This window comes from Musca autumnalis, unplaced genomic scaffold (assembly GCF_047663935.1).
Source record: "Musca autumnalis isolate F117 unplaced genomic scaffold, ASM4766393v1 scaffold_3, whole genome shotgun sequence".
NCBI lineage: Eukaryota > Metazoa > Arthropoda > Insecta > Diptera > Muscidae > Musca > Musca autumnalis.
This window is the reverse complement of record NW_027411866.1, coordinates 50,759,240-50,903,418: the sequence shown is the minus strand read 5'-3', so window position 1 is coordinate 50,903,418 and position 144,179 is coordinate 50,759,240. Positions and strand designations below refer to the sequence as shown.

The 144,179-nt window shown below is 34.6% G+C and overlaps 6 protein-coding genes across 7 annotated transcripts; 4 read left to right on the top strand and 2 right to left on the bottom strand.

Moving 5' to 3' along the window:
- The first annotated feature begins 41,789 nt into the window (after positions 1–41,789).
- LOC141396719 (general odorant-binding protein 28a-like) lies at positions 41,790–42,775 on the top strand. Its single transcript, XM_073972358.1, has 3 exons — positions 41,790–42,151; positions 42,237–42,325; positions 42,411–42,775. Exons 1-3 carry the CDS (start codon positions 42,001–42,003, stop codon positions 42,627–42,629), a joined length of 459 nt encoding a protein of 152 aa, XP_073828459.1. The 5' UTR covers positions 41,790–42,000; the 3' UTR covers positions 42,630–42,775.
- Positions 42,776–71,617: 28,842 nt separating this feature from the next.
- LOC141396718 (general odorant-binding protein 28a-like) lies at positions 71,618–139,485 on the bottom strand. Of its 2 annotated transcripts, XM_073972357.1 has the most exons (4): positions 139,377–139,485; positions 72,163–72,285; positions 71,989–72,077; positions 71,618–71,915 (listed from the first exon to the last, which is right to left on the bottom strand). In XM_073972357.1, exons 2-4 carry the CDS (start codon positions 72,206–72,208, stop codon positions 71,697–71,699), a joined length of 354 nt encoding a protein of 117 aa, XP_073828458.1. In that variant the 5' UTR covers positions 72,209–72,285; positions 139,377–139,485; the 3' UTR covers positions 71,618–71,696. The 2 variants fall into 2 exon arrangements, with proteins under 2 accessions (XP_073828458.1, XP_073828456.1); XM_073972355.1 differs by lacking the exon at positions 139,377–139,485 and having other exon boundaries at positions 72,163–72,368.
- Positions 82,393–83,145, top strand: LOC141396872 (general odorant-binding protein 28a-like). The gene is made up of 3 exons (XM_073972553.1): positions 82,393–82,581; positions 82,643–82,731; positions 82,807–83,145. The coding sequence occupies exons 1-3, from the start codon at positions 82,443–82,445 to the stop codon at positions 83,023–83,025; spliced, it is 447 nt and encodes a 148-aa protein (XP_073828654.1). The 5' UTR covers positions 82,393–82,442; the 3' UTR covers positions 83,026–83,145.
- Positions 107,916–114,880, top strand: LOC141397893 (general odorant-binding protein 28a-like). The gene is made up of 3 exons (XM_073974752.1): positions 107,916–108,099; positions 111,420–111,508; positions 114,555–114,880. The coding sequence occupies exons 1-3, from the start codon at positions 107,958–107,960 to the stop codon at positions 114,768–114,770; spliced, it is 447 nt and encodes a 148-aa protein (XP_073830853.1). The 5' UTR covers positions 107,916–107,957; the 3' UTR covers positions 114,771–114,880.
- Polr2E (DNA-directed RNA polymerases I, II, and III subunit Rpb5) lies at positions 138,307–139,167 on the top strand. The gene has a single exon (XM_073972464.1). It carries the CDS (start codon positions 138,429–138,431, stop codon positions 139,059–139,061), a length of 633 nt encoding a protein of 210 aa, XP_073828565.1. The 5' UTR covers positions 138,307–138,428; the 3' UTR covers positions 139,062–139,167.
- Positions 139,486–141,163: 1,678 nt separating the features above from the next.
- LOC141396717 (uncharacterized) lies at positions 141,164–143,648 on the bottom strand. The gene is made up of 4 exons (XM_073972354.1): positions 143,171–143,648; positions 142,906–143,115; positions 142,235–142,843; positions 141,164–142,170 (listed from the first exon to the last, which is right to left on the bottom strand). Exons 1-4 carry the CDS (start codon positions 143,453–143,455, stop codon positions 141,247–141,249), a joined length of 2,028 nt encoding a protein of 675 aa, XP_073828455.1. The 5' UTR covers positions 143,456–143,648; the 3' UTR covers positions 141,164–141,246.
- Positions 143,649–144,179: the final 531 nt, after the last annotated feature.

Sequence of the window (144,179 nt, the reverse complement as noted above, 5' to 3'; positions counted from 1 at the left end):
AACCAATTTCAATTTTCACTTTCATTGCCGAACGTTGCCGAGACTTTAAAAGCGTACATAACCTCAAAATGTTCTACTTTCTTTGAAAATTCAAAGTTAACACCCATTTAATAATTATTTATACACATAAATGATGATTGGAGGCATTTTTGATAATTAGATATCGAATACTTTCTAAACAAATCGTTACTTATGCTAATATTGTGATTTTGTTTCACCCTGAACGTATACAAGTAAACATATTTCGTTAACAACTTTTTAAAGATATTTGGATAATACATATTTGGCAGGCTGCCATGTAACGGTATAATTTCTCATACAAAAACAAAATTTATGGGCCGATTCCGTACAGCGAGGCGAGTCGTGTCGCGTTGCCAGTTGCAATTTTTCCATTACATATGGTAAAAGTCGCACGACGACGTCAAATTTTGTCGCCGTAATGTTCATTTTCCGGCGACAACAAATTAGCTGTCGTCGTTCATTTTTACTAACGAATAAAAATAAAATAAAAAAAATAAAAATAACTTGTTATCGACGATTATTTTCTATCGCTGTACGTAGTGCATTTTTTAAATTTTGTCACAGAGACGATAGACGACGCGACATGACTCGCCTCGCTGTACGGAATCGGCCCATTATTTTTATTATATTTGAAGTGTTTCTTACAAGAAAGTAACACAAAATAAGTGAAAATACAAAGTGCGAAATCTGACTTTTGGCCAGTAAAATGGGCTGTTTGACCTATAGTGGAATGTGGTGTTCCTCAGGGTTCCATTTTGGGGCTACTTTTATTCATCCTATATATAAATGACATTCTTGGGAACGTAAATGACGACTTACATCTTCTGTTTTACGGCGACTCAATTGAGTTTCTGCAAAATTCTATTAACTACACTCTTAGAAATATAAGAGCTTGGCTGGAACGTAATTATCTTATTATTAATATTTCCAAATGTAAAGCATTATGTTTTAGTCAGCATCGTTGTATCGAGTTTGACTTGCCCATATCTTTCAATGGTGAAGGTGTAGAGTTTGTTCAGGAAATTAGATGTCTTGGTGTAATACTAGACAGTAAACTTGATTTTGCTGCTCATTTTAACCATGTCGCTTCTAAGATTATAACTGCTCTTAGACGACTATATACTATTAATGTTCAGTTGCATTTTCGTGTTAAGAAGCAAGTTGCTTTCTCTTTGTTAATGCCTCACATTTATTATTGTATTGAAGTAACTTTTGGTACTTCTGATGCGAACTTTGGTAAACTTCGTCAACTTTTTAATTCGATAGTCCGATACGTCTATAGCCTGAGTCATTTTGATCATATCTCGGAACAATCCGTCCAATTTTTGGGTTTTCCATTCAAGTTTCTTGCCGATATTCGCTGTTTGCCTTCCTTCTATACTATTATCACTACGGGCGTACCACCTTTACTTAGGAATGAGATTATATTTTCCCGAACTATTAGAAAATACTACTTCCAAATATGTCAACGCAATTCTTTGAGCGTTCTTTTCTAGTAAGGGTAGTAAAAATATGGAATCAACTTCCTATACCATTGCGGAATTTTTCTTTACCTTATAAGCAAATCAGATGTAGAGTTACACATCATTTAATTAGTATAATTACTTAGTATGATAGGCTATTTTATATTGGGCTGGGGAGCCACTATTATCAGGCATGTCACAGATTCCGATCGTTTTTGTTTAGACTTCTTCAGATTCCGATCGATTTTGTGAAACCGGAAAACTTCATTATTTAGTTTAAATATGATGTAAATTTTCAGAGTGTTTTAAAGTGTCAAATTAAAAAAAAAAATAAAATACAATTCCGTTTGCAAAATCAAAAGTGGTTTCATTCCGAAAAATTCTTCGTTTTTCATTTTCTGAAGAAGCTAAATACGGAATTAATTCCACTTTCGATCGGAATTCGTTTCTGTGACATGCCTGTATGTTTTGAGCATGCACAATGGTTTTAATTATAATTATATTAATTTAATTATATTAATTATTGAATTTAATTATCGATGAATTGTTTGTATTTTTTTACCTACCTATTGTAATGTTACGAATTACAATTGTAATGTTACGAATTACAACTGAAATGCTTCGAAGTATATGTGAAAAAGGTGTAGACATTGGATTTTGCATATTTTTCAACATTTCAAATAGAACAAACGAGCAAAGGCTATAGTCGGGACGGGACCGGCTATGTGATACCCTACACCCACTCTGCATAAGCTTTTCACGGGTAAACTAAAGTTATCAGTCGCTCTGTCTTATACCAGATGACGACTTTGGGCTAACTGAACCAAAATGATTACAGCACTCTCGAGATCAATTTTCACAAATTACATCGATTAAGATACGATAAAGGTACAGTATGCAAAACTCATATTCGAATTTCGAACACACTTAAAAATGATTAAAATCGTTATTTATAACAGACTTAGCAGAAACAAGTGCATTAATTTATTAGATAGAGAATAGGTTTGTCTGGTTACCCTAAAACATGTAACAATTTGTACCAATTGTGCCGGAAGTCGTCTGTTAACACAAAAAACCAGCAAAAGAGAGCGATTCGAGAGAGACATTTTGACAGTTCTTTCTCTGAGAGTTTGCAAATTCTTGCTTGACAAATTTTTTCTAGCAAGCACTTGTAACTCTTCTTCTTCCTGTAAACAATAAATCAGCTGTTTTTAATTATTCGGTGATTTATGTTTATGCAAATTGAAAACAATTTTATTGTGGAAATAGCAAGTCTAATGGGTCGATTCCGTATTGCGACACGAGTGGTGTCGCGTTGCCAGATGCAATTTTTACATTACATATCTCAAAAGTCGCCGACGTCGTCAAATTCTGTCGCCATAAAGTTCATTTTCGGGCGACTACAAATTAGCTGTCGCCGTGCATATTTACAAGTGAATAAAAACGAAAAATTGAAACATAAGTAACATTTTCATTTATTTTAAGCGAATTTGTTTGATATTATATACGTTTATTGGTGTTTGAGTACTTATAATGGCAAAAAATACTACAAAACAGCAATTTGAAATGCTGGTTGAATACATGGAAGCCCACCCAAACGTATGTAGCTCGTGGAGTCAGGCTTTTTGGCAAAACTAAGGCTACTTTTAACGTTAACACAATTTTTTATCTATTAACTGCAAAACTTCACTGATAGCACTGACAATGTGGGCTGAGCCATACCGAGGTAAAATCTAAAAGCTTATTATGTGCTGGTAGTACTTGCTATTTCGCATTATTCAATGTATAACTTGGGTGTGAAACCCTCAAAGGATCACAGCAATCTGCACTCAAAGTCGAAATATTTGTGCGTAATTTTTTCTAAAAAAACCGTTTTTTTAATTCAAAATTTGCAAATGTTATTCGATGCCCATGCAAACGCGTGTAAATTTAGTTTTTTATGTTCTGCATCTAACAAGTCATTGCGCGTCTAAATCCACCTACTAAATCGACGGATATGAATGATACCACTCAAATTTCGAAAATCTGCAAAAAATGTTTTTGAAAATATGGCGTATTAAAACGCGTTTTATATGTGTCATTCCTAATCAAATAAGTAGAGCGATACGTCTGCTTATAGTTTGCGAAGACATATATTTAACAAGAGAGCCAAGGCTATAGTCGGGTCGGGGCCGAATATGTGATTCCCTACACCACATAAGCTTTTGACTGGTAATATTCAAAATATTAAAATTGGGATAGCTTAGCGTCTTTGCTCTGAATGTCTTCATTAATGCAGGTCAATTTTGTTGGAACGCATTTAAGTGAATAGTCAATACAACTCAAATAAAAAATTGAAAAGTGGGATGTACCTCAACCATCAATAGGCTTCATTCTCTGTGAGATCCCCATCAACCCCCAAAATTTCGTGAGGATCCGATCAAAATTCCGACCTGTAATGTGATTACACAAAAATGGAAAAAGGGATGCATTACCGACTATTGCGATATCTCTGTTGTTTGAGCACCTATGGCAACCTACGTTACATTGTTGCAAAGGTGATATTTTCTACTTTAATTAGCAGGTTTTGCTTTTGATATACCCCATATAGAAGCGGAGATATTCGCTTTGAAATAAAATGTTGACTTTTTCTCCAAATAAGATTTTTGCCCATTCCGACCCCTGAATAATATCTTCTTCCCCTCCGAGACCCCCATCAGCACCCAAAATTTGGAGACGATCGGATTAAAATTGCGACCTGTAGCGTGATTACAAGGTTTAGATGGACAGACGGACGGACACACATATCCAGATCGACTCAGCTCTTCGAGACATTCATTTTGGTATATACGGGTCTACGACCATTATTTCGATGCGTTACAAACTTTTTGGCCAAAATCAACTTATAATACCCTCCCCAAATTGTGGTGTAGGGTATAAATACTATCACGAATCCGGAGATATAATAGATTTTTTTCTAAAAATTGATGGATCGAAAAATGTGATGTTAACTGTTTATATGTTTACGTTTCTTTCTTACAGTAAACACATCAGATACGACGAATCTGAAAGAATTTTTTCCATATGTGCATCCATAACAAAGTTATAGCTCTCATGGTTTAATAAGAAAGGTTAGCCAGAGCTTCCTGTTAATTTAAATTTTTTTCTTTCGGCTATTCCTAAAACGTCAAAACAATATACACAATCTTTGTATGTGTGTGTGCTGTTTGAATAATATGCCAAACAATTTTAAAAACAATCGAATTCGATGGTTTTTAAATTCGTGTTTAGACTGTTAGTATGGAAGAAATTTGTCAGCTTATCATTGAAACAAACATTTTATCATATCCGAAACTCGATTATGTGGAGAAACCTTGGCCCTTCATTCATTTTTCGTGTTTTTCATAAAATTCTCAAAATTGGTATTGTAAACAAACCCACTTGTTGCTTTTGTGTTTACCAATTTTGATGATTTAGGAATTCAGGAAAAACAAGGGTTTTATAGATTTTTTTCATTTAAATCTACCTCTTTACTTATACCATGATAGCTCTTTAAATATGAACAAGTAAAAAAGCGTTAAGTTCGGCCGGGCCGAACTTTTCATACCCTCCACCATAAAATATTCTGAACCATGGCAGAACTACCAGGTAGTGGTATCACACCAGCTGATCGAATATGAAAAGTCAAATCCCTTTATAAAAAAATTATTTTTGTTGTAATTTCCCCAACAACATAAAGAAAGTTTTGACATAACATATTCAAAATTTTACGATGCCACTACCTGGGTAATTGTGCCATGTTCTGAACTAAAATGAAATAATTAGTTTTCATTCCTGTCCCCAATTTTAAGTGGGTACGTTAAAATGTCAGATAATGTACATAAAATGCTTCATTCGGGAGGCCCTTTTTTATGGTGTCTATATCTAACTATTGGGAGGTACCGTTATATAGGGGTTATAATAAAACATGGACCTATGTTGACAGTTTTTGATGGGAGCCTTTAATGTCAAATAACTCCTAATTCGGTTAAAAATTGCAACTAGAATCCTCAAAATACAGAAAATCGGTACGTAACGTGGGAACTTCAAATGTCATTAACAGCTAGTTCGGAGGTATGTGGGCTATACGAAAATATGAACTTAAATGAAAAAAATTTGTTGCAGAATTTTTGTTGGCTTTTAAATTTCAAATTACAGAAAGTTCATCCAAAAAATAAAGCTAAGGTACGGAAAATCGGGAGGTTTGTTTTGGGGCTATACCAAAACATGGACATACGTTGGTTAAACATTTTAAGTAAAATCTTCAAAGTACCGAAAATCGGGAAGTATCGTTATATTGGGGCTATGTTGAAAATTGTTGATGCAGATGTGTGGTGACCACTACAACCTTCAAATGTCAAACTACAGTTAGTTCGGTTAAAAATTGTAGCTAAAATTGCAAAATTACTGAAAATTGGGAGGTACCGTTATATGGGAGCTATATCCGAACATGGACCTATGTTGACAATTTTTGATGGAGAGGTGTTGTGACCACTAAGAACTTCAAATGTCAAATTACTGCTAGTTCGATTTAATATTGTAGCTAAAATCATCAAATTACTGAAACTAGGGAGGTACCGTTATATGGGGGCTTTATCAATACATCGACCTTTCTCGACAATTTTTGGTGGAGTGGTGTGGTGACCACTAGGAATTTCAAATGTCAAATGTTCAAATTACAGCTAATTCGGTTAAAACTTGTAGGTAAAAATCCCAAAATACCGAAAATCGGGTGGTACCGTTATATGGGGGCTATACCAAAACGTGGACCGATATAGCCCATCATCGAACTTGACCTGCCTGCAAACAAAAGACGCATTTTCCCAAAATTTCAGAGAATTTTGGTGTGGTGACCACTAAAAACTTCAAATGTCAAATGTTCGAATTACAGCTAATTCGGTTAAAACTTGTAGGTAAAAATCCCAAAATACCGAAAATCGGGAGGTACCGTTAATGGGCTATACCAAAACATGTACCTATGTTAAAAATTTTTTTCGAATATAAGTTTTTTGGTCACTAAGAACTCTAAATATCAAATTATAGCTAATTCGGTCTAGAAATGTGACTTAAAACGTCAAAATACCTGAAATCGGGTGGTAACGTTATATGGGGGCTATTCCAAAACATGGACCTATGTCCACTAGTTTTGTTATATACATTTATTGACACTTAAGAACCCTAAATGTCAATTTATTGCTAAATCGGTCTGAAAATGTAGCTAAAAACGTAAAAATCGGGGGTACCGTTATATGGGAGCTATACCTAAACGTTGACCTATGTCCACAACTTTTGTTATATAAGTTAATTGACACTTAAGAACCCTAAATGAAAAATTATAGCTAAATCGGTCTGAAAATGTAGCTAAAAACGTCAATATAGCGTAAATCGGGGGGTACCGTTATATGGGGGCTATACCAAAACGTGGACCTATATCCACAACTTTTGTTATATAAGTTTTTTGACACTTAAGAACCCTAAATGTCAAATTATAGCTAAATCGGTCTGAAAATGTAGCTAAAAACAGCAAAATACCGTAAATCGTGGGTTATCGTTATATGGGGGCTATACAAAAACGTGGACCTATGTCCACAACTTTTGTTATATAAGTTTATTGACACTTAAGAACCCTAAATGTCAAATTATAGCTAAATCGGTCTGAAAATGTAGCTAAAAACATCAAAATACCGTAAATCGGGGGGTACCGTTATATGGGGGCTATACTAAAACGTGGACCAATATAGCCCATCATCGAACTTGACCTGCCTGCAAACAAAAGACGCGTTTTCCCAAAATTTCAGCGTCCTATCTCCATTTTCGTGTGTTTTGGATGGGGATTTGATGGATGGGCTACAAATATAAAGTTTTAGTACAATAAGTTGAAAAAATTAAAAATTTTAATTTGATAAACATTAAATTTATATTTCGTAGAATATATCTTTTGATTGCCACCTTGGCTCTTGATTTCCGTTAGTTGGACAACTCTTCCGAAACGAAATGTGTAAAAACATTCTGCCCATCCCTGCAACCTTCTGAGATATATCGGTTCAGATTTTCTATAATCCCCATATACATCTTTTCGCGATTTTGCTACTACTCTTTAAATTTTGATCGAATAGCCTTAAAATTTAGTAAGTGTTATTTTCTTTGGCCCCTGAGTAGCTACACCGAGTTTTACAAAAATCGGTTCAGATTTGGATATAGCCTCCATATATATCTTTTCCCGATTTTGCTATAACTCAGTCAATTTTTACTCGAATAGCCTTCAAATTTAATATGTTATATTTTCTTAGACCCCTGAGTAGTTTCACCTATTATCGGTTCAGATTTGGATATAGCCCCCAAATATATCTTCCCCCGATTTTGATATAACTCGCTCAATTTTTGATGAATAGCCATCCAAACATCGGGGACGATGAGGTGGATATTGACGGGTTTAGGACTATTATGAGATAGTAGACTAAATTAACTTGACCCACGTGTCCACGCCGAACGTGACTGAAGTCCTTTTTCCCAGGGTTCAATGGTACTTAACCCCCCGTTTACACATGCAAGTGGCAGTTCGAAAAACACAAATACACTCACACATATTCATTGCCACACCAACTAACAACCTCACTGCCGACAAAATTTTCTTGTCAGTAATCAATGTAAGTGCTTTGAAAGTAACTTCAATTTTTTTCCGAACGTCTACACATGCAAGTGTCAGTTCGAAAAAATTGAAGTTTCGACTATAATATGTATACACAACTGTCTGTAAGTTACTTGCATGTGTAATCATTGGGTTACCGATGTCAGCAGCTTGCTATTAGTGTGAATATACTGTCTTTTAGAAAAAGCGCGTCCCTGATTTATAGAGATGATTTAGTTTTCGCAAACAAAATTTTCTTTTAAATTGTAGGTTATTTTGTTGTTACAAGGTGCAAAAGTTGGCTAAGCGAACAAAAAACTTTTTTTTTTGGCTACGCTCAAAAAAGCACTATCCATAAGCTTTAAAATCGTACCTATTCCCCTAGCCCTGATATATATGTATATAAACTATATCACCTATGGTAAAAATTTCCAACCGATCAGAGAGCTGCCCCTAAACGACAGTTCGAGAGTACTTAATTCTTCCGCTACGTCTAATCTTATTTCTAGGAGAAGTGGAATATACTAACTAAAAACCAAATTTAAGCCATTTTGGTTGCCTAATGGCTAAAACCTTCAAAATACCGAGGTAGCGTTTTATGGGGAGGTAGCGTTATATGGGGGCTACATCAAAACGTGGACCTATACTGAAATATTTCTGGGGGAATGTTTGGAAGCCCCAATAAATACGAAATTAGAAATTTCAGCCACTTCTGTAAGATAATGTGGTTAAAAGCTACAAAATACCGAAAATCGGGAGGTACCGCTCTATTAGCGCTATATCAAAAGGTGGAGGATATAGCCCATTTTCAATGCCAAACATCCAACCAAATTATAGAGCTCTGTCTTAAATATTGCGAGCTGTATATTGATTTCAACAGACAGACGGACAAACGGGCATGGTTATATCGACTTATGCTGATATACTTTTATATACTCTCTAGAGTCTCTGACGAATAATCCGATGTGTTACAAACGGAAGACAAATATAATTATACCCTCTATATTATGGTAGATGGTATACAAATATATTCATTAAAAATTGTATTATTATTATTTTTTTTAATTTATTTTATTTTCATAAATTAAAACATTTGCTTCAACCATTGGAAATGCAAAGCTTTGTAACATTAAATGATATTTTTGTATTAAAAAATAAATATATCATGATTTTTAGATCCGATATGACCATATTTTAATAAATGCAGGTACATATAAATATATATTTTTATATAATAAGGTAAAATATAAAAAAGAAGAATTTAGAGTAAAAACTACCATGGAAATGGAATAAATCAGGTTTATTATCAAGAACAAAAAATAACAACAACACAAATAGTTACACAAATCAACAAACAAATTGTTATATGTATTAATAAAACACATATGTACATACAAATACAATTCATATGTACATACATTTATAAATTTAGTTCTATTTATACATATTATAAGAATACAATCAAAAATCTTATTGAAATTATTCATGTTAAGTTTTGGCTTCAAAATTTATTTAAAAAAATTACTGTTATAGAATTAATAATCAAAAATGTAAGACGAACAAATCTGTATTTGGTTATATCTAAAAAGAATTTACTAAAAACAACACCCTGACAAAGTGAACCCCAAAGCCTTGAATAAAAATACGCAGAAAATTAAATTTTCAAAATATTAAAAAATCCAAAATGATTCAATATTTTTTCTATTAACACAAGTACTGAGTAAAAGCAAAAGAAAGAGAAAATTGTTCAATACATAATCTCTATTGAAAGTAAAACAAACATTCCTATGTCGCTCTAGATTTTCTTTTAATTCTACATTTGTGATAAAAAACTAATGGCCTGTTTCACTAAAACGATTCGAATACAAATTGGTTCGAACTACTACCAAACATCTTTTTTTTTTAAATTATTTTAATTTTTTATTTTCAATCAAACAAGCATTTCCTACAACAACAGGAGTTTGATAGTAATTCGAACGAATTTGAATTCGAATCGTCTTAGATAAACAAGCCATAAATTTGATGACTTTTGCTCTTTAGGATTGGATTCAAATCTCATTTACTATGAACAAAAATATAGCAATAACAATAATTATTTGCAATTTTATAAGGTCCCTTTTTATAGAAATATATCACTAACACCTTTTAAAACTAATTATATTTTTTTATTAACTTTTAATCCATTATTTATATTTGATTTATAAACAGCTACAAACATTTAATCAACCTTTACAAACAAGTAAGATAATTTAACTATAATTTTTTGTGAACAATGTTAATTTGTCGCTTTCGATAAAAAATGATATTAAATGAAAATCAATTTGTTGCTACATATATGTATTCTCAATACTTATTTTAAAATTTAAATGAGAATTCCAATTGTTCGTTGATATCATCATCATTATTATTATTATTATTTAATGGATGTATATGACAGCAAAAAAAAATTATCTTAGTCATCTACATTGTCACCATTAATTTAAATGGTATTCGTTTAATTTGATGACTATTGTTGATAACAATAAATTTAATACTGAAATGAAAAAAAAAAAACAAACAATTACCTTTTTCAACAAATAAAATGTAAATACAATAATTTCCCCAAAATAGAACATTTGTTTTTAATTAATTGTCTTCATTTTAGTTTTAGGACGAAGGCAGACGTTGAAAATTTTGATATGATTTTTTTAGATTTTGGGAAATTGCTCATGAAAATTGTCAACAACTGAAAATATGAAAAAATCATGGGAAAACACATAAAACATATGAACAACATATGCAGTTCTATACAAGTATGACGATTTTAAACAACTCGATATATGTATAAGAAACCATAAAAAGTTTAAATTCAATTAGGCTTTTATTTTAATAACCCAACAACAGCAAGACCACATCGGTGGGGAGCGTGGTCTTGTTTTGTACCGAAACTGATTATTAACATTAACTTGTCTTGTATTGACAATTTTTATCATTTTTTATACATACATACTTCGAAAACGTCGCACAGTGGTTCAGGAATCGATTTCTCTGGCAAAAACCCCAATTTTTTGTCGTCACCGATTGTTGATTTCTATATGAGATTCGAAAGCAAAACATATTGAAACTAAGCAAACCAAAAAATTAGGTCAAAATTTTGAAAGGTGTGGGCGTGGCGTGCTTCTAAAGACGACCTACGTAATTTTTGCAAATTTCTGGAGAAATAAAAAGCTATTTCTCGCAAACTATAACAGATATTGTGTTCATTGTTTTTTTGGTTAGGTAGGTAGGATTATTGTCTTCAAATTACCGTAGCGTTTACACGAAGTGAGCTATTTTATTTTCCCTCAGGTACTAAATTTTAATGAAATTCCAATTTTAGTGGACTATAACTTTTAGGGAACAGCTTGGAACAAAGTTCAGTTTCCACAGAATGATGCCCGTATATACTTTTGTTTCCCTTCCGCAGCGCTCATATTTTGATAAAAAATATGAAAAAACTCAAATTCTTAACTTTGACCGTGAATTTTTCAGCAACTAGACCGAATTTGAATGTTTTTAATGCATCGGAAAGCTGATTATGTTTTCTGTCGAACAAAATTTTGAAAATATATCTATCCGTTCAAAAGTTACAGAGTTTTGACCATGAAAAAACGATTCTGAACCACTGTGCGTAGTATACCTAGCCGATATCAATAGTTTTGGACAATAATCAATGATAGAAGATTGTGTTGTTTTATACGAAGCGACGATAAATTAACAGTAATTGAAAGGAGGAATTTACTACTTAGGCAAACATGTCAAGACATGGGCTAAAAGAGGTCATAATGACTGACGGTCTTTAAGGACGCGGATAAACTCTACAAATCTAAAATGATACTGCAAACACCTCATGAGAAACATCACCTCAAGTCAGGTTAACCACTTTTATTTTTATTTAAGTTTGCTGGCCGAAGACGTCGACCCCGACGATCTTGGACCTAATATGCCGATGAATCCGAAGATACCATCATCAAGATAATCACCTAAACAGATATATTTGAGTCCAAAGCAAACGCGAAAAGGAAAACGTATCATGTTCGTCAGTATTGATACCTCTGAACCCTGAAAAGAGGGTTCCCCAGGAGCAATTGGCGTGTTCATCCTTTTCGTATATGCAAGTACCTCTCAGTGAGACCATACAAATACTCCATAAATTTAATTTAAATATAAATAATATTTAAATATAATTTTTCCGCCAGCCTGAGACGAACTCATTTAAATATCACAACTTTTTAAAAGTTTACGACGTTTACTCACTCTTAATACGTTTTATACAGGTACTAGCTGAACCCGGTGCCCTTCGCTACTCCGACCAAGATAAAATATAATGAAATGCATTGAAATTATTCTTTAAAATACTTTAATGCATATTCAGTGCCGTGTATGGAGCTTATGTTATGGTATTTTTGTATGGTGCAGGTAGTAAGAAAAATGTCCCCTTTAAAGAAGAGAATTAAATTAGGAATAACGTTAAGACTTAGAACGTTTTTCCAAGGGCATATATCAAGCTGTTGTGACACCTTAAATTACTCTTAGGGTAACTCCCACTTGCATTGACAATTTTTAATCCAATAATAATAATGAGGATATGGACATGTCTTAAGTAAATAAGGTAACTGTTCCCCCTTCGCCCATCCCACCTAAGAAGTATCCAGATATACGATATTTAATAATTTTAGCCTTGATTTTCTAAAACTAAAAGTACACGCATACTATAATGATGACTTCTAGCGTAATGGCGAAATGAAAGAAATAACTGCTTTTTACACCGCTATGTGATATTTTCGATATTTGTAAAATATAGAAAAAATGTGTGACCCTAGTTCCCATGTTTTTAATCTGCATAAAATGCAAATTTGATGTCCCTTAGTCTGTAGAAAAGTAGACAGAGCTCTCAACATTTTTGATGGAGTTTTTAATGAAAATTATACAGCCGCCAGAAACCGAAGGCTTTCGATAATTGAATAAAAATGTATTTAAATCATTTTAACAATTAATTAAGTCAATTATAGTAACACGAAATTGTAATTGTATAATCGGGAACATCCGAATACTAGAGTTGCGTCGTTCATGAACGAACCGGCTCAAAGGAACGATTCCGTGAAAAGAACGAACGGATCCGTATCCAGCTCATTCTTTTATATCGTTCATTTAGATCCCCGATGGACGAGTCATTGCTGCTTACAAAATTAGCAGCATTGGTTTTGCAGTCAAACTCTAAACAAACGCTGCTTTAGCGCAAGCAGCACACATTTCCTTCCACACAAAACAAACAATGATTCAGAGAGCTACTCTCGCTCAGTAACTCACCTCATTCAGTAGCACATCTCGGTCATATCTTTCTTTTGCATCATTCGTTCATCTGGTTCTTTCATATCAAAACCACCCCCATTAGCACACAAACAAGCAAGTAAGTGCTGTTTTACATTTAAGCGACTTGTCTTACGATTTTTTGTCTCCTCTTTGCTCATCTTCGTAAATTTCACACACAGGGCTGCAATTTTTTGTAACATGGTACCAAGTGTACATTTTGTTAAAAATACTTAATGTAAAAAGAAGGTATTTTATAAAAATATGTTATACAAATTTTAAAATGCTTATAACAAATAATCATTTTATGCTTTAAATGATTTTTTATGCACAAAATTCATTGCAAAACTAAATTTTGTTTCAATTTCTCTTACTATGTTTTGCAACTCTGCCTAACAAGAATAACCACCACAAAGAGGAGACAAAAAATCGTAAGACAAGTCGCTTAAATGTAAAACAGCACTAACACAACAGTTGTGTCATTCGTGAACGAACATTTTCAAAAGAACGATTCGGTGAAAAGAACGACGGAGTCGTATGCAGCAGAGAACGAACGACTTCAAAAGAAAATAATACAGTCAAATGTATTGTTGAACGAAAAAGAGCCAACGAACGAAGTAAACGACCCGGATCTTTTTGGTGAACGGAATGAAAAAGATCGATCAGCTCAATGAACGAGATTGCCCAACACTACCGAATACACATTGAATTGTAGAAGATGATTTATCGGTCGTTGTTTTAAAATAGACTCCATAGAACAGTACCATATTTTCGGTATTTTGAAGGTTCAGAAATTAGATGAATACCACTATGTTGTAGAAAATTGTTGGTATAGACCCATAGTGTCCGTAAAACAATACCTACATATTTTCGATATTTTGTTGTTGTTAGGCACATTGTACAATAAAGGGGGTGCAATTTTTATCTTGGTCTTCGGTCGAGGTACAAACATTTCATGCCGAAAATGTTCGGCGAAGTTCCACGTTTGGCATAGCACCCACAGAACGACACCGCCCGCAAGCGGTATTTTTGGAGTTGAGCTTCAATTACTGCCCTGTGGGTATTCTTGATCACCTATATACCATTGATTGCGGTAATTTCGAATTTTCAGACTCGTGGTACCGGAATATGAACACAACCGCGTAAAAGATGTTTTGTCGTTATCTACCGTAACTTATTGGAATGTATTTGCTTTCCCAAATAATAAAAAAAAAAACAAAATTAAACTTGAATATAAACATTTTAAGACAATCGCGAAACAAAACAATTGTAAATTGGTCGAATTTTTGATCCACGTACGGACGACATTTGAGTTTTATATAATAGAAGTCGCGGCATTGAAATATGATAGAACATGTAGCAACTACTTAGGTCACAAAATTAACACCGAAATATATATACTTTCGGAAATGTAGGTGTTTTCTTACTAAACCAATAATAATAATAATTGCCTACCACTAATAATCGTGGACAATTTGTATCTTTTTAATTTCCTTTTAATAACTTCAATGCAAATTAAATTGATTGTCGTAAATAAAACATTTTAAAACTTTCAAATATTAATAAAACTAAAACATAAAATGTCACAATTTGTCCATATTAAGAATTTTTACTTATTCTATTTGAAAAACAAGTAAGCAAAGGCTATAGTCGGACAGGGCCGACCATACGATACCCTACACCACTACCCTGCGAGTTAGCTTTCAGCAAATCAAAGTTTCTTTTGGACAAATAAGCTCATTGTAAGAAATACATTTTTGGAGTCTGCAACCTTATCACATTAAGTTTAAATAACAATATAATAATTGTTCCACAAACATCACAGAAGGGACAGGGCGTGTACCACGATTCATATTACAGCAATAGTATGGGGCCTACTGTTTATCGCCGAGTCCGAAAGGCATGTCTTAAAACACCACCTGTAGTTGAGTACATGGTTGAAATACTCAGAAAATGTCGCCAACTTTACTGAGGGGTATTTTGCCATCGTTGGAAATTTGATGTTTGCTGGCCGGGAATCAAACGCCCGACCTTCAGCGTGCAAGGCGGGTGTGCAAACAATTGTACTATGGTGGCACCAATAAGTAATTTTAGAACGGACTGGACCTAATTTTTTGCATATTTTGACATATATGCTAAACCATATGCAAGACTTTGTGCCCTAAGTATCCCATCGAATTGGCTGAAAGTTTGTATTAAGTATTCGTTCATCACAATTTTCGACCTGAAATTGATCGGTATAGGTCCAGGTCTTCATATAACTCCCATAGAACCGTATCTCCCGATACCCGGTATTTTGAAGGTTGTGGCCTCAATATCAAACTGAAGTGGCTGACATTTTGTATTCAGTCTTCGTTGGAAGTAAAAAAACTTTCCACCTGAAATTTGTCGTTATATGTCCACGTCTTCATATAGCTCCCATAACCAGAACCTACCGATTTTCTGTACTTTGAAGGTTATGGTCTCAATATCCCTCCGAATTGGCTAAAATTTGGTTAGAGATTTCTCTATTTTATTGACTTGTCTGAAGTGAATTTCAAACAGAAAAATGTACACATAAATATTTTAGAAGATATTATTGAAATATATGTAGCACACGAAAATATGTGAAATACAGAAATTTTCCATATGCAAAAATAATATTTGCATATGCATAATTTATACATTTCGCATATTTTTGCATATGTGATATATTTCGATTGGAATTTAATTAGAAGCCAAAAATATGCAAGTTTTACAAAAATAGGTGTTGCATAAAATTCCGCTGTCGACATATCATTGAGCTGATATTAATAGGGGTGCTCTGATTGATATGAGAGAAGGCTCCCTTGTCCCTACTGGGATGTTTGTGGAACAATTATATACAGTACATTTTAAGAAATATTCTTAAATTTGAAAATTGGCGTTGTTTAGCAATTTATGCTACATCTTTAAATTTTGAACAATTGGACAGGTTCCACGCAATTTGTAAGAACTGGGAATTTGTCTGTCATGATAGAGGAAATTTGTAGCATGGGAAGAAGATGTGGTTCTCTTCACAAAACTCATTATATCTTAGGTAGTAGGTCCGTTACCAAGCACACATATTATTGCAATTTTCATCAGAGGAAAGATCGGTAGTTAATTGTTCATATGTAGGCGACTTTGCCGGTATATGGCCTCCAGGGATTCAAATATGGACCAAAAATAAAATGTTTTTATTTAGCATACAAAAGTAATGGTCCATTGCACCCGCTAAATAATATCAGGTCATCATCAAAAATTGTAGGCATCTTCTTCGACTTAAGCCCCTACCTCGTGCAAAATTTCGTGACTATTGATCTATAATTGCGACCTCTAGTATGATTTTGATTACATTACAAGCAAAACACTCGATATATTAGGCTGTAACTCTGTTATCTGACTACATAAATCAACATTATTGGCATTAATTGAAAGGGCAAGAGTTGTCCTTCCAAATATTATTTATATGGGCGGAATGTGTGGTCCAGGAATAAAGATATTACCGGTATATTAACAATTTTCACAATTTTCACACAAAAGTTGTGGTCCATTTAACCCTCTAAACATCATCCGATCACCATCTCAAATTGCAAGCTTCTTCTTTGTCATATAATCTTACATTATTTAAAATTTCGAGGCGATCGGACTATAATTGCGACATACAGAGCCGCTACAAAATCGGATAAAAATTTAGTTTTTGGTCCATTTCACCCGCTTAATATTTCTCGATCATCACCAATAAGAATAGGGATCTATTCTGATCTGAACCCGACCTCCATACAAAATTTCGTGACGATCGGTCCATAATTGCGGCCTGGAGCGTGTTTACAATTTATAATGGACAGACGGACGGACGGACGGACGGACGGACAGACACACATCTAAAAATCGCTTTATCTCGTCGAGATATGAAGATTGGTATACCACATTGGGGGTCTCCGACGAATATTTCGCGGTGTTACATGAATTTTTACCAAAACAAACTTATAATACCCTTTTCCACATTGTGGTATAGGGTATAAAAATCAAAAAAATTGTTTGACGCTACATGAACGGTTTTTGGTACATGGATTGAGGAAAAATTCCCATTCCCAAATCTGTTCTAGATACTAATTTTGGATATTGCGCGCAAAAGTTATTACGGTTACAATTCTGATTTTTGGAAAAAATCTTATAAAAACGCTATTAATTGTATCGAGAAACTTTGTTAATTTATGGCTTCCTACATACTATATGTTTACTGAGGTTCCATAGCTTTAGTGAAAAAGTTGTAAATTTTCGCGGAAATTAGGAAATAATTCAAAACAATAGCTAGCTTGCAACTTGTTTTAATAAAATTCAAGCTGTTTATGCATCCGAAAAATATTTAAAAATTTGTACGTAATCTAAACATCGCGAAGATTCAAATGAAAACTATACAAATCCGTTTAGTGGTTTGCATATTATAGCAAAAACAAAAAATATATTGAGGAAATTTATAAAATTTTTGTAAGAGAAAATATTTATTAAAATTTATGTTTTGAGTTAGTTGAAGAAAATGTAGTAAAAATAGGTAAAATTTCAAGCAAAAAATCACATTTTTTATTATATTCACTTCTCGAATACACGCTAACATCTAACGGAGGATCAAGTTTAAATAGATTTTGTGTTCCTTGGGGTATAATCTTGAAATAAAACTCTATCGGGTAATTTTCATCTTGAAATGCGTGTGAATCGCGAAATCCTCAAAGTAGCTTGATGCGCATGTGGTTTACCAATACACCGAATTCTTCGATTTTAATTTGGACACATTTGCCAGTATTTACTTTGGCCGCTAAGATGTAGCATCGCCTGCAGCGTAGAGTGCAAAAAAACGGTATAAGGCTTATAATTTGCACGCTTATAATTTGCACATCCGATGTCACTATCATCCAAGAAAAAATACATCGATCTAAACCTATTTTGACAAAAATCCATCAAGAACCGTGGATGCAGCATCACACACTATTTTTGGGATAAATCGGATACAGCTCCCATGCCACTAAATTTTTTAAACCGCTGTTTTTGCAGAAACGCGAGTGATGTGTCAGTTTCTTAATTGAAAAGGAAACGATCCACAGAAAACGCGACTAAATCCGTGATATTTCCAAAAACATTTTACGAACATTTTTCGGTTCTTGTAGTTGCTGTTTTCGCCGCTCTAATGTATGGATTTATATGATCCGGACCGTCAAAAAACTAAAATATCTTGGGGTCCCATCACAATCAAACGGATGTTGTAAATACTGTATCCCACAAGTAGGGTTTTTCGAAAAAATATCGCACTAAATTTTGGCCTTTGGCAGTGGATTACGTAAGGGGGATGCAGTGGAAATTTTGAAATGTGATACATTAGAAGTGTAATCTTCATTTTTATTCTTCTACTTTTACTTTGGACAGATATCCGTTATTTGAATGGTTTAACCGTCAATCGAATAACAACGTAAAAAAACTCGTTTGCTTGAACGTGTTTTTACCACTTACGTGTTTTTATTCATTTACGCGGTCATAGCTTCCGCGAAAATTAACTTTTTAGCCACATTTTTGAGCGTTGATTAAAAACACTTCGTTTGATGCAACTATGGTCATATTTCTTGGTATACTGCAATATTTCGCGAATTATATCAGTGCAAACCTTTTTTGACTTTTCGTCATATACAATTTTCGCTAAAAATTTAAAAAAGGTGGAAATAAGCAAGTCGACAACAAAAGCCTCCAACAAAATATGAGGAAACAATTTCTTCAAAATATATTTCTGCAAATTTTAGCGGATTTTTCTCGCTAAAAAATTTAAAAAGGTGGAAATAAGCAAGCCGGCAACAAAAGCCTGCAACGAAATGTGAGGAAACAATTAATTTTCTTCAAAATATATTTTTGCCAATTTTAGCGGATTTTTCGCCCTGACAATTTTAAAAAAGGTGGAAATAAGCAAGTCGACAACAAAAGCCTCCAACGAAATGTGAGGAAACAATTAACTCTCTTCAAAATATATTTTTGCAAATTTTCGCGGATTCTTCGCGATATCTCAAAAATAAAATACGTCAGATCCTTCCTTGGATAAATACGAACATTCTAAGACAAACGCAAAACAAATCGGTTGTAAATTGGTCGAGTTTTTGATTCACGTACGAACGTCATTTGAGTTTTATATAATAGATATGACGTTTTAAACTATTTGACGGCCGAAAACCTAAAATGTTGTCATACCGACCATCCCTGCTCGTTTTTAATAATTCAGGCAAACAGCGACAAGAACTAATCAAAAGACTCTGCACAGTGGTCCCACTTGTATGGGAAGGTGCGACAAAAATATTTATAATCGTGGGATTAATCTGATTTTTTCAGTATATGCTAAAAATAAGTAAAAAATACTTTAGCCAAAAAATCATCAAAATGGGTCCAGTTTTTCCTATAGCCCCATGTAGCGGTACCACCCGATTTCAGGTATTTTGAAGCTTTTATTTACATTTTCGGCCCTAATTGGCTGTACTTTGATATTTGGTGTTCCCAATGGTCAAAAACCTTCTTGTTTTTCATATTATGTGTAGCATCATACATATATCAAAAATATACGAATGTAAAAAATACAATCATAAGTAGATCCCAAAACTAAAATGTCTAAATCTTTAAAGAACAAGTAAAAAGTATCAGTCGGCTTTGCCGACAGAGATATACCCTCAGCCTGTGCAAATTAAAACACTTTTTTTCAAAAAAAAAAGTATGTATTTAGGGGGTTTCAAAATTTTGGTCGTATGAACCGACAAAAATTTTGAATAGGATTAAAGTTCAAAAATTTTGCGGAAAAGGTACTTAAAGGAATGGACCGACATGGACCATGAGGGTGCCATAGGGTGTTTTTACACCCTTCGGGCTGTAAAGTATGGACCAAATCGGTCACTCCCATCAAGAGTTATCGTGCGCATAATTTTTCCGAATATTTTTGAACTTTTGTGTGGTAGCTACCTGAAGGAGAGGACCGATATGGCTTATCTACGAACTTAAAGTAAGTTTAGAAACAATATTACGAAGCCAAATTTTGGCCGGAATCGGCATTTCCGTTCGAGAATTATCTTGCGCTTCAACCCATAAGCATGATGTCATAGGGTTTGTTCTTCAACTTTCAGGCTATTTTTTTTTAGGAAGTATGGACTTGCCCTTGAGGAAACTTGTACCTTCGTATAGGGGACAGTGAATACAAGATGTACAACAAAAACCAAGGCGATTCGAGAGCAGGTCCTAAACTGAACTTTTCCGAAATTCTGTGTGGGAGGTACTCGAAGGAGTTTACCGATTGAGTCCATATTGGAACCTCATCTAAGTCTGGTAGAAATTTCATAATGTCCAAAGTATGGACCAAATCGGTTACTCGCTTCAAGAGTTATCGTACCCAAAAATTTTCCGAACATTTTCGAACTTTTGTGGGGGAGGTACCGGAAGGAGTTCACCGATATAATCCATCTTTGAACTTGAACTAAGTTTGGACAAAATATTACGAAAGCCAAATTTTGGACCGAATCGGCAGATCCGTTCGAGAGTCATCTTGCGCTCCAACCACTACACACGGTGTCATAGGGTTTTTTGTAACTTTCAGGCTATTATCTCAGGAAGTATGGACTTGCCCCTAATGAAACTTACAGCGTCGTATAGAGGACAGCGAATTCAACTTGCGTAAACAAAAATCAAACCGATTCGAGACCAGGTCCTAAACTGAACTTTTCCGAAATTTTGTGTGGGAGGTACCCGAAGGAGTGGACCGATTGAGTCCATATTGGAACCTCATCTAAGTTTGGTAGAAATTACACGATTTGCAAAGTATGGACCAAATCGGTTATTCCCTACAAGAGTCATCGTGCGCACAAGTTTTGCGACAATTTTTGAACATTTGTGGGGGAGGTACCTGAAGGAGTGGACCTATATGGCCCATCTTCGAACTTAAATCGAATCTGGACAAAATATTTCCATACCCAAAATTTGAACCGAATCGATTGATCCGTTCGAGAGTTATCGTGCGCACCAGACATCCAGACAGACGGACAGATAGACAGACGGACGGACATTGCTAGATCTACTCAAAATTGTCTGAAACGGATATCGTACAAACATACTTGGGGTCTAAAACCATTATTTCGATGAGGCACATTTTTGGTCGTATCAAAGTGTAAATACCCTCTTTAGCCTAAAGGCTGAGGGTATAAAAAGTAACCAAAACAAAGAAGTAACTGGGAATACAGTAATACGGCAAATTCACTGAAACGACCAGAGGCATCGTCAGTATTTTTAATGTCACACACGGAAATGCAAATATATGCAGCTGGAACCAAATTGTTATACCCTCAGCATTTATGTTAACGAGGGTATATACACTTTCATACGGGCAAAATGTGCCGCATCGAAATAATGGTTTTAGACCCCAAGTATGTTTGGACGAAATGTGTTTCAGACAATTTGGAGTCGATTTAGCAATGTCCGTCTGTCTGGCTGGCTGGTGCGCACGATAACTCTCGAACGGATGAACTGATTTGGTCCAAACTTTGGCTTTCACAATATTTTGTCCAAACTTAGTTTAAGTTCGAAGATAGGTCATATCGGTCCACTCCTTCCGGTACCTCCCTCACGAAAGTTCGGAAATGTTCGGAAAATTTGTGCACACGATAACTCTTGAAGGAAGTAACCGATTTGGTCCATACTTTGCACATCGTGAAATTTCTACCAGACTTAGATGAGGTTCCAATATGAACTCAATCGGTCCATTCCTTCGGGTACCTCCCACACAAAATTTAGGAAAAGTTCAGTTTAGGACCTGCTCTCGAATCGCTTTGATTTTTGTTGTAGAAACTTGTATTCACTGTCCCCCATACGACGCTATAAGTTTCATCAGGGGCAAGTCCATACTTCCAGAGAAAACAGCCTGAAAGGTAAAAACAACCCCTATGACACCGTGTGTAGTGGTTGGAGCGCAAGATAACTCCCGAACGGATCTACCGGTTCGGTCCAAAATTTGGCTTTCGTAATATTTTGTCAAAACTTAGTTCAAGTTCGAAGATGGATTATATCTGTCCACTCCTTCCGGTACCTCCCCCACAAAAGTTCGAAATTGTTCGGAAAATTTGTGCACACGATAACTCTTGAAGGAAGTAACCGATTTGGTCCATGCTTTGCACATCTTGCAATATTGTAATAGCAACTTGCATTCACTGCCTCCCATATGCCCCCCATGTCCTCCATACGACGCTATAAGTTTCATCAGGGGCAAGTCCATACTTCCTGAGAAAACAGCCTGAAAGGTACAAACAACCCCTATGACACCGTGTGTAGTGGTTGGAGCGCAAGATAACACTCGAACTGATCTGCCGATTTGGTCCACAATTTGGTCTTTGTAATATTTTGTGCAAACTTAGTTTAAGTTCGAAGATAAGTAATATCGCTCCACTCCTTCAGGTACCTCCCCACAAAAGTTCAAAAATGTTGGGAAAAATTGTGCACGCGATAACTCTTGATGGGAGTGACCGATTTGGTCCATACTTTATACATCCTAAAATATCAACCAGATATAGATCAGGTTCGAATATAGTCCATATATTTGTTCACTCCTTCGGGTACCTCCCACACAAAATTTTGGATAAATTTACTTAAAGACATGCTCATCATGCTTAAAGACATGCTCAGAATCATACAATATGCAAAACGAAAACCAAAATACACGGCCCTCAGTCTCCGGCCAAACGAGGGTGCTAAGAATCCCCGGAGGTAAAAACACAAAAAGCTGAAAATTGGAACGTGGAATGTCAGAAGTTTGTACGAAGTTGGAAAATTGAACAATACCATTAATAAAATGAATAAGCTCCAAATTGATATACTTGGTGTCAGTGAAACATGGTGGACAGATAGAGGAGAGTTTAAATCCCAAAATGCTATGGTGTATCACTCAGGAAATATGGATGGAATACACAGGTGTAGCTATTATAGTCAAAAAAGACATAGCTAATAGTGTAGCTGGCTCGATAGCGATGTCAGATAGAGTAATGATGATAAAAATCGCAGGAAAACCATTAAATTTAAACATAATTCAAGTTTATGCCCCCACATGTGATGGAAATACCGATGAAGTTGAAAACTTCTACAATGACATCAACAAACTGATAAAAATGACAAAATCACATGAAATAACGATTATTCAAGGTGACTTTAATGCCAAAATTGGAAGCGAGAAGGTATATGGTATAACAGGAAAATATGGCTTGGGAGAAAGAAATGATAGAGGAGATAGGCTAATAGAGTTCTGTCAAGAAAACAATCTGACTATTACCAACACACTTTTTCGATTACATCCCCGAAGGCTTTACACATGGAAATCGCCACAAGATAATAGAGGAAACATAGTAAGGAACCAAATCGATTTTATAATCATCAATAGACGTTTTAGATCCTCTGTGACAAAATGCTCAACCTATCCAGGAGCGGACGAACCCTCAGATCACAACCTACTGATGATGAATATGCGAATAAAATTGACAGTAATCCGAAAAAAGAAAACATCCCGTAAATTGAACACAGAGAAACTCAACAATCCAACAACAAAAAATGAAATCAAGCACATCCTAAACCATAAACTTGAAGATATTGATGTGAACGATATGGATAATGTATGGCATAACGTCAAAGAGACAATTTGCAATGTAGCAAACAACTCCATAGGAAACAATACAAGAAAAAATCAAGAGGAATGGATGACAGATGAAATCATAAAACTTCTAGAAGAACGAAGCAAGTATAAAAATGTAGATTACGAAAAATATTGGGAAATAAATAAGGAAATCCGCGCTGCGACACGGGCTGCAATAAATGTATTACTGAATCAAAAATGCCGAGAAATTGAACACCTTCAATACATGCATGACGACTTCAACCTACATAAAAAGTTGAAAGAAACGGCAGGAATTTACAGAAAAATATCTCCAGCAATTCTCGTAGATGAAAATAACCATTCGATCTTCTAAGCAACTGAAAAAAAGAATTTATGGAAAATATATATTAAACAAATGTTCACAGATGAAAATCGATCAGAAAATATAACCGACTTGAATGCTGACGTCACTGGAACCCCTATTACGAGATCTGAGGTGGAATAAGCTCTAAAGTCTCTAAAAGACAAGAAAACAACAGGGCCCGACGAAATCCCCTCAGAAATACTGAAATTAATAGATGGAAATAATATACTATTGATAGTGGAATTACTTAATCACATATATAATACAGGACAATATCCAAAATGATTGGCTAATCTCAACCTTTATTGCAATACCGAAAAAATCAAATGCAAAAAGGTGTTGCGACTACAGACTTATTAGCTTGATGTGCCACATTCTAAAATTGTTTCTTAAAATTATCCATAAACGGATATATGCCAAATGTGAAGATGCTATGGGAAACTCTCAATTTGGGTTCAAAGAGGCTATGGGTACCCGAGAAGCCCTTTTCTGCATACATGTACTTGTTCAGAAATGTAGAGATGTGCAGAAGGACGTTTTTATATGTTTCATTGACTATGAAAAGGCTTTTGACAACGTCCAGCACGATAAATTAATGACTATTCTGAGAGACATTGGTATTGAAGAAAAAGAAATAAGATGCATACAAAACCTGTACTGGAATCAGAAAGCCCGGATAGAAGCAAATGGCGAACTAACTGATGAAATATCAATATTTAAGGGAGTCAGACAAGGATGCATCTTATCACCTCTGCTGTTCAACATATACTCACAAAATATATTTCATGAATCGATTGAAACTGAACGAATAGGTATAAAAGTGCATGGAACATTAATAAATAATATACGTTATGCTGATGACACCACACTAATAGCTGGAAGCCTATCAGGATTGCAAAAACTATTAGATAGACTTACATGCGTAAACGAGCTATATGGCCTTAAAATTAATATAAAGAAGACAAAATATATGGTAATCAGCAGAAAGGATCAAAATTACAATACAATACTCAAAATAAAAGATGATACAATTGAACGCGTTAAAAACACTACATACTTGGGAACACTGTTGAACGAACAATGGAACATGTCAAAAGAAATAAAACGTCGTGTGGAGTTAGCCAGAGGTGCTTTCTACAAATATAAGAAAGTTCTTACTAACAATGACTTGAGTCTCTCGACTAAGACCAGATTCGTAAAATGTTATATTTGGTCCACATTATTATATGCAGTAGAGGCGTGGACAATAAAAAAGCTGATGAGAAAAAACTTGAAGCCTTCGAAATATGGGTATACCGTTGCATTTTGAAAATACCTTGGACTGCGCGGGTCACAAATGAAGAAGTCTTAAGAAAAATGAATTTGGATCGACAATTGCTGAAATCTGTAAAAAGCCGTAAAATTGCATACCTAGGACATCTCATGAGGAACGATAAGTACAAATTTCTCCAGACCATTATTAAAGGCAATGTTGAAGGAAATCGAGTTCGAGGCAGAAAAGAGTTATCTTGGATTAAAAACATCCAGGATTGGACTGGATACAGTAATGAAAGAAATCTAATACACGCTGCAAGAAATAGAGAATTAATATCACTAACATAACATAAAATGAAGTATATAAAATAAAATGTATAAAGAACATATTTATTATATTGTATGATCGCTTTATATCCGAATACCGGATGTGCAAATAAAGAAGAAGAAAGACATGCTCTCGAATTACTTTGATTTTTATTGATGCAGTAAAAGTTTTTTCAGTGGCAAGTCCATACTTCTGAGAAAACAGCCCGAAAGTTGTAAAGCACACCTATGGCACCATATGTAGTGGCTGGAGGGCTCGAACCGAATATATTACCGAATATAGCTATATTATGTTAGTGTGATAAAAAAGCCCTATCTATCGATATCCCCGCAAATTTTTGAGCTTTAATCCTATCCATACATTTGTCGGTGCATACGGCCAAAATTTTGAAAACCCCCCTAAATACATACGTTTTTTTTTTTTTGGGAAAGAAAGTACTTCAATCCATACAGGCTGAGGGTATATCTCTGTCGGCAAAGCCGACTGATACTTTTTTACTTGTTTGTAAACAAATTTATAAACCTCAAAATTATTCATATTCCATTACACACCAAAGAAGATAGTATAAGTCAGTTACGCTAACGGTAATCAAACCTCAGCCGCTGACCGACCAAAAAAAGATACAAACACAATAATTATGCCGTATAAAATATATTGATTTTTATACCCTCAGCCTTTAGGCTAAAGAGGGTATTTACACTTTGATACGACCAAAAATGTGCCTCATCGAAATAATGGTTTTAGACCCCAAGTATGTTTGTACGATATCCGTTTCAGACAATTTTGAGTAGATCTAGCAATGTCCGTTCGTCTGTCTGTCTGTCTGGCTGGCTGGTGCGCACGATAACTCTCGAACGGATCAATCGATTCGGTTCAAATTTTGGGTATCGAATTATTTTGTCCAGATTCGATTTAAGTTCGAAGATGGGCCATATAGGTCCACTCCTTCAGGTACCTCCCCCACAAATGTTCAAAAATTGTCGCAAAACTTGTGCGCACGATAACTCTTGTAGGGAATAACCGATTTGGTCCATACTTTGCACATCGTGTAATTTCTACCAAACTTAGATGAGGTTTCAATATGGACTCAATCGGTCCACTCCTTCGGGTACCTCCCACACAAAATTTCGGAAAAGTTCAGTTTAGGACCTGGTCTCGAATCGCTTTGATTTTTGTTTACGCAAGTTGTATTCGCTGCCTCAATTACGATGGTAAAGTTTTTTTAGGGGCAAGTCCATACTTCTTAAACAAACAGCACGAAGAGTGTAAAAACCCTCTATGGCACCATATGTTGTGGCTGGAGATCCACTTCCATAACGGTCGACCCATGCCTTTTAGTATCTTCTCCGCAAAACGTTTGATCTTTAATCCTAATCAACATTTTTGTCGGTTCAAACGCCAAAAAATTTTAAAACCCCCTAAATACATACTTATTTTGGGAAAATATTGTTTCAATATACACAGGCTGAGGGTATATCTCTGTCGGCAAAGCCGACTGATACTTTTTTACTTGTCTATCACGAGTTTGCTTCAAAGTATGTGGAATCTGTGGGTACCGTAATGTGGGGGTTTGGAACTTTTAGACCATTATCTCAGGAATTATGGACTTACCCCAGAAAAATAGGGATCGTGAAGAAACCCTTCTTCAAAAAACATTCAAATAGATCCGATACCAGTCCTCAAACTGCACTTTTCCCAAATTTTGTGTGACTGGATGAAATAATACGATATGTAAAGTTTGGACCAATCAGAAAATCCCCTTGAGAGTTATCTTGCGGATTTGCCATTTTATTTAGGTTTCTTGTTTGTTTTTCAGGGTTTCTTGTACCATCGTAAAGGGGACGCAAGAACGATCTGCTGAAAATTCGAGAAACGATTCGAGAGGACTCTTAAATTTCACTTTTCCGAATTTTGTGTGGGAGGTACCCGAAGGTGTGAACCGATGTGGTCAATCCCATGGCAGCGGGTTCTTTCGTACTGGATTGACCCGGAACCATAGTGTTTCGGCCAGCGGCTGCCAACCCAGCATTAAACCTATGCTTCTACGTAGGTTTAAATGCTGCTACAACAACAACCGATGTGGTCTTACCCGATCTATAACTGGAAGGAATAATAATATATGGAATGTTTGGGCCAAATCGATTGCTCACTTCGCCAGTTATCGTTCACACAATTTTTCGAAAAAAAAATGAACTTTTGTCGGGGAGGAGTGGACCTATATAGCCTATATTCGATCTTAAACTAAGTTTGTGCAAAACATTACGAAGTATAAAATTTGGTTTGAATCGGTAGATCTGTTCGAAAGTTATCGTGCGCACCAGCCAGCTAGACAGTAAGAGAGACAGATGAACGAACAGGGCTAAATCGACTCCAACGAATTTCATCCAAACATACTTGGGGTCTAAAACCATTATTTCGATGAGACATATCTTTGGTCGTATTTTGTATGTACCCCTTTACCCTAAATCCTAGAATAGAATAGGTGACGAGGCGACCCCATGCTGCAATATTTGTATAAAAAATCCAATTGGACAACTGAACTGAAAATGTCTCTGTCATGATAGAGACAATCCCATGTAGCATGGGAGGAAATTGTCAGCAATTGTGTTTCCACATGTAGGCTACTTTGCCGGTATATGTCCTCCAGGAATTAAAATATGGACCAAAAATATAATTTGGATATTTTCATGCAAAAGTAATGGTCTATGTCGCCCTCTAAATAATATCAGCTCATCCTGCAAAATTATAGGCATATTTTCTTCAACCTAGACTCTTACCTCGTGCAAAATTTCGTGACTATTGAGCTTTAATTGCTATCTCTAGCGTGTTTATGATTACACTACAAACAAATAACTGGATATATTAAGCTGTAACTCTGTTATCTGATCACGTACATCAACATTTACGAAAGAGGAATGTGTTTTTCAGGAAAAAAGATATAAGATGTATACTAAAAATTTTAACACAAAATTTGTGGTCCATTTAAACCTCTAAATATTATCTGATCGCCATGTCAAATTGCAAGCTTTTTCTTTTTTGTCATATATTCTTACCTTATTTAAAATTTCAAGACGATCGGGCTATTATTGCGACATAGAGAGCCGCTACAAAATTGGATAAATAATATGTTTTTGGTCCATTTCACGCGCTAAATATTTCACGATCATCACCAATAAAAATAGGGATCTATTCTGGTCTGAACCCGACCTCCACACAAAATTTCGTGAAGATTGGTCCATAATTGCGGCCTGGTGTTTGATTACTATTTATAATGGACAGACGGACGGACACACATCTCAAAATCGCTTTATCTCGTCGAGATATGAAGATTGGTATACCACATTGAATTTTTCCCAAAACAAACTTATAATATCCTTTCACAATTTTATTGAAAATTTTGCATGAATAAATAGTCGGACGAATATTCAAAATACTTAAGAAAAATGATTAACTATGGCATTTTATTTTCGAATTTTGGACGAAAATAGGCAATACCAGTTCTTCTGCAATAATATTCGGGGTTTCATATGAAAATAAATCCCGCCAGCGTACACTGGTCGAAACCATTGATCTAGCGGCGCGAAAGTCAAAAAATCAAAGTATAAAATTGCGAAATGTTTTCCATTGTATCGATTACAGACACTCTGCTGACTAAAATTTTGTTTTCACTTTTTTGTTGTTGCAAATATTCACTCAGTTATTAACTGTCAAGTGCAAGAAATTTTGTTGCATCAGATTTTAACAAAATTGTTGCTGAAAACCTGATTTCATATTTGTTTAATTGTTTAATAAATTCGTAATAAAACTAAACAAAGTTTATTTTTTATTGATAGGGGAGGGTGTAAGTTAAATTTAAAAAAAAAGTTTGGGGCCTGAATTTACATAGTTATGTAGCAATAAATTTTCAAAAATTATTATTTTTTTATGTTTTTAGTGCAATATACTTTTGTTGAATGGAGCGTAACTACCAAAGTCCGCTGAGGTTCAGTCCAATTCTCTTTTTACTAAATAATTTGGACTTCCTAGATTCCGAATAACCACAATTCAGCTGATAAATGGTATTGAAAAATAGCTTAAATCTTAAAAATACCCAAAATCTGTCGATACAGTTATATGGGGGCTATATCAAAATGTAGACCTATGTTCACAATTTTTGGAGGAGAAGATGTATAACAAACGAGAACCTCCTATGCCAAAATTCAGCTTATTTGGTCTGAAAATGTTGACAAAATCCTAATATTGGGATGTACCGTTATATGGGGACAATATCAAAACGTAGACCTATGTCCACAATTTTTGGTGGAGAATGTTTGTATCCACTGGGAACCCCAAATACCAAATTACACCTAATTTGGCCGGAAAATATAGCTTTAAACCCCCAAAATACTGAAAATCGGGAGGTACCTTAAAATGGGCCTATACCCAAACGTGGACCTGTGTCCACAATTTTTGGAGGAAAGGTTTAGTGATCACTAGAAACCCTAAGTACTAAATTACAACTAATTTGGAAGAAAAGGGTGGCTTAAATCCTCAAAATACCGAATGTCAGGAGGTACCGTTTATGGGGGCTATACCAAAATATTAGCCAATGTTGTTCTTATTTAGTCCATTATTACCCACGGACACACACTGAGTTTGTGCAAAATTTCAGAAAGATATCTCCATTCGTTTCCAAGTTATTAATTTCGCGCCGCTAGATCAGTAATTTCGACCACTGTGCAGCGTTTGGAAATGCAACGAAACGTAATCCGGGCTTTATATTTGACCTAAAATGTATTGAAGTTTCAGAATATGGTTTCGAAAATCATATTATAGCGAAAACTGTTAGAAATTATGAGGAAAAATTAAGATATTCAAGTCTTCATGCTGTCTGCGTTCGACTGAAATTCTTTACTTACTATGAACAAGAGTTACGACTGCCAAAATTGCAGTTTTCGCCTCTAATATTCTATTCCTCGTAATTTCCTATGTGCACTCGTATTGACATAACATAATTTTCAGAATTGCATTCTAAAATTACAATTAGTTTTAGGCCCAAAATGGAACGAAACTTGGCATTTTTACGACGTAAAACGAATACACTTTTTTGTGGATTTTTTTCCAAGTGCTAAAAATTGAAGTTCAGTTTTACCAACTTCGCCATCTTTCGCCACTCTCCAAATTTTTTTTAAGAATGTTCGAAATAATTTCAAGTTTGCATATATTTGCATTTCCGTGTGTGACATTAAAAATACTGACGATACCTCTGGTCGTTTCAGGAATTTGTCATATTACTGTATTCCCAGTTACTTCTTTGTTTTGAGTTTTAATTGTTTATTTTGGTTTTTTCTTTAAAGATTTAGACATTTTAGTTTTGGGATCTACTTATGAGTGTATTTTTTACATTTGTGTATTTTTGATATATGTATGATGCTACATCAGCAAAAAGGTCTAAAATCGTCTTTTCAATTTCAAAAAAATTAAAAAAATTTTTGACACTACATCTATGATTTTTGGTAAAAATCGTCATTCCAAATCTGTTTTCGTCACCAACTTTGATCGTTGCGCGCAAAAGATATGACCGGTTTAATTATGCTAATTAGAAAAAATTCTAAAAAATCGCGGCTTAATATAGTTAGCTGTTATATTCTATTATCGTTAACTGAATTCGCACCCTTTGCGACGATGCAACAAAAATTCGAAAAGTTTCAATGGATTCGCGAAAAATTCAATTTGTTAAATAATTTCACGTATTTACAAACATATTTTTGAAACAATAGCGCTTATACTTACAAAACAAATATATAAAAAAATTATAGCAGCATCCAGACATTGTGAGGAATAAAATGAAACCTAAGTAGTGAAGTTTGGAGCTATAGTATTCTTGTTATTTGCAAAGACACAAAGAAAATATGACGAAAAAAATGTTATTCTAATTTTATTTTTTTATGGTTTTATAGGAAATGTTGAAGAAAAAATGTTTGAGTTCTTCGTCATTTTCGTCCAAATTTCACGCAATAATGAAGATATTCCGTAGCAACAAATTTTTCGCTTATAGTTTTCCTATTGGCGAATATTTTTAGAACATTATATTAAATCACAAGGAATTCCAATTGTGGTATAACATTAAAATAATGTTATATTGAATGTTACAACATTTGAAACGCATATAAACCGCGTAATAGTGAAAATGACATGATGCGCTTCCGATTTTCCAACACAGCGAATCAATCCTTTTTATTTGGTGTACAGTTTGTGAAATTCTATTTGGCGACCACGATGTAGCATCTGCTGCATATTAGGATGCAAAATACGGTAAAATGGTCATAATTTCCGTTAAGTTCATTTACATTTTATGCGCATCCGATTTCGATGATAACCTTTAAAAAATACATCATTTGATGTCGTTTCATTGCGATCCATCAAGAACCGTGGATGTAGCATCGCACTTAATTTTTAGAAAAAATCAATTGTATCTCCGGATTAGCGATAGTTTTAAAATATATGTTTTCGCACATTTTAAACAGGCATATAGCTCTATTTATTTCAGTAAAAATTACACTTCCAAAACGCGTTTCAATGCGCGCAATTTTCAAAAACATTTTTTACAGATTTTCGAAATTCATCCAAATCCATCCACTAGATCGGCGGATATGATACCCCTATCCGCCGATCTAGTGGATGGATTTGGCGTCGTGGCTTATTAGATTCAGAACGTAAAAAAACTAAGTTCACGCGGGTTTCACCGACAATTTAATGGCAGTTGCAAATTTTGAATAAAAAAACAAGTTTTTTATAAAAATTTACGCACAAAAATTTCGACTTTAAGCTGAGATTGTTGTGAACCTTTGAAGGCTACACGCCCGAGTTATCATCAAAAAATGCGTAATCGCGAGTACTACAATCTCATAATAAGTTTTTAAAAGAGTACAGTTGCGCATCCCGATTATAGCAAAAATTAAAAAAACCCAAATTTTCAGTCATCAAAATGTCAGCATCCATTTGAGATTGATGCAGTGGTTATATTAAAAAATCTTACATTAGAAACTTCATCTCTGAAGTGTATTCTTTAACTTCTTCTTTGAACATTATACTCTACATTGTATTGTAAAGCCACTAATTGAAAATTTACTTAAAAAACTCGTTTCCTTCAACGATTTTTTTCCTATTTTTTACATTAATATAACCACAGCTTCCGTTCAAATTATAATTTTAAGAAATCCATCGGTGAATCGTGCTAAAACAGTTTATTTTACCTAAATGCGTTCAAAAGTTATGGTATATTACAACAATTCGCGAGTTACAATACCCCATACCTCAGTTTCAACATAAGTAAATTTTCTAAAAAATGGCCGACATATAATATGAAAAACAAGAAGGTTTTTGACCATTGGGAACACCAAATACCAAAGTACAGTCAATTAGGGGAGAAAATGTAGATAAAAGCTTCAAAATACCTGAAATCGGGTGGTAATATATTTTATTTACATTAACTAGTAGTAAATACAAAGTTAATAAGAAGGTAGCATTGGCTACTAAGGCCATCAGCTACACTTATTTTAGCATATACTGAAAAAAATCAGATTGATCCAACGATTATAAATATTTGTTCTAAAGTTTAGAAAGAATTTGCATTTGTTATTCTAACAGGGTTGCCACTTTCTACCACTTTTCCCATGGTCTGGAGAAAATATCATAATACCCTCATTTTAAAATATTTTAAAATATTCATTCGGAAAGTGAATTAATATCAACCGTTCTTTTGTTTGCCATATAATAAAAAAGTTAAACAACCGAATATTGGCAAACACAATATATCCTACATTGATATATATCCCACACTGAACCCTATTATGCAATAGGGTTCATAGGAATTTGAAGTTTCAGGAACAAATGTACCCAAATTTTAGTAGAAGCTCAAGCTTATTTTGCGCCATTTGTCTTCTATCATTCATTTTTCATTAAATCTTTATAAATCTGACAAGAAACTGCCAACTTATGCCAAATTTTTAACGTATTGTTACGAATGTAACTGATAGGTTTAAGTTAATTTAGTTTAATTTCCGTTAATTTAAAAATTTGAATTGTAACGTAACGTTTTATTACGCAGTTATTTTATTTAAGCAACAACAACTACCATGTAGAACTCTCTTCATCATTCTAGTCGTTACATTACCTTTTGTTAATGTTCTTTTGTTTGTTTTGCCAAAATCATGTAATTATCGTTTAGTTTGTTACTTCTTTTCTTGCATTTATTTGTTGTTGTAATTACGTCATTGATCATCCCCCATGTATGTGAGTCTGGTTGTTCGCTTAGTGCGAATGTGCGTTTGTGTGTTCGTTGTACATATTCGAGGAGTTGCCAGACATTTTCTAGAGGACTCTCCAACAGGGAGACTTTGGGATATAAATACAGGGGAACTGGCAATGACGAGTTGAGTTGTGTTTTAAGCGTTGAACTGAACAGATCGGTTAAATAAGAGCTGCGTGCTAACTAGAGACTTGCTGTATGCTTTGTAATTAAAGTCGGTTCTGAATAAGTGTAATAAAGTAAATAAAGCATTGTAGAAACGTAATCTAAAACGAACCCTGTTTTATTTGGTACAAATCGTATCGGGGAATAAAACAACGTCTACACGGAGATTAGTTAAATCTAATTCCGTAACAGTATTATAGACAATTAAAGTCCACAGCTTTCATAAGGTTTTATTTCCCCGGTATTAAGTCATAGTTCGACCAATTTTAGCGTTTTAAACTTAAAATAGCTTTTATTAGCTTCAATTTTAAAGAACCGTAACAGAAGCATTTAAAATTTGCATTTTTACTCAAGTTATTAAAGAATGTGCTATTCCGATGAAACACTTTAAACCGTACAAATTTTGGGCTTTTTGAAAGAAAATTAAAAAAATTATAACGGTACGTTATCGAATCCAAACTTTTTGTTGAAAAATACTTCATAAGATTATAAACCAAGATATATAAACATTCCCGAGGTTATTCCACGGATATCGACTAAAATGAAGTAACAAAAAGTAATTTGAAATGTGCTATTGACATGAAACGGAGTGTAAATACCTTGTCAATTGGTGATAAAAAAAGGCATAAAAAAGCTATACATATATCTGACCAAGAGCGATGTTTAGAATATCAAAACAATACCGATGAATGCTTAAATTTCCATAAAAAACTGTAATTTTCATAGATGCGACAAGTTCTGTGCGAAACCTGACATTACATTGCGAAAAATCCCACAAATTGCTTCATGTCTAATACACCAATAATAGAAAAGTGGGGCTTATCTTTCAGATTTGAATCTTTGTTTTATAATTTTTTTTAAGTCATTGGGAATCGAACTATGAGATTTTATAATTAAAATGAGTTCTTACTACCTGGCGAATAATGTATTGGTCAAGGTAAGCGTTGTTTTTTCTGCCAAAACTCTGACTTGAAGCATAAAAGCTTAATATTTGCGACCACTGGTATTAAATAATTGTTTCAATAACATGGGTTGGCTGGACTGTAGTCCAAGCTTGAACAATAACTCGTCTATAGTGGTTATATAAATGGAAAATGTCTCCAGACGACTTATGCTTCTAGACATCCTTATAGGAGAGATTTTCAAAACAAGCGGTTACATATTTTACACTACAGCTGTACAAAACTGATCAAAAATATTCAAAATCGATTGCAGAATTTAACTGAAACCAGAAATATGCGGAATGATTATTTATATTAGAAAATGTTTTGTCTTTATAATTGCTGTACGACTTTCGCTTGGTGCTAAAATTCTTAGTATTTTAGATATTTTAATTTTATAACAATGTAAACGGGTTGATTTTTTTATTATATCGTGTTTCTAAATTGTTGACTAAATGCAATATAAAGCTGCGTAAATACTTTCTTCATATCCCTTTTTGTGTCGGAGATATAAGTCAATTAAAAAAATTTCAATAGGTGTACGACTTTCGCTTGGAACCACTGTATGTATATTATTATTATTTTTATAACGCAAATCGAAACAAAATCTATCATTTGAGGTTCCCAGTGGTCACAAAACATCTCCACCAAAAATAGACAACATGTTTTGATATAGCCCCCATATAACGGTATCTCCCGGTATTTCGAGCGTTTTAGCTAAAATTTTTAACCGTATTAACATTTCAGGACCTTAGTGGCCAAGAAAGTTATCCAACAAAAATCGTCAGCATAGGTCCATGTTTTGGTATAACCCGCTTATAACGGTAGCTCCCTATTTTAGGTATTTTGAGAATTTTAGATACAATCTTTAACCGAACTACCCGAAATTTTACATGTGAAGTTCTCTGCAGTCATAAAACTTCCCAATTAAAAATTGTATACATAGGTCCATGTTTTGGTATTTTGAGGGGTTTTAGGTTCACTACAGTCACAAACATTTTCTACCAACATTTGTCACTTTGATATAGCCACCGTAATTCGCGTTTTCTGTGGATCGTTTCTTTTTCAGTTAAGAAACCGAAACATCACTCGCGTTTTTGCGAAAATAGAGGTTTAAAAAGTTAAGCGGTATGGAAACTGTATCCGATTTATCCCAAATAGTGTGTGATGCTACATCCACGGTTCTTGATGGATTTTATTGAAATAGGTTTAGATCCATGTATTTTTTCACGGTTGATAGTGAAATCGGATGCGCATAAAAAGTGTGTGCACTTTGTGCAAATTGTTAGCGTTATACAATTTTTTGCACACTGAGACGATGCTTAGTAAATCTTGGTAAATGTTTACAAATGAAAAGAAAACAATTCGTTGTATCGGGAAACAGCATGCGCATCAAGTGATTTTGATGATTTCCCGATACAATTTTCCTTCATTAGAAGGTACCCAAAATTTATATGAACATCTTCCTCAAGATATTAGCGTGTATTCGGGAATTGATTACAATGATAAATGTGCGTTTTCGCGTGAATTTTACCTAAATAGATGAATAACTCCGAGCTACATTCTCTCACAAAATAACTTTGGAAAAATATGTTGTTCTATATTTTTTGTTTTTGCTATAATATAAGAACCGCAAAAGTTTTGTAAAGTTTTGGTTTCATTTGAATCTACGCGATGTTTAGATTACGTACATATTTTTTCTTAAATATATTTAGTATGCATAAAAAGCTTGAATTTTATTAAAACATGTGGCAAATTATCAATTTTTTTAATTCTTTCTTACGAGTATTTTCCGCGAAAATTTACAACTTTTTCACTAAAGTTATGGGACATCAGTAATCATATCGTATGTAGGAAGCCATTAATTTACAATGTTTCTCAATATAATGTGTAGCGCTTTTTTAAGATTTTTTTCTTATTATGTATCAGAATTGAAACCGCTATAACTTTTACGCGCAATAACCGAACAGATTTGAGAATGATAATTTTTTTCTAAATCCATGTACCAAAAATCTTTCTTGTAGCTTAAAAATAATTTTTCATTTTTCTTTATTCGATGGAAAACTAAAAAAAATTGTCTTTTACTCATATACACTTTGGTATGGAAAAAATGTCACTAATCGAAATAATGGTTTTAGACCCCAAATATGTTTGGATATGACAGACAATTGAAGTCACTTAGCCCACCCAGTCTACCTCTCTGGCTGGAGCGCATCTCTCTGACAAAGGGATCAACAGATTTAGTCCAAATTTTGGATCACGTAATATTTTTCCAAAGATTTTATATATTTAGATTAAGTCATGTTGGTCCACCCCTTCGGGTATATCCACCACAAAATGTTTTGCAAATATCCAATTTGGCTATGCTTACTGACATAAAAGCAATAAATCCTACGATGACCAACTAAAATGGTTGGTAAGCATAATACTGTGCAACATTTTTAAGGTAATCTACTGATGATCTTTGAAAGTACAGACCCAAACGACAAAAAGCCTAGTTGGGTTTTGTTGTGTCAGCTCCAGTTTGGATTTTATGGTCTCATCTAAACATGGCTAAATATTGACTTTTTTAACAAATCGGGGCGATATCTCTGAAACCAATTCGAATCTTGCTTCGACCTCTGCAGCAAACTTGGAGACAAAAGCACGGAGAAAATAATTAAAGAAAAAATCAGTTCGAAAAAACTGCATTTCCAAATTTATAATACATCTGAAAATTACATAATTTGTGTAAATTTGGCATCATATCCCCAAAACTGTTAAAATTTTTGTAGTGTTTTCTTTGGGCAAAATATTCGCTGGAATGTAATAATTTTAATGCGTTACTCAAAGAGTGGCAGAACTCAAAAAATGCGTTTTCTGAGTTAGCAATTTATACATGTTCATGCTAATATCTCTAAAACTCGACGAATTACAGTTCATTTACTACGAGTTTAGCATAATTCAACACAAACGTTTTTTGTGTTTATACTCAGCAAAAATTCGGATCCGTTAGTGATTACGTAACCCATTACAAAGTAGTCTGAAAAGTAATGGGTTACTTCTTAAAAAATTTACAATGCAAACAACTGTTCTAAAAATAGAATTTTATTCACCTTACTTTTCAACTTCTAATGACCACAGAATAACTAGTTATTCTAGTGGTCATAAAATAACTAGAAACTGAGTGTCCTTGTAAAAATAATGGGGAAGAAAGGGGGTTTGTGAGTAGTTACGGCTGCCAAAAATCCCTTACAAAACCCATGATTTTTGCACTAATACGCTTTAAATCATGTTTATTCTTGCACAGAAATTTAGCACTGCTAGATGTTCGCAAAATAGGGTCCAAGTAATTATTCTAGTTTTTGTGTATTAATCTTTTTTAGATCGGAAGTCAAATTTCAATCGCCAACTTAAAACGCATTTTTCTCGAAACTGGATTTTTTGAGAAGTGTCACTCTTTGAGTAAATGAGCGATATGCATTTTTTATGAATAGAACGCGCTCTATTCTCGTCTGTACAACAAAAGGAATACAGCTGTTTCGTTTGTTCGCAATATAAAGAACGAAAACAACAGAAAACGAATGAAAAATAAAAGTTTGCTTTGCAGAAGGAATTACATATGTATGGGCGAAAAAACAGTGACAGTTGCTATGCATAACATGTATAAAACATACCGCGTAGAAACCCCATTAAAAAATATTTGGTTAGTCAATATTTACATTAGGCAATTTTTCTTGGGGCAATTGCCAGTTTGGCGGTGAGAGCGGGTGTTGAGAGGCAAAGCTTATATGCCTCACCTTTCTCTCCATCAAACTGACAATTGCCGTAAGGAAAATTGCCTAATATAAATATAGACTTATCAACACAATAGCAGTAGACAATTTTCGATTGAAAATACAAGTCTAATATGTACTGCCGTATTCGAGTTATTCTTCGTTTTGGAGGTATTTAATTCATGAACGTCGTTTAGGTTGCACTTAGGGATTTGGAATTTGAAAGAGCTAATAAAACACCTTGACGTATTACAGAATTCTAAATACCATTAACAGATTTATAAGATGTTAATACAGTTTTAATGGGGCCAAAAATTTGCTCAACTAAAAAGTTTTTGAAAAATTTTATTGAAATTAGAGGGGCGATATCTCGAAGCATTCAACGTGGATCTTTTTTTACCATTTCAAGCATGTAGGTTCTCCAACCAAATGAAATCCCAAAAACCATATTACTGCCGATATTCTTAGAAATTTAGGTAAGATTTTCGAATACTGAAAATCTTGCGATAAAATTAGAAAGAAAAATGCCAAATAAGCGCCAATGTGGTTAAAAATTTTGGGATATACCAAAAACGTGAACATATATGGTTAAAATGTTTAAAATACTGAAAACTATATCAAAATTTGTCTGAAATTGTTCATTTAAAAATTGTATCTTAATTATTGTGAACTTTTTCTCTCTATTGATTTTACATACGTTGCCTAATAAAAAATCAACTAACAGCTTTTAAAGTAGCGTTACGTAACCCTACACAACGTTTTAAAATTTCATGATTTTTTGGTCAAGGTGGGCCCCCCCGAAATGAAATCCTGCGTGCGTCCCTGTCTACTGTAGTGACTGTAACTTGGTATTTCGATTGGAAGGAAATCACCATGCAGAAAATCAATATAGGTTCATATTTTTGTATAGTCCCAATATGAAGGTACTTCCAGATTTTATGTATTTTGAAGGATTTTAACGCCGTTCTTCTTACTTGTTGGCCTTCTATCGTGCTGCGGTTCTAGAACATGGTTCATTTTTATACCCTACACTACACTGTGGTATGTCTTCGTGCATTTGTATGTAACATGCAAAAGGAAGCGAGATAGACCCATAGTTCCTTTTATGCATATACATAGAATCTCTTTATTTTTGTAATTCAAGTACAGGTCGAATTTATTGCCCGATTCAAATAAAAATCGGTTCAGATTTGGATAGAACTCCCTTATATATTTGCACAATTTTGAGATGTTTGATGCACCAAACACGCAAATTCTGTCCGATTTCGATGAAATTTAAAACGTGTGACGGAATTTGGGCTAGAAATAAGTTTGCCAAATTATATTGAAATCGATTCAGATTTGGATATAGCTCCTTTATACATATATTTTCACCCGATTTTATTTTGGGCATCAGACACGCAAATTTTGTCCGATTTTGATGAAATTTGAAACATACGACGGATTTTTTTCTAGAAATATACATAGCTCCCATATATGTATATTATCACTCGATTTAAGGTATTTGGGTCATCAAACACGCAAATTCTGTCCGATTTCGATGAAATTTAAAACGTGTGGACGAATTTGGTCTTGAAATAAGTTTGCCAAGTTATATTGAAATTTAATTTTTTTCGCCCGATTTAATATATTTGATGCACCGATCACGCAAAGTAGGTATCTCCAATTTTGATTAAAATTGGAATGCTTGACAGAATTGTGACTAAAGATAAGGTAACAAAATTTAATTTAAATCGGTTCTGATATATATATTTTAATATGAAATTCGGTCCCCATATATATATTATTATGAAATTCGGGCAGATAGCGAGCGGTCTAAACAATTCCGACATATTAAAAATTTTAAGATATAAATCGGTCCGATTTCATGTGCATAATCTCATCTCATAAGCCGTTATAGAGAAACTATGTAATTATTCCATGTTGTATTATCTGTGCTGTATGGTGTCATATAGTCGGCTCCGGCCGACTTTGATCTTTTCCTTACTGGTTTTTTATGTCACACAGTGTTCTGCATCTTCTGGTGTTTGTCAATTACCAAACAGCACGTCAAGGCCTATGGAACGTCTTGCTTGTTGGTATTATCGGCGTTTACTGTCACACCCACTATGGCAGACTTTTTTTTAATTTTTAGATGTGGCTTATACAGCTCTCAATTGACTTTGAATAGTTCAGAGATGTTATTTTCTATTTCAATTGCAGAGTATCTGGACAGTACTGACATTAAAATTGGCCAATCAACTTTTCTTATGTATTTTCCAGGAATTGATTTATATCGAGACAAGAAGATTTCCTATTAATATTTTAGTTTTAACGTCGTTTCATAGTCGTATAAATAATGTTTAAATCCGGAAGATTTTCTATATTTCTTCATTGAACGCAAGTTAAGGTCAAACAAAAGCCACTCTTCAATAACAGCAAACACGTTTTTATCTTTACAACTGATGACAAAAGATCGACGATTAGCTTTTTGTTGCGCTTTAGCTTCAACTTTAGCAAAGCGTATAATTTTATACATGAAATATCGCTGTTTGCTGTTATCAATTGAAAAACTCTAAATGCAAAGTGAAAAAATATTGATGCAATGATGAGTTTTCTAAATTAACGTCATAATCAGCGATTATTAGTGACCGCTTGTAAAACGTTTTGCTTATAATTGGATTGGGTATATAAATACTCTCAAAACATTGTTAATTTGTATCAGTTCGCAATCAACTTTAAACAAATTAACATTTATTTCGAATTAATTAACAGTTTCCCTAATTTCGTTGAATAAAATTCCAAATAGAAAACAAAAACAATGGCAAAACTAGTCCTCCTAATTGTTTCTGCTGTTGCTGTGATTTGTGTTTATGGAACTTCTGTTGCAGCTGATTTAGATAGAAATCAGGCGGCACTTGAACTCAAAGCCAAAGCTGATGAATGTAAAAACCAAGTAAATGCCAAAGATTGTAAGTAGAGATTGAAGTTATAAGAATAATTAGGGGGTGGGTCAAGAAACACACCTAATAATTCAAAATAATATTTATCTTATAGCTGATTTGGAAGAATTGGCCTCAAGAAAACCTGCATCCACCAAGGAAGGAAAATGTTTAAGAGCTTGCCTGATGAAGAAATTTGAAGTGGTATGTGGTATATGGAAATATTATTCTAGCTTAAAGGAATTTATGTTTATCATTTTATTTAAACGGGCTTTGTAAATATACACAGATGGATGCAAATGGAAAATTTGTAGCTGATGTTGCGGAAAAGCATGCCGCCAAAATTACCGATGGTTCAGCCGATAAAATGAAAATGGCTCGAGAAATTATTTCTGCCTGCGCCAATATTGAAGTATCTTCGGATCACTGTGAAGCAGCTGAAGCTTATGGTAAATGCTTTAAGGATCAAGCTGCAGCTCATGGCATTAATGAAGATTATGAATTTTAAGTAGAGTTTTCTATTAATATTCTTCAGCACCGATTAAACGTACATACATAGACTCTAATCTATATACATATTTATTTATAATAAATGAAAGTTTAATCATTACTAATATTACCAAAATATAAAACACAATGACACTATATTAACAAGTACTTTATTTTTACGATATTGAAAGACAAGTCTCTTAACATACGGCATTAGAAAAGCTTTAAAAGGGACGCAATGCACTGCAAAATTATTTGTAATAGAGAAAAAATTTTCAACCTATTCCTTATTTGTTTGGTAGCGACAATATTAGAAAATAGTATATGATTCTGATAGAGATTTGTCAACCATTTAAATGCCCTGTGGGACATTTTACGTATTGAGGTAATATTTTACTTTAAAAATGCATTATTTAATGGGACTAAAACTAAAAAATATTATAGAACACTATGTGTCATTTTTTGAGTCCAGATCATATCTTCTAAACTGTTAAAAAATTTGATTTACTCTCGGAGGCAAAGTAGCTTTTCTTATGAAGAACAAAAAGTGCGAACACATAAAATCCATCAAACTTCATCACGGTCAAAATCGCCAAGGTATAATTTCTTTTAAATTTTTGATCAAACTTCAATGTACCTTAAATCTCAATAAACAACTTTCTAGAACATACGAACTCTGTAGAAATTGTTCTTAAAAATTAAAATGGTAAAACAAATTCAATTTTTATCCTTTTCTCTGGTTGTGGTCCATAGATATGGAACCGTTCAAATTTCAAGGAAACAATGAACTACATTAATGTAGCAATGATATCTGTAAACAACTTCCTTGAACGAACAAACAGTCTATGAAAGGTTCTAAAAGGTCAAAACACTACAAAGTATTCTATTTTTTTTTTGCCGATTCTGGTCCATATATACCGTTCAAAATTCAAGATTGCAAACAACAACAAAAATTACATAAGATCTCAATAAATACTTTTTAACCGATAGCCTTAGATGCTAGTGCTATTTATACCCTACACCACTATGTGGAAAGGGTATTATAAGTTTGTTTTGGGAAAAATTCATGTAACACTGCGAAATATTCGTCGGAGACCAATCTTCATATCTCGGCGAGATAAAGCGATTTTGAGATGTGTGTCCGTCCGTGTGTCCGTCTGTCCATTATAAATTGTAATCAAACTCCAGGCCGCAATTATGGACCGATCGTCACGACATTTGGTATGGAGGTCGGTTTCACATCAGAATAGATCGCTATTTTAATTGGTGATGATCGTGAAATATTTAGCGGGTGAAATGGACCAAAAACATAATTTTTATCCGATTTTGTAGCTGCTCTGTTGGTCGCAATAATAGTCCGATCGCCTAGAAATTTTAAATAAGGCAAGAGTATATGACAAACATGAAGCTTGCAATTTGAAATGACGATCAGATAATATTTAGAGGGTTAAATGGACCACAACTTTTGTGTGAAAATTGTGAAAAGGCGATCGCTTGACCTTTCAATTGATGCCAATTATGTTGATGTACGTGATCAGATAACAGAGTTACAGCCTAATATATCCAGTTTCTTGTTTGTAGTGTAATCATAAAGCCGCTAGCGGTCGCAATTATAGCTCAATAGTCACGAAATTTTGCACGAGGTAAGAGTATAGGTTGACGAAAATGCCTATAATTTTGCATGATGATCTGATATTATTTAGCGGTTGACATACACCATTACTTTTGTATAAAAAATATACAAATTTTATTTTTGGTCCATATTTTAATTCCTGGAGGGCATATACCGGCAAAGTAGCCTACATATGGAATAATAACTACTGACCTTTCCCCTGATGCAAATTGCAATAATGTGTCTGCTAGATAACGGGCCTACTACCTAATATATAATGGGTTTTGTGTAGAGAACAACAATTTTCTCCCATGCTACAAATTGTCTCTATCATGACACAGCAATTTTCAGTTCAGTTGTCAAATTGGATTTTTTATACAAATATTGCAACATGGGGTTGCCTCGCCACCTATTTTTTACCTCAGGATTTAGGGTAAAGGGGATACAAACACTATACGACCAAAGATGTGTCTCATCGAAATATTTGTTTTAGACCCCAGGCATGTTTGGACGGAATTCGTTTCAGACAATTTGGAGTCTATTTAAACCTGTCCGTTCATCTGTCTCTCTAAATATCTAGCTGGCTGGTGCGCACTATAACCCTCAAACGGATCTACCGATTAGAACCAAATGTTGTACATCGTAATATTTTGCCCAAACTTTGTTTAAGTTCGAATATAGGCTATGTCGGTCCACACCTCCCCCAAAACAGTTCAAAATTATGTGAACGATAACTGGTGAAGTGAGCAATCGACTTGCTCCAAACTTTCCATATATTATTATTCCTTTTAGATATAGATCTGCTAAGACTATGCCGGTCTACATCTTCACACAAAATTCGGAAAAGAGAAATTTAAGAGTCCTCTCGAATAGTTTTGAATTTTTTTCAGCAGATTGGTCGAAACTTTACACATCGTGTTATTTCATCCAGTCATGTGTCAGGTTGGAATATGGACTATATCAGTCCGTCCTTCGAGTACCTCCCACACAAAATTTCGGAAAAGTGCAGTTTGGGGACCCGTATCGGATCTATTTGATTGTGTTTTTTTTTGAAGAAGGTTCTTTTCTCGGTCCCTATTGTGGTCCCTTTTCAGGGGTAAGTCATACTTCCTGAGATAATAGTACAGAAGTTCCAAAAACCCCTGCCGGCTTCAACTAAAATTACAAATCTAAAAAAATAATTCGCAAACTTTTTCAAAACTCAGAAGTTAGCTTACTAAAATTGATTTTGTATAGCCCCATATTACGATACCTACAGATTCCACGTATTTTGAAGCAAACTCGTGTTACCGTTAGCACAGCTGAATTATACTATCTTCTTTGCTGTGTAATTGAGTGTGAATAATTTTGGGATTTATAAATTTGTTTGCATGCAAAATTTAATTTCTATTTTCGAAGCATATGTGAGGTACAAGTGCACAATTTTGGACGATAGATTCAATAAACTCGCAATTTTCCCAATTATCAAATAGACCAAACTACATGGTATATATATTTATTTATTTTAGGTGTATTCAAAAAAGGAACTTGATATTCGAAGACAATTTGAACATGTAGCAGGAGGGGCTAATCAATATGTATTTTCCAATGTTCTAATATTTTGTTTAGAAATGTATAATTTATATATTTTTCCACAAACATCCCAGTAAAGACAATGGAGGCTTCTCTTATATCAATGGATTCATATTATGTTATTGATATGTGACCTAGTTTTTATCGCCGAGTCCGAACGGCGTGTCCTAAGTTATCACTTGTAGAGACGTTTCTCATGGCTGAAATATTCAGGAAATATCGCCAACAATACTAAGGGGTATTTTGCCACCGTTGACAATTTGATGGGAATCGAACTCGGACATTCAGCGTGCAAGGCGGTTGCACATAGCTAATTCCTACAGGTTGTGGTGTAGGGTATCACATGGTCGTCCCCGTCCGACTATAGCCTTTGCTTACTTGTTTTATTTGGGTTGTACTGTCGATGCACTTAAATGCGTTTCAAAAAATTGACCTGTGTTAATGAAGACATTCAGAGCAAAGGCGCTATGCTATCCCAATTTTAATATTTTGAATTTTATTAGTCAAAAGCTTATGAACAGGGGTAGAGGTGTAGGGTATCACATAGTCGGCCCCGACCCGACTATAGCCTTGGCTCACTTGTTTTATTTTAAAGAATACATCTATCGTCATAATGACTAAACAGTTTTTATTAAAGTTTTTTGGGATAAATGGTTTATCTAATCCAAAATACGTTGTTAGATTAATTAATAAGAGTATACAAAAACAAGTCTTTAAATGATGAATTTTAAAAAATAGTAAACGTATACAAATATTTACTGATATCGCTCTTTCTTTCATTTCTTTGTAAATTAACTTAAAACCAAATGTGTAAATTCGCACAATTACATTTGACAAATCTACAGCAGTTCAAATACATAAATACATTGTCTTAGAAACATATTTGTTCTGTTCCTTTACCATTTACCATTTCTTATAATTTTTAACCTGCAAAGGAGCGCTTACTTTAGAAAGCATACAATTTATATGAGCACACCATTTTTTGCCACTGTTACTATTTTATAAAGTAAAGGAACAGACCAATTGATAGTACGTTTACATTTACGAAATCCAATCGCTTTCAACTTTACGTAAATGTCAATTGAAAACTCGTCTAAAATCCAGTGGATTTCATTTGACGTATAAGCAATGGAATTGGCAAATCGAGTGGATTTCGTAAATGTAAACATACCATAACTTTTTCTTTGTCAGCAGATGTTTAACAGTGGCATTTTACTCCCAAAAATTACCTCTCATTGCATAGCACAGCTTCGTAGTCCGTTATTTTATATTGCTATTTGTTTCAATCTTCGTAAGGGAGAAATATACAGTTTTTCTATAAAACGAATACATTTCTTGTATTAGTTGTCGAAAAATGGCAAATAAGTCGAGTTTTTTTGCAAAATATTGGTGGACTTGTTTATAAATGAATTGTATGTGTGTTCTCCTACGTTTTTAATTGTAAACGTTGCAAAACGAGTTCAACAAACATATTTGTCCAAAACGTTGGTAATGTAAAAATAGAAGAAACGTCAAAAAAATACATACTTTTTTGCCACCAAACATTTTTCTGGGTTATGTTTGATGCTATGCTGTTGATTTTGTTCATAGCACAGTACAGCAATAGTTTTCGTTTTTGTTTTCTTGACTGCGGCTGTTTACTATGCTGTTAAAATGTCTGCAGCACAGCATAGCAATAGCATTAGTTTTTGATTTTGATGACTATGCTATGCTGTGTGCTTCGCAGATTTCAGAAGCACAGCATAGACCATGTGCTGTGCTACTTTTATGTTCGCAGCATAGCGCAGCAACAGTTTTCGATTTTGTTTTTGAAAACAGCACAGCATAGCAATAGCATATTTTTAGTGATTTCAGTGCTGTGCTGGTAGCAAATTCAAACACTGAAACTAACTTCTTTAATAATTTGAGTTCATCTATATATCAGGAATATTGTCAAATATTTCATATTCCATTTCAGAAAAAAAGGATAAATTTTTTCGCGCTACATCAACGATTTTTGATATGTCGGTTAAGAAAAAGATTCCCAGTACGAATCTGGTCGCGAGCCAATTTTTGGTTGTTGCGGACAAAAGTTATGGCGCTTTTATTTCGCTTTTTAAGAAAGAAAATATTATAAAGACGCTAATTATTTTAATGAGCACAATTGTTACAAAAAAGTTTTCTCGAAGTGACTTTAGCGAGTAGATTGCATAATACCTGCAAAATGTTACACAGAATTCGCGGAATGTACATAATATTGGTAAAATATTGAATATAAGTGTACTTTTTTTTTAAATTAAAGCCCATTTAGTGGTCATATAATTACATAAAAAATTGTTGTGGATCCCAATTTCACGGTGTATCAAATGAGACTGCAATCATAGAGATTGGTGTTATAGTTTGGATGTTACAGCCAAAATAAGCACATATTTTGGTCAAAAAATAATTTTTTGTTTGAAAAAATATTTTTTTCACATGCATTATGTTGTAGAAAATATTTTAAAAATTTATATGAATACTTCCTTCATTTTGCATAAATCTCCTAGCAAAATAGACGGATTTTGCTTTATTCACATTCATATTAAAGCTTTCTTATTAGGGAAGCTAATTGGGTTGATGAGGATATATGTCAAAGCTTCTGAAATGGAAATAGAGGTCAAATAACCCATTTTTATTTATATGCATTTTAAAATACGTGTAAATCGCGTAATTATCAAAATCGTTTTGTCCGCATGTGATTTTCATGTATAGCAAGACCACATATGTTAATTTGTATATATTTTTCGAAATTTAATTTGGAGGCTAAGATGTAGCATCAGCTGCATCTTAGCATTAAAATACTTATAAAATATCGCTAATTTGCGCAAAGTGCATACAATTTTTGTCCGCATCCGATTTCAATGTCCACCATGAAAATCTACATCGATATATATCTATTTCAAGGCGATCAATCAGGAACCGCGGATGTAGCATCACACACAATTTTTTGGGATAAAATAAATGTAGCTCCCTTATCATTGAAGTTTTCAAATCTCTGTTTCCGCTAAAACGAAAATGCTGTACTAGTTGTTTCATTGCAGTGGAAACGAACCGCAGAAAACGCGATAAAATACGCGATATTTCCAAAAACAATTTTAGGTGATTTTTCTACTTCGGACTTTCTTGTAACTCGCGTTTTAGTGAATGGATTTCACGGGGAATGACATATTAGATCCGGAACGTAAAAAACTAAAATGTGCAATCAAGTACGAGGAAATGACAATTGTAAAAATTAGGCCCGAAAAATATGATTTTTAGAAAAATGTTCGCACAAAATTTACGTATTTGGATGCAGATTTCTATGAAGCTGTGTAGACTACATTCACGACACATATATCAAATAACTCAGAATCGCGAGTTCTACAATCCTATATACGATTTTTTGTAAAACCTGTTTGCGGAATGAAATTAGAAGAAAATGTCAAAAAACACTGTAAAACTGGCTTCAAAATGTCAGCATCATTTAATGGTAGAAGCAGTTCAAATTTTGAAAAGTAATACATTAGTGAGATGATCCTTATTTAGTTTGCTTCTACTTTTACTTTGACAGGAAAATCGAGAGAAGTGTGGTTTACTCACAAATCGAGAGAAAACAAAAAAAGACATGGTGGCTTCAACCCACTTTTACTCATTTTTTAACATAAATATAGCCACAGCTTCCACACAAATTATCTTTTAAGGCCAATATTTTTTGCCACGTCCAACAACATTTCATCTTATCCAAAAATATTTAGTTTGTATAATATAGAACCACAAGTCGCGTATTCTAAAAGGGTAAACCTTGGCTTCAGCTATGTTAAATTTTCAAAAATATTGGTGATATATAAAAAGGATGATGTTAGTTACTACGCTTATAACTCAAGAACGGCTGAACAGATTTTGACAATTCGCACCATTTCGGAATGGTCTCATGGCAGAAAAGGATAAAACCTAAAAAAATCGTGAAAATTTGCGAAAAATTTGAAAAAATATTTTTTCAAGAAAGTCAATTTTTCCACAAATGTCTATAGAGCTTCGCGTTTGGAGTATACCTTGACACTCATTTGGACAGTTTTTGGCGAAAATTGTATATGCACCAACAAAAGTTGTATAGAAATTTTTATTCACAATCAAATCGATTTTCATTTATGTTCAAGCGTCTTTTTAGGAAATTAACAGCGAAAAATTGTTAAAAGGAAAGGGCTTAGTTTAAAGTTTGTACAGATAAGTGGTGGTTTTGGTCAGATTCCGATTGAAAAGATGAAAATGATAACGCCGAAATTGGTTTCCACAGTTTTGATCCACAAAATTGGTGGGTTATTTGAAAAATCAAGAGCTCCGAGGTAATTTCATTACAAGTGAGGTTGTTGCATATATGTATACTTTTTAAATGTAAGTGAAAACATCTTCGAAAGATCAACTTTTGATTTATGCGGTGTAAAGTTTAAGCTGTACAAGATATATATTAATACGGTTCAGATCCTGTCAAGATACTAAAAAAAATGATGTCCCCACTGAAAAGGAGTATGAATTCAATCGGTTCAGTTTCCGCAGAGCTGGAAGGTAATTACAAATGGCCAAAATACATAAATATGTACACTGGTACTGTTGGTATACTGTACGTGTGTACATCGAAAAAGGATGATATTTAAAATTGGATAGGAAAAAAAACAAGAAATCGGAGGTACTGGAGATTTTTGGTCGAATTATCTGACAAATATTCTTTATCGGGCGAGATAAGTAGGTAAATACTTATTAAACGTTAATTAGTTTGTGATTTTAATTTTACTATGCTATTTAGGTCGAAATTAAATATAAGGTGACCAAGTAATCGACAAGCATCCGAAACACACAAAGAACGACAACTAATAGAATAGCTCTGCTAACAAGTATCAATGTACCAAGTACTGGATAGTACAGTCTCAGTCAAAATTCTATTACCGCATTTGTCCGTGTTACCAGAGCTATTGCATCTAATTCCGAACTTGCAATGCAAGTAGAATTCGGGAGATCACGTTAAACAGAGAAGTCAGAAAAAAGCAGACGAAGGTGGTTACCTGATAACCTCTGCTCAAAATAGGTTAATTGATTAAAACGCAAATTTAAATAAGCACTATATTCAGCATTAAATTCAAATTCCTACGATCGCATTCCTTCGTGTTATTTGCTTAAAAATATATCTTAGTCCCGATTTACAGTTGCCTAATTTTTTCGCGGCTATTGTCAGTTTATAGGAGAGAGAGTCGAGGAAAATAGAAACACTTTGCCTATCAGTACCTTCTATCTTCATCAAACTGACAATAGTCTAATGTGCATCTGCTTCAAAGATCGTCCTAAACAGTTCAAAACAAAGAAATATTTGCCATTGAACAAGATGATAACAATAATAGTATTATAGGTTTGAACCAAAGCCATCAATTTCTGTACCTAAAAAACTGCGAGACGAAGTTCGCCGGGTCCCCTAGTTATTTAATATTTACGTAAAATCAATAACGAGCTCTTTCATATTTCGAGAGTATATCTCATTTAATTTTAACTTATTACTAAAACTACAACCAACTTACAACTAACCTAACTCTAAAAAATTTTCCTATGGACAATATGTATAGGAGGTACATCATCCTCTATGAATTCCAGGAGAGACACGAATACATATAATTAATGTAGCAATGACAATATTAAACAACTTCCTTGAACATACAAAGTGTCTATGAAATCTTCTAAAAGGTCAAAACACTATAAAGTATTCTATTTTTTATATTCTGGTCATATATACAGTTAAAAATTCAAGATTGCAAACAACAACAAAAATTACATAAGATCTCAATAAATACTTTTTAGCCGATAGCCTTAGATGCTAGTGCTATTTTTTATATAATTTTTATTGTAATTTTTTATTATAATAAATATTTGAAATAAACAAAATTAATAACAGCTTTCTAGAGCATAATCGATAGATAACTTAATGTATTATGGAAACAAAAATATACTACATTACCCGTTCGTTTACCATAAATTATTTTTCCCCTGGTCCTGAAGGTACCTGGTATTTTTTGGTTATAGCCCTAGTGCGCACCATCCACTCATTATACATTGTAACTGGAAAGAATTCGAGAGCAGTAGTGGAATTCGGTAAATCATTTTTCGAGTTACCGACAAAAATCGTTAAAATTAAAATGCTTGTAATTTCGGTAACTAACGAAATTTTCGGTAAGTACGCGGAGTAACCCGATCGGTTACTGCCTTCAAAAGTTATAGTGTGCACTATTTTAGCGAAATGTTTTGAACTTTTGTGGGGGAAGTACATGAAAGAGTGGACCGATATGGCCCATCTTCGAACTTAGTTTTAAGAGTTATCGTGCGTTCTAGCCAGACAGACCAACCGACGGACATGACTAAATCGACTCCAAATTGTCTGAAGCGGATTTCGTACAAACATTCTAGGTTTAATACCCATTATTCATATGAGTCACATATTCATCGTATCAAAGTGTATATACCTTCTCTAGACTAAAGACTGAAGGTATAAAAAAGGTCCCGCACAAATCACTTGGAAATTGTATTTTAAGTATTGAAAAAAGTTACGCACAAACCACTTTTAATTGATATAATAAATTAATGTTGTATATGATAAAAAATGATACATGGTAACATGGGGCGCCTTCGCCACAGAGGCGTCTAGGCCAGCGCCGATTTTCTCGCAAACTACAAGTGCTAGAAGAAATCCGCTAAAGACTAAATTGAGAGTTTAATGAAGATCTATCATCTCGCAAAAGTTGGCAGTTGTGTTATATGTATGATAGCGGACGCACGCGGTTTTGTGTTTTCAGGTTATTGGGAAAAATAATTATGGTAGGTATATTTTGTGATATCTTCTTTACCTTTTGTGATATCAAAAACATATTTTATACCATCAGAAGGCAACTTCTGAAGAATATAAATCCCAATAATTCTCATGAAAAAAGCAATTACAAATGTCAATATATTAATATTATGAAATATGTAAGGGGTGGGACGCCTACGCCATGATATAATGTGGCGGATTAATGTTAGAAATTTGTCATGTGTAACTAAATTCTTTATGCCATAGATATACCACCTTATAATGTGAAGTTAAAATCAAATATTATCCGAAACATATCATATTCTAGAAGTATTATGATTTTTGTACCTAAAATTCAAGGTACCTACTTCAATTAAGTACTAGAATCTGGTTCTGCTTGTGAATTTTGGAATCATTTTTGATTATACAATAGGAAACATGTTTCTTTTTTCGCACAATGTTGATATTTAAGGAACAAGTATGGTAAATTACAGTTTTAGAGTCCGTTGGAGAATGATCCATATCGATGGCAAAGCTGCCCCATGGGTTGGGAGGCTTCGCCAATTTGTAGCCATTTTGTAAATTCTCAAAAATAATATTTTACAAACAAAATTATAAACATTTATATATCCGAAGTTATAGTCAATATATGCTAATATTTTTACCAAAAATAATATTTGAAAAAACGTTAACGGTGTCGATATGAGAACATTTTGAACAAAAAAGGTGGCGAAGGAACCCCATGTTACCATATATGGGCAATTATGTCAAAATTTAACATACGTTGAAGCGCATGTTTAGAGTACTGTAACGAGCAAACTGTCGTTCTTCGATACAAACCTCAAACGTATTTCGATTAAATTAACTGTTTTAGCACGATTCACCGAGGCTTTTTTGAAAAGAATATTTGCGCGGAAACTGTAGAAAAATGTGTTGAAGCAAACACGTTTTTGTTTGTTACACTGTGCAACATTTTTAAGGTAATCTTGTGCAAACAATTTAAGCTGATGATTTTTTGAAAAATCAGTCCCAAACGACAAAACCCCTAGTTGGGATTTGTTATGTCAGATGCAGTTTGGATTTTATGGCCCCATCTAAACATGGTTAAATATTGACTTTCCGTAGTATAATGTGGCTAAAACCTTCAAAATACCGAAAAGTGGGAGGTACCTTTCTATAGCGGCTATATCAAAACATGTTCCTATACCGACAATTCTCTGCAGGAATGTTGTATATTTCCAACGAAGATTAATACAATTCTCTGCAGGAATGTTGTATATTTCCAATGAAGACTAATACCGAATTTTATCCATTTCTGTAGGATAATGTGGCTAAAACTATAAAAATAACGAAAATCCGTAGGAGCCGTTCTATGGAGGCTATATGAAAACGAGGACATTAGGCCAACCCAAAAAAAAAAATTATTGGATTTATTCCATTTAACCCAAAAACCTTCTATATAAAATTTTATGATGATCGGTTAAAGTTAACCCGTGCCAATCGTGCTATCTTTGTTTCCGAAATAACCGAAATTTCGTATTTAGTATTCGATATGGGTGACGTAGGGGGTGGAAGATACCAAGGAACGGTCCTGACCGGTTTTAACATGGCAAAGCCCAGGATTTATCTTGGTCCCTCTTTCATCTCAAGTGGACACTGACCTCCCGTGGTGTCACCTGGGGAACTGCCTTTAACACCCGTTAAAGGTAGTGGGCTAACATGTGCCGCGCGTTCACCCATAAGAACGTTAAAAACTTGGGTTTGGGCGTCGGGCTAGTAACCCTTCCCTAGAAAAAACAGCCTACTATGAAAAAACGAAAGAAAAGAAAAACAAACCCCTCTAAAGTTGACGAACCCCGAAAACGTTTTAAGGACCATGATCTACGAATCTGCACCTGGAATGTTCGCACTCTTTATAGAGAAGGTGCAGTCTTCGCATTGGCAGACGTACTTGAAAAGTACAAGGACGATATTACTGCCATACAGGAAATACGATGGACTGGGAAAGGCGTCACAACAACACCTAAAGGTGACGCACTGTATTATAGCTGCCATGACGTAAAGCATGAGTTTGGTTGCGGATTCGTAGTTAGTCGGAGACTAAAACATCTGGTATCCAGCTTCACCCCAGTGAATGAAAGACTTGCTGCAATTCGAATAAAAGCTAAATTCTTCAACATCAGCTTTATTTGCGCTCATGCTCCCACTGAAGAAAAGGACGAACAAACCAAAGATACATTTTACGAGCGCTTAGAAGAAACATATGACCGTTGCCCTGCCCATGACATTAAAATCATTCTAGGCGATTTTAATGCCAAAATTGGAAAGGAGAATATCTTTGGCCCAACAGTCGGGAAATTCACTCTCCACAGTGAAACATCTGACAATGGTATGAGGCTGATAGACTTTGCAGCTGCAAAAAACATGGTAGTTAGCAGTACCAGATTTAATCATCTCGATATTCATAAGGGCACCTGGCTGTCTCCAGATCAAAGAACAAGTAATCAAATTGATCATGTTGGGATAGATGGAAGACATTCATCCAGCGTGTTGGATGTACGATCGTTCCGAGGCGCAAACATTGATTCGGACCTCTACCTTGTTGCAGCAAAGGTACGTACACGTCTAAACGTTGCAATTAAAGCACGAACAGACACAACGCGGAAGTTGGACATCGATAGGCTGCAAACACAACAGATAGCCACAGCATATTCCACTCAACTAGCCCAATTGCTTAACGCGAGCTCTCCTTGTCCCGATAGCATAACAACACAATGGCAAAATATTGCCCACTCCATGCAAACAGCCGCAAAATCCATACTTGGATTCCAGAGACCTCCACAAAGAAATCCATGGAATGACCAGGAGTGTCGTGCTGCTACCGAAGAGAAAAATGCGGCATATAGAGCTACTTCACAATCAGTAGCAACGCGTAGCGCACGAAAGAGATATCGGGAGAAAAGGAGAGAAGAGAAACGTCTTTTCCGCAAGAAAAAGAGAGAACTGGAAAAGCGGGAGTGTGAAAAAATCGAGATGTACAGGAGCCAGAATGAAGTCCGAAAATTTTACCAAAGAGTGAAACATCAAACAGATGGCTTTGGTACAGGCACATCCTCCTGTAGAGACCAGCAAGGTAATCTGGTAACAGATACAGATAGCGTGCTCAGGATATGGAAGGAACATTTCTCCAATCTGCTGGTATCCAATGGTAGCGAAGACGATGATGCCACAGATCCAATCCCAGAAGATGGTATAGAATGTATACCGCCTGGCCAAGATGAGGTAAAAACTGCAATCAACCGGCTGAAGAATAATAAAGCAGCAGGAGCCGATGGCTTACCAGCCGAGCTGTTTAAAACCGGAGGCGATGCGCTGATAAGGTGTATGCATCAGTTAATTAGCACCATCTGGCAGGAAGAACGCGTAACCGACGATTTGAACCTGAGCATCCTATGTCCCGTTCACAAGAAAGGACATAAGACTGTATGCTCCAACTATAGGGGCATAAGTCTTCTCCCTATTGCCTATAAGATAGTGTCCGGGATATTGTGCGAACGACTAAAGCCAATGGTCAACGAAATAATTGGACCATATCAATGTGGCTTTAGACCTGGCAAGTCCACCATTGACCAGATATTTACCCTGCGGCAAATCCTAGAGAAGACCCAAGAGATGCAGATCGACACATTTCACCTTTTTGTCGATTATAAAGCAGCATTCGACAGTCCCCTCCGATCAAAGGTATTCCATGCAATGTCTGAATTTGGTATCCCCGCAAAGCTCATCCGGCTTTTTAAGATGACATTAACTGATACTAGGTCCTCAGTTAAAATTGGAAAGAACCTCTCCGAAGAATTTTGTACAAAAAGAGGTTTCAGACAAGGAGACAGCTTTTCGTGTGACCTATTCAACATTTTGCTGGAAAAGGTAATACGAGATGCAAATGTCAAAAGAAATGGCACAATTTACAACAATAGCCACATGTTACTTGCTTATGCTGATGACATAGACATCATGGGACGATCATTAAAGGAAGTAACTGATACCTTTAGGAAGGTCGAAGCAGAATCTGCGAAAGTGGGTCTGGCGGTAAACGGCGAAAAGACCAAATTGATGGTGTCGACGCGCAAAGCGTCCATAGAGCTCGGACCAACTGTGGAATTTGGTACCTACAATTTTGAGGTAGTTAAAGACTTCGTCTACCTCGGCACTGCCATAAACACAACAAACAACATCAGTTGTGAAATAAGAAGAAGAATTGTATTGGCCAACAGATGCTACTATGGTTTAAGTAAGCAATTTAAAAACAAAGCCACATCTCGTCAAACAAAAATAACACTATACAAAACACTACCCGTGCTAATGTATGGCTCCGAAGCATGGGTACTTGCGCAAGCCGATAAGGCAGTGCTTGGTGTGTTTGAGAGGAAAATTCTTCGAAAGATCTACGGGCCGATTTGCGTTGACGGTGAATATCGACATGAATATAGTTAAACGTATCGAGATGCAACGATTGCGTTGGCTAGGCCATATCATGAGAATGAGCGATGATGAACCCGCTAAAAAGGCGTATGAATACATGCCACGTGGCGGTGCACGCAGAATCGGCAGGCCTAAGCTTCGATGGAGCATACAAGTGGATGAAGAAATGAAAAGGCGCGGTATTCCAAAAAGTCAAGCGAAAAACAGAGAGGAATGGAGATCTTTTCTTAGTTCGGTCTATGGAACAAATGTTCTGCAATGGCCAACTAAGTAAGTAAGTAGTGTGGGTATAAAACATGGGTATATAAATACCAAATTTCAGTCATTTTGGTAGTATAATGTGGCTAAAACCTTCAAAATACGTACATATGTATATAGCGGCTATATCAAAACATGTGTTTATACCGACAATTCTCACAATGCAGGAATGTTGTTTCCAACGAAGACTAATACCGAATTTTACCCATTTCTGTAGGATAATGTGGCGAAAACTATGAAAATAACAAAAATCGAAAAACGTTGACATGTACTGACAAATTTCTCAGGGAAAGTTTTGTAGTCCCAAAGAAGAATAAACGCCAAAATGTGGCTAAACTCTTCGATATACCGAAAATCAGAAGGCAACTTTCTATTGAAAAAGACCAAATGTCTGCCATTTCTCTGAGATAATTTGGAAAAAACCTTCAAAATACCGAAAATCGAGAGGTACCGTTCTATGGGGGCTACATCAAAACGTAGATCTGACTGATTGACAAATGTCTGGCTCAAAGAACTCTAAATGTCAAATTTTTACACCAAATACCAAAAATTGGGAGGTACCGTTCTATGCGATGTACCCAAAGAACACTAAATGTCAAATTTCAGCCATTTCTGTGGGATATTGAGGCCTCAACCTTCAAAATACCGAAAATATGGAGGAACAGAACAATAGGCCATTTACAATACCAAATATCCTAGGAGTAAGAGAAACTTCTATACCAAATCATATAGTTCTATCTTAAATATTGCCACGAATACAATTACAAATTTACTTATAAGAAATATATAGGCCCGGCCGGTTCAGACGAGGCGAAACGAGATCTTAAAAGAAAAACCTTAACTATGGCTTTCGCAGTCCTCATATGTACTTAAAAAATGCCTACTAGAAGTTGTTTGCATTTACAGTCTTATTGAAATTAGTTAAAAAATAAAATACGACATGACCTTATTTCAATATCAAAAATTCTGCAACAAGAATATTTTAGCTTTCAAGTATAAATAGGTAGCCGGTCGTCAGCTTCACTTTGGAAGCAGTGTATAGGCGTCGCTCCTCGTAATTAGAAAGTTATGCCCATGTAAATGTGGTGAGACTGTTCTATCACTATAGACCTTGGTCTATACTCTTCCTATAACCAAATGTCTTGGAGTCTGGTACGTAGTCTGACCGGAGATGTTACCTTACAAAGAGATAAATGAAGACCTAACAGTGGGTATTAGAATTGATGCGGAAGTATCGACCTGGAAGTTCGTGGAGAGCAACCACCCTATAAACGCATTCTAGGTAATTCTCAAAGAGACGCTGGCTAACTAATGGTGCACCATAGTCAGGGGCCTAATTCTCGCATACGTGATCGAGTTATTTCGATCGATATTTTCAGTATTTGGATTACGGCATGTGTTATCGAATACACTTTCGAGTGGAATCTTGCAATTTTTTGCCAGTCACGCAGTTGTTGTTGTCATAATGATTATTTTTGTGGCATAAAACGAACTTTAATAGAAGATTTTGGAATACAACTAAACCAAATCATACACTAATGACTTTTTTCAATAAATGCTCTGTTCCAGAACCTGCAAGAAGTTACTATTTTTTACTACGATAACATTTTTTACTACGATAACATTAGTAAATTCTTGCATTTCTGGAACAGACCAAAAATGAGTAAGAAAAATAGAAAAAAGGGGCAGTTTCTTAAAAAATCGTTATATATAAAACTCAATTGTCATTTGTTGGTAATTGAATCAGTTGAAAACGGCTGGAGCGATTTGGATAATTTTTTGTGGAAATGTTAGTCATAGTCCAGTTTAGGTTTTTATGCAAAGAAAAATTGGCCACGCCCACTTTTCCGCCCACTTTTATAAATATGTTATATCTACGAAACTACTTAACAGATTTTCCTGAAATTTTCAGGGAACGTAAAGTGATGGCCCCCTGTTGAAATAGGCTACACATTTGGTAGAATTTCGGATCGGGCGGGGTACCTCCCCTATGCCCTATTTTTGTAAAAATGCAATATTTGCAACAATTACAAATGTATCGCTTTGAAAATTAATTTCCGAGTCAATGGCGATTGTGTCTCCGGCCTTACGTGCTTATTTGGGACATTAAGACTGGACAACGCCCACTTTTTTAAATATGTTGTATCTACGAAACTACTGAATCGATTTTCCTGAAACTTTCAGCGAATGTACAGGGTTGGTCCCCGATAAAAATAGGCTACATATTTTTTGACTTTCGGATCGGGCGGGTACTTCCCCTATGCCCTATTTTTGTAAAAATGCAATATTTGCAACAAATACGTATCGGTTTCGGTATTTATTTGCGAGTCAATGGCGATTTGTCTCCAACCTTACGTACTTATTTTGGGACTTAAGATCCGACCACGCTCACTTTCTAATTAGGTTATATCTACAAAACTACTGAAGAGATTTTCAAGGAAATCGCGATTTGTCTAAACTTTTAAATCTTTAAAAATAAAAATCAAATGTCGTTCGTTGGTCATGGCATCAGTTGAGAACGGCTGGACCGATTTCGATATTTGTTTATGCAATGAAAATGTACACCCACTTTTTTCAATTTTAAATTTTTATAATTTCTACAAAAACTACTGAACCGATTTTCCTGAAATTGCCAGGGAATGTACAAGGATGGCCTCGGCTTAAAATAGGCTACAAATTCAGTTGAATTTCGGAAGGGGCGGGGTACTTCCCCATTACCCTACTTTTTTAAAAATGTTATATTTACAATAATTACGAATGTATCTATTTCGGAAGATCTTACCTACTTTTTTAGGATCCAATGACTTGACCACACCCACTTTTTAAAATATGTTACATCTACAAAACTACTGAACCGATTTTCCTGAAAATATCAGGGAATGTACGGGCATATTTTCTTGAATTTTGAAGGGGGCATATTTGAAAAAAAACGCCTTACCTTTATGAATAAAAATCAAATGCTGTCATAACCCAACTTAGGTTTTTTGGAAAGAAAAGTTTACCACGCCCCGAAAACAGGTTACATATTTTATTGAATTCCCTAGGGGGCGGGGAACCTTCGTTATGCGATATTTAAAAAAAACGTTATATTTGCAAAAATGATGTATGTATTGTAATAAAAATTTACGGATTAATCTACAACTAGGTACTTGTATGGGGCCTATAGGCCCGACCAGGCCTGTTTTTTTAATGTGTCATAATTCCAATACTACTGAAGGGATTTCCATAAAATTTGTAGCAAATGCTCAATGTTTGCCGTTGTTACGTATATTTTATGACTTTCGGAAGAGGTGGGGTATCTTCCCCATGCCTTTCTGCTAAACGCTATATGTATAAGCCACACTCATGATAATATCGGTTTCAGCATACATTTTGGTAGACAATGAAGTTGTGTGCACCCTAGGTAAATATTTGGAGCCAAAATACCGGACCAGGCCCAATTTTTTAATATGTTATATCTGATGACCACGCCGATGATGACCACGCCGACTCTTTTCAAAACATTATTTTTCCAAAGCTACTGAACCTAATTTTCAGAAAATGTTCAGGAATGTCCCGTGGTCCAAAATGCTATATATTTGTAGACGAATTTCGGGGCCTATTATTTTATAATCGGTATATTTGCCAAAGTTATGAGTGCATCAGGTTGCAAATTAGTTTTCGAGACAACGGTGGTTGCGCCCCCGATCAAGAAAAACTATATATGTACTTAAATGGTGTACTTAAATGGTGAGGTTCAACGGTCCATCACCCATTGTACAAATTACTTTTGTACATACTTATTGCTTGTGTCGAGGCGCTGGAAATTCTGATGATAAAGAATAAATTTTCCACTCGAGTTTCCAGCAGCCTAAATCAATAAATATTTTATTACCATTATGAGTTCAGATCATAAGTGGTAAATTATGTTGTCATATGTCGGGAACACTTTAAAAGCATTTAAGACCCACATGCAGCGGTAGCTGTTATCACTAGTGTTGTGTGTGCATTACGAGCGACCGCACTTTAGTTTTTATGACCCTTCTTATGACACACACTAGGTTGGAAAATTCTTCATTGATCAACGGATTGTTTGGTTTGGTCAATGAAGGGTTTAGAGATAAGAATTAGTGATAGTCTAGGTTAAGAAATATTTTGTAAAGTAGCATGTAAGTTGCAATTTGAAAATAAAAAAATCAGTGTCTCATCAACACCCAACCGGCCAGCATCTTTATTTACACCCATGAAAAGCTAAAACATATAAGTCTAAATAAGCGGGAGAATTCGATTTAACCATTTTTTTAACTTTTATAATTGGATCGCTTTAGGATAAAGACATGGACATGGACGATATTAAATCCTAAAAGGCACAAATTGGCGAAAAATCCGACAAAGTCCGTAAGAGAAAACAAAGGTTACAGACAAAAAATCCATCTCGGTTTGACAATAGACCGAAGAAGTGAGGTAGAAAATACCTATTTTTGATTTTTCAAGCATAAAGTCGATAACAAGTTGTCATTAAAACTCATTATGACGGGCCAGCAACGCGGGTCTGCTAGTAAAAATATATTTTCTAATGCCAAAATGCGATTTTTTATATTTTTACTATTACTTTTAATTTTTTACAATTTTCTATTATTTTATACAATTTCATGTTTCCATTTCTTTTTACGATAAAAATGCTGCACAACAACTTGTTTGTATTTTTTGTGTTTACCATAGTTCTGTTCCTTTATGTGCAAGAATCTTCAAGTTTTACCACGTTTTACTCGAAAAGGGTTCCTTTACTTCAAACACCATACAATTTCTATGGGAACAGTTTACAACTTTTACTACTTTTGCCGGTTTTGCCATTTTTAAAAGTAAAGGAACAGACCACATATGTTTTCACCGTTCGATAACCGTATATATCAATATTTTTTTTTAAATAATTTCGATCGTATAAAGATGGGTACACATTGTCAGTTTTGAATGACAGCTTTGTTGTTGCTTGCTAGTGTGGCCGTTCATTTTTGTCATTCATCATGCAACCGCAAAATATTTTGTGGTTGCTGGACAGTTTGACATGTATCGATATTTCCGAAAAATCTACAGTCAAAACTCGTGTGTATCCATCCCGCTTAAAGGAATCCAAAAATTTCGAACGTTCGTAATTTGTCTTCGAACAAAAACTCACTCGGTAACGGATGCGGGAATTAGGCCCCTGAACTGTCAAGGCGAGAATAATAGCTGTGTTCCTTTACGTTAAAGTTTCTTCAAGTTTTGCTAGTTTTATCATTTCTTACTCGAAAAGCGTTCCTTAACCCCAAAAAATAGTAAAACTTGAATCAAAATTTAAGAGAGAGAGAGCCAAAATGGCGTTCTCTTCTACTATTTTCTGTTCGACAAATTTCGTGGTGTAAAAAGTGGAAAATCTGTCAAACTGCTTATTTGACAGTTAATGCAAAAGAAAAAAAAAAGCGCGAAGTGCACATTGACTAAACAAAGACAGCAAAATAAACAATTTAAAATAGAGAAATAATCTTAAAAATAGCACTGAAATGGATAAGAAATTATTTTATGCTTTAGTGGAGGACGACTCCAGCAGTGATGATGAATTTTTATTGGAGGATTCTGATGACGAAGATTGTTTGCAATTGCTGGTGGAAATGGCAAGAGGCAAGTGTGTAATTAGTGGAGAAACCGGGGAAACTTACAATTTTGGATACTTTTATCGAACTTATTTTCCTTTAGCGGTTCCTAAACTGAAAATTTATTTTTAAACAGGCGGCATTTTGGCTGTTTTTGTAGCAACAAGACTTTGTATGTTCTTATGTCATTTGGTTCCTCTGTGTCCAGAATTAAACAAATTTAAGTGCGAGGTTTCTTGTGGTTTCTTGTGGTGATTCTCCGTTAGGTGTCTCTAAAGGAAAGATAAGCCGAATAGTCTATGAAGTAGTCGGGTAACAAAAATTTAAATTAATTAATTTTCCAGGCAAACGAACCTCAATACTACATTACTGGGATGATGTTGTTTCAAAATATACAGACGAGGAATTCAAAATGCACTTTAGAATTCCTCGAACTCTATTTAAAAGCCTTAGCGACATGTTCGCGAATAGCGATCAATATCAAGAACTTCGTCCAGATAAACGTCTGCCCAGCGAGGTCAATTTAGGACTTTTCTTGTGGTTTGCAGGTCATGAAGCCTGCAGTTTCCGTGATCTATCGGACAGGTTCAATGTAACCATTTCGACAGTGAGTCGCATTATTAAACGGGAAATTTACTTCTTCAGCAATTTAAGCCCTCAAGTAATTAAGTGGCCAACAGATGAGGAAAAACAAGCCACAAGCGAATTCTTTAGATTGAAATGTGGTTTTTCTGGAGCAATAGGTAAATTTGTCACATCCGAATGTGCAATAAAAAAATATGCAATAAAAACTTTTATTATAGGGTGTATAGATGGTACCCACATCACCATTGACCCACCGAAGGATTTTAAAAATGATTATGTGGATCGAAAAGGACATTTTTCGATCAAACTACAAGGCATATGCAACGAAAAAAGGAAATTCATAAATATTTTCGTTGGGTACCCGGGGTCATCCCACGATAGTTGGGTGTTTCAAAATTCACCCATATTTAAAAATCTTCCTGATAAATGTGGTGGTATGATTTTTTTAAAATTGTATTGTATTGTTTTTAATTATAATTGTCATTTATAGACTTTTACATACTTGGGGACTCTGCTTACCCATGCAGCAGATATGTTGTAACCCCATACAAGGATAATGGACATTTAACCAATGCAAAAAAACAGTTTAATATTAAGCTCAGTTCCGGTCGAGTCGCCATTGAGCATACTTTTGGCATCCTAAAACAACGATTCAGACAACTTTACTATTGTAAGCTGAGAGGGGTAGAAAAGTTATGTCACTTCATAAGAGCATGCTGTGTTTTACACAACATGGCTAATGAAGAAGACTTTGCGTATGAAAGCAACAATGAAGAAGAACCCGATGATGAGTTTGCATCACATCAAGGCATTGTCTCTAGTTCTGCACTCAGGGATTTACTATGCCAACAACTTCAAGAGCAGTAAAAATTTGGAAAAGGTATATTTTACTTAAACAGTTAATGTATTTGTATTACAGTATAAAAACTTTTTTCGTTTCAGGTTTTATTTGTTGAGGACCACCAACCCTAGAAATTTGGTTCACTAAAGAACTCCCATCCCATTGAAGACCATGTGAGAATGACGAATTTTCGATGAAATCAGTTACAACGAAGGCGGATCAGTTACACAATTCTTTTTTATAGTAATTCATTAAACTTTAATTTTTAAATTATAGTAATTCATATAAGTATGTGTGTTTTACAAAAAAAAAAAAGAAAAAAAAATAAATAAATAAAAGTAACTCAAATTATAAGTTATTCAATTCACATATACATAAGTAAAATTAAAAAATGTGTATTATTTGCATAAGCTGGACGCAATTTTTTGAAGGATTTCCAGTTTTTTTGCTGCCCTCTCTTCTTTTGCCTCTAATATCTTTATAATGTTGGAGTGGTGATTTTTCTTTTCTTCGGCAATTTCTTTAAAAATTTGTAGAGATTCTTTTCTTGCATTATTATATGCTTTTTCTGAAATAAACAATATTATATGTGTGCAAAATATTACCTTTGCTGTTACATTTTGAAGTTGAAGGTGTGTCTGAAATAAAACAAAGTAGTTTATATAAATGTAAAAAATCAAAAATAGTAGATTAGGTAGATAGGAGTATAGACTTGCGAAACAAGTAAGAACCGAACCGAACTTGTTATACCCTCCACCACGAGTTGTATTGAAGTAAAATGGAATTAGGTTCCTTTCGTGTATGGAAAAGACGTAATGGGGGCTAAACGTCGATCTATACCGACAAATTTCTGGTGGAAAGTTTTTAGACTCAAAGAAGACAAAATACCAAATTTCCTATATTTCGGTAAAAGAATGTGGCTAAAACTTAAAAACTTACCGAAAATCAAGAAGTACGCTTCTATAGAAAGACGTGGACCTATGTTGATAATACTCTTCTGGAATATTTTATAATCCTTTGGAAGACTCAGAACCTTCAGTATTACGAATATTGGGAGGTACGGTTCTAAGGGAGCTATATCGAAACGTGGACCGATATAGCCCATTTGCAACACCAAACATCCTAGGAGTAATAGAAACTTCTATTCCAAATTACAAAGCTCTATCTTAAAAATTGTGAGCTGTATCTTGATTTCAACAGACAGACGAACATGATTAGATCGACTTAGAATTTTACCCTGATCAAGAATATATATACTTTATAGGGTCTCCGATGAATATCTTGATGTGTTACAAATGGAATGATAAATTTAATTATAGCCTTCATAATATGGTGGAGGGTATAAAAAGAAATATTAATGACAAGTTTTTCTTACCACTATCTTCTAAATTTTCATCTGTACTGGAATTTTTTTCCCGGTTTTCCGATCAGACTTTCACTGTCCAAAACGTAGTCGGGGTTTAAACATCTTTTTTCTCCCAACAGATTTTCGAGCTCGCTATTAAGAACAAATGAAATAATCACACACTGTTGAATAAATACACACAGTGACACTTATTGAATACTCACTTTTCATAGGCACATGTCATTTTATTCCGCCCAGTTAACGAGTTGTTTATCTTCATTTTCATATACCTTCTCTCCATCGAACGGAACTTCGACTCAACTTGCTCGCTCGAAAAGGAATACCTAATTAAATAAAGTTAGTATGAATAACGAACAAATATAATACTTTCAGTCGGTAGTTAGTTCTGTGGTATATCAATGCTATCTGCGATAAGCTAAGATGTAGAAACAAGGTCTTCAAGTCCCTAACCTAGCATAGCTAAGCGATGCAATAAAATTCAAATCTGTCAGAATGCCGCCCTGAGAACGGCAACATGGTCCCTCCTCAGTTCTTCAGTGGACCATCTACATGAGGAGACAAAGATTCTACAAGTTCAGCAACACAACATCATTGATTTCGTTGCAGTACCTGATCGAGTAGAGAGCCATCCTAATCACCATGGCGCTTTGTCCCAACCAAAGCATGGAAAGATATTCATGATCTAAGAGGGGAGCTCGAGAATTACACGAGAGTAATACCCATAGATAAACAAGCAAGTTTGAATAGCATTCACACAAAAGTGGACTAGTGAAAATCAACGTTTGGAGTTGTATCGACAGTTGGTGGGTGTGGATTTTTTCTATTGAAAAGTAAGGAACATAAAATAATTTTGCAGTTGCCTATTTTAGTATTCAGATGACTATACCATGGAATAAGGAGTGAAACAGATGCGCGGATAAAGATAGTCAATTGTAGCGTTAGAGCATATCGACGCCTCCAAACAATAGTATGCTAAGTCGACTCAGCATGTTTTCAAGTTCTTAACATTTTTATACCCTACACCACTACGTGGTAAGGGGTATTATGTGTTAGTGCATTTGTATGTAACATACAAAAGGAAGCGAGATAGACCGATAGTTCCTTCTAGGGATATACATAGAATCACTTTCTGAGTCGATTTATGGATGTCCGTCCGTCCGTTCGCAACATACAGGTCGCATTTGTTGACCGATTTCGCTGAAAATTGGGTAATACCATTTTTTTAGCCATCGGAAGATCAAGTTCGAAGATGGGATATATCGGTCCACGTTTTGGTATAGCCCCCATATAACGGTACCCCCCGATTTACGGTATTTTGACGTTTTCAGCTACATTTTCAGACCGATTTGGCTATAATTTGACATTTAGGGTTCTTAAGTGTCAATAAACATATATAACAAAACTTGTGGGCATAGGTTCACGTTTTGGTATAGCCCCCATATAACGGTACCCCCCGATTTGCGGTATTTTGACGTTTTTAGCTACATTTTCAGACCGATTTAGCTATAACTTGACATTTAGGGTTCTTATGTATCAATAAACTTATATAACAAAAGTTGTGGACATAGGTCAATGTTTTGGTATAGCCCCCATATAACGGTACCCCCCAATTTACGGTATTTTGACGTTTTTAGCTACATTTTCAGACCGATGTAGCTGTAATTTAACATTTAGGGTTCTTAAGTGTCAATAAACTTATATAACAAAAGTTGTGGACATAGGTCCACGTTTTGGTATAGCCCCCATATAACGGTACCCTCCGATTTGCGGTATTTTGACGTTTTTAGCTACATTTTCAGACCGATTTAGCTATATTTTGACACTTAGGGTTCTTAAGTGTCAATAAACTTATATAACCAAACTTGTGGACATAGGTCCACGTTTTGGTATAGCCTCCATATAACGGTACCCCCGATTTGCGGTGTTTTGACGTTTGTAGCTACATTTTCAGACCGATGTAGCTATAATTTGACATTTAAAGTTCTTAAATGTCAATAAACTTATATGACAAAACTTGTGGACATAGGTCCACGTTTTGGTATAGCCACCATATAACGGTTCATTTAAGTTCATATTTTCGTATAGCCCAGGTACCTCCGAACTAGCTGTTACTGACATTTGAAGTTCCCACGTTATGTACCGATTTTCGATCATTTGAAGATTCTAGCTAAATTTTTTAACCGAATTAGGAGTTATTTGACATTAAAGGCTCCCATCAAAAACTGTCAACATAGGTCCATGTTTTATTATAACTTTTATAAAACAGTACCTCCCAATTTCTAGCCCACCAAAAATTGTCAACATACATAGTTAGATATAGGCACCATAAAAAAGGGCCTCCCGAATGAAGCATAAATGTACATAAACATTATCTGACATTTTAACGTACCCACTTAAAGTTGGGGACAGGAATGAAAAGTAATTATTCCATTTTAGTTCAGAATATTTTATGGTGGGGGGTATGAAAAGTTCGGCCCGGCCGAACTTAATGCTTTTTTACTAGTTATATTTACCGTCCTTAAACTTAAATTCTGTCAAATGTTGGTAATGATCGGACAATCCGAACAGATGTTATAAACAAATATTTCCTTAGCGTAGTACTGAAGGTCAAAGAAATTTCCAAACTTTTAGAGTTTGTCCTGCAAAACTCGCTTTTCAAAATTAAGAAACGATTATTTGGAGGTGTCGAACGTGCTTTAACTTAAATTTTGTCTAATTTTGGTAATGATCGGTCAATCCGAACAGAAGTTATAAACAAATATTGACTTAGCATAGTACTGAAGTTCAAAAAAATTTCCAAACTTTGAGAGCTTCTCCTCCAAAACTCACTTTTTAGACTTAGCATACTATTATTTGGAGGTGTCGATATGGTCTCGACACACTATGAATGCTGAACGTTTGTTACATATGTATCGACCTAAATATTGGTCACTTTGGATCTTAAACCAAGTTTGGACAAAATAAGATAAACAATTTGGACCAAATCGGTTGACCCGTTCAAGAAATATCGCTCTATCATCTTATCAAAAATTTTGAAAGTTTGAGGGGGAAGTATTGGAAGCTGTGAACTGATAAGCACTATCTTCGAACTTTATTTGGGATTCGCAGAAACTTCACCATATGCAAAGTTTGGACCAGCGCAGAAACCCGTTCGACTTGATGTATGAAATATTACGATGTGCAAATTATGGACCAAATCAGTTACTCCCTTCGAGAATTATCATGCGCAGAATTTTTGAGAAAAATATTGCAGTTTTGTATTGTTTGAAACGGATTTCATCCAAACATACTTGGGGTCTAAATCATTATTTCGGTGAGGCGCCTTTTGGTGATATGAATGTATATATTTATCTTAAGTATATATTTATCTTAAATATCTTAAAATGTGCGTCATTTTTCAATTTTGAAAATAGATTACCAATAAGTGTAAGCTAAATAAATTGATAATAAAATGACCACGGTTTGGGAATTACATGAATGGGCATCCGAGGCAAATAATATACCAATTATTAAAGTAAGATTTTCTCAAGAAGATGATTATTTAAATACGAAAGTGGAGTTGAATTTGAGATATGAAGTGGTTAAACTTGTCGCGGGAACAGAAAAACGTCATTCAGTAATGCCCACTAATGCTGGTAATATCAAATGTTTCATACTGGTATAAAGGAAAAATTGTATTGAAAAATTAAAAAAAAAATCAGAAAAAATTGTAATCGACCGAACCCTATTACAATTTTTGTAATTGAACGTAGTTTAATACAAAAAAATTTAAAGAAAAACGAAGGGGTCGAACACCTTTAAAATCTGATTTTAAATATTGAATCGCGAAAATAGCTTCCAAGCCCACTGTGCAATTTTTTTTGCCATTTTCCATTAAATAGATGATAAAACAACAAAATATAAAAAAAAGATTTTTTTCAAATTGGACCAATATTTTACAGAATTTGGCTTTTTCCAGGCGCGATATCTCTGGGACAGGCGCGATATCTCTGAAAATATACTAAAATGTTTTGCTAATGAGCAGCATCACCACAGCAAAGAATAAAGGAAATAAAAAATCTCATCTTGAAAAAGTGTCCGATTTCACTCAGAAACCCCCATATATATTCTGAGATTACAATTATGGGCATAATTACCTATGAATTGAATATTCGTTTGGCTGAAATTTGCCTATGGTAAAAGTTCATCCAAACGTACAGCAAGTTCCAAGAGATTGCAACGATATCATTTGTTGGTGGACAGTTTCAAGATTCCTGACACAAAAACTCAAACAAATCCTTTGGTAACCAAGCAAGTTGGAACTCGATGTAGCGGCCCTTGGTTGTTTTTTACAAAGTGTCCAAAGGTGATCGATCAGCAGCAATATCTTCTAAAAGCTGAAACAAAACTTTGCAAAGGAAAGGAATTAATTTCCAATTCCCGATCATGTTCGAATGTAAACTATGTAATCAGTCCAATCTTTCAGTTACTTCCCACCAAAATTTCAGTTTTCGCACAAATGCGGTTTAAGGACATGTCTCGAATCCTTATGATTTTTTTGCAGCAGGTTGTCCTCACGGTTCCTATAACAACGGTATAATTTTTTCCGAGACCTGCCAATATTTCCTGAAATAATGGCCCAAAACTCTAAATACAAACTATCGGCATGAACTAATATGACATTGGTTTCAAAAGTATATCAAGTTCCAAGAAATTTGAAATTTTTAGCGTTTACTGCGGTATAATGTGTTTCGACAAGCACATGCTTCCAACTTCAATAATCAAAAGCAGTGATTAACATTAGACTAACTACAAACTAGAGCAGTTTCGGCTCAACTACGCTAGGGATGGTGCAGCCATCTAAATTCTAAAGGGCAGGAATCGACGACACCGTGCCCAGCATGCGGCACTTACACGCATTACACACTGTACCTTTTCAACTGTCCTGCCAAATCTACTCAACTAACTCCAGTAGCCTTGTGGTTGCAACCCATAGAAGGAGCCAGATTTCTAGAACTGGAGAGCCGGATTAAGCAGAATACGAATTTACAAACATATCACAACAACAACGACCAGTGAATAAAATCATCCCGATCCGAGGATAGCGGGTCGGCTCATCTTATGCTGCTAGAAGTTTCCTGATTTTAACAGACAGACGGACACCGTTATATTGACTTGAATCTTTATGCTCATCGATAATATACATATGTATATACATTACAGGTTCTTTATCTTACCCATTGGCCTGCAAGTTGTCCGCAATAAGCTGCCACATATTCTTTTTATTTTTTAATGCCGCCTATTTTCCTACTTTAGGCAGGAATTCTTCTAAGGATGCTAGCATCAATTTTATTGGCGCATCCAGCCATGTTTGCTTGCCCGGACTCTCAGTTTCCTGTAAGTCCACATCCACTGTGTACTCAATTATAATCTACAAAAAATAAAGAAATAATTATTTATTGTACTTTAAAATACTTTTAATATATTTTTCTTACCATCATCCATTTCGACCGTTTGTTTTTGTTTACTTGTTGTTAGTTTTTGTTTACAAGCAGCCATGTTTGTTTTTTGACACTGCTGCCAGATTTACTATTTTTCCGTTCCTTTACTTTTGTGTAAAACATGTTACTTTTGAGAGATTTTGACAGTTCTCTCTTTTGCTACTTTTACCATTAAAAAAGTAAAGGAACGGAGCTAATGTAAAAACCTCCTCCATAAACACAGTTTTCAGGAGAAATGTTCTTTTTGCATATTTAACTGAACCGTCATAAACTATTTAAGTTTGGATCCATTAACGATAAATACGACTATAAACGATAATCTAGAAGAAGAAAATAAATAAATCTAAATCCGTCCGTATTTATTTGTCTTAATAATATTTATTTTATTAAATCTTTGAACACTGTAAAGGGTATGTTGCAGATCACTGTTCGACTTTAAAATTGTCTGAGAGTTTCACCAATTAAAATTGATAATTTTCATCAATACCACGAGCATTAGCTTCTTGTTTGAAACATTTGCCATAATCTTCAGCTGCTTGACAATGATTCGAAGAGACTTCAATGTTAGCACAGGCGTTGATAATTTCCGAAGCCAATTTCATTTTATCCTCAGCACCAGATGTTACTTTTTCGGCATGTTGTAGTGCAACTTCGCTAACAAATTTTCCCGATGCATCCATCTAAAAAAAATATAAGAATTTTTATGTATGCTTTAGTATATACTCTGAGTTAACAGCAATAAAATGTTCCTACCACTTCGAACTTTTTCATTAGACACGAGCGTAAACACATTCCTTCCATGGTTGAAGCTGGTTTTCTCTCTAACATGTCCTCCATATCGACTGTAAGATAATTCATTTGTTATGTTAATTACTCACAAAAAAGTGAATGTAAAAAGTGAAAAGAATGAATTCTAATCCAAATTACCATCTGCAGCACCAACTTCAGTTTTACACTCTTCAGCTTTAGACATGACCTTGGCAATTGCATCTTTTTTATCGAATTCTCCCTGAACTAGACCAGCTCCAACAATGCACACAACAGTCAATCCTATCAAAATGTTTGCCATTGTTTTAAAATGTTTGTTTATTTTCAAATATGTATGTATGTAAAATGTAATGTTAAATGTTCGGATTATGTTTTCCAACTGTTGTCCAATTTCAAACTTTAAGGTATTTATGTGAAAAAATAAACATTATTTATTTCCCATCCATCCGCTAGTAAAAATGTAATTCATTCAGCTGTGAAATTATGGGTTACTATCTTAAAAATAACCAAAACCAACTGAAAAATGATGACATTGAATTTTTGGGCCTTTTATTTATTTCCGTATCATCGTTTCAACACATTTTTAAAGTTAATATGAATGTTTTCTTTCCATTGTAATTTTAATTGTTAGATATAGAGGGTGAAATAGCGACAATTATTAAAAAATTGTTATTGGTTACAGTTTTTGAAGAATTTTGACCAAAAATCATGAAATTTTAAAATGTTGTAAAGCGTTACGTAAAGCTGCTTTAAGGTGCTGTTTGTTGGTTTATATATGATTTGTTGACACAAATATATAGAGAAAATTCACAATATTTAACATACAATTTTGAAAATTGGCACATAGTACCAAATGAGAATGAACCATATCGGACCACGGACCATATGGGTACCCATACAAAAAAAATCCGCTCGGTTTTCGGTATTTTGAAATTTTTTAACCATATATGTTCTAGGTTTGGTACATATAATCTCGGTTTTCATAATCTCAATGCAATCCCTATACGATTCCATTCGCGAATATGTCAAGTAGAGTTTCAAAGGGGTTTAATGTCGTGGTGGTTATTAAAAGTTCAGTCCGAACACGACGTTTTTCTTCTTTAAAGTTCATATCCAGTTATCACACCCAGCTATCCCATATTTCAAAAACTTTTTTATTGAACAAATCTCGATATTTAACCTTTATAACCATCTTATAAACTTTGGTATACAATAATCTGACATTTTTTCTATAAACAATTTTTAAAATATTTACCTGAATTTACCTGAATAGACAGAGCAACCTAGACGTATTAAATACCCCAAAAAATATGGATAATTCGAAGCCTCGAATGCAGATTAGACTTGTATTGAATATTTCCAATCCAGTTATTGTAATACTCTTTAAAAAACCAAAACATTGCTATTTTATCAGAATTTATAAAGCCAACTAAAAATGCAGGAATTTACATTAAAACAAGTATGGTGCCATAGGGGGTTTTTACACACTTCGGGAAGTTTGCTCAAGAAGTATGGACTTGCCCCTGAAAAAACGTTTCCCATCGATATTGAGGCAGCGAATGCTTCAACAAAAATCCAAGTGATTCAATAGCAGGTCTTAATGTGAACTTATCCGAAATTTTGTGTGGGAGGTACCGGATTCGACAATATAGTCCATATTTGAACCTGATCTGACCTGACCAATTCGGCCACTCCCTTGAAGAGTTATCGTATGAACAAATTTTCCGAACATTTTTGAACTTTTGTGGGGGAGGTACCTGAAGGAGTGGACCGATATGGCTTATCTTCAATCTTAAACTATGTTTGGACAAAATATTACTAACCCCCTGTTGTTGTAACAGAAGAAGCGTTAGCTCGACAGAGTTTTTGCTATTTAATGGAAAATAAATTCAAACATTCAAACATTGTTGTTTTTCTGTTTGCAACGCATTGAAATAATCATTTGCGACCCTATAAAGTTCTGGTATGGCCCTCATATAGCGGCACCACTGATGGTGGTCGCAAATGATTATTTTATATTATAATTTTATTATATAACATACCCTCCATATAATGGTGGAGGGTATAAAAAACTATATCAACCATTTTTTATGATATAATTTCTGTTCCACCGCAGTGTCGTCCGTTGAGATTATTTGAAACTGATCTCTTGCTACAAATTAGTAAATATCTATGGAACAAAATAATGCTGTTATATTTATACCCTCAGCCTTTAGGCTAAGGAGGGTATATACACTTTGATACGATGAAAATGTGCCTGAACGAAATAATGGTTTTAGACCCCAATTATGTTTGGACGAAATGTGTTTCAGACAATTTGGAGTCGATCTACCCATGTCCGTCCGTCTGTCTATCCTGCTGGCTGGAGCGCACGATAACTCTCGAACGGATGAACCGATTCGGTTCAAATTTTGGCTTTCGTAATATTTTGCCCAAACTTAGTTTAAGTTCGAAGATGAGCTACATCGGTTCACTCCTGCCGGTACCTCCCCCACAAAAGTTCGAAAATGTTCGGAAAGTTTGTGCGCACGATAGCTCTTGTAGGGAGTGACCGATTTGGTCCATACTTTGTACTGCGTAAACCTTCTACCAGAGTAATATGAGTTTCCAATATGGTCTCAATAGGTCTACTCCTTCGGGTACCTCCCACACAAAATTTCGGAAAAGTTCAGTTTAGGGCCATCTCTCGAATCGCGTTGATTTTTCTTCTTGTATTCACTGCCCTTCATACGACGGTACAAGTTTTATTAGGGGCAAGTCCATACTTCCTGAGAAAACAGCATGAAAGTTGCAAAAAACACCTATGACACCGTGTGAGGTGGTTGGAGCGCAAGGTACCTCTCGAACGGATCTGCCGATTCGGTCCAAAATATGGCCTTAGTAATATTTTGTCCAAACATAGTTTAGGTTTGAAGATTAGCCATATCGGTCCACTCCTTCAAGTACCTCCCCCACAAAAGTTCAAAAATGTTCGGAAAAATTGTTCGTACGGTAACTCTTGAAAGGAGTGGGCGAATTGGTCTATACTTTACACATCCTAATATATCTACAAGATATAGATCAGTTTCAAATATGGACTATATTTGTCCACTCCATCCGGTACCTCCCACACAAAATTCCGGATAAGTTCACTTTAAGACCTAATATCGAATCACTTTGATGAAGCAACTTGCATTCGTTGCCTCAATTACGATTGTAAAAGTTTTTTAGGGGCAAGTCCATACTTCTTGAGCAAGCAGCCCGAAAAGTGTAATAACCCCCTATGGCACCATATGTTGAGGCTGGAGATCCACTTCCATAACGGCCAATGTCGATCCATTCCTTTTAGTATCTCCTCCGCAAAACTTTTGATCTTTAATCCTAATCAACATTTTTGTCGGTTCAAACGCCCAAAAGTTTTAAAACCCCCTAAATACATACGTATTTTGGGAAAAAATTGTTTCAATATACACAGGCTGAGGGTATATCTTTGTCGGCGAAGCCGACTGATACTTTTTTACTTGTTTTATTTTTTTCGATTTTTCGAATGTTAATAAAATCAAGATTATTGAGCTTGAGGTCAATGTTTACTTTTTATTTATTGCATATTATTTCCAATATTTCGAAATTACATTAAACTTCATCTTAAGGGATTTCTCTGTCGATTACTCTTTGAATAAAACCAAAAAACGTCATAGCAACCCACAACAATTGTATTTTGGGAAGTGCTAATGGATGCACATTTCTAGGAATATTCCGTTTCCCCTTCTTCGACAAAGGACTTTGTGACTACAAACGAAATCAGAAAACTGGTCGGAAACAGGTTTTTCTTCGTCAAAATCTCAACAATTGTAACCCTTAAACCAAAAATTATGTATTATGAGTTTTTTCAGAATTTTATAGACATTTTCGGATGTATAAACTTGCCAACCAAATATGGATTTGTATCATTGATCACAAGTGTTGCGGAGGAGGTACCTGAAGAAATGGACCGGACCGACATGGTTCATTTTGGAAGTAGATCTTATTTTGGGAGTCATTCCTTTTAAAGATATTTCAGTTGGTCACAGTATAATTTTCAGATTTTGGATCATTATGTCAAGAAAAGTTTGGGCTAAATCTGTTGCTCAGTTCAAGAAAAATCGCGCATAGCCAATTTTTGGACCGAATCGCTTAATCTGTATTCGAGAGCTACCGTGCTCTCCAGGCAGCCACCCAGACGAACGAACATAGCTTAGTTGACTCGAAGTTTTCTGAAAGAGATTTCTTCCAAACACACTGTGATCCTTAAACCATTATTTCAATGAGGCACATTTTGGCTAAAGTATAAAAAATGTAGATTGGGAAAATTGTTTTTATGGATTTTTGGTAAAAGAATGCATACATGTATAAAACTTGGATAGGACGCCAGATTTTCATTTTAAAAGAATTCAATACTGGTTATCAGAGTTTTCCTTGTTCCTGATCAATTTATGAGAAGATCCACGACAGGAAACCAGATTTTCTATAAGAGAATTCCGACGATTGGAAGCCAAAATTAGTCTATTGACAGATGCACGATTGGGCGACAGAATTTGTCATTTACATACCCGCGATTGGGTGCTTGAATTTCAGGATGGATAGACGCACTATTGCTCAGCATTACTTCTCTATCAAGAAAACCACTATCGGCCTTCAGAAATTCTTTGTGATAAGATCTACGATTGGGCACCAAAATATATTCAGGGAAATAACTACAATTGGTTTCTTTATGACAATAACAACGATTGGACACCTGAATTTCCGAAAATGAAATATTGACAATTTTCTGACACCACAGCGCGATAAAAGACAAAGAAGGCACGTGTCTCGGCGTTTTTTATTTATATAACTCCTAAATTCTACCAGTAAATATAAAAAATACTAGTGGATAACGCCATGATATCCAAACGTTCACTCTGCATAAATCAATTCTCTACTAATAACATTTTCTTTCCATAAATTACTCAATAAAATCGGAGAGGAAAATTGAAGCCGTGATTTTAAAATTTTGTGAAGTAGGAAACAAAGGAAAGGATCTCAACATTCCATGTAAAACAATTAAATGTTAAGATATTTCTAAGGTTTGCCGATTGTATTATCTTTCTTTTGGTCTTACCGAAGTGATATCATACGCCCAAAAATATTTGCGATTATTAATGTATCCATTGTTTTGCACATATATTAAATCTAATATATTGTCAAAAAAAGTTCTAAAAACAAAAGCCGTTTTAATTAAAAATAGTAATGAGAATTATTGCATCAATAACACTGAAACACTTTTGAAAGTACAGACCCAAAAGTCAAAAACCCTTGTTGGGTTTTGTTGTGTCAGATCAGCATTTCTGGGCTATATTTCTGAAACTTATGTGAATCTTCATCTGACGTCTGAAGCAAATTTGTAGGTAAGGGCAAGAATAAAATATTTGTTATAAAATATGGAAAATTTCCATAATTTGGATACATTTCGCACCATATCTCCAAAACCGTTTGTTTTTTCTGAATATTTTCTTTTGGAAAAATATTCGCTGGAATGTAACATGCCATTGTTGTAAAATGTCTCTATCACGTTGTTTTAAGTAGATTTTTCAACGACGATTTAATAAATATGTCAATAATGTGGTGAAATCCGAAATGCGAGAATACACTGTTGGTGTGAACTGTGTTTGAAATACGAGTTGTAAAAGATATGATGCAAAAAACCGCTGAAACAAGCATTTTAGAGTTTCAGAATGTTCCGAAGAATTGCTGAGAACTTTATTTGGAAGATTTTTGCAAAAAGTTACTTGGTTCAACTCCCAATAGTTTATCCAATACTGACCAGAATTTCAGCAATTATGTAAAATTTTCTATATTTTATCGATTTTGATATCCTAGATGGAGATTTTCTTATGTTGCCTGTTCAAAAGATAAGTTGTACTAAATTAGGGTTACAATAATGCTAAAGACACCAAGGCCAAATTCCTGATCGTTTCTGAGATAAAGGCCCGATAATTTCAAAAAACTGTAGTTTTAGCTCGGTTTAGATAAGGGCATAAAATCCTAACTGGATCTGACATGACAAAACCCTACTAGGGTTTTTGTAGTCTCAATAGGTACTTTCAAAAAATACATACTCGAAGTTGTTTGCATACTCAGTGTTGCATAGTGTAAGTCTGAAATAAGGTTTAAATCATTGCTAAATAGGAAATTTTCGCTAACATGAACTTTCAAAATTTTGGAAATGAAATCCTGCCTGGAGGAGTGTTACCTTCTGCAACATTCAAGCTCCATACACATTACTGAACGGTATGAGAACGCCTTCATATCTCCTATATTTATGCATTAAAACATTTTAAATATGGAACAAATACCGCAGAAGACTACCGAAGTCTCCTTTTTATACCCTCCACCATAGTATGGAGGGTATATTAAGTTTGTTTTTCCGTTTGTAACGCATTGAAATACTCATTTGCATACCCTATAAAGTATATATATTCTTGATCAGGGTAAAATTCTGAGTCGATCTGTGCACGTCCGTCCGTCCGTCCGTCTGTGGTAATCACTCTAGCATCCACAAAAATGGAGATACGACGCTGAAATTTTGGGAAAACGCGTCTTTTGTTTGCAGGCAGCTCAAGTTCGATGATGGGCTATATCGGTCGACGTTTTGGTATAGCCCCCATATAACGGTACCCCCCGATTTACGCTATTTTGATGTTTTTAGCTACATTTTCAGACCGATTTAGCTATAATTTGACATTTAGGGTTCTTAAGTGTCAATAAACCTATATAACAAAAGTTGTGGACATAGGTCCACGTTTTGGTATAGCCCCCATATAACGATAACCCACGATTTACGATATTTTGCAGTTTTTAGCTACATTTTCAGACCGATTTAGCTATAATTTGACATTTATGGTTCTTAAGTGTCAAAAAACTTACATAACAAAAGTTGTGGACATAGGTCCACGTTTTGGTATAGCCCCCATATAACGATAACCCACGATTTACGATATTTTGCAGTTTTTAGCTACATTTTCAGACCGATTTAGCTATAATTTGACATTTAGGGCTCTTAAGTGTCAATAAACTTATATAACAAAAGTTGTGGACATAGGTCCATGTTTTGGTATAGCCCCCATATAACGGTACCCCCGATTTACGGTATTTTGACGTTTTCAGCTACATTTTCAGACCGATTTAGCTATAATTTGACATTTAGGGTTCTTAAGTGTCAATTGACTTATATAACAAAATTTGTGGACATAGTTCCACGTTTTGGTATAGCCCCCATATAACGGTAACCCCCGATTTACGGTATTTTGAAGTTTTTAGCTACATTTTCAGACCGATTTAGCTATAATTTGACATTTAGGGTTCTTAAGTGTCAATTGACTTATATAACAAAACTTGTGGACATAGGTCCACGTTTTGGTATAGCCCCCATATAACGGAACCCCCCGATTTACGGTATTTTGACGTTTTTAGCTACATTTTCAGACCGATTTAGCTATAATTTGACATTTAGGGTTCTTAAGTGTCAATTGACTTATATAACAAAATTTGTGGACATAGTTCCACGTTTTGGTATAGCCCCCATATAACGGTAACCCCCGATTTACGGTATTTTGAAGTTTTTAGCTACATTTTCAGACCGATTTAGCTATAATTTGACATTTAGGGTTCTTAAGTGTCAATTGACTTATATAACAAAACTTGTGGACATAGGTCCACGTTTTGGTATAGCCCCCATATAACGGAACCCCCCGATTTACGGTATTTTGACGTTTTTGGCTACATTTTCAGACCGATTTAGCTATAATTTGACATTTAGGGTTCTTAAGTGTCAATTAACTTATATAACGAAAGTTGTGGACATAGGTCAACGTTTAGGTATAGCTCCCATATAACGGTACCCCCGATTTTGACGTTTTTAGCTACATTTTCAGACCGATTTAGCAATAAATTGACATTTAGGGATCTTAAGTGTCAATAAATGTATATAACAAAACTAGTGGACATAGGTCCATGTTTTGGAATAGCCCCCATATAACGTTACCGCCCGATTTCAGGTATTTTGACGTTTTAAGTCACATTTCTAGACCGAATTAGCTATAATTTGATATTTAGAGTTCTTAGTGACCAAAAAACTTATATTCGAAAAAATTATGAACATAGGTACATGTTTTGGTATAGCCCCATATAACGGTACCTCCCGATTTTTGGTATTTTGGGATTTTTACCTACATGTTTTAACCGAATTAGCTGTAATTCGAACATTTGACATTTGAAGTTTTTAGTGGTCACCACACCTCTCCACCAAAATTCTCTGAAATTTTGGGAAAATGCGTCTTTTGTTTGCAGGCAGGTCAAGTTCGATGATGGGCTATATCGGTCCACGTTTTGGTATAGCCCCCATATAAAGGTACCTCCCGATTTTCGGTATTTTGGGATTTTTACCTACAAGTTTTAACCGAATTAGCTGTAATTTGAACATATGACATTTGAAATTCCTAGTGGTCACCACACCACTCCACCAAAAATTGTCGAGAAAGGTCGATGTATTGATAAAGCCCCCATATAACGGTACCTCCCTAGTTTCAGTAATTTGATGATTTTAGCTACAATATTAAACCGAACTAGCAGTAATTTGACATTTGAAGTTCTTAGTGGTCACAACACCTCTCCATCAAAAATTGTCAACATAGGTCCATGTTCGGATATAGCTCCCATATAACGGTACCTCCCAATTTTCAGTAATTTTGCAATTTTAGCTACAATTTTTAACCGAACTAACTGTAGTTTGACATTTGAAGGTTGTAGTGGTCACCACACATCTGCATCAACAATTTTCAACATAGCCCCAATATAACGATACTTCCCGATTTTCGGTACTTTGAAGATTTTACTTAAAATGTTTAACCAACGTATGTCCATGTTTTGGTATAGCCCCAAAACAAACCTCCCGATTTTCCGTACCTTAGCTTTATTTTTTGGATGAACTTTCTGTAATTTGAAATTTAAAAGCCAACAAAAATTCTGCAACAAAATTTTTTCATTTAAGTTCATATTTTTGTATAGCCCACATACCTCCGAACTAGCTGTTAATGACATTTGAAGTTCCCACGTTACGTACCGATTTTCTGTATTTTGAGGATTCTAGTTGCAATTTTTAACCGAATTAGGAGTTATTTGACATTAAAGGCTCCCATCAAAAACTGTCAACATAGGTCCATGTTATATTATAACCCCTATATAACGGTACCTCCCAATTTCTATCCCACCAAAAATTTTCAACATACATAGTTAGATATAGACACCATAAAAAAGGGCCTCCCGAATGAAGCATTTTATGTACATTATCTGACATTTTAACGTACCTACTTAAAATTGGGGACAGGAATGAAAACTAATTATTCCATTTTAGTTCAGCATATTTTATGGTGGAGGGTATGAAAAGTTCGGCCCGGCCGAACTTAACGCTTTTTTACTTGTTTTCATTCTTTTATCTTTTTATGTACCGTTGGGATTTGCCGCAAATAACGCCCGCTAAATTTCAGTCCGCTTCCTTTTTATCCGCAGCTATTAGCGCATTTGTTCAGTTGGTAATTTATAACTAACTAAGGAACTAGTTACTTTTGGGAACAAAGGAAACTGAAAGAACGATGAAAGAAGAAGATTCATTGAACTATATCGCTCTCGGAACTATTTGGGGAAAAGGAACTAGAAAGATCGGTCCGCTCCAGGAGCTAGATTGCCCAACTCTACCTGATATAACGCGACGTGTATCTATAAGGAATTTTAAATTAATTTAATTAATACCATTAGCCCTCCGAATTGGTTGTGATTTGAAAATTGGTAAATCAGGGGCTCAATTCTGTTTCTATGAAAATGTGAAATTAAAACTATTATAAAGGAAATAAATTTCATGTGAAAAAAATATAAAGAAAATATTTTTCATTTCAAATTTTCATAGAACAAGAATCCAGCCCCAGATATGGTAAATTTTACGCCCTGGAAGTCGATACTAACTTCGTACAGTGGAATAACATCCAATATCCACTTTATTATAGCTGCAATGAACTTGATATGTGGTTGGTTGTGAGTTTGTGGTTAACCGAATCTATCCACACTCACATTGGTGGATGAGAGATTAGCAACCATTCCATAAAAGCAAATTTGTCAACTCCACCAAAAATTACAAAAGAAAATTGTGTTCAGAAATAACAAACACACTAAATGTCAAAACTACATAGTATCAAAACTGGCATAGTATTTAGATATATTTAACAGTATCATAACCCATAATTTCACAGATGAAATACTTTCAATTAAATAGTGGAAATTAAGCAATGACAAATTTAGTTTATTCTACCTATAAATAAGTGAACAAATCGACATTAGATAACAGTTGAAATTTATAATTCTAACAAATTTACAAAAAAACGAACTCAACAGCAATGGCTAAACTTTTGGCAATTTTTGTTTTGTGTATTGTTGGAGCTGTTGTAGTTCGTGGTGAATTCGATAAAAAGGAAGCGCTTGAAAAATTCAAGACTGCCGCCGAAGAGTGTAAAAGCGAAGTTGGTGCTACAGATGGTGAGTTCCTCGTAATTCTGAAAATATGAAGAGTAAAATTCATCCTCCGTCCATATTACAGCTGATATCGAAGAAATGCTCGGGAAAAAACCAGCCTCAACTATGCCGGGAAAATGTATGCGTGCATGTCTCATGAAGAAGTTCGAAGTGGTATGCTATTTTGTGGCATAGAATAAAAAAAGTTTAAGAGGTTTTTATATGACAAAATTCGTACTCTTCTTTTAGATGGATCCTTCAGGAAGATTTGTTCCCGAAGTTGCTCTGAAACATGCCAATAAAATGGCAGATGGTTCTGCTGATAAAATAAAGTTGGCTTCGGAAATTATCAACGCATGCGCCAATATTGAAGTATCTTCGGAACACTGTCAAGCCGCCGAAGATTATGGCAAATGTTTTATGGAACAGGCTAAAGCTCATGGAATCGATGAAAATTATCAATTTTAATTGTTCGAAATTGACCAAAAATTTGTTAATCGGCATATGTTATTTTCGTATTTACTGTCTTCAAAAAGTATGCAAAAATTTAAGTAAATAAAATATGCAAATAAGTTTATGAACCAAAAACTCGGATTTTTAATGACAAAGTGAGTTTCTGTAAAACATTTTAATTTTAGTTTAGCTATTGTGTTTTGAACGTAAAACTTTTTTCGAAGACTTTGGGCTTTCATTGTCAAGAATAAGACAAAAGACCAAAAAAGACGACACATATCTCGACGTTTTCTCCATCACTTACACTTTGGAGGTTATTGACATATTGATGTCAAAGGGGTAATTTTGTCATGCTCATGTCTTTTAATGCGTTAAAATTTTTTATCTACTCTCACAGGGAAAGTTCAATAACAAACACTCTTACCAAAATGTGTGTTGAGTTTATTTTTTCTATTATATAGGTAGGATTGTTGCTTTTAAGAAACGTTTTAGTAAATTACCGTAGCGTTTGCAAGTAGTGAGCTATTTTATTTTTCCTCAGGTACTAAATTATAGTGAAATTCGAAATTTAGTGGTATAGAACTCTTAGGGAACAACATGGTATTCACAGGGAACAACATGGTATTCCATCCGTTTAACAGCTTTTTAAATTTATTGAAATGGGTAAAAATGTGAGTGTTTATACCCTCAGCATTTATTCCAACGAGGGTATATACACTTTCATACGGGCAAAATGTGCCTCATCGAAATAATGTGGACGAAATTCGTTTCAGAAAATTTGGAGTTGATTTAGCCATGTCCGTCCGTTTGACTGGAGCGCACGATAACTGTCGAACGGATCAACCGATTCGGGGCAAAATTTGGCTTTCGTATTATTTTGTCCAAACTTATTTTAAGTTGGAAGATGGGTTATATCTGTCCACTCCTTCCGGTACCTCTCCCACAATAGTTCAAAAATGTTCGGAAAATTTGTGCGCACGATGACTCAGAGGGGAGTAAACGATTTGGTCCATACTTTGCACATCGTAAAATTTCTAGCAGAATTAGATATGGACTCAATCGATCCTTCGGGTACCTCCCACACAAATTTTCGAAATAGTTCAGTTAAAGACCTGCTTTCGAATCGCTCTGATTTTTGTTGTAACAACTTGTATTCACTGGTTTGTATAGATCAGGTTCGAATATGGGCTATATTTGCCCACTAGTTTAACTTCTAAAATGGCCCATAATGTTCCTCTCCTTAGGGTACCTTTAGGGTCTGTTCGAAGATCCTTTGGAAATGTATACCGATGCTATTCGTTGTGGTCCTGTTTAACATAATATTATCCGTGGACAAGTCCATGCTTCCTGGTATTTTGGTCCAAAAGTTATACGATGACCCACTGAAATTACTAGAGGGCGCGATATCTATCGAAAAGATATGACTCTCAAAATAAGATCCACTTCCATAATGGACTATGTCGATCCATTCCTTTAAGTACTTCCTCCGCAACATTTTTGAACTTTAATCCTAATCCACATTTTTATCGGAAAGTTCAAATGTCCTAAACGGGACAATTCTAGAAAGACCCTAAATACATTTGATCTGTCCGTAGATGAAAGTTTCAATTCACATAGGCTCTGTCGGCTAAGCCGACTGATACTTTTTTACTTGTTTTCATACAGTTTCCCATATTAATTATAGCTTTTTTACACAAATGGTCATTTTTATACCCTCCACCATAATATTGAGGGTATAATTATATTTGCCATTCCGTTTGTATCACATCGCAATATTCTTCGCAATTAAAGTATAAATATTCTTGATCAGCATAAAATTCTAAGTCGATATAACTATGTCCGTCTGTCCGTCCGTCTGTTGAAATCAAGATACAGATCGCAATTTTTAAGATAGAACCTTATAATTTGATATATTCTATCACTCCTAGGAAGTTTGTGGTGTCAATATCCCAGCAAAAAGGCTTAAATTTGATATAGCCCCCATAGAACCGTACCTCCCGATTTTCGGTATTTTGAATGTTTTAGACACAATGACCAACCGAAAGTATTCAAATTATGTGGTTAGTCTTCGGCAGAGGTACCAAACAGTCGCACAGAGAATTGTGGTAATTTTTGCAATACATTTATTGTCACCTCCAACTAGCAGTTAATTTTTGTTTTTGACGGTATTTTTATAAATCGCAAATAAACTTTGCAAATTTTGACGGAATATTGTTTTGGGGACCAATAGCAAGGTATTTGCACAAAAAATCGTATAGTTTTAACATAAACTAACAATTAATATGAAATTTTTTACAATGTCGGCCTTTGCAATACATTTGTTGTCTAACTGTATGTACAGTGGTGGCCAACACATTTGCAACAAAATTGCACGTTTTAGGAAATTTTATTTAAAATATTTTTTTGAAAGTAAAATTAAGTATTTTTTTGAAATTATTTATAATAGTTCATTGTCTCAAATATAAGAATATAAAACGATTTGACACGTTAAGGCGAAACCTATAGCTCTGCGTGTTGCGTGTGCGTTCAAAAATACAAAAACAAAATACATGTATTTCAAATTGAAAACAACAACAAATTTGAAAAAATATGATCAGCGAATCTGCACCTGGAATTGACAGATTTTAATACCAGAATTGGGGAATGGGGATCTTCTCAGATGTGTACTTCGGTACGGAAAGTCTCTGATCGCCACTCACTTGGGAATGGCCAGAGATGATTCATTTGCTGAATTTTCCAAGCAGCTCACTACTTCCGATTTTAAATCAAGTATTCCCCGGTAATATCGTACAGACAACCGTTTGTCGATAGCTAGAGTGAGAAGGCGACCCGGCCTAGAGGGTTTCGTTGGCAATCCCAACGCTAGGATCGGATGTTGTGGTCTAATCAGCCTCACATCTTAAAGGAACCCGATTGCAACGTAGTGTCTGTTTTCAAATTGGGCGACTACAAACAGCGTCTGTACTCCAGAGGAGCGGCTGAATTCTAGAAGGAAAACTATATACCCATCAGAAGGCAACGGGAAACCACTGATGTACCATCCCTTGAAAATCATGCATTATGAATACAACACAAAACATACGGCCCTCAATCTCCGGTAACTCGAGGTCTTCGACAGCCTCCTACGTTCAAAGATATTCCAAACCAAAGCTCATTCGGCTTTGTCTAAAAAAAAAAATACAATACTTTAGAAAATGCTGATACTACCCATGCTAATGTATGGGTCCGATGCCTGGGTACTTGCGCAAGAAGATAAGGTGTTGTTTGGTGTGTTTAAAAGAAAAATTCTTCAAAAGACCTACGGGCCAATATGCGTTGCTGGTGAGTATCGACGTTGTATGAACCACGAGCTGTATCGGCTATACAAAGCAATGTGTATAATTAAACGTATCCAGATACAACGATTACGTTAGCTAGGCCATGTCTTAAGAATGAGCGCTGATAAACTCGCTAAAAAGGCGTAAAAATACGGTCCGCATGATGGTGCACGCCGAACTTTAAGGCCAAGGTTTGTTTATTCCATACAAGTGGAAGGCGAGATCAAAAAGAGCTGTATTTCGAATTGGAAAAATAAAGCAACAAATAGAGAGGAATATAAATCTTTTCTTAGTTCGACTTATATCACAAAAGTTCGGTGGTTCTTTATGTTGCCCTCACACGGTGCGTCTTAACTAAATTTAAATGAAAGGTGCTTACACCTGGGAAGTTTTTGCGGTTTCTGAAACTATAATGTTCATAGATGAGAAAAATAAAAAAAAAATCGTAGAAGGGATTTTTCACGATTTTGGTTGGAAGAAGGTAACAAATTGACTCCCACTGCATTACAAGTAAATGGTATTACACTAGTTCCAGGTTTACAGTCATGTACCAGAAAAGTGGTGGTTTTTATTTTAGAGATAATATTCGCAACTGACGCCTTTTCGTTTACTTGGGGAGAAAAAGGTGTCAATTGGTTCCCTCGCATTACTTAGGGTTACATTTTATACTAGTACGTCTTCGAAGCAGTTCTGGACAAGTAATATTGCGAAAATTGCAATTTACATTACTAGCGGGTAGGAATGCGTAGCGCACGAGAGAGGTATCGCGAGAAAAGGAGAGAGGAGAAACGTATTTTCGTCATGAAAAAGAGATATTTGGAAAAGTGGGAGTGTGAAAAAATCGAGATGTACAGGAGCCAGAACGAAGTCCGAAAATTCTACCAGGATATGGAAAGAACATTTTTCCAAACTATTGGTATCAATACCAGCGAAGGCGACGAAGATACTACAGATCCAATCCGAGAAGACTGTATTGAGTGTATACAGCCCTGCCAAGATGAGGTAAAGACAACAATAAATCGGCTGAAGAATAATAAGGCAGCAGGAGCCGAGCTATTCAAACCCGGAGACGAGACGTGCCCCGTCCACAAGAAAGCAGATAAGACTGCATGCTTTAACTATAGGGACATACGTCTTCTCCTTATTGGATACAATATAGTGTCAGGTATATTCCACCAACGGCTAAAGCCTATGGTCAACGAAATAACAATGCCTATTTAGACCTGGCAAATCCACCATTGACCAGATATTTACAGTGCAGCAAATTCTGTGAAAAAAAACCAAGAGATGCAGGTCGACACGTGCCATATTTTATCGATTATAGAGTAATCTTCGACAGCCTCCTACGTTCAAAGATATTCCAAACCAAAGTTCATTCGGCTTTGTAAAAAAAACAATACTTTAGAAAACGCTGATACTACCCATGCTAATGTATGGGTCCGATGCCTGGGTACTTGCGCAAGCAGATATTGTGGTGTTTGGTGTGTTTAAGAGAAAAATTCTTCAAAAGATCTACGGGCCAATATGCGTTGCTGGTGAATATCGACGTTGTATGAACCACGAGCTGTATCGGCTATACAAAGCAATAAGTATATTTAAACGTATCCACATACAACGATTACGTTAGCTAGGCCATGTCTTAAGAATGAGCGATGATAAACTCGCTAAAAAGGCTTAAAAATACGGTCCGCATGATGGTGCACGCCGAAGGTTTGTTTATTCCATACAAGTGGAAGGCGAGATCAAAAAGAGCTGTATTTCGAATTGGAAAAATAAAGCAACAAATAGAGAGGAATATAAATCTTTTCTTAGTTCGACTTATATCACAAAAGTTCGGTGGTTCTTTATGTTGCCCTCACACGGTGCGTCTTAACTAAATTTAAATGAAACGTGCTTACACCTGGGAAGTTTTTGCGGTTTCTGAAACTATAATGTTCATAGATGAGAAAAATAAAAAAAAATCGTAGGAGGGATTTTTCACGATTTTGGTTGGAAAACGCAAGCCCTATCGAAATTGGGTTAAAGAAAGTGTTGTAGCAGTGAAAATTCTCTACAAGATTGTCCTTTATGATGTTTTCGTAGGTATTACCATTTTTGAGATATAGAAGTTCAAATTTTGACAATTTATCGACTGTATCGTCTCCTTATAAATCTAGGTCATGACTGCAATTTCCCAACTTAAACTTAAATATCTTAAAAATGGTACAACCTAGTACAAAAACAAGTGAGAAAAGGCTATAGTCGGTACGGGGCCGACTATGTGATACCCTACACCACTAACTCTGTGAATAATCTTTTCACTCGAAAACATTTCTTTTATGGAGATACGAAAGTTTTCACCTATCAGGCTTTTATACCAAATGACTTAAGGCGAACTGAACCCAAATAATTAATATTTAATTTTATATTTGACATCACCAACATCAATAGGCTTCTATCTCTGTGATCGTGATGATCCGATCAAAATTCCGACCTGTAGTGTGATTGCAGAAAAAGTGGAAAAAGGGATGCATTAACGACTATTGCGATATCTCTATTATTTGACTACCTACGCCAACCTACTTTGCATAATTTCAAAGATGGGATTTTCTACTTTCTTAGTCAGGCTTTGCTTTTAGAAGGTCCCCAACCAAAGGTGTGAAATCTGTCATTATTATTAAAATCGCAAAAATGAGAAGTTGGGTTTTATTAGCGACTATTGCGATATCTTCGTTGTTAGACCACCTACGACAATCTACGTTACATTGTTGTAAAGGTGATATTTCATACTTTCATTGCCAGGTTTTGCTTTTTATAGACCCCTTATAGACGCTGAGATATTTGCTTTGGAATAAAATGTTGACTTTTTCTCCAAATAAAGTTTTTGCTCATTCCGACCCCTAAATATTATCCGACCATCATCAAAATCAATAGGCTTCTTCCTCTGTGAGACCCTCATTAACTCTCGAAATTTCGTGACGATCCGATCAAAATTGCGCCCAGTAGCATGATTTCCAAAAAAATGGAAAAGTGGGATGTATTATCGAATATTGCAATATCTCCGTTATTTGGTCAGCTACGCCGACCTAGGTTGCATCATTGTAAAGACGGAATCTTCTACTTTCATAGTAAGGCTTTTCTTTTGGAAAGTATCCAACCAAAGCTGTGATATTCGTCATTATAACTTAAATCGCAAAAATGAAAATTTGGGTTTAATTTGCGACTATTGTGATATCTTCGTTGTTTGATCACCCACGAGCACCTAATTAACATCGTTAGAAAGGTGATATTTTCTGCTTTCATTGTCAGGTTTTGCTTTTGGTATACCCCTTATAGAATCTGAGATATTAGCTTTGGAAAAAAACGTTGTCTTTTTATCCAAATAAGTTTTTTGCCCATTCCGACCCCTAAATATTATTCGACCCTCACCAAAATCAATAGGCTTCTTCCTCTTTGAAATCCCCATTAACTCTCACAATTTCGTGACGATCCGATCAAAATTGCGGCCTGTAGCGTGATTTCCAAAAAAATGGAAAAATGGGATTAATTACCGACTATTGTGATATCTCCGCTATTTGGTCACCTACGCCGACCTAGTTTGAATCATTGTAAAGGTGGAATCTTCTACTTTCATAGTCAGTCTTTGCTTTTGGAAAGTCCCCAGCCAAAGCTGTGATATTCGTCATTATAACTTAAATCACAAACATGAAAATTTGGGGTTTATTTGCGACTATTGTGATATCTTCGTTGTTTGGTCACCTACAAGAACCTGCTTTACATCATTAGAAAGGTGATATATTCTACTTTCATTGTCAGGTTTTGCTTTTGGTATACCCCATATAGAAGCTGAGATATTTGCTTTGGAAAAAAACCTTGTCTTTCTATCCACATAAGTTTTTTGCCCATTCCGACCCCTAAATATTATCCGACCATCACCAAAATCAATAGGCTTCTTCCCCTCCGGGACCCCCATCAATACCCAAAATTTCGTGACGATCCGATCAAAATTGCGACCTGTAGCGTGATTACAAGGTTTAGATGGACAGACGGACAGACGGACGGACGGACGGACTGACGGACACACATAGCCAGATCGACTCAGCTCGTCGAGACATTCATTTTGATATATATAAGTATGGGTCTACGACCATTATTTCGATGCGTTACAAACTTTTTGGCCAAAACCAACTTATAATACCCTCCCCACATAGTGGTGTAGGGTATAATTACGAAAACCAATCTTATAGAGAATTTTTTCAGCTATAAGATTTTCTCTAGTCCCATTTCGATAAGACTTAGCGTTTTCAAGCAAATCGTGAAAACCTAACAAAAAAACCTAAAAATGTGACCTGAACTTCTATATCGCAAAAATGGTTTACCATAGGAACAAATCATAACGGTCAATCCTCTGGAGAATTTTCACAGCTACAAATTTTTTTTAGTCCCATCTTATCTTATCGAAGACTTTGCGGTTTCCAAGCAAAATTGCGAAAACCTAAAATAAACCTAAAAATGAATAAAAATTGACGCGATTTATTTGAAAATCCCTCCTGCGATTTTTTTTTGATTTTCCTCATCTATGAACATTTTAGTTTCAGAAACCACAAAAACTTTCCATATGTAAGCATATAGTATATAGTCTTCGTTGGCACAATACAACAATCCTGCAGAGAATTTTCAGTATAGGTCCACGTTTTGATATAGCCGCTATGACGAGTGCTCATAAAAATCCAATCATTGTTGATGCTAAAAAACAATTTCTTCATATAGCACAATTGAAGGACACCTCACTATTTTGAAGGTTGTGGGCTCAATATCCAACCAATTGGCTCAAATTTGGCATTTAGTCTTCTTTGGGGGTATAAAACATTTCACCAAAAATTTGTCGGTATAGGTCCACGTCTTCATATAGCCCGATGTTCGGTATTCCGAAGGTTGAGTCCTCAATATCCAATCGAAATGGCTGAAATTTTAGACACATTATCTTACCGAATTGTCTGAAATTTGGTATTGAGGGTTCTCAGATTTAAAGGTACTACGATGTGAAGTATTTTAAAGGATTAGTCTACTGTATTGTGGATTCCAATGGTATATTCCTAATATGAAGGTACCTCCAGATTTTACGTACCTAGCGAAGATGTGGTATCCGATGGAATTGCAATTACGAACTTCGAAAAAAGCCGAATTGTGCTGCATTGTACCAGGTTTGTGCCGATTTTTTTTTTTTCGAAATGCGAAAAATGTCTTAGATATTTGACAAAAGTTTTTTTCGAAAAAATGTTGACAGAAATGCAGTTTTTGAATTTCGAAAAAATTGAAGTTGTGCTGAATTGTTGTCAGTTTGTGCTCGATATCTCATACCATTTTCGAAAAAACTATATTTTCGAATACATGACAGAATTGCAATTTTCGAATTTCAAAAAAAAAAAAAAATTGTGCTGAATTGTGTTCAATTTGTGCTCATTTGTGCCGTAAAAATTTTTTCGTTATACAGTAACATTTTCGAAAAAAACGTTATTTTCAAAAATATGACAGAATTGCAATTTTCGAATTTCGAAAAAACAAAAGTTGTGCTGAATTCTACTCGATTTGTGCCAACTTGTGCCGTTTAATTGTTTTTAATATCCGTTTTCAAGATATGGCAATTTCGAAAAACCAGTATTTTTTATGAAAAACCACTGTAATTTCTGTAAAAATGCAAATATCGGGATGAGTGCTGAGTTGGATTCGCCAAGCAAAAATTTTCGTCCATACATTGGAAATTTCTAAAGGGGTGAGTACATATGCTGCCTTGCCTGCTTACCTTGCTTGCTTCTGATAAAAGAATAAAAAGGAAAAGGGCAAGCCAGTTCGAAATTTGCTCGGCCTTCTTTATTCTTTTATTTTTATTATGTCAGAAATGAAGCAGGAAAGCAAGGCAATCAGGCAAGGCAGCTTATGTACGCAGGCCTTAACTCTCACTTCCGAAAAAATTGGAATTTTTCAATTCTGTAAATGGGGCTGATTTCGAAAAATGTTTGGGGCACAAATGAGCACAAACTGAGCACAATTCAACACAACTTTTATTTTTTTTCGAAAATCGCATTTCTGTCATGTATTCAAAAATATCGATTTTTTCGAAAACGGTACGAGATATCGAAAAAAAATTTGGGCACAAATGAGCACAATTCAGCACAACTTAAATTTTTTTTCGAAATTCGGAAATTGCGTTTCTGTCAACAATTTTTCGAACAAAATCTTTTGTCGAATATCTCATCATTTACCAATTATTGTATCACTAAACTAAAATGTTTCCCTCTAATTAACCTCAGATAAATTTACTAATTAGAACATTTTTTCGAACCATAATGACACAACTTTATTCCATCCATTTGTACTCTAATAATAGCTATCTTTATTAATTCTAAAAAAAGATTTTTGTGATGAGTGAAAACAATATAGAAATGTACATATGTATGTATGTGCAGTTAGACAACTAAATGTTTGCAAACGTATATCAGATAACATACTTTGAATTAAATGTTTTTGGCCTAAATTGATATTTATACATTAATAACAAAATAAAAGCTATTCGAATGGGATAGCTGAAAATATTCGTTAAAATATTGACAAAATTAAGTGTACTGATTTAATTTGCTGACAAATAAACGTTTATATACAGTGGTGGCCAATACATTACACACTAGAGTAATTTCACTGAAATTCTGACATGAAATTATGCGTCTCAAGATCGACCTTCATAGTAGAGTAAAATCATAAAATTGCTGTAGTGGGGAATTCGATTTAAGAACACCTAATTTCATGAAATTTTTTAATGAAATTCACCCTAGTGTGGACCGGGATTTAGGAATTTTTATTTAAAATATTTGTATGAAAGTAAAATTAAGTATTTTTGGCAATTATTTATAGTTCATTGTCTCAAATGTAAGGATATAAAAAGTTTTTACACGTTATACAACAAAAACATTGAAAAAATATGAAAATACATAACACGTCTTAAAATGTAATGGTCAAAACATATGCAACTGAACCAAATCCGACGCAAAAATCTTCAATATTTTGTAAAATATATTTTTTGTATGGTTTAAGTCATTTGTATTTGTTTTGGGAAGATTAAAAGTAAATAAAATTTTGAAACTGATATCAGTCATACGTACTTCTTCGGGGGAGTGGCGGGTCGTACGGGAGAAGCATGGATATGGGTACAAGGGTCAAAATTTTCAAAACTAGTGGAAATTTCTTCACATTTCTGTTGTCAATTTAATAGAATTCAAAGTTTAGAATTCAATTTATTTGCAAAAGCCAGAAGTCAGGGTCAAACATATGATCGTAGCGATTTGGTCCATATCAGAATGATGGATACTAATGTATTGATGTTATAACGGGCGCACAGAGGGGAAATTTGTGTTAAAATTTGATCAAAATCCCTAGTAAGCTCATTTATAGTCGGATTGATATAAAATTTTGCACAAAGCATATCTTCTGTACAAGGACTAATCCTATAGAAAATAATGAAAATCGGTCCAGATTTGGATGCAGCTTCCATATATATTCGCATCTGATATGAGATAAAAATGCACCAAAATCACTGAAATGTGACACATGCAACCTGAACCAGCTTAAAAAACATTGAGCCAATTTTCAAACAAATCGGTACAGATGTACAGTCGCTCCAAGCGAAAGTCGTACACCTAATGAAACTTTTTTAATTTACTTATATCTCCGACACAAAAAGCGATATGAAGAAAGTATTTACGCAGCTTTATAGTGCATTTAGTCGACAATTTAGAAACATGATATAATAAAATAATCAACCCGTTTACATTGTTATAAAATGAATATATCTAAAATACTAAGAATTTTAGCACCAAGCGAAAGTCGTACAGCAATTATAAAAAGAAAATATTTTATAATATAAACAATCCTTCCGCATATTTCTGGTTTCAGTTGAATTCTGCAATCGATTTAGAATATTTTTGATCAGTTCTGTACAACTGTAGTGTAAAATATGTCACCGCTTGTTTTGAAAATCTCTCCTATAAGGATGTCTGGAAGAATAAGTCGTCTCGAGACATTTTCCGTTTATAGAACCACTATAGACGATTTATTGTTCAAGCTTGGACTACAGTCTAGCTAACCCACGTTATTGAAGCAATTATTTAATACCAGTGGTCGCAAATAATAAGCTTTTATGCTTGAAGTCGAGTTTTTGCAGAAAGAACAACGCTTACCTTGGCCAATACATTATTCGCCAGGTAGTAAGAACTCATTTTAATTATAAAATCTCATAGTTCGATTCCCAATGACTTCAAAAAAATTATAAAACAACGACTCAAATCTGAAAGATAAGCCCCACACACTCGCAGATACACTGATTCGTTATGTTCTATTATTCGTGTATTAGACATGAAGCAATTTGTGGGATTTTTCACAATGTAATGTCAGGTTTCGCACAGAACTTGTTGCATCTATCAAAATTACACTCTTTTAAGAAAATTTAAGCTTTTATCGCTATGGTTTTGATATTCTAAACATCGTTCTTGGAGAAATTTATGTATAGCTTTTTTACGCCTTTTTTATCACCAATTGACAAGGTATTTAGGTTGTAAAAACTTGACTGCACATTGGAAAAATAAGCTTCCAAATATTTTTCTCAATCGACTAGAGTGTCGGGACACTAAAAATCAACTCATTTTGCACTTCGTGTATTAAACTATCCACAAGAAAATATTATTTATTTAATGTTTGAGTTATTTTAAATATTTCATATGTGTTTTTTTTTCTTATTAGTAGACACCAAAGTATTGAATAGCTTTGCAGTTTTAATTTTCGATACCTGCTGAATCGAAAAAAATGTTTTTGTAAAGTTGAATAAATCATTTTCTCATCTGGTTTCATAAAAACTATTTTTATTTCATTTTTACGCCTCTTTCCCATTTAATCTGATACAAGTTTCCAGAATTGACCCTCTTAATTGTAAAGAAGCACTGATGTTACACTAAATCGATAGTAGGAGTTAACAAAAAACAGGAACATGTAGTAGAATTAATTATATTAACAAATACCTTGTCTTTATAATTGCTGTACGACTTTCGCTTGGTGCTAAAATTCTTAGTATTTTAGCTAATTTAATTTTTCAACAATGTAAACGGGTTGATTATTTAATTATATCGTGTTTCTAATTTGTCGACTAAATGCACTAAAAGACTGCGTAAATACTTTCTTCATATACCTTTCTGTGTCGGAGATATAAGTCAATTAAAAAATTTCATTAGGTGTACGACTTTCGCTTGGAGCGACTGTATATATAGTCCCATGCATGGCAGAACTACCAGGTAGTGGTATCACACCAGCTGATAGAATATAAAAAGTCAAATCCCTTTATAAAAAAATTATTTTTGTTGTAATTTCCCCAACAACATAAAGAAAGTTTTGACATAACATATTCAAAATTTTACGATGCCACTACCTGGTTAATTGTGCCATGGTCCCATGTACATATATTTCATTCCAAATTTTATTTTTTGAAACTTATTTAAATTAAATGTTTCTCAATTCACATGATAAAAGCCGTGAATGTTTCTGAATAATGCAAACATATTTGATAGGTGTTGGTTTAGTCTGATAAATAAGAGTCCCGGTTATAAGGCGGAACAAAATTTAGTGTGAGTAAACCTTGCAATTCCATATAAAAATATTTCATATTTAAGTTGAGAAAAATTAGATTTTTTCGGAATGGCGCAAATATGCGCAATTTTTTATGATTGAATCTGATATTTGAGACTCAAGCGCATAAAACATTAGAAGAAACTATGGTCGGGAAACTACGGGGAAATAGACTTTTTCACTATTGAAATTGTAGTAATCATAAAAATTATCATAAAAAATTTTCACAAAGAGGATATGTATCACCATTATTAAAGAACAAAGATGTAAAATCAATCTAAAAAATTTTAAATGCTAATCTTGTTCGGAGACTGTACAAAAACAATAAATCTTGAAAAATATAAATTTTTCGCGAAAATAATGTCATTTTAATGTTCACCTAATTTCTTAGTTTTCCAAAATTTACGTTTTGTTTTCAGTATGGCTGTGTTCAATCGACTGCTGCGTCGGATTGGTTAATCTTACAAAGTCGAGGATGGTTATAGCAAATGTAGAAAAGAGTATGGTTGCCGTTTATCAACATTTTTTTCCATAAAAAACTATTTTCATATTTTGAGTTTTGAGCAACTTTAGGCCTGTGTTTCCCCTCTGTGGGGCGGTATCATTTTGGATTCCATAAACTTAAAAAGTTTTAGAAAGCTCATCAAATGATATATAATTATATATTTGTTCCACAAACATCCAATACGGGACAAGGGAGACTTCTGTCATATCAATGAGTGCACCCCGATTCATATTAGCTCAATGATATGGGACCTACTGTTTATCGCCGAGTCCGAACGGCGTGTCTTAAGACACCACTTTGTAGAGAAGTTTTTGTAATTTATTACGGTATTTAACAAAACAAAACAGAAGAAGTTGACATTTACGTATGATCTCTTATGCTTGGTTTACATTTACGAAATCCACTCGATTTCAACTGTCAAATCCATAGGTTAAACGTCAAATGAAATCCAGATGAGATTTCAAGTTTACAAAAAATTTGGTTCCAGCTGCATATATTTGCATTTCCGTGTGTGACATTAAAATTACTAACGATGCCTCTGGTCTTTCAGTGAATATGCCGTATTACTGTATTCTCAGTTTCTTCTTTGTTTTGTGTTTTAATTGTTTGTTTTGTTTTTTTTTTTTTTTTTAATTTAGACATTTTTGTTGTGGGATCTACTTTGGTCTGTTCCAGTACTGCAAGAATCTACTAATTTTTACAATTTTTTTCGATAACATAAAGGAAAAAATGTTATCGTAGTAAAAAGTAGTAGCTTCTTGCAGGTTCTGGAACAGAGCACTTATGAGTGTATTTTTGTACATTTGTATATTTTTGATATATCAAGCTTTTTGTAGAAAATTAACTTATGTTGAAACTGAGGTATGGGGTATCGTAACTCGCGATCACTTTTACTATACCATAACTTTTGACAGCATTTCGGTAAAATAAACTGTTTTAGCCCGATTCACCGAGGGGTTTCTTAAAATAATAATTTGAGCGGAAGCTGTGGTCGTACTAATGTAAAAAAATCGGAAAAAATCGTTGAAATAAGCGAGTTTCATTATGTTATTTTCCAATTAGTGGTTTTACAACACAATGTAGAGCTTAGTGCTCAAAGGAGAAGTTAAAGAGTACACTTCAGAGTTGAAGTTTCTAATGTATGATTTTTTAATATATCCACTGTATCTACCTCAAACGGATGCTGACATTTTGAAACCAGAAAAATGGGGTTTTTTGAATTTTTGCTCTAATCGGGACGCGCTTATTATTTGATTATAGTACTCGCGATTTCGCATTTTTTAATGTATAACATGAAGGTGTAGCCCTCACAGGATCACAGTAATCTGCGCCCAAACACGAAATTTTTGTGCGTAAATTTTTCTCAAAAACCTATTTTTTTGGTTTAAAATTTACAAACGTCAATCGATTTCCGTGGAAACCCGCGTAAATTTAGTTTTTTTACATTCCGAATCTAACAAGTCACGACGCGTAAAAATCCACCCACTAGATCGGCGGATATGATACCCCTCAAATTTCGAAAATGTACAAAACAAATTTTTGAAAATGTCGCATAATAAAACGCCTTTTGGATGTGTCAGTTCTACTTAAATAAATAGATCGATACGCGTGTTTAAACTGTGCGAAAACAGATATTCGTAAATCCTCGTAAATCCAGAGATATAATAGATTTTTTCTAAAAATTGAGTGCGATGCTACATCCACGGTTCTTGATGGATCGCATTGAAACGGCATAGAATGATGTATTTTTTAATGGTGATTATTGAAATCGGATGCGCATAAAATGTAAATGAACTTCGCGGAAATTATGACATTTTTACTGTATTTTGCACCCTAATATGCAGCAGATGCTACATCGTGGTCGCCAAATAGAATTTGACAAACTGTACATCAAATAAGAGGGATTGATTCGCTGTGTTGGAAAATCGGATGCGCATCATGTCATTTTCATAATTACGCGGTTTATATGCATCTCAAATGTTGTCATATTCAATATAACATTGTTTTAACGTTATGCCACCATTGGAATTCCTTGTGATTTAATATAAGGTCCTAATAATATTATCCAATAGGGAAACTATAAGCGAAAAATTTGTTATAACGGAATTTCATCATCATTGCGTGAAATTTTGACGAAAATGCCGAAGAACTCAAACATTTTTTCTCCAACTTTTCCTATAAAACCCATGGTAGAACAAATACAAGGTAAAGTTAATACTACAACAAATACACCTCGAACAACAACCACAAAGGAATTTGTTTTTGTTTGTAACATTACTGCCAGTTGTATTTGTAAACAAAACAAGGAAATGTCTATAAATTATTGGAATTTAAAAAAACTAATAATTTTTCACATTTGGTTGAATATTTTGGAAAACGTGAATGAAAATTCGTTACATTTTCAATTTTTATGGTTCCACATCATTCCACTAAATGCATAAATTCTCGCAGAAAGTAGAATTCTTGCAGAAAAATTTGGGGTCGCTGGAAATTCATAGAAAAAGGAGAAGCTGTTTCAATGTTTTGTTTTAGAAATCAAAGAAGCACATGTTTATTAGGGCTTTATTTTTTTAAATTTTAACAAAATACCTCACATATTAACAAACGTTGTATCGCCTCTACAAGCGGGGATTTACTGCGCGGCTTATCGTTCGAACTTGGAGGAGGTTACATATCATTGATATGAAGAAGTCTTTCTGGGAAATGGTTTTTTCCGAATGATATATTTTTTTCTCAAAAAATATATGTCCCTAATGTACATCGAAATAGAAATGAATGTATAAAATGTCACATGAAATTTGACACTAACACTACAACCCAGTTCAGTCAGCTGGGTATTGCTGCTACCTTTTCTTGTTCTACCATGTATAAAACCATAAAAAAATAAAATTGGAATAATATGATTTTAATTTTTTCGTAATATTTTCTTCGTATTTTTGCAAATAACATGAATACTATAGCTCCAATCTTCACTACTTAGGTTTCATTTTACTCCTCAAAATGTCTGGATGCTGTTATAATTTTTTTTATATATTTTTCGTAAGTATGAGCGCTATTGTTTCAAAAAAATGTTTGTAAATACGTGAAATTATTTAACAAATTTGATTTTTCGCGAATCCATTGAGACGTTACGAATTCAGTTCACGATAATAGGATATAACAGCTAACTATATTCAGCCGCGTTTTTTTTTAAATATTTTCTAATTATCATAATTAAAACAGTCATATATTTTGCGCGCAACGATCAAAGTTAGTAACGAAAAAAAGATTTGGAATGCTGATTTTTTTCTTAATCTATGTACCAAAAATCATTGATGTAGTATCAAAAATTTTTTTTTTGATTTTTTTGAAATGAAAAAGACAATTTTAGAATTTTTTCCTGATATGTATGATGCTACATATAATTTGAAAAACAAGGAAAAATGTAAAGTTCGGTCGCAACGATCTTTATTATATCCACTACCAATTAAATATTTTGACCTTAAATGGTATAATTTGTTTTCTTTCCTGTCCAGGATACTAGTCGGAGACGTTTTTTGACCACTAAGAACTCCAAATAGCAAATTTCAACCAATTCGAACCGAAAATGTAGATAAAAACCTCAAAATAACTGAAATAGGAACCTGGAGCTCAGACCACATTTTTTGGCGCAGAAGGTTTTTGATCATTAAGAACTCCAAATGGCAAATTACAACCAATTCGGGCCGAAAATGTTGATACAATCATCAAAATACCTGAAATCGGGAGGTACCGTAATATGAGGGCTATACCGAAACCTTAACCTAAGACCACACTTTTTGGCGCAGAAGGTTTTTGACCATTGGAAACCCCAAATACCAAAGTACAGCCAATTAGGGCCGAAAATGTACATAAAAGCTTCAAAATACCTGAAATCGGTTGGTACCGCTACATGGGGGCTATAGGAAAAACTGGATCCACACGCAGAGAAAAAATATTTTTCGCTTTTGTTGGAACAAAAATATATGTTTTGGTTCCAAAAATGTATTTGTTTTGTTCAAACATTGTAATCCAAATCCAAAAATACCATCTTTTGTTCCAAACATAGAAAACAAAAACAACTTTCGAATTTCCGCAATATTGTTAAAATCGTTAACAATACCGATTGTAGGAACTATCATAATCTAATTTTGTTTACAAAAAGTATTGTCAATACAGAAAACCAGCCCAGAAATTTTTGATTTGAGTGCATATACTTCTCATATACACTTTTCGCATAACTTGGATATAAATGTCGCGTATAATATTGCAATCATTGATGAACACAATACATGGTTTGCTGCATTGGCTGACAACAAAGACAAACAAAAAGCCACAAGAACCCACCACAACATAAGGAATAATTAAACACCATAACAAACATGAAAAGGAAAGAAGAATGAAACAAAACAGAAATAAATAAAAACAAGAGTCTCACAAGTACATACACACAAAAACAAAGGTAAAGGCAGCATGTCATACAAACACACCACAACTCACCAAAATTGTTTTTTCAACACGGCATCGAATAGCGAGAGAAGAGAAACAAATTTTCGAAGAAAAGAGAGAAATATTGTTCAGTTGACACAAACTATTTTTGGATTTACAATACTACATGAGGAATCCAACAATATGTTAACAATACATATTTTGCTCTTGGAATATTGTTGGATCAAACATATTTTTTTCTCTGCGTGCATATTGATGATTTTTTGGCTAAAGTATTTTTTACTTATTTTTACCACATACTGAAAAAATCAGATTGATCCGACGATTACTATCGACATCACTATCAATCATTCTGATATGGACCAAACCCCTACGAGCATATGTCTTTCAAGACCCAGACTTCTGGCATTTGCAAAAAATGATGCAACTGCACTCTAAACTTTGAATTCTATTAAATTGACAAATGTGAAGAAATTTCCATTAGTTTTGAAAATTTTGACCCTTGGACCCATATCCATGCTTCTCCCGTACGACCCGCCACTCCCCCGAAGAAGTACGTATGACTGATATCAGTTTCAAAATTTTATTCACTTTTAATCTTCCCAAAACAAATACAAAGGATTTGAATCACAGAAAAAATTATATTTTACAAAATGTAGAAGATTTTTGCATCGGATTTGGTTCAGTTGCATATGTTTTGGCCATTAAATTTTAAGGCGTGTTATGTATTTTCATATTTTTTCAAATTTGTTGTTGTTTTCAATTTGAAATACATGTATTTTGTTTTTGTATTTTTGAACGCACACGCAACACGCAGAGCTATAGGTTTCGCCTTAACGTGTCAAATCGTTTTATATTCTTATATTTGAGACAATGAACTATTATAAATAATTTCAAAAAAATACTTAATTTTACTTCCAAAAAAATATTTTAAATAAAATTTCCTAAAACGTGCAATTTTGTTGCAACTGTGTTGGCCACCACTGTACATACAGTTAGACAACAAATGTATTGCAAAGGCCGACATTGTAAAAAATTTCATATTAATTGTTAGTTTACGTTAAAACTATACGGTTTTTTGTGCAAATACCTTGCTGTTGGTCCCCAAAACAATATTCCGTCAAAATTTGCAAAGTTTATTTGCGATTTATAAAAATACGGACAAAAATAATTTTTTTTTTTTGGAGAATTACCAAAGTTATGTTCCTTAATGAGTTGTCTATCCACTTTGGACATTCATTGGAACAGTAATGAGCTTAGTTAAACCAAAATTTAAGGCTCGGCATGTTACACTCTAATGTTACTGGTTCCCACATTTTTATTAAATCTTGATCTTTCGTTGGAGGACTTTTTTCTTAAACTGGACCCAAATAATTTATAAGGGTTGATATTAGGAGTGTGGCCCGAGGTTTTGTTTTGTAATATATTATATCGGCAACTTATACAAACAAGATTAATATGTCATGATCTGGCCTTTGGAATGGTGGTATTTGAACGTGTTTGAGCTTTTTGGACCCGTTTTACCGACTTTCAGAATAATAAATTTTAAATATTTCCTAGTGATGTCAGTGGGGATGTCTTCCCATTCATTATTATGTCCGTGACCCGATTTTATGAATCAAATATTCATTCTTTGCATACTAGTCTGCGGTCGATCTATCTGGTTTTCAAAATGTAATAGGGTCTACTCATGAAATTTTAAACTTCAAAATTTGCTACCATAAAATATTTCTTTTCATCGTAAACGTGTAATAACAATGACCTACAACAGTTCTGTATGTTTTATATTTACATTTTGATTCAAATTTGTTATATTTTAGATGATTTTCAAAATGTATTTATGTTTTTACTGAGAAAGTTTTAAGAACGTCCCCATTATTCAATATTTTCTTTGACATTAAATTTACAATAACAACAATGTTGTTTTTGTGAATTTGTTAGTTGTTGCAATATATGCATTTACCTTATATAAATATGCCTTGGACTATAATATGTATACACAACTGTCTGCAAGTAACTTGTAAATTAAAAGGGGGGCATACACCTGTCTGCAAGTTACTTCCACAGCATCCTATTTATACGCTACACAACACTGTAATAAGGAATACCTCTTATTACAGTGTTGTGAAGCGTATAAACATACATTAGTGTGTAAAATCCACAAGAAAACAAGTAAAAAAGTATCAGTCGGCTTTGCCGACAGAGATATACCATCAGCCCTTTTGAATTGAAACCTTCATCTACGGAAAGATCGAATGTATTTAGCATCAGTATACATATCCAAAGGATCTTCGAACAGAAATTATACTGCACTTACAGGGCCGATAAAGGCCATTTTAGAAGTTAAACTGATTCAAAGTTTTGACCAAATTGGTTGCCCGTTTAAAGCTGAAAACACATCCAACGTTTGGGTATAGTTTTGTGTCGTTTTGACCGTTTTTACCCTGTTCGGCATGATGTCGAAAAATTCAAATTCATTTGAAATATTTGCCGGCAAACAGATCAACGCTGGACTTTGTTGTCGGTGTCGCCCTGTTGTTGTTGTATTTTTTTTTTCTCGACGCTCAACACAAAACTTTACTCAAACGTTGGATGTGTTTTCAGCTTAATAGATATCGTGCATACCATTTTAGTGACATTTTAGGAAGTTGTGGACCGGTATTGCCCATCTTCGAACTGAAACTAAGTTGGTTGATCAGTTCGAGACATATCGTGCTCTCCAGGCAATGCATATGAGTCGGAGTCGATCAATTTTGCTGGAGTCGGAGTCGGAGTCTGAGTCGGAAAAAATAACTCGAACAAGAACATTTTTTTTAAATCATTATTTATTTTAAAAGAAGATGATAATAAAACATACATGCAAACGGTATTTTATACTAATTTAAAGGACAATTCACAGGATATTTACTATCCTCTGAAGTCTAGTCTATTCATCCCTATTTTGTTGATCCAAATGATTCTTTACATTTTGGCAAACAAAAGTAAAGTTCTATGACAATCGAATTAAGATTGGACCTTTAACCTCTTTCGCCAGAAGTCTTACTGGTCTTCTCACAAAGGTCTATTGGTATTCTCATCCTGTTTTTTATGAGAAATCATCCTTGTCCTCTAATAAAGACATTGTGGTCTCTATGTATTTCGGTAAATTTCGCATAATCTATTAACTATACATATATGAAACTCAGATTAAATTCGTTGTTTGTCAACGACAGATTCATCCCGCCATAACTCAGAATTCTGACAAACGGCGAACCTTTCTTCTAGGATTCTTTATGTACTCAATGAGGGCATTAGATGTAGGCATTCAAATAACCGGATCTGTCCGCCAGGAACAGACATAGTTCATGTGTATCCGAGTTTTCTACACAATCAATAGCATATATGAAATTCAATGAAATACATAACCATAGAGTTTTCATGAGAAAGGATCGGGTGAAAGTGATAAAGGACAATGGAAACATGACAATATCAATTTCTTGTCTTAGTGGACCAACCCTACATAAAATTTTCCTAGCAACATTTTTGTAGAATATTTTCATGTTCCAGAAAACATCTGCCTACGTGATGGGTTGTTTACACAATATATCTCAAATATTTCAATAAAATTATCCACTCCACACCAAAGTTCAAAATGTGAGCGCTGAATTTTAATATAAATAGCATAGCATAGAACATGTGATCAACTTTTTAAGTCGATCGGAACAATATTGCCATAGTATAAGCGTTGGATGGGAACAATTTATTTTATTTTGTATGCATCAAATAAACTGTGTTTTTCTCGAAATCGGCCGCCAAAATATATGACAATTGGCTTATCAGTTTTCGAGATAGAGTTGGTTGGCACCGCAAAATGCTTTAATAAAAACAGGGTTTCGTAGAGGGTTTCAAAACTTCGTAATATTTTTCGCTTTCAGATGAAGAAAAAAATCACGCAAAAAGTTACGTAGTTTTCTCGGAAAAAATCGTCAAAATGACTTTTATTGAGCTTTACAACTGGGGGTCTCCTTTTAAGGCTAAGCGCACTAAAATGTTGGGTTACATCCAGTTTGAATTGCTTATAATTTTTATTGCATGTAGTCCTTATGATTCGTATTGCCCCTTCATTTTCACATATTGTGAAAGATTAAAGATTTTCTCACGCGGAAGAATTCCGTCCAGAATATACTCGTGCAAAAAAGGAAAACCGACAAAAACTTTCGATTCGTCGGCTTTCCTTTTTCAGATGCATTACACTGGTCAACAGGACTTTTGTTTCAACCGAAGTTGCAGTTGTTTCTAGATGAAATCGGCGAGTTATTTTCAAATCCGGTCCCGGTTTTTCTCCATCAGCTCTTGTTTTTGAGATATAGCTCAAAATCGGTTTTTACGAGTTTAACCCAGATATTATTATTTTCGGATACAAACAAATATTTTTTGTGGGTTTTTCGACATTAATATATTAAGAAGATGTTGTACGCTCGATACAATCGTTTTTGAAATCGTTATGGTGAGTATATATCAAAAAAAATATAGAAAATATACGACGGACCTTGTAAAAATTGCATATTTTGAGTACTTTAAGCTGTAATTACGTCATCGGGAGAAGTCATAGGATCTTCATATGGTACTCCGGATATGCTTAGGGTGTCTACTATATAATCCAGTATTCAAATGTATAATATAAAGTTCATAGCCCCCATGATTCGGCCATAACCTAAAAATCGCCATGAAGACTGCTAAAGGGAAATAATTGACCAGTGATATCATTACCACATAAGCCATTTACTTTTCAATGGCAGTCTTCATGATGATTTTGAGGTTATGGTCGAATCATGGGCGGTATGAACTTTATATTATATATTTGAATACTGGACTATATAGTAGACACCCTAAGCATATCCGCATTGCCATATGAAGATGCTATGACTTCCCCCGATGACGTAATTATAGCTTAAAGTACTCAAAATAAGCAATTTTTACAAGGTCCGTCGTATATTTTCTATATTTTTTGATATATACTCACCATAACTATTTCAAAAACGATTTGTATCGAGCGTACAACATCTCCTTAATATATTAATGTCGAAAAACCCACAAAAAATATTTGTTTGTATCCGAAAACAACGAAAGTCTGGGTTAAACTCGTAAAAACCGATTTTGAGCTATATCTCAAAAACAAGAGCTGATGGAGAAAAACCGGCACCGGATTTGAAAATAACTCGTCGATTTCATCTAGAAACAATTGGAACTTCGTCTGAAACATTCAACTTTTTCAATTTTGTTGAGCAGTGTTATTGATCATAAAGCTCGATTTACAACGAGAAATTAATTAAAAATTAATACTAAAAATTATCTTTGCCTAAAACGGCAAAATTTTCTAAAAAAAAAACTTTCTAAATTTGCTATTTTCAATGTAAGATTCGGCAGAAACAATATTGATATGTTCGAATGTATTCAAACGAATGCCCTTACTAATGAATATGTAAGGAAAACCTAACACATTAGCCTATATAGGCCAAACCGTAGAAAAAAGTTAACAATGTGTGCACATTTTATTTTAGTGGTATAGGAATTCACTCTCGGAGTCGACCCGGAGTCGTGAAAAAATCTCGTCTGGAGTCGGAGTCGAGCCAAAAATACCACGACTCCGAAACCCTGGTTTTTACACCTTTCAGGCTGTTTTCTCAAGAAGTATGGGCTTGCCCTTAAAAAACTATTGCCGTCGTAATGGAGGAAGCGAATGCAAGTTGCCTCAACAAAAATCAATGTGATTGGAGAGCAGGTCTTAAAGTAAACTTATCCGAAATTTTGTGTGGGAGGTACCCGAATGAGAGGACAAATATAAACGGATTTCGTCCAAACATACTTGGGATCTAAAACCATTATTTCGATGTAAGTGTATATAACCTCATATAACCTTAACATAAATGCTGAGAGTATGACGAGATAGACCCATAGTTCCTTTAAGTAATATACATAGAATTACTATCTTTACGCATTTCCGTCTGGCTGTCTGTCCATGAATTTTTGTAAACAAAGTACAGGCTGTTCGGGTATAGCTCCCATATATTTTTTCGGCCTATTTCATGTATTTGATGCCCCGAACACGTTAGGTCCATCACATTTGGAATATGTGAAGGAATTTCATCCAGAAATAAATTTGACAAATTATATTGAAATCGGTTCAGATTTGGATATAGCTCCCATATATATTTTCATGTATTTGACTCTTTGTACGGTGACCAATAAAAATGGCTGGTGGGCGCGATTAGGGATGAATGACATTGTCCCAACCTTGGCACATCGTAATATATAGCTTCGTTCCCGTACTTTTTAATAGTAAAACTCGTAAAAGAGAGAACTGCAAAAAATTTGTTCTCACACACAAGTTTTTTGAAATAGTTCGGGAACGGAAAAATGGAAAATACGTCAAAAAAACTGGAAAAAATGTCAAAGTCGGCGTATCAGCCAATCAGACGCCGGCAACCATGTTACTATTTTTTTACTCGCCCAAATTTGTCGTGTAAAAAGTTTTTAAAGAGAGCGTCATTCAGCGCCATTTTTGTTTAAAGAGAAGTGAACATTTTACAACTTTTTTGTGTACGGGAACGCTTTTTCGAGTAAAATGTGTAAAAGTCGTAAAAATTGTAAAAAGTTTTTAGTTCTGGAACATAGCTTATCTCTCAAAGTTAAATCAAATGACGAAAACTTTTCCCGTACCCAAACTCTTTCCGGTACGCATATCAAAACTTAAATGCATTTGGTGCAAAAAAGTGTCATAACCCTAGTATGCATATCCAAATGCAAAATTTATATTATAATTTAATTAGTTTTAATAATAATTTCCAAATATAATTTTACAAATTTTATTGCATTGTCACTGATCTATGACTAATTGAAAATTTAATAAGTATCTGTGTTTTTGCCAGTGGCCTATAATTTCACAGATAAAAATTTCATATTTATCTATTATAAATAGACACCGAAAATTTGAAAATGTATTGAGACTAAATTGAATTTCAAAGCAAAACACAATATACGTTAACCGAATAAAAATGACAAAGTATTTTTTGACATTCGCAATTCTGTGTGTTTGCGGAGTTGTTTTAGTTCGTGGTGCAATCGATAAGAAGGCTATGATTGAAGATTTTATGTCCAAAGGAGAAGCGTGCAGTACCGAAGTAGGAGCAAGTAAAGGTAAGTGGTCTGTTCCAGAACTGCAAGAATCTACTAATTTTTACTTTTTTTTCGATAACATAAAGCAAGGCATATTTATAGAAGGTAGAAGTGACAATCAGCTGTATTCTTACTTTTTTTGTAAATTTAATTTTCAAAATGTAATAGGGTCTACTCAAGAAATTTGAAACATCGAAATTTGTTACCGTAAAATACTGCTTCTCTTCCTAAACGTGTAATAAAAATTACCTACAACAGTTCTGAATGCTTTATATTTACATTGTAATTCAAATTTGTTCTATTATGGAGGATTTTCAAAATGTATTTATGTTTTTCCTGAGAAAATTTTTGGAACGACCCTATTATTCAATATTTTCTTTGACAATTAATTTTCAAAAACAACCATGTTGTTTTTGTAAATTTGTTAGTTGTTGTAATTCATGCATATACCTTCTATAAATTTACCTTGACATAAAGGACAAAATGTTATCGTAGTAAAAAATAGTAGCTTCTTGCAGGTTTTGGAACAGAACCAAGGTCATAATGCCATATAGAACAGAGCGTTATTTAGCAACATTTTTAAAGAGATGTGGAAGTTTTGCTACTTTTTTGAGTACGGGAGCACTTTTCTAGTAAAAAAAAAAAATGAATATGTTGAATATGTTATGCCAAAATTTTCTTAGTGTTGTTGAGGTGATTACAACAAAAACAGCTGGTATCATACCACTATCTGGTAATTGTGCCATGCATTTAATTCATAATTGGTCTGCTCCAGAACTGTAAAGCGGGGCACACACGATCAGTTTTGACTGTCAGTTATGCTCAAATAATCGGTTGCTTGTCAGTGTGGCCGCTCACTTTTGTCAGTCATCAGACAACCACAAGATATTTTGTGGTTGCTGGACTGTTTGACAGTAATCGATAATTCGGAAAAATCGACAGTCAAAACTGATCGTGTGTACTAGAGCTGGCAATCCTTCGATATTCCCAACATTAGATATTTTCGATATAATGTTTTAAAATATCGATTGCTACCGATATTATCGTTAAGTTGTCATCGCCCTTAATTTGGAGATGAAAATGGCGGAAATGTCAATGATTTTCTTGAAATTATGCAAAAATAGTTCACAGAAATGTAAAGCAGAATAAACAACAGCTTTTATTTTATAAAAAATTTAAAAAAATACATTTTATTTTACCGAAAAATGTGTACGTGTGACTACGGACTAAAGGGCTGCCTACATAAGCTGCCTTGCCTGGTTGCCTTGCTTTTCTGCTTCATTTCTGACATAATAAAAATAAAAGAATAAAGAAGGCCGAGCAAATATCGAACTGGGTTGCCCTTTTCTTTTTTATTCTTTTATCAGAAGCAAGCAAGGTAAGCTGGCGAGGCAGCTTTTGTACGCTGGCCTTTACTTTCTTACACACACATAACCGAAAAGCAGCGAAATTTCTATTTATTTCAATGGATTTCAGATTTCGATTTTTGGCGTAGCGAATGCCACCAGGATAGGTAGGCACTCACCACAGTGTTAAACAACCAGTATATAATCGATGGGTTTAGTCCCCAGCTCTTCCCGATAGATTTCTTGTACGAATAGAGTGCTATTAATCCTCTCCTCGCCCTCTCCTCCACGTTCCTTTTCCATCGTAGTTTACAGCCCAGGATTGTACCTACAAAAGTATTTAGCTTCGGGCGAGAGCTGAAGTTGCACTCCATCCAGTATTGGTAGCACAAAATCGCCGTGCTTACCCTGCGTTTACATATGACAGGACAGTTCAGTTTATGTATTGATTGTCAAGAACCCAAAACTTGCCTGTGCCACGTAGGCGTCCAGACAACTGCAAAAACAGTTGTAAAATTATGAATAAAAATCGTCGATTTCTTTTTGTGTTCCGTTCACATATTTTGTTTTTGTTCATGTTGTTTTGTTTTCAACGCATCTGAATTATTGTATCACTTCTTTTTCACAAAAATGTCAAACATTTGTTAACCCGACTGTCTGTGAGAATATGATGGACAGCTAGAAGACAACCGACAAATGTATGTATGTGTTAGTAAATCAGAGTTGTATTTGAAGACAAACTATCTGGTGTAAACGCCTAGTTACGTTTTCTGGTGAACCTGTAATGTCTTTGTTGGATTAATTTCAAAGCCGTTTGCTTTGGCCCAACGAGACAGCATTGATAAGTCTCCAATTCCGTCAATATGTTGTTGATTACAATTAGTCACAGCAACAGTGATAGCACTCCACACTGAGGTGCACCTAGTTACTGTTTTCCTAATTTACGTCTCCCCAATGTTTGAATTTATGATTCTACTTTCTAGCTTTCTAGAAAACCGTCCAAAGTAAAGTTTGAACTTTTCAAGTTTCTTTCTCCACCTCGAGAAGTTCAGATTCTACAGATTTGACTTTAATATAGGAATGTTGTCAGTTGCTTAAAGAGGCGGTGTCTACATGACTCCTAATGTCGAGGTCCATCAATCTTTCGAGACTCTTGGGTAGAAAGAAGGATAGGCTAATGGGTCTGTAGTCTTTCGGTGTAGAGTGACTAGATTTCCACGCGTAAGGAATGTAATGCTAAGTTTACATTTACGAAATGCACTCGATTTCAACTGTCAATTTTATAGCTCAAACGTAAAATGAAATCTCATCTGGATTTCATTTGACGTTTAACCTATGGATTTGACAGTTGAAATCGAGTGGATTTCGTAAATGTAAACCAAGCATAAGTCACTTTCACCATTATCCACAAGCCGGGTGCACACGAGAAAGATATACAAGCCCTATATGTAGATCTCCTCCAGGATTTGGTATATTAGCTGTAATACAAAATTAAGCATCGCTGGTGTTATACCAACTGGACCAGGTGATTTATAGGTTTTAAATGTGTTGACTGCCCACTTTATCTTGTTTCTGCTAACCACCCTTCCAATGACATCCAAATTCATATCTTTTAGGATTATGAAGTCGTCACACTCAGTGCTGATGGTATCCACGTCCTTGCAGCCTGGAAAATGGGTTCCTGCTAGGAGGCTTTGAGTCTCTATACCAGAGTCTGTTCACGTACCATCTGGTTTCTTGAAATGTACCAAAAGTTGCAAGTATTCTCACATGTAGTTTGTTTACCTTTTGCTAAATGTCAAACGCGCTTGGAAGGGACCAACCAATAAAAACAAATTTAAAAAACAAAAACGAAAATATGCTTTCCTAAAACCAGTAATTGCAGTAGTGGGAAACTCGATGGGCAAAAACGTTATAAAAAATGAATTACGCATTTTATTTATTTATCTGTTGCACCTTACTTATATGACGTTTTTGATTCTTTTCATATTTCAGCCGATCTTGGAGAAATAATAGGCAAAAAACCTGCATCTACAGCTGAGGGCAAATGTTTACGTGCCTGCATTATGAAGAAATATGAAGTGGTAAGTGAACTAGAGAGACTACTACTGCGAGGGGAATAAAGGCCTGCGTACATAAGCCGCTCGGCTTTCTTGCTTAATTCATTTCTGGTAAAAGACCAAAGACCAAGTTCGACCTAATTGAAATGTGGTTCTGACATTTCTTTATTGCTTTACCAGAAATGAATTAAGTAAGAAAGCCGAGCTCTGCCTGATTGCCTTGCTTGCCAAATTTGAAATACACGTGTTTCATTCACACACATTCTTTTTTCGACATACAGAAACAGGCTGTTAAGGCCTGCGTACATAAGCTACCTTGCCTGCTTACCTGGCTTACTTCTGATAAAAGAATAAAACAGAAAGGGCAACCCAGTTCGAAATTTCCTCGGCCTCCTTTATTCTTTTATTTTTATTATGTCAAAAATTAAACAGGAAAGCAAGGCAATCAGGCAGAGCAGCTTATGTACGCAGGCCTTAACAGCCTGTTTCTGTATGTCGAAAAAAGAATGTGTGTGAATGAAACACGTGTATTTCAAATTTGTTTTTTGTTGTGAAGCAAAAGCAAAGGTAAAATTATTTCGAAAAGTAAAGTTCGGGTGTGTTTCGTTAGCAGAAACTGGCTGTAAGAAAAGTTTGCGGCCTAATAATAGGTCTGTTTGATAACTTCGCAAGTAAAATGTACTTTCAAGTTCTTGTCAGTTCTCCTTTAAGCGGGGTACACACGATCAATTTTGACTGTCGATTTTTCGGAAATATCGGTAACTGTCAAACTGTCCAGCAACACCAAAATATTTTGTGGTTGTCTGACAAAAATGAAGGACCACACTGGCAAGCAACCGATTATTTGAGCAAAAATTGTTACAAATTTTATGGTAACCAGACAGACCTATATAAACGTTTTAATGCATTCGACCCAATCCGATTGAGACACATCCAAAACATGGTTTTTGAACACTTTTACAGTAACTTCTGGCGATTGCCGGTATTTTCCCGGCTCATACGCACAGTTCCATAATTCTTCACCTGGATCCTTCTTATAAACGTCTTTTGAAGCAATGCGATCGTATTTTTTTTCGAAATTTCTGGCACCGATTGGCACGGAATCCATCGAAAAAATACTATTTTTGCCACCAAGTGTTTATGCAATATCAAATGCTAGCTGGTGGAATAAATGCCCGAGGATGACTCTAGCTCACGGTATATAACATGGCGATCTTGCATTATCTGTTCATGCTCGGCTTAATTTTTTTCTGGCAAAACGGCCGGAGTGTGTCGCCCACGATTGAATTCATTAAACCAGCATTCATAGTGCTAGCCACGTCGAAAGTGGTGAAAAATTATCGGACTCTCGTCCGATTTTTTCACAAATAAATTCCATTTTTTTCAAAGCGATTTCTTCGATTCACTAAAAACAACACAACACATGGTCGTATGAAAAACTGTCCTGTTGTGAAATTCTGTAACTCATTGGTACAATTAAAATGCTTATAATTTCGGTAATAAACGAAAATTTTCTGTAAGTTAACAACCAAAATAAAGCTGTTGCTAAATCCTACCGATAGCAACAGTGCTAACAACTGCTCTGTTCCAGAACCTGCAAGAATCTACTATTTTTTACTACGATAACAATTTTTCCTTTATGTTATCGGAAAAAATAGTAGAAATTAGGTGTGTACGATAACCCAATAATTTGTACAAATTCGTACAAATTTTTACTGAATGCTGTTCGATAACAAAATTATCTAGCAAAAGAGAGCGAGTTTGGAGAGATTTTTGGAGAGTTTTGTGACTGAGAACTTGCAAATTTTTGCTGGGAAAATTTGTCCCGCAAAAATTTGCAAGTCTGATCAGCTGACTTTTAATCACATGTTCAATGTAAACAAATCGAAATGTTAACATTTTAGACCAAGAACATTTCACAATTGCACATTTTTTTAGATTCTAAAGCGTTGTGGATAGGATTAAAGCATTAAATAAGTAAAGTGCAATTTTAAAATTTATGTTTTTGTTCCGTTTGGTTTAAAATATCAAAAGAAACAAAAACAAATTTCATACTTTTTCGGAAACAGCTGACTTTCTTGCAAGTTTTTGCGAAATGCTGTTCGATAACTTTCTACAATTTTTCTTGCTTGAGAGAGTAAAATTCACTGAGAGAGGTTGCTGGAACTGACTGAGTAATTATTGCTGGGAAAGTTATCGTACACACCTATTAGTAGATTCTTGCAGTACTGGAACAGACCAAACTTTTATAATAACCCTGCGTTTACAAATGACAGGACAGTTGAGTTCATGTATTGGTTGTCAAAATCCCACAACTTGCCTGTGTGACGTAGGCGTCCCGACAACTGCAAAAACAGTTGTAAAATTTTGAATGAAAATCATAGACTTCTTTTTGTTTTCCGTTCACATATTTTGTTTTTGTTCATGTTCTTTTGTTTTCAACACATTTCAATTATTATCTCACTTATTTTTACAAAAATGCCAAAAATTTGTCTTCCTTACTGTCTGTGAAAAATGATGGACAGCTGAGAGACAAACGACAAATGTATGTATGTGTTAGTAAATCAGAGTTGTATTTGAAGACAAACTGTCTGGTGTAAACGCCTAGTAAGGGAAGAAAAACAACAATAGATTTTCCACTTATTCTGAAATGTATTAAGGTAGAAACACAATGACTTTTGTTGCTTGCTTCACACTCAAGTTCATGTAAATGAATAAAGGCCAGGTACTACCTAATTCAAATGCATTTCTTTATTCTTCTACACAAATTCAGGCTTGGATAAGCATGAATTTCTCATTGTGTTCTCACCTAATTGTGCTAAAGGTAGAAACACAATGAAATACGCCGCTTTATCACGCTCAGTTTCATGTAAAAGCCTAAAGGCCAAGTACTACCTAATTCAAATGAATTAGGCAGCATTTGAATTAGGTAGTACTTGGCCTTTAATCTTTTACATGCGACTGAGCGTAAAAAAGCGGCATATTTCATTCTGTTAACACCTTAAATGCTCGTTCTACGTTCTCCCATTTTATGATAAGTATTTGCAAACTTGTAATATTATTTTTCCAGATTGATGAAAATGGCAAACTGGTACCTGCGGTTGCTTTAAAGCATGCCGAAATGTATACCGAAGGAGACGAGGATAAGATGAAAATAGCTCATGAAGTTATTGATGCCTGTGCTAAATTAAGCGTATCCGAGGATCATTGTGAAGCAGCTGAAGAATACTGCAAATATTTACATGAACAAGCTATGTCCCACGGAGTTGAAGATATAGAGATCTAAATGGAAAACACGAAATCAATTGGTTATCGACTGGCACTGAACATGAATATCTGTCTGGACGAAAATAATATTTTTAATTTGTGCTCATTTTATTTTATTTTTCTTGAATAAATTATAATTTCTTCCTTTTTATTGCTATTTAATACAATGTTTTTTGAATACCTTGAAACGCTTTACTATAGTACGTTTACATATAACCGAATTTAATAGACCCACTGGGTTTCAAATGTCAATTCCATTTCGTACACGTCATGGTGGAATAAGAAGGTGTTACGTCAAATCATGTCAAACGTCAAATTTGCTCACAATTGGTCTGTTCCAGTACTGCAAGAATCTACTAATTCTTACTATTTTTTCCGATAACATAAAGGACAAATTTTTATCGTAGTAAAAAATAGTAGCTTCTTGCAGGTTCTGGAACAGAGCATCTTATGCATTACTGTGAATTGCTGGTTTACATTTTGTATGTGATTTTATTCAAAATAACGCATTTTGACAACTGGTATGAAGATCAGTTGTTTTTGGCGTTACACCTTATTATTGGTCTGTTCCTTTACTTTTGAAAATGGTAAAACCGGCAAAAGTAGTAAAAGTTGTAAACTGCTCCCATATGAATTGTATGGTGTCCGAAGTAAAGGAACGCTTTTCGAGTAAAAAGTTGTAAAACTTGAGGATTCTTGCACGTAAAGGAACAGAGCTTATTCCACCATGGTACACGTCAAAAAAAAATCCGCATAATACCCTGTTTCCACTTATAGTACGTTTAGACTATGGTGAATTTACCAAATCCAGTCGATTTAAGTTGTCATTTTCATACAATATACGTCAAATAAATCGAGATAATGCACTTAAACGTGCTATAAGTGTATAGTCTAATAGAACGGTTACACTAGAGTTTTTTGCCGGGTTAACCCACTTCGAGAGGATTTATTTGACGTTTGGGCTATGGAATTGACATTTTAAATCCAAACCCACTGGGTTAATCCGGTTAAGTGTAACCGGGGTATAATAGTATATATATACATATATAATTGTTCCACAAACATCCCAGGCGGGACAGGGGAGACTTCTCTCATATCAATGAGTGCACCCCGATTCATATTAGCTCAATGATATGGGACCTACTGTTTACCCACTTGTAGAGAAGTTGTACAAGGCTGAAATACTCAGAAAATGTCGCCAACATTACTGAGGGGTATTTTGCCACCGTTGAAAAGTGTTTGATGCTGACTGGCCGGGGAATCGAACCCACGACCTTTAGCGTGCAAGGCGGGTGTGCATACCATTGCACCACGGTGGCACCCGGGGTATAATAGTACGTTTATATAAAACAGGATTTAACAAACCCACTGGTTTTCAAATTTCAATTCCATTGCTTATATTTCAAATAAATCCTCATAAAGAAGGTTAACCCTACAAGAGGCTATAATATAAACATGGCCTTACAGGCGTTTTAACCGGATTAACCCAGTGAGTTTGGGTTTCAAATGTCACTTCCTTAGTGTAAACGTCAAATAAATCCTCATAAAGGAGGTAACCCGGCAAAAAGCTCTAGTACAAACGCCGTTTAAAGAAGGTTAACCACGTGGTATAAGAAAAGAGGTAGATCTAGATAAAAAAAAAAATAACTATAGAACCCTGAATTTTTCATATAACTTCACAATTAATAACCACAAAAACTACAAGTGGATTTTAAGCTGAAAACACATCCAACGTTTGAGTAAAGTTTTGTTTTGGGCGTTAAGAAAAAACAACAAAAGGGCGACGCCGACACCAAAGTACAGCGTTGATATGTTTGCCGGCATATATTTCAACAAGTGGATTTTAAGCTGAAAACACATCCAACGTTTGAGTAAAGTTTTGTTTTGGGAGCTCTTTCCTCTCCGCTCTCTCCCAAAAAACTCAATTTACTTTCCCGAGAAATTTGTGTGTCTAAACATAGACTTAATCACGCAACCACAAAATACTTTGTGGTTGATGGACGGTTGGACAGTTATCGATAATTGCAAAAAAATCGTCATTAAAAACTGACAATGTGTACTGTACTTAAAGTGGGGTACACACGATCAGTTTTGCTCAAATTATCGGCTGCTTGCCAGTGTGGCCGCTAATTTTTGTCAGTCGTCAGGCAACCACAAAATATTTTGTGGTTGCTGGACAGTTCGACATTTATCGATATTTCCAAAATCGACAGTCAAAACTGATCGTGTGTACTCCGCTTAAAGCTGGGTACACATTGTCAGTTTTGAATGTCGATATTTCGCAATTATCGATAAAGCCCTCGGCACATACGGTCCGTTTAGTGACACGTTGGGAAACGCGCTCGGCACATACGGTGCGTTGTGCGTCGCGGTACAACAACCGCATGAAAAAAGTGTAAGTGATGCCAAGTCTTTTGAAAAACAACAACGTGGCTGACGCATTAAAGTTAAACATAATTTAACTGCTTTGGGACAACGCGTGTCACTAAACGGACCGTATGTGCCGAGGGCTTAACTGTCAAACCGTCCAGTAACCACAAAACATCCCAGCAAAAAGTTTGCATCCGCGGATGCAGTTGAATCACTACAATTGTACAGTATCCCAGCAAAAAGTTTGCATCCGCGGATGCAGTTGAATCACTACATGTGTACAGTGCATTTGCCGTTGGAGTACATCTTTTCCTATGAATTCACTTATGAAATTTACAAGAGAGCGCGCAGCTAGGATGCACTCCATTTTGATTCCACAGCACACAGCTAGGATGCGCTCCATTTTCGTTCCAAATCACGGCTAAGAATGCAGTGCTTTGGATTGAATTTATATACATTCTTCTGATTGCATTTTTAATCAATCTAAAGATGCAATTAAAATGCAAGCAATTGCGAAATATCCCAAAATAAATAAAATGCATTTAATATTTGTGTAAAACAAGAACACAAAGAACTTTATTATATAAAAACAAATTAAAAAATCCATTAAATTCAATCACATTTCCTCCGTTCTCCATTTAATCCAAGCGCATCTGATTTTCTTTTATCATCCTGAAGTTGTTTTATGTTACCTTCCCATCACTAGTTCAGCTTTCGACATGGACTCCAACTCCATTCCATTAAAAATTTCCGTCTCGTGAATTACTACAAAAATGTTCGCAACATAAGTTGTTATTTCTTTATTTTTATTTATTTATTTAATTTAATTCTTCGAAATGTATACAATCTCGTTTATCTTTTGAAGAAATATGTAGGGATCAACCAACTCTTTTTGTTCTGTAGGGATCTCTACAGCAACTGCTTATAAAATGTATCGAACGGAGTGCATTTTTCATAACTCTGTTGGAGTATATCGAAAGATGTTGTGAAATCATAACTCCAATTGCACAACTTCCAAAATTTTTTGATGGGATATTTGCCGTTGGAGTACATCTTTTCCTATGAATTCACTTATGAATTTTACAAGAGAGCGCGCAGCTAGGATGCAGTCTATTTTGCTTCCACAGCACACAGCTAGGATGCACTCCGTTTTCGATCCAAATCACAGCTTTTGATGTAGTCGTTTGGATTGAATTTAAAGGCACTCTTCGGATTGAATTTTTAGTCAGTCTAAAGATGCAATAAAAATGCAAGCCACTGCGAAATATCCCAGAATAAATAAAATGCATTTATTATTTGTGTAAAACAATAATACAAAGAAAAGAACTTTATTATATAAACACAAATTAAAAAAGTTTCCATTAAATTCAGTCACAATTGAGTGCACTTCTACTTCCTCCTAAAGGTTTCTTATGTTGCCTTCCCATCACTAGTTCAGTTTCGACTCCAACTCCACTCCATTAAAAATTTTCGTCGCGTAAATTACCACAAAAATGTTCACAACTTTAGTTTGTATTTTTTACAAACATACATATTCTTCGAAATACATTCACACTTGTTTCTCTTTTGAAGAAATTATGTCCGCATCGACGGACTGTTTTTGTTTTCTAGGGATCTCTAAAGCAACTGCTTATAAAATGTATCGAACGGAGTGAATTTTTCATAACTCTGTTGGACTACATCGAAAGATGTTGTAAAATCATAACTCCAATTGCACAACTTCCAATTTTTTTGCTGGGATTTTGCGGTTGCATGGTGAAGAACTAAAATGAACGGCAACACTAGCAAGCAACAACAAAGCTGTCATTCAAAACTGACAATGTGTACCCACCCAGCAAAAAGTTTGCATCCGCGGATGCAGTTGAATCACTACAAGTGTACAGTACATTTGCCGTTGGAGTTCATCTTTTCCTATGAATTCACTTATGAATTTTACAAGAGAGCTTGCAGCTAAGATGCACTCTATTTTGCTTCCACAGCACACAGCTAGGATGCACTCCGTTTTCGATCCAAATCACAGCTTTTGATGTAGTCGTTTGGATTGAATTTAAAGGCACTCTTCGGATTGTGTTTTTAATCAATCTAAAGATGCAATTAGAATGCAAGCCTTTGCGAAATATCCCAACACAAATAAAATGCATTTATTATTTGTATAAAACAAGAACACAGCACACAGTACATCCTAGTACTCCATTTTCGATCCAAATAACAACTTTTTATGTAGAATTTTGGATTGAATTAAAAGGCACTCTTCGGATTGTGTTTTTAATCAATCCAAAGATGCAGTTAAAATGCAAGCTATTGCGAAGTATCCCAGAATAAATAAAATGCATTTATTATTTGTGTAAAAGAAGAATACAAAGATCTTTATTAAACACAAATTAAAAAAGTTTACATTAAATTCAATCACATTTGAGCTTACTTTCTCCGTTCTCCAATTAATCCATGCGCTTCATCATACTAAAGGTTTTTTTATGTTGACTTCCCGTCACTAGTTCAGCTTTCGACATGGACTCCAACTACACTTCACTCCATTAACAATTTCCGTCTCGTGAATTACAGCAAAAATGTTCGCAACTTCAGTTTTTTTTTTTTTTTTTTGACCATGTAATTTCAGAGTGTTACTCGTTGGCCTACCCTAAGGTGTTGATAAGGGTTTAAAGCCATGACAAATTATGTAAACTTAGTTTACTTATTTTAAAATTTTTGATATAATAAATCGCATTATAGCTCAATTTTAGCAGCATTGCAAAACTTCACGATTGCCTTCAAGCCATCTAAGCCTTTTGTATTGGCGAGATCTTCTACAGAGAAGAAATCATACAGCATTGGAAATGATCTCCTTATAAAATCATACTTTCTACAGCTGAAGATGATATGCGAAGCAGTATCTTCTAAATCACAAACATTACACTGATTAGTGTCGACTATATTCATTCTGAATAGCGTACTATTGCAGAAACAAACTTCAGTTTTTATTTCTTTATTTTATAACAAATTCTCCGAAATGTATACACTCTTGTTTGTCTTTTGAAGAAATGTGTAGGGATCAACCAACTGGTTTTTTCTGTAGGGATTTCTACAGCAACTGCTTATAAAATGTATGTTGCGGAGTGCATTTTTCATAACTCTGTTGGACTACATCGAAAGATGTTGTGAAATCATACTCCAATTGCACAACTTCCAAAATTTTTTGCTGGGTATGAACTTACTTTCTCACACACACAAACCCGAAAAGTAGCGAAATTTCTATTTATTTCAATGAATTTTAGGTTGGGGCTTTTTGTTCCGATAATATCGATAGGAAAAACTATCTATCGATATTTAATTTTTAAAACAGAATCGATTTTACCGATAGTTCCATTGATTTTTTGCCAGCTCTATTTTAAACATATCACAATAATCAAGGTAGAAGGACATTTTATATATTTATTTATATGTTTGATGTATATTAGGGATATATATTTTTTTGAAAAACAAATTTATTCATCAGAAAAAATAACTATTTCCCATAAAGACTCCTTCATATCATTGACATGTAACCTCCTCCAGGTCCGAACGACATGCCGCACACTAAAACACCGCTTATAGAGGCTGTACAATATTTGTTAATATGTGTGGTATTTTGTTAAACTTGAAAAGAATAAAGCCCTAATAAACATGTGATTTTATGTTTTCGAAAGCAAATGATTGAAACAGCTTCTCCTTTTTCAATGAATTTCCAGCGACCTCAAACAAATTTGCAAGAATTATACTTTCTGCGTGAAATAATACATTTAGTGGAATGATATGGAAACATTCAAATTGAAAATCTAACCAGTTTTCATTCATGTTTTCCAAAATATTGAATCAAATGTTAGCTCAAGAAGTATGGACTGTTAGCTCAAGAAGTATGGACTTGCCCCTGAAAAAATTTTACCATCGTAATTGAGGTAGCGAATGCAAGTTGCTTCAACAAAAATCAACGTGATTCGATTGCAGGTCTTAAAGTGAATTTATCCGAAATTTTGTAACCTCCTCCAGGTCCGAACGACATGCCGCACACTAAAACACCGCTTATAGAGGCTGTACAATATTTGTTAATATGTGTGGTATTTTGTTAAACTTGAAAAGAATAAAGCCCTAATAAACATGTGATTTTATGTTTTCGAAAGCAAATGATTGAAACAGCTTCTCCTTTTTCAATGAATTTCCAGCGACCTCAAACAAATTTGCAAGAATTATACTTTCTGCGTGAAATAATACATTTAGTGGAATGATATGGAAACATTCAAATTGAAAATCTAACGAGTTTTCATTCATGTTTTCCAAAATATTGAATCAAATGTGAAAAAATATTAGTTTTTTAAATTCCAATAATTTATAGACATTTCCTTAGTTTGTTTGGATTTATATTTGACACAAATGCTTGGTTTACATTTACGAAATCCACTCGATTTCAACTGTCAAATCCATAGGTTAAACGTCAAATGAAATCCAGATGAGATTTCATTTGACGTTTGAGCTATGAAACTGACAGTTGAAATCGAGTGGATTTCGTAAATGTAAACTTAGCATAACGCAAACAAAAACAAATTCCTATGTGGTTGTTGTTGAGTTGTATTTGTTGTAGTTCTTACCCAGCAAAAAATTTTGGAATTTGTGCAATTGGAGTTATCATTTCACAACATCTTTTGATGTAGTCCAACAGAATTATGAAAAATTCACTCCGTTCGATACATTTTATAAGCAGTTGCTGTAGAGATCCCTACAGAAAAAAAACAATTGGTTGATGCCTACACATTTCTTCAAAAGATAAACAAGAATGTATACATTTCGAAGAATTTGTTATAAAATAAAGAAATAACAACTTAAGCTGCGAACATTAGGATGTTGAAAGAAAATCAGATGCGCTGGGATTAAATCGAGAACGGAGGAAGTAAGCTCAAATGTGATTGAATTTAATGGAAACTTTTTTTAATTTGTGTTTATATAATAAAGTTCTTTGTGTTGTTGTTTTACACAAATAATAAATGCATTTTATTTATTTTGGGATATTTTGCAATGGCTTGCATTCTAATTGCATCTTTAGACTGATTAAAAATGCAATCCGAAGAGTGCCTTTAAATCCAATCCAAAACACTACGTCAAAAGCTGTGATTTGGATCGAAAATAGAGTGCTTCCTACGCTTGGTTTACATTCGGCGTCCTTTCGTGATTTCGAAGGCGTTTCGTGATTTCGCGCGGAATCAAGCAAAATTTATCATGATTTCGCATACAAAAATGAAATCATCTCATTTCGTGATTTCAGCGAAATCAACATCGAAATTACAGTACTCACACAGTACAACCCTGTTTTTGCCTAAAAAAAGTACCAAAAGTTACAACACTTCACGTATCACAATAAACAAGGTAGATGGTCAGTTGCTGCAACAAAAAACTTTAGTATCAAAAATGTGTAAACAATAGCCCTGTTCCTTTACGTGCAAGAATCTTCAAGTTTTGCCACTTTTTACTCGAGAAGCGTTCCTTTACTTCAGACACCATACAATTCATATGGGGTAGTTTGCAACTTTCACTACTTTTGCCGGATTTACTATTTTCAAAAGTAAAGGAACAAACCAAATGTGAAAAAATATTAAATTAATTTGTTACAAGGATATTTTCCATTGTGTTCCCGTACTTTTTAATGGTAATGTTAGAAAAACGAGCGAATTGTCAAAAATTTCTTTCCCATACAAATTTCCTAAAAAAAAGGGAATGAAAAAATGACGGAAATTGCATAAATCCAGCAGAAATGTCAAAATCAACGTATCAGCTATCGTATTTAGATGCAAATGAACATGTTGATAGTTTCTACTAGGCCAAAATTGTATGGCAGGAAACAGGTGAAGAGGGAGTTATTCGGCGCTATTTTTGTTTAAAGAGAAGTGGAAGTCTTCTAGATTTCGGAGTTCGGGAACGCATTTTAGCTCTAAACGGGAAGACTACTACAAGTAGTAATATTTTGCAGGTTCTGAACACAACTTTTATCTATCAAAATTTATTATGAGGTCTGTTCCAGAACATAAAGAAAAAATTGTTATCGTAGTAAAAAATTGTAAATTCTTGCAAAATCTGGAACAGAGCAATGATGTCTCAACGATAAAATCATTTATTTTTTCATTTGTTAGTACGATAAGCAATTAATACGACATATAGATAATTTTACGATAATTTTCGAAATAAAGTTGTAAAGTTCTATATTGTCGTATATTTTTGATGACTAATTCAATTTACAACAACTTGTTTTGAAAATTAATGTTCGATCAGCTGCGTATATGCATCTACCTTGATTATTGTAACATGTTTGAAATCAACAAAAAAAATAAGTGTAAACACCGGGTGTATTTCAGGATTTCGTGAAATCCAGTGGATTTTGGAGCGCAAATGTAAACTTGGCATTATGCGTTAAAAATATACGACAATATAGAACTTTACAAGTTTATTTCGAAAATTATCAGTTAAATGATCTATATATCGTATTAATTGTTTATCGTACTAGCAAATCAAAAAATAACAAGTAAAAAAGTATCAGTCAGCTTTGCTGACAGAGATATACCCTCAGCCTGTGTATATTGAAACAATTAGGGGGTTTTAAAAATTGTGGATGTATGAACCGACAAAAATGTTGATTAGTATTATAGGCCGTTTACATATAACAGGGTTAACCCAGTGGGTCTGGGTTTCAAATGTCATTTCCATTGTGTATACTTCAAATAAATCCTCATAAAGAAGGTTAACCCTGCAAAAAACTATAATCTAAACGCCGTATTAAAGATCAAAAGTTTTGCGGAGGAGATACTTAATGGATCGACATTGACCATAATGGAAGTGGATCTCCAGCCACTACATATGGTACCATACGGGGTTTTTACACCCTTCGGGCTGTTAGCTCAAGAAGTATGGACTTGCCCCTGAAAAAATTTTACCATCGTAATTGAGGTAGCGAATGCAAGTTGCTTCAACAAAAATCAACGTGATTCGATTGCAGGTCTTAAAGTGAATTTATCCGAAATTTTGTGTGGGAGGTACCAGATGGAGTGGACAAATATAGTCCATATTTGAACCTGATCTATATCTGGTAGATATATTAGGATGTGTAACGTATGGACCAATTCGGCCACTCCCTTCAAGAGTTACCGTACAAACAATTTTTCCGAAAATTTTTTAATTTTTGTGGCGGGGGTACCTGAAGGAGTGGACCGATATGGCTTATCGTCGAACATAATTTATGTTTGGACAAAATATTACTAAGGCCAAATTTTGGATCGAATCGGCAGATCCGTTCGAGAGCTATCTTGCGCTCCAACCACCTTACACGGTGTCATAGGGTTATTTTGCAACTTTGGGGCTATTTTCTCAGGAAGTGTGGACTTGCCCCTGATGAAACTTGTACCGTCGTATAGGGAGCAGTGAATACAAGCTGCTAAAACAAAAATCAAAGCGATTCGAGAGCAGGTCCTAATCTGAACTTATCCCAAATTTTGTGTGGGAGGTTCCGGAAGGAGTGGACCGATTGAGCCCATATTGGAAACTCATCTAAGCCTGGTAGACTTTTCACGATTTGCAAAGTATGGACCATATCGGTTACTCCCTTCAACAGCTATCGTACGTACAAATTTTCCGAACATTTTCGAACTTTTGTGGGGGAGGTACCGGAAGGAGTGAACCGATATGACCCATCTTCGAACTTAAACTAAGTTTGAGCAAAATATTACGAAAGCCAAAATTTGAACCAAATCGGTTCATCCGTTCGAGAGTTATCGTGCGCTCCAGCCAGCAGGACAGACAGACTGACAGACAGACAGACGGACGTTGCTCAATCGACTCCAAATTGTCTGAAACACATTTCGTCCAAACATACTTGGGGTCTAAAACCATTATTTCGATGAGGCACATTTTCATCGTATCAAAGTGTATATACCCTCCTTAGCCTAAAGGCTGAGGGTATAAAAAATCATTTTATCGTTGAGATATCATAATAATGTTTGTTTTACATTTACGAAATCCACTCGATTTGAACTGTCACTTCCTTTGCGTATACGTCAAATGAAAACTCATCCGAAATCCATTCGATTTCATTTGACGTTTAAGCAACGGAATTGACAGTTGAAATCGAGTGGATTTCGTGAATGTAAACCAAGCATAAGTTTTGATTGATAAAAGTTGTGTTCCGGTCCTGCAAAAAGTGTGTCAACTTTTGGTTCTTTTTCAGGAAAAAAACAGGGTTGTATATCATGAGTACTGTGATTTCGTTGTTGATTTCGCTAAAATCGCGAAATGAGATGAATTAACTTTTGTATGTCCTCCCAGCAAAAAAATTTTGGAAGTTGTGCAATTGGAATTATGATTCACAACATCTTTCGATGTAGTCTAACAGAGTTATGAAAAATGCACTCCGTTCGATACATTTTATAAGCAGTTGCTGTAAAGATCCCTACGGAAAAAGCAATTGGTTGATTCCCTACATATTTCTTCAAAAGACAAACAAGAGTGTATACATTTCGGAGAATTTGTTATAAAATAAAGAAATAAAAACTTAAGTTGCTAACATTTTTGGGGTACTTCACGAGACGGAAATTTTTAATGGAGCGGAGTTGGAGTCCATGTCGAAAGCTGAACTAGTGATGGGAAGGCAACATAAAAAACCTTTTGGATGATGAAGCAAAATCAGATGCGCTTGGATTAAATTGAGGAATAAATAAAGGAAGTAAGCTCAAATGTTATTGTATTTAATGGAAACTTTTTTTAATTTGTGTTTATACAATAAATTTGTGTTAATATAATAAATATAATAAAGTTCTTTGAGTTCTTGTTTTACACAAATAATAAATGCATTTTACTTATTTTGGGATATTTCGCAATGGCTTGCATTTTTATTGCATATTTAGACCAAACCCGTTCGTGGGTATTGATTTGGTTACGAAGTTTTTCGGCAAATCACACACACGCGACCCGAACGCAAAGTAAGAGAGCAAATGTTTTGATTTTTTTACTTCAGTTTTGTACTGAATGTCATGCAAGCAGGTTGATGCCGCTTTATTTGTTTTTTTTTTTTTTTTTTTTGGTACACTGAAAAGATTTTGCAGTTGTACAGCAAATATGTGGAGGGAAGAATTTGAAAATGATTTTTTGTTTTGTATTAATATTTTTAATGACGCAGAATGCCTCGTCTGCAATGCAACAATAAAAAATGTACATATATCCATCTTACCTTAGGCGTCATTATAATACGCATACAAAATATCATTTAATGACGGGAAATGTGCGAAAAAAATAATATGAGTTGATAATTTTCACTGTGCGGTTGAAATCGATGTTGTTTAACAATTTTTATTTTTTTATCTAAATTTACCCGAATTTCGTTAATTTTATTTTATTATATTTAAGTTAAGACCCTAATGTACAAATATAAAAAGAACGAAATCGCAATCATTAATCAACTCTTAGCAATCGCAGTTTTAATAAAAGAAACTGAAGTGGATACTTTTGACTGTGATTCACTGCATATTATTTTTAATTTTAGTCATACAAAGCGAACGCGCCAACAATATATTTTTTCTATTTGAAAATTTTGCCTTTTTAGGCGAAGATCATTTCTAGTATTATTTTTTTTTTTAATTTATTAATCGAGCTTTTTTATGATCTATAATGCAAATGAAAAAGGAAAGCCAACGATTCGAACCCACACACCCACCACTATGTTTGGCTCTGAACGCTTACACGCCGTGACAACTTTTTTCCTGTGTTTTTCATTTCATACTCAATATGAAAATTATCACCCTGTTCTGTTCTGTCAGTGTAATTTTACCCACACATAAACAATTTAAGCGCTCGCTCTTCTTGGTCGGCTATGATTTAGACCATAGCCGACCAAGAAGAGCGAGCGCTTAAATTGTTTATGTGTGGGTAAAATTACACTGACAGAACAGGGTGATGATTTTCATATTAGCTTTGTTCCTTTACTTTTTTAATGGTAAGGGTGGTAAAAGAGAAAAGTGTCAAAGTTGCTCAAAATTGAACATTTTTACCAGAAAAGTAAAGGAACGGAAAAATGGTATATCTGGCAGCAATGTCAAAAAGAAACATAAAAAATCAATTTTCGTCTTTTATTTCACAGTTTTTAATTTAGTTTTCGACTTTTTCTTCTGTTTATCGTCTATTTGTGAAATAATCGTCAAATAAAAGTCGAAAAATCAGTTCTGCCATTTTTTACCTGCAGAAATTTTGCTGGTAGCCTGTGGTAGAAGAGAAAGCCATTTTCGATCTCTCTCCACTCTCACTCTCTTAAAAATTGCTTCCAGTTTTGCCACTTTTCGGGGTTAAGGAACGCTTTGCAGGTTAAAATGGTAACAAATGGGAAAAATGGTAACCTCAGGTAAGTAAAGGAATACAGCTATTGAGTATGAATTGAAAAACACAGGAAAAAAGTTGTCACGGCGTGTTAGCGTTCAGAGCCAAACATAGTGGTGGGTGTGTGGATTCGAATCGTCGGCTTTCCTTTTTCATTTGCTTATAGATCATAAAAAAGCTCGATTAATAAATTAAAAAAAAAAATAATACTAAAAATGATCTTCGCCTAAAAAGGCAAAATTTTCAAATAGAAAAAATATATTGTTGGCGCGTTCGCTTTGTATGACTAAAATTAAAAATAATATACAGTGAATCACAGTCAAAAGTATCCACTTCAGTTTCTTTTATTAAAACTGCGATTGCTAAGAGTTAATTAATGATAGCGATTTCGTTCTTTTTTATATTTTTACATTAGGGTCTTAACTTAAATATAATAAAATAAAATTAACGAAATTCGGGTAAATTTAGATAAAAAAATAAAAATTGTTAAACAACATCGATTTCTACCTCACAGTGAAAATTATCCACTCTAAAAGTTTTACGAAGCAAAAAGGATTTCTTAGGGTTTTAGCACTTGGTATGACATCCTTTGTTATCCTTTATAGCTTTTAGCCTTTTGGCAAATACATTTTTTTACATTTTTTACATTTTTCCAATGCAATAGGGCCTTTTTTCAAAAGTGCCATCAACAAAGTTGCATTGCAGACGAGGCATTCTGCGTCATTAGTTGTGTCTTTTTACTTTTTCAGTAATAATTATTCAGTAACATCTTTTCAGAGAGTAAGAGAGATTTTACTCTTTGATACGAAAATAGAGAAAAAAGTAAAAAGACAGCATTTAGTAAACTTTAGCAAGATAATGCTTAGTTTACATTCGTCGTCGTTTCGTGATTTCGAAGGCGTTTCGTGATTTCGCGCGGAATCAAGCTAAATTTATCATGATTTCGCATACAAAAATGAAATCATCTCATTTCGTGATTTCAGCGAAATCAACATCGAAATCACAGTACACATGATATACAACCCTGTTTTGCCTAAAAAAGTACCAACACTTTTCACGTATTACAATAAACAAGGTAGATGGTCAATTGCTGCAACAAAAAACTTTAGTATCAAAATTTGTAAACAATGTGAAACAAATATTAAATTACTTTCTCTTATGTTACACGCTAAAACTTTCATACGAAACTTTCCCATTATTTTGGCGTTCATAGATCGAGTTCCATACAAAAGTAATTTTATGAAATTACTGTAATGGGGAACTCGACCTAAGAACGCCAAAATAAAGGGAAAGTTTCGTATGAAAGTTTTAGCGTGTAACATAAGAGTTTGTTACAATGCTATTTTTAATTGTGTTCCCGTACTTTTTTAATGGTAGCGTTAGAAAAAAGATCCGTGCGGAGTTGTTTTTTTTTTCTCTTTTTTGTCTCCCATCGGACGCCTCCCCAGGTGGTGGATAGGGGAACGCTCAACATATGATGGGTACCGCAAAAATAAAATATGTGGGGCGAACCAAAAGAAAAAAGGAAAAAGCAGTGTCTGTTCCCATATTGGGCGACTGCAAACAGCGTCTGTACTCCAGTGGAGCGGCTGAATACCGAGAAGGAAAACTGTAAACCCTTCAGAAGGCAACGGGAAACCCATGGTACAATGAAGTAGAGGTAGGCCAGGTATGAAAATCACTGAGAAATGTTACCCTGCAGCCATGGCTTAAAACGTCAAATGGCATGGTAAAATAATAATGGTAGATGTACCTGCATAGCTATTCGTATTACAAAAACATATGGAACTTAGAGCTTCACTTTTTATATGTTAAAAGTGCCATATAGTGTAAAAACATTTCTTTAGCTAGGCTCCAGAATATTCTTGTTGGAAGTGTTCCAAAAATAGCAAAAGTTCTTCCCAAACTTATGACAATGAAAAAATGTCATTCACTTATTTTCTACTTGACAAGTTTGGCTAATCTGACATCGTGATTGCTGGCATCCGATTTGCTGATAAATGTCAGCAGAATTTTTACAAAAATTTTAATTTTTACATTCCCGTACTTTTAGAACAAATTTAAATTAATATCAATATTTGATAAATTGTTCATTCGTAAGTTTTGCTAAAAAATCAACAATTTTATTTTGCCACGCGAATACACATTATTTGTCCTTGTTGTCAATTTTAAGATATAGTGTTACAGCAGAATTTTTTTGTTGGAACAATTCAGCGATACATCTACCTTTATGATTGCATAATGTCAAAAACAGTACAAAATGACAACCCTGCTTTTGACAGATTAGGCCATAAAAAGAAAAAAATTGTAATCAGCTGTTAGCTGTGGCCTACCTTTACTTTATTCTACCATGGGGAAACCATTGAAGTAATATCCCATGAAAATCATGCAAATATGGACACACATGAACAACGGCCCTCAATCTCCGGTCATACGAGGGTGCTAAGAATCCCCGGAGGTAAAACAAAACACACTCTGAATATTGGTACATGGAACGTGCGAAGTCTTTATGAATCTGGAAAGTTTGCTAATACCGTGAATGAAATGAATAAATTGAAAATCGACATTTTAGGAGTCTGCGAAACCTGGTGGCCTGACAGTGGAGACTTTGTCTCTGAAAATGTTAAAATGTTTTATTCAGGAAATATGAATAAAAATCACAGAAACGGCGTTGGAGTTATTGTTAAAAAACATATAGCAAAATGTGTATCAGGCTTTATTCCCAAATCTGATAGAACAATGCTTATACAATTGGAAGCAAGACCACTAAAAATTAATATTATACAAGTACAGTCAACCAAAAAAGTCTACATACACCCTATAAATCTCGGGTTTTAAGGGTAAGGAAGCATTTTTATGAAAATCCAAGTACATAGTTCTATCTCATATCCCTAATAAACAATATTACATAGATCAAAAATATATTCCATAATACGAATAACGGTAAATTCAATAAAAATTAAAAAATTAATAGGGAAAAAGTGTACATACACCCAATGAAATATAGAGATTACCGTAAAATTTATGGAATAAGCAATACAAATGTTACATTTTATTGCTTTATCGAATGTCTTTGGTTGTCCATGATATCTTTTAGGCAAAATAGCAACATATTTGTGGATTGAATGCCGTTATTTAAGGTCAGACTTCGCGTATAACTTGTTTAAGCGGACCCTTGCAGATTTCTTTGAGGTTTTGAGGTTGTTACTTTATAAAAACCCAGAAAATGCAGTTTGACTGATAATTTTGAGATCCTAGAGCGTTTTGAAGTTGTCCTTGTAAACATTATATGCTCCTGAACTTCGCTAAATATACGAATTCCTGAGTTTTCTCATAAATTTTATAGTTTTCACAACATTCCAAGGGGCAAATTACATGCAGAAGCCTTTGAATTACCTTGTAATAAGGTCTGGTACAATCCTCGAGCATCCATTGAATCAGCAATGTAAAAGTTTCCGACATTTATAGCGCTTCAAGTGATCCTAACGATCATAATACGAGAGCATACTAGTTAACAGTGTAAATTTCATACAAATTTCATGCATTCTTTGGTGGTGCTTTTATTTTGAAGCTTTGGAAATTTTAGGGGCGGGTTTGTAGAATAATTTTGTACATTTCTGATTGAGTTAAGGTCCAAAAATGTATTACAAGGTAATTCCAAGGTTCTTGCGTGTAATTTGACCCTTGGAATGCTGTGAAAACTATAAAATTTATGAAAAACTCAGGAATTCGCATATTTAGCGAAGCTCAGGAGCATATATTATACATAAGAACAACTTCAAAGCGATCTAGAATCTTAAAATAATTAGTCCCACTGTATTTTCTCGTGTTTCATAAACTACCAGACTGAAAAACTCAAAGAAATCTGCAAGGGTCCGCCTTAACGAGCTATACGCGAATTCTGACCTTAAATAACGTCAATTAAAGCACAAATATGGTCCTATTTTGTCTAAAATGTATCATAGACAACCAGAGAAATTCGATCAAGCAATAAAATGTAAAATTTGTACTGCTTATTCCATAAATTTTACGGTAATCTTAATATTTCATTGGGTGTATGTACACTTTTTCCCTATTATTTTTTTAATTTTTATAGAATTTACCGTTATTCGTATTATGGAATATATTTTTGTTGTACGTAATATTGTTTATTAGGGATATGAAATAGAACTATTTACTTGGATTTTCATAAAAATGCTTCCTTACCCTTAAAACTCGAGATTTATAGGGTGTATGTAGACTTTTTTGGTTGACTGTATATGCACCTACCGCTGATAAAAGCAAAGAAGAAGTCGAAGAGTTTTACGAAGATATTAAATACTTAATGAACATGACTAAACACCATGAAATAACAATAGTTCAAGGCGACTTTAATGCTAAAGTGGGCCAAGATATAGTGCCCGGGATTACGGGAAAGCATGGCCTAGGAGAGAGGAATGAAAGAGGCAGCAGAATGATCCAATTCTGCCAGGAACATAACATGAAAATTACAAACACAATGTTCTCCCTCCCCCCTAGAAGACTGTATACCTGGAAGTCACCCCAGGATAGACCAACAAACATAGTGAGGAATCAAATCGATTATATATTAATTAACAAACGCTATTCTTCTTTTGTAACAAAAACATCTACGTATCCAGGAGCGGACGTCCCATCCGATCATGTATTACTGATGACAAAACTACAAACAAAGCTAAGGACAAACATGAAGAAAAAAATACGTAAGAGAATTAACGTTGAGAAACTTGATGAGCCATCAATAAAAACAGAAATAAAAGCCCTCATAGGGCAAGAATTTAGTAAAATTGAAGGAATGGACAGTGAAAGCATATGGAAGTCGGTAAAACAATCGCTAAAATCAATAGCAGATAATAATTTAGGAAGCAATCCAAGAAAACGGAAGAATGAATGGATGACTACAGAAATACTGGGCCTAATGGAAGAACGTCGAAAATATAAGAATTCCAAATGCGAATTATATCATGAATTAAATAAAGGAGTACAATCTGCAATCAGAGCAGCAAAAAATGACAATCTTAACAAACAATGCCAGGAGATTGAAAGATTACAAGAACTTCATGACGATTTTAATCTCAACAAAAAAATTAAGGAAGCAGCGGGAATATATCGTAAATCACTGCCAAAAGTTCTATACAACAACAACAATGAAGCTGTTTTTGATATTACGGAAAAAAAGCTATATGGCAGAATTACATAACCTCTCTTTATACAGATGAAAACAGATCAAACTACGACATAATGGAACCCGAGCCACAAGTAGGAACTCCGATAACTAAACACGAAACTGAAGCTGCTATTAAATCTTTAAAAATGAAGAAAGCATGTGGTCCAGATGAAATCCCATCCGAAATTCTTAAACTGATTGAAGGCGATAATATCAACATACTTGTAAGGCTTTTTAATTGCATATATGAAACCGGTAAATATCCACAGGACTGGCTAAAATCTACGTTCATAGCTATTCCTAAAAAAGGACATCCAAAAGCATGCAACGATTATAGACTAATTAGTCTTATGAGCCATGCCCTTAAAATTTTTCTCAAGATAATTCATGGCAGGATATATAAAAGATGTGAAAATGTTATGGGATTCTCTCAATTCGGCTTTAAAGAAGGAATGGGAACACGTGAAGCGCTTTTTTCAATTGAAGTTCTTCTTCAAAAATGTAAAAATGCTCAAAAAGACGTTTATATTTGCTTTATAGACTATGAAAAAGCATTTGATACAGTCAAACACGATAAACTTGTAGAAATCCTTGCATCTATTGGTATCGAAGAAAAGGAAATTCGCTGCATAAAAAGTTTATATTGGCAACAGACCGCACAGGTTGATGTTGAAGGAGAGATGACTGAAGATATAATAATATCTAAAGGTGTTAGGCAAGGATGTATATTGTCACCTTTACTATTCAATGTATACTCCGAAAAAATATTTCAGGAATCATTTAAAGATGTTCAGAAAGGAATATTTGTAAATGGCGCTTTCATCAACAATATAAGATATGCAGACGACACAACAATCTTAGCTGACAGCATGTCAGGTCTTCAATATCTCTTAAATAGGCTGGTAGCACAAAGCGAGTTGTATTGGTTAAAAATCAATATTAAGAAAACAAAATATATGATTGTGAGCAAAGAAAACCGCTATCCCCCTTTCACACTAACAGTAAAAGATACACCAGTAGAGAGAGTATACAGCTTTAAATATCTCGGTGCAGTGATAAATGACAAGCTGGATAACTCATCCGAAATAAGATGCCGAATTGAAATGGCGAGGGAAGCATTCATCAAATACAAGAAAATCTTTACCAGCCATGATATAAACATAAAAACCAAGCTGCGATACATGAAAACATATGTATGGTCAGTTCTGTTATACGCTGTCGAAGTTTGGACCTTAAAGGCAACAGATATTAAAAAACTAGAAGCTTTTGAAATGTGGACATACAGAAGAATATTGAAAATTCCATGGACGCAGTTTGTTTCAAACAGTGAGGTACTGCAAAGGCTACACCAGGAAAAGGAAATAATCCATATAATAAAAAAACGAAAAACAGCTTATCTTGGTCATATAATGCGAAACAACATATATAAGCTACTCCAAAATATAATCCGAACAAAAATTGAAGGAAGACCCACTAGAGGAAGAAAAGAAATGATATGGATTAATAACATACAGGAGTGGACTGGTATCCAAGATGTTGGGAATCTTCTCAGCGAAAGCCGAAACAGAGAGTCATTTGCTGAGGTAATAAGAAATTTATAAACACCAAAATGAAATTTATAATGTAACAGATGTAATATGTATGTATATAATTGCATTGATCGCCAAAATTCGAAAAACGAATAGGCAAATAAAGAAGAAGAAGAAGAAAAAAGAGCGATTAGTCAAAAATTGCTTATCTATACAAATTTCTTAAAAAATACGGGAACGGAAAAATGACGGAAATTGCCGGAAAATGTCAAAATCAACGTATCAGCTATCATATAAGATGCCAATGAAAATACTTGCTGATAGTTTCTACTAGGCCAAAATTGTATGGCAGAAAACGGGAGAAGGTGTTATTCGGCGCTATTTTTGTTTAAAGAGAAGTGCAAGTCTTGCTACATTTCGGAGTACGGGAACGCATTTTTAGCACACTAAACGGGAAAACTACTGCAAGTACTAATATTATGCAGGTTCTGAGCACAACTTTTATCTACATATAAAAAATTTTTATTATAATGTCTCAACGATAAAATCATTTTTTTTTTATTTTTTCATTTGTTAGTACTATACACAATTAATACAATATATAGATAATTTTACGATAATTTTCCCAATAAAGTTGTAAAGTTCTATATTTTTGATGATTAATTCAATTTACAACAACTTGTGAAAATTCATGTTCGATCAGCTGCGCATATGCATCTACCTTGATCATTGTGATATGTTTGAAATCAACAAAAAATAAGTGTAAACACCGGCGCGTGTATTTCAGGATTTCGTGAAATCCAGTGGATTTTGGAGCGCTAGTGTAAACTTGGCATAACAGTTGATAACCCAAACAAAAACATTGGCGCCAATGCATGAAAGAAAAGCTAACTCCAAAGCAATGAAAAAGCTCTTCAATATTAAGCAAAATAAACAAAAAATCTATATATTGGTATGTTCCAGTACTACACATTTCTACACATTTTTACTCCGATAACCGATTTTTCCTTTATGTTATCGAAAAAAATAGCAAAAATGTGTAGAAATGTGCAGTACTGGAACAAACCATATGTATATAAAAAAGGATGATGTTAGTTACTACGCTTATAACTCAAGAACGGCTGAACAGATTTTGACAATTCGCACCAATTCGGAATAGCCTCATGGCAGAAAAGGATAAAACCTAAAAAAATCGCGAAAATCTGCGAAAATTTTGCAAAAATATTTTTTGACACATTTCTATGTAGCTTCGGGTTAGGAGTATACCGTGACACTTTTTTTGACAGTTTTTGGTGAAAATTGAATATGCACCTACTGTCAGGGTCCATTGCACTACTTTGTTTTTTCAATTTCTAAAAGTTGTATAGACATTTTTTATTAATCAAATCGATTTTCATTTATTTTGAAGCGTCTTTTTAGAAAATTAACAGCGAAAACTTTGTTAAAAAGAGAGAGTTTAGTTTAGAGTTTGTAAAGATTAGTAGTGGTTTCGGTCAGATTCCGATTAAAAAGATGAAGATGAAAACGCTGGAAATGTTTTCCAAAAAATTGTACCGTTGTAAAAGGAATCGTGAAAACAACCCTCTGCAAAAAAATGAAATAGATCCGAGACGAGTCCTCAAAGTCCACTTTTCCCAAATTTTGTGTGGGAGGTACCCGAAGGACTGGACCGGCTGGTCTGGGTGAAATAATACGATGTGCAAAGTTTGGACCATTTAGAAACTCCCTGCGAGAGTTATCTTCAGGATTTGGCATTTTAGATGATGCCGTCAGGGGTTCTTGGAGTTTTTAGGCCAGTATCTCAGGAAGTATGGACTGCTGAAAAAAATTTAAAACTATCTGAGGGAAGCTCCTAAACTTCATTTATGGCGTGTGGTAGGTACACGAAGGAGTTGATTAATATGGTCCATATTCAAAGCCGATCTATATCCGGAAGGAATAATACGATTTGCAAAGTGATGATTCAAATCAGTTTGGGGGAGTTTGGGGGACCAGCTTGGGGGAGTTTGGACAAAGTTTGGTGGAGGTACCCGAAGAATTGGACCAATATGGGTCAACTTGGAACTTAAACTAAGTTTGGGCAAGGTTTTACGAAGTTCAAAATTCGGTTCGGTTGATCCATTCGAGAGTTATCGTGCACACCAGCCAGACGGGCGGAAAGGGCTAAATCGACTCCAAATTGTCTGAAAGAACTTCGTCCAACAACCTTGGGGTTGTTGAGGCACATTTAGCCTAAAGGCTGAGGGTATCAAAAGCAAGATGTAGGAGGTACTGATAAGAAGAAAACCATCGATTATGAAACGAATGGGGGCGTGAGGATACTACATTGTTTCAACTGTGCGTCGCAAAATATGTTATTTGCTTAATAAATATATCGTAGTCCCGATTTACAGTTGCCCAATTGTCAGTTTATGGGACAGAGATTCGAGGAAAATAGAAACACTTTGCCTCTCAGTAGCCTCTTTCTTCGACAAACTGACAACTATCAAAAGTACGATTGTCTAATGGGCATTTGCGTCAAAGATCGTCCTAAATAGTTCAAAACAAAGAAATATTTGCAATTGAACTCGACAACAAAGCCATCGACTTCAGTAATACGACTTCTAACAGACTGCGAGACGAAGGTCGCCGGGTCCCCTAGTATTTAATATATTAATAACATAATCTATAAATATAGCTGAATTGTAATATTATAGTATTTTTCCACAAAAATAAGATAAACATTGAGCAGCTGACCATTAGCAGATGATTGAAAAACAGCTGATCGAACTTGCTAAATGTTGCTGGGAAAAATTCTTTCAGCAACTTTTAGCAATTTCTCAGCAAACAACTGTCAAAATTGTTCTCTCACTTCGCTCTCTTTTACTGAACTTTTGTGTAAAAAGACAGCATTTAGTAACATTTCGTAATAATTATTACAAATTATCACGTAAAAAGACACACCTATTAAAAATATTAATAAAAAACAAAAAGTCATTTTCAAATTCTTCCCTGCACATATTTTCTGTACAACTGCAAAATCTTTTCAGTGTACCCAAAAAAAAAAAAAAAACAAATAAAGCAGCATCAACCTGCTTGCATGACATTCAGTACAAGACTGAAGTAAAAAAATCAAAACATTTGCTCTCTTACTTTGCGTTCGGGTCGCATGTGTGTGATTTGCCGAAAAACTTCGTAACCATATCAATACCAACGAACGGGTTTGATTTAGACTGATTAAAAATGCAATCCGAAGAATGAATAGAAATTCAATCCAAAGCACTGCATGTTAAGTTGTGATTTGGATCTAAAATGGAGTGCATCCTAGCTGTGTGCTGTGGAAGCAAAATGGAGTGCATCCTATCTGGGCGCTCCCTTGTAAAATTCATAAGTGATTTCATAGGAAAAGATGTACTACAACGGCAATTGTACTGTACACTTGTACTGATTAAACTGCATCCACGGATGCAAACTTTTTGCTGGGCTTGGTCACACTAGATTGTTTCATTAAAACAATTTCATGAAAACAAGGGTTCCTAGATCGAGTTCCGCAGTAGAGTAATATCATGAAGTTGCTGTAATGGGAAAGTCGATCTATAAATACCTAAAAATTTCAATGAATCCACCCTAGTGTGACCTTCGACTATGCGAAATCATTTTGCTTGATTCCGCGCGAAATCTCGAAACGCCTTCGTAATTACGAAACGACGCCGAATGTAAACCAAGCATAACATTGCAGATTACTATTCCTGTAAGTTGTTTAGCCATCTATAACCAACATTCCACACTGTGAAATGCATTTGTTCAAGTCGTGTGCTTGGTTTACATTTACGAAATCCACTCGATTTCAACTGTCAAATCCATAGGTTAAACGTCAAATGAAATCCAGATGAGATTTCATTTGACGTTTGAGCTATGGAATTGACAGTTGAAATCGAGTGGATTTCGTAAATGTAAACTTAGCATTGGTTTCTATACGTCTTTGTTATACTTTTGGTCTTTTCCAGAACTGCCAGAATCTAAACGGCCTATTATTATAGTACGTCAACATTAAAGTTTCCCCATTACCAAATATCGGTTACTGACAGCTTTTATTAAACATTGGCAACCCTGTATTTACATGCACTGTTACCTGTGAGCCGTACACATTTCATTTGTTTTATTGACGGCGTGTTTTAAGTAATTTCTAGATTTTTGTGTGTTTTTCTTTGCTATTGTATTACCGAAAACAAATTAAACTATGGATGATGAAGCTGAAACCTACAAACTATGGCGCATTCGGAAAACTATCATGCAGCTAAGTCACGATAGAGGATATTTGGTGACACAAGATGAATTGGATCAAACCTTGGAACAATTCAAGGAAATGTTTGGTGACAAGCCCAGCGAGAAACGTCCAGCTCGATCGGATCTAATTGTATTGGTCGCCCATAACGATGATCCCACCGATCAGATGTTTGTATTCTTCCCCGATGAACCTAAAATTGGTATCAAGACCATAAAGACGTATTGTACACGCATGCAGGAGGAGAATATCCATCGCGCTATTGTTGTTGTCCAGGCTGGTATGACACCCTCGGCTAAACAGTCATTGGTCGATATGGCTCCCAAATATATCTTGGAACAATTTTTAGAGTCCGAGTTGCTCATAAACATTACTGAACATGAGTTGGTTCCTGAGCATGTGGTTATGACACCCGAGGAAAAACAAGAACTATTGGCACGTTACAAGTTAAAGGAGAACATGTTGATGAGAATTCAAGCTGGTGATCCAGTCTCTAGATATTTCGGACTAAAGAGAGGTCAGGTCGTAAAGATTATTCGTTCATCGGAAACGGCTGGTCGCTATATTTCCTATCGACTGGTGTGTTGAATACCTGGGCGAGGACTATTTTTTAAGCTAGATTTATCAATGCATATATGTAGATTTAGAAAGAGTTGGATGACGAAAATAACAAATAAATCATATTTTTAAGCAACGTTGGTCGTATTTTTTGTTCTTAATGGGGCCAAATATAAATGGGTGGGTGAGCAAAACTCATGATTTCAGAGGTTTCTGTTTGTACTCGTCGGTTTCAGATATGTGGGGGTAGAAGGCCACTTTGCCATAGAGAGTTACTATAAAGCAACAATTAAATATTATCCAAGTCATTAAATAACAAAAGAAAATATGTAGATTCATACTTACAATGGAAAAATGCATCCGTTGGGCGTATTTCCACTTTGAAATTATTGTTATTTAATAAATCTTTATTTAAAGTCATTCCTGTTCCTAGGGAAAAGGATATTTCATCAATTCGCATTTGGATTTTTATTTTTGTTGATTTTATTGCATTTAATATTAATTCACTCGCGACCATCTTGAAACAGGTTTATGTTATGTTTTAGTTTAACATACCGCCGAAGAACTGATGACTTGAGGCATGCATTTATTTCACCTGCTGGAATACAATAACTGGAAGTGTTTGTCTGAAAACTAAACGCGGATTGCTTCTTAAATCCCTCAAGAATCGGTCTAAAGCTTCTAGGGAATTTTTATGTGTAATCGTACATTCAACGCAATTAACGGCATGTGCTTGCTTAGTAGACTTCGGATTTCGCATATTCTTATATGAGGGAAAATTATATACTAAAACAATTGTTGTAATTTTTAGCGTCTTAGATCCATGAAACATCGAAAGAAACCCGAGGACTCTTGGGTTAAACAGAGCATTTGTTTTTTGATACGACAAATCGAATTTATATACCTGCAAGAATCTACAATTGTTTACTTTGATTTTGATAACAAAATTTCCTTTATGTTATCGAAAAAATATTAAAATTAGTAGATTTTTGCATTAACGCAGCGAAGCAAATAAAAACAAGTCAATTTCAAAAGAATTTTTGGCAATAATTATTAAAATATAATGGAAAATAACTATAACATATTTTTTATTTTTATAACTATAATATACTAGCGGACCCGGCGAACTTCGTCTCGCTATTAAGGAATAAAATTTCATACAAAAACTCAATTTTCGATTTTTCTAATTTTCCGACTTTTCCAGAGAGATTTTCCAAAATTTTCTTCCGTAAAGACCTTCTCCTCGAAAATATGAATAACTGACAAAAAATTTTACAGAAATCGGCCTAGCCGTTCTCATTTTATGAATTACTATACATTTTTTACACCATTTTTATATATATATAGATAGATACAAACTTTACAACTTTTATACATTTTCGTATATACCTTCGAGTTTTTATCAGACTAACAGTACGGTTACACTAGATTTCTTTGCCGGGTTAACCCACTTCATGAGGATTTTTTTGACGTTTGTAATTGACACTTGAAACCCAAACCCACTGGGTTAATCCGGTTAAGTGTAACCGGGGTATAACGTTCTATTAAAAATCTGTTAGTTTCCTCAACGACTACGACAACAATCACACAAACGTGCATACATATATGCCAAATTATTAGTTTGATTGTAAAAAATGTGAGATTGGCTTTTCTTTTGATTTAAAGGTATACAAATGATCTATTAACAATTGGTCTGTTCCATTACTGCAAGAATCTACTAACTTTTACTATTTTTTCCGATAACATAAGGGAAAAAATGTTATCGTAGTAAAAAATAATAGCTTCTTGCATGTTCTGGAACAAAGCAAATTCTATTAATTTTTGTTGCCAAAATATTTTTTAAAAACTGACAAACTAACAAGGAAAATTGCCTGATGTAAATATGGACTATGCTAAGAAATGTCACCTGGGATAAGTCAAGAAGTAAGGTCCTGTATTACAAATTTTGTTAGGAAAGTGATAGGAATTTGAAAATACCAACTACTAGTCCATTGTGTTATTTTCAACAACATATTACATGCAAAATTAATTAAAGTTTATCTATTGTATCTATTATTATGAGCTGAACATCTATCTATGAAAAAATGTCATTACCCTAATCTGCAAACTTCTGAAGCAATAAAACAGTACCATACAAACTATAATAATTTTATTAATAAATAAAAATACCCTAAACAACTAAATATGATTTACATACATATGCACGTATGTACACTTAACTTATTTCATTTATTGTAAGTACTCTCTTTTTAGGCTTCTCACCCATAACAGCAGCCACAGCTGCTACAGTCGTCCCGTGATCTTTTATCATGTGTCTGGAAAGTCCACGATAGTGGGCATACGTTTTCCCACACAGTTTACAGACACTTTTCTCTTGGCTATGCACGGTACGATGCTGAAATAATAGCTTAGAATTCGTAAAACCTTTGCCACAAATATTACATATAGAATCTCGAATATTGTTGTGAGCTTTAAGATGCCAATTTAATAATTTCTGTTGTGTAAAGCCTTCACCGCAAATGTCACATATAAACTCCTTCTCATATTCAGGATGATTTTGAAAATGTAATTTAAGTTCTTTTTTACACGGAAATCCTTTAGAACAAAATTTGCACACAAACGGAAAGTCTTGGGTATGACGTCGTAGATGTATAACATAACCAGGTTTCTGTGTAAATTCATAATTACAAATGGAACACTTGAACGGCTTGGAGCCATCATGTTTTGCCGTGTGTATGCGAAATGTGGCAATGTTCATTAAAACCTTGGGACAATATTGACATTTAAATGGTCCCAAATGTGGCAGGAGATATGATATATGTTCATAAAATGTATTCTTGGATTTGTATTCATCTGTGGGCTTTTTCGAAGAAAATTCAATACTCTTTTCCTTTTCCTTCTTTACAATTTTATGTATAAAATCAATTTTATTTTCCACTTCCTCCAGAGAATAACTCAATTTTAGTTCTTTCTGAATCTCTTCTATGATGGATTGCAATGTTGTTTGTCTCCTTTGCTCGGAATAGAAAAATATATCCTGTTCGTTCCACAAGCAGGAATGTTTTTTATAAATTTGTATTATGCAAATTATTTGGTCGTCAGTCAATTTAGGCTTTGCTAAAAGCTGTTCTTCTTGTAGCTGCAATAAAAATCAAATAATTTATAAGATACGTATAAACAACTATAATATTTCATTACCTCACCTCTTGTATAAAACCTAATGTTGGCTTAAGAAACTCTAAATGGTCATAGAACCACAGAGGTTTGTAATCCTTATCCTTGTTTTTAGTGTAATTCATGCGTATGCGTACATCGCGTATGTAACGCACTCTCATATATTTTATACACTTTTCTGCATCGCGTATTGTCATGGGTACATTTACTTGTTTCAGTTCCTGACATATTTGCTTAAGACATTCGTCTCGTTTCTTTCGGCATCGATTTACTAATTTCGGTGGCCTTGTTGCATCCCACAACTCATCTTGTTTCTGATAGGCAACAATAAACGCTATTACACTCTCCCTGTTGTTCATAAATTCGTCAATGTCCAGACCATCGTCCAATTTAACTTTGGACTTTTTAGCTGGAGATGGTTTCAATTCATCGTCATCATCTGCCTTGATATCTTCCAGATCGTAATCCTCGTCATCGAGGAAATCATCATCCTCAATGTCACTAAAGTCAACATCTTCACTGTACACAGTGGGATTTTGTATGATGTCAGTTTTAATTTCTAGTGGTTCTAAAACAAATTTATCTTCCGTATCATCTAAACCGCCAGTTGTAGGGCTTGCATCAATGGAATTAACAGGCTATTGAAAATGTTAACAAAATTTACACAAAATCAGTTGGAAGCTCACTACAGACAACTCACCTCTAAATCATCTTTAATGATGTTTACATTATCCTCACTAGGCTCTTGCTTAATTATGTTATCCTGTTTCTTTGACTGGTTTGATTTCTTCCGGGCTTCACTTGTAACATGTCTTGTTTGATGTTTTGGACCCAATTTATTCTTTTCTTTTTGCTTGCGATTTTCTTTTAATAAGACTTCAGGTTCTTGTAGCGGGTCCAAAAGAAAATCCTAAAATAAAATGACATTCAACGAAAGTCCACACAAGTAGACCATGACCATTCACCTTCTTTTCTTCCTCACTGTCGTCGTCATTTCTGATGAATTCGTTAATAGTACTGAAATGTTCATTAGCTTTATTCTCGTCGTTATCATCATACTTTTCATCCTTCAATGGAGCATCCTGATTGTGTTCCTTCTCAATATGCGTCAAAAATGTTTTAAATTGTAAACAAATCTCCTGACAAAATAAACACAATATGCAGTACTGTTGTTTTTCGCCAGTACTTGGAGATTTCAAAATTTCTCCGCATTTATTGTAACTGGAATATGATGCGTCGATCCTCATCATTTCATAATAAAATAAATGAATAATTTTATTCTATAATTTATTATTTCCAAGCTACAGAACAAAACAAACAGAGTAAACAGGCCAATAAAGATGTTACGAAGGAGGGAATGAGCGAATGAGCGTAAAATATACTTTCATTTGTTTAGAATGATGTAAAGCAAAAATTGCAAACTTATGGATGGATCTATAGATCGAAAATGGAGGTAGGTAGATGGATCTGTAGCTCGAGATCTATTGGCACCATTTTTCTTCGTTCCTCTGTATAGAAGTTCATGAAGGAACTAGTTGAATTGAACGATTCATTGAAAAAGCATATGAACCATGGTAGAATAAAGGCCTGAGTACATACGCTACCTCGCGCTTGCCTTAAGCTGAAAACACATCCAACGTTTGAGTAAAGTTTTGCGTCATTTCTGGTAGATGAATAAAAGGCAGAGTGCTGCCAAGTTTAAATTTTTTTATTCATCTACCAGAAATGACACAAAACTTTACTCAAACGTTTGATGTGTTTTCAGCTTTACTTGCTTCTGATAAAAGAATAAAAAAGAAAAGGGCCCAGGCCTTTAATGCATGGGTACATAAGCTGTCTCGCCTGCTTGCGTTGCTTTCCTGCTTCATTTCTGACATAACAAATATAAAAGAATAAAGAAGGCCGAGCCACAACAACAACTACCATATAGAAATCTCTTCATCATTCTAGTTCTTTACCTTTCATTAATGCCCT

Bases quoted from the DNA above. Each gene is read 5' to 3' on its own strand.
- LOC141396719 (XM_073972358.1), top strand. From the start codon at position 42,001: ATGGCAAAACTAGTCCTCCTAATTGTTTCTGCTGTTGCTGTGATTTGT. The intron at 42,152-42,236 runs GTAAGTAGAGAT...TTTATCTTATAG, and splicing joins CCAAGTAAATGCCAAAGATT to CTGATTTGGAAGAATTGGCC. The intron at 42,326-42,410 runs GTATGTGGTATA...AAATATACACAG, and splicing joins TGATGAAGAAATTTGAAGTG to ATGGATGCAAATGGAAAATT.
- LOC141396718 (XM_073972355.1), bottom strand. From the start codon at position 72,304: ATGGCAAACATTTTGATAGGATTGACTGTTGTGTGCATTGTTGGAGCT. The intron at 72,078-72,162 runs GTAATTTGGATT...ATTATCTTACAG, and splicing joins TGAAGTTGGTGCTGCAGATG to TCGATATGGAGGACATGTTA. The intron at 71,916-71,988 runs GTAGGAACATTT...TATTTTTTTTAG, and splicing joins TAATGAAAAAGTTCGAAGTG to ATGGATGCATCGGGAAAATT.
- LOC141396872 (XM_073972553.1), top strand. From the start codon at position 82,443: ATGGCTAAACTTTTGGCAATTTTTGTTTTGTGTATTGTTGGAGCTGTT. The intron at 82,582-82,642 runs GTGAGTTCCTCG...TCCATATTACAG, and splicing joins CGAAGTTGGTGCTACAGATG to CTGATATCGAAGAAATGCTC. The intron at 82,732-82,806 runs GTATGCTATTTT...CTCTTCTTTTAG, and splicing joins TCATGAAGAAGTTCGAAGTG to ATGGATCCTTCAGGAAGATT.
- LOC141397893 (XM_073974752.1), top strand. From the start codon at position 107,958: ATGACAAAGTATTTTTTGACATTCGCAATTCTGTGTGTTTGCGGAGTT. The intron at 108,100-111,419 runs GTAAGTGGTCTG...TTCATATTTCAG, and splicing joins CGAAGTAGGAGCAAGTAAAG to CCGATCTTGGAGAAATAATA. The intron at 111,509-114,554 runs GTAAGTGAACTA...TTATTTTTCCAG, and splicing joins TTATGAAGAAATATGAAGTG to ATTGATGAAAATGGCAAACT.
- Polr2E (XM_073972464.1), top strand. From the start codon at position 138,429: ATGGATGATGAAGCTGAAACCTACAAACTATGGCGCATTCGGAAAACT.
- LOC141396717 (XM_073972354.1), bottom strand. From the start codon at position 143,455: ATGATGAGGATCGACGCATCATATTCCAGTTACAATAAATGCGGAGAA. The intron at 142,844-142,905 runs GTGAGTTGTCTG...CATTTTCAATAG, and splicing joins TCATTAAAGATGATTTAGAG to CCTGTTAATTCCATTGATGC. The intron at 142,171-142,234 runs GTGAGGTAATGA...TTTTTATTGCAG, and splicing joins CATTAGGTTTTATACAAGAG to CTACAAGAAGAACAGCTTTT.